General features: G+C 48.1%; 1 protein-coding gene across 1 annotated transcript; it reads right to left on the reverse strand.

Annotated features, from left to right (window-relative positions):
- Positions 1-13,546: 13,546 nt before the first annotated feature.
- On the reverse strand, positions 13,547-85,275 carry LOC103626482 (callose synthase 3). Its single transcript, XM_008646894.3, has 41 exons — positions 84,686-85,275; positions 84,513-84,613; positions 84,224-84,348; positions 84,052-84,145; positions 83,812-83,922; positions 83,584-83,715; positions 83,372-83,464; positions 83,159-83,250; positions 82,822-82,948; positions 82,541-82,678; positions 82,383-82,459; positions 82,202-82,295; positions 81,800-81,922; positions 81,594-81,708; positions 71,693-72,027; positions 71,553-71,605; positions 71,408-71,468; positions 62,440-62,521; positions 62,318-62,367; positions 62,155-62,241; positions 61,581-61,706; positions 61,307-61,495; positions 61,065-61,225; positions 60,404-60,527; positions 60,223-60,326; positions 59,803-59,929; positions 59,547-59,698; positions 41,442-41,551; positions 41,204-41,329; positions 41,029-41,097; positions 40,759-40,933; positions 17,072-17,216; positions 16,496-16,615; positions 16,303-16,418; positions 16,102-16,185; positions 15,811-15,923; positions 15,501-15,730; positions 14,564-15,373; positions 14,429-14,479; positions 14,155-14,340; positions 13,547-14,074 (listed from the first exon to the last, which is right to left on the reverse strand). The coding sequence occupies exons 1-41, from the start codon at positions 84,909-84,911 to the stop codon at positions 13,826-13,828; spliced, it is 5,883 nt and encodes a 1,960-aa protein (XP_008645116.1). The 5' UTR covers positions 84,912-85,275; the 3' UTR covers positions 13,547-13,825.
- Positions 85,276-144,179: the final 58,904 nt, after the last annotated feature.

The following is a 144,179-nucleotide window of genomic DNA, read 5'->3' on the forward strand; positions in this document are numbered from 1 at the left end:
CCTTGGAGCACGAAATCAAAGAAGCGCAGAAGAATGATGAGAAAATCAGTGAGATCCGGCGACTGATTCTAGATGGTAAAGGCAAAGATTTTCGAGAAGATGCAGAAGGCGTGATATGGTTCAAAGACCGCTTGTGTGTTCCCAATGTCCAGTCTATTCGAGAGTTGATCCTCAAGGAAGCTCATGAGACAGCCTATTCGATTCACCCTGGTAGTGAGAAGATGTATCAGGATCTGAAGAAGAAATTCTGGTGGTACGGAATGAAGAGGGAAATCGCAGAGCATGTGGCTAAGTGCGATAGTTGTCGAAGAATTAAGGCAGAGCACCAGAGACCAGCTGGATTGTTGCAACCGTTGCAGATCCCTCAGTGGAAATGGGATGAAATTGGTATGGATTTCATAGTCGGATTGCCTCGCACTCGAGCCGGCTACGATTCTATTTGGGTAGTGGTGGACCGTTTGACCAAGTCAGCCCACTTCATACCTGTCAAGACCAGCTACAACAGTGCAGTATTGGCAGAGTTGTACATGTCTCGGATCGTTTGTCTTCATGGTGTGCCAAAGAAGATAGTGTCAGACAGAGGAACGCAGTTCACATCTCATTTCTGGCAGCAGTTGCATGAAGCCTTGGGCACACATCTGAATTTCAGTTCAGCTTATCACCCGCAGACAGATGGCCAGACTGAAAGGACCAATCAAATTCTTGAAGATATGTTGAGAGCCTGTGCGTTGCAAGATCAGTCCGGATGGGACAAGCGATTGCCTTATGCAGAGTTTTCCTATAACAACAGTTACCAGGCCAGTTTGAAGATGTCACCATTTCAGGCGCTCTATGGAAGGAGTTGCAGAACTCCGTTGCAATGGGATCAGCCTGGAGAAAAGCAAGTGTTTGGGCCAGACATTTTGCTTGAAGCCGAAGAGAACATCAAGATGGTTCGAGAGAATATGAAGATAGCACAATCGAGGCAGCGAAGCTATGCAGACACAAGAAGAAGAGAGCTGAGTTTCGAAGTCGGAGACTTTGTTTATCTGAAAGTGTCACCGATCAGAGGAGTCAGAAGATTCGGAGTGAAAGGCAAACTAGCACCCCGCTACATTGGTCCGTATCAGATTCTTGCAAGACGAGGAGAAGTGGCCTATCAGCTCAGTTTGCCCGAGAATTTGTCTGCTGTGCATAATGTCTTTCATGTGTCTCAGTTGAAGAAGTGCTTGCGTGTGCCAGAAGAGCAGTTGCCAGTGGAAGGTCTGGAAGTCCAGGAGGACTTGACCTACGTTGAGAAGCCAGCTCAGATCCTTGAGATTGCAGATAGAGTCACCCGGAGGAAGACCATCAGAATGTGCAAGGTCAGATGGAATCACCACTCTGAGGAAGAAGCAACCTGGGAGCGTGAAGATGATCTGATGGCCAAGTACCCAGAGCTCTTTGCTAGCCAGCCCTGAATCTCGAGGGCGAGATTCTTTTAAGGGGGATAGGTTTGTAACGCCCCGAATTTTGCAGTTGAATTTTTTCTTTTCTTTACTCGCCAAATTCGGGCGTTACCTTTTCTTTTTTCTTTTTCCCTTCGCTAAACCTTGACCTTTTCCAAAGTTCTAGCGGGATTCGGTTTGGAATTCCCGTGTAAGAAAAACCCTAAATACTTTATGTTGTTTGATGCACCATGCCGAACCTTGCATTTCTTTTGATTGCTTTGAAAGCGCAAATGCATTCATGTAGAAAGATCGGATTTCGAAAATGAGGAGAAGATCTTTTCTTTCTTTTTTCTCTCTCTCTTTCTCTCTCCTTTTTTTCTCTCTCTCCCGCGCCGTGGGCCGACCCCGGCCGGCCCAGCCGCCCCTGGCGCCCCCTCTTGGGCCCAAAAGGGCCCAACCGCCCCCCCCCCACCTCCCCTTTTTCCCTAAACCCTCTCCCTCTCCCTCTCATTTTCTCTCATTTTCTCTCCCCCACCCTAAGCCGCCGCCGCCCCCTGCCGGCCGCCCCTCGCCGTCGCTCCCCAACGCCGGTGAGCCCCCCTCCTCCCTCTCTCCCTCCTCCCTCCCTCTCCCCTCCTCTCTCCTCGGCCACCGCCCCAGCCGCGCCCCCTGGCCGCGCGCCGCCCGGCCGCCTGGCTCGGCCGCCCGCTTGGCCGCCTGGCCGCGTGCCCGCCTGGCCCCTGGCCGCGCCCTGGCCTTTGGCCGCGCGCGCCCTGGCCGCGCCCCCTGGCCGCTCGGCCGGCTCAGCCGCCCCGGCTCGGCCGCCCCTGCGCGCCCTGCCCCCGGCCGGTTCAACCGCCCCTAGGGCCGGTTCAACCGCCCCTAGGGCCGGTTCAACCGCCCCCCCCCTCTGTTTTTTTTATTTTATTTTATTATTTTATTTTATTTACTTTCTGTGCTCATAGCTATTTTATTTTAGGTAGGCTAATCATTGTTCATGCCATTGAAATAGGAAGTTTAATTTAAAATTCCGTTATGCTAGTGGATTCATGTAGTTAATTGTTTACCTCGTGCAATGTTGATCAACTTAAAATGATTAGGTTTCCATTAGTGTATATGTAACAGAATTCTTTTGTTAAGAACCAATTGTAATTGATCGTTAGTGCATAAGATTTAACCCCCTGCGAGACCCTTTCCCGTTTCTTTCTAACCATAACAAATGCGATATCGAATGTCATACTTGATGCATACTCACTTTATTTGTTCCCTTGTATGGTGTACTGTTCTTTTGTATTAAATGTGGATGGATGTATGTATGTTTGCGCTCGCATAGAGAACGATCCGGTCGAAGAGCCCGAGGAATTCGCAGGAGAAGCCCCTGAGCAGCAGTCGGTTGGTGGAGGCAAGTGTCCTTTGACCTATCTCTGTCCTATTCATTATTTAATTCACCTCCCGCTTACACATTTATGCCTAAGGATTGACTAGCTTTTGTTATCCATGTCCTTGTTTACCTATCTGGGTTGGATTATTACTGTTTAGCTTTATGCTATTGCTCAAACTCTAATCAATGAACATGATGTGGTTATCTATGATACGCTGTTTTCCCGTTCTTATTTATGATTATACTTGTGGCATTTAAGGGGACTCGAGCGGTTTCTCGAGTGCCTCTCCGTAAGGACCTGTTCAATGGATGACCGCCCGGGAAAACAGTGCAACCATGAGGGTGGAATGGGGTGCCCTTAGCTGAATAATTAGAGGATCCGGGATGTAGTTCACTTAGCCGTCGTGCCGTCAATGGGGCTCGGTGTATGCGGCTCGCTCCGCCAAGTTTGGGTTCGCCCCTTGGGGAGGAGTGCGGTGCATTTAGGAAACCTAACGGGTGGCTACAGCCCCGGGGAATCTTTGTAAAGGCTACGTAGTGAAACCCTGCCTATTCACCTTGGTAGTGTTTAAGGGTTTGATCGGCCCGAGGCAAGAGGGAATCACGGCTTGTGGGTAAAGTGCACAACCTCTGCAGAGTGTTATGAAACTGATATATCAGCCGTGCTCGCGGTTATGAGCGGCCAAGGGAGCTCCAGAGATTAGTGATACTTGATCAGAGATACTTTGGTACAGGTGACAATGAGATTGATGGTTCTGATTACGATTATGGTATTGGTAAGTGGTATTCTGTCCGTTTGGAAAGGATACATTGGGCTAATAACTTGGGTTAATGTTAAAACCTGGCTTTCTACTAGTAAATAATAATCTGACCAACTAAAAGCAACTGCTTGACTCATCCCCACATAAAGCTAGTCCACTACAGCCAAACAGGATGCTTGCTGAGTATGTTGATGTGTACTCACCCTTGCTCTACACACCAAACCCCCCCCCAGGTTGTCAGCATTGCAACCACTGCTCAGGCGAAGATGAAGCTGTGGAAGGAGACTTCCAGGAGTTCCAAGACTACGACGAGTTCTAGGTGTGGGTTAGCGGCAACCCCCCAGTCGGCTGCCTGTGAAGGCCGCGTTATCTACGTTTCTTTTCCGCACTTTGATTTATTGTAAGAACTATATGGACGTCTCAGACGTATGGTGTAATCGACTATTTCCCTTATTAATACTATTTTGAGCACTGTGTGATGATGTCCATATTATGTAACTGCTGTGTACGTGAATAACTGATCCTGGCACGTACATGGTTCGCATTCGGTTTGCCTTCTAAAACCGGGTGTGACACAAGCAAATCACCATCACATGTCTTAGTGAACAGAGTTGGATCGGCTTTCCCAACCTTGAAAGCATTAGCAAGTAAAAAGTCTCTAAGGCATTCATACCATGCTCTTGGGGCTTGCTTAAGTCCATAGAGCGCCTTAGAGAGCTTACACACGTGGTCGGGGTACCGTTCATCCTCGAAGCCAGGGGGTTGCTCCACGTACACCTCCTCCTTGATTGGCCCGTTGAGGAAAGCGCTCTTCACATCCATTTGGTACAACCTGAAAGAATGGTGAGCGGCATATGCTAGCAAGATACGAATTGATTCTAGCCTAGCCACAGGAGCAAAAGTCTTCTCAAAGTCCAAACCTGCGACTTGGGCATAACCTTTTGCCACAAGTCGAGCCTTGTTCCTCGTCACCACCCCGTGCTCGTCCTGTTTGTTGCGGAACACCCACTTGGTTCCCACAACATTTTGCTTGGGACGAGGCACCAGTGTCCAAACTTCATTGCGCTTGAAGTTGTTGAGCTCCTCCTGCATGGCCAACACCCAGTCCGGATCTAGCAAGGCCTCCTCTACCCTAAAAGGCTCAATAGAAGAGACAAAGGAGTAATGCTCACAGAAATTAACTAATCTAGATCGAGTAGTTACTCCCTTACTAATGTCACCCAAAATTTGGTCGACCGGATGATCCCTTTGAATCACCGCTCGGACTTGGGTTGGAGGTGCCGGTTGCGCATCTTCCTCCATCACATGATCATCTTGTGCTCCCCTTGATCACACGCCTCCTGTTGATGAACCTATTCATCGTCTTGAGTTGGGGGTTGCACCATAGTTGAGGAAGAAGGTTGATCTTGCTCCAATTGTTCCTGTGGTCGCACATCACCAATCGCCATGGTGCGCATAGTGGCCGTTGGAACGTCTTCTTCATCTACATCATCAAGATCAACAACTTGCTCTCTTGGAGAGCCATTAGTCTCATCAAATACAACGTCGCTAGAGACTTCAACCAAACCCGATGATTTGTTGAAGACTCTATATGCCTTTGTATTTGAGTCATAACCTAACAAAAACCCTTCTACAGCTTTGGGAGCAAATTTAGAATTTCTACCCTTCTTCACTAGAATGTAGCACTTGCTCCCAAATACACGAAAGTAAGATACATTGGGTTTGTTACCGGTTAGTAGCTCATATGAAGTCTTCTTGAGGAGGCGATGAAGGTAAACCCTGTTGATGGCATGGCAAGCCGTGTTCACGGCTTCCGACCAGAAACACTCGGGGGTCTTGAATTCTCCAAGCTTCGTCCTCGCCATATCGATTAGCGTCCTGTTCTTCCTCTCTACTACACCATTTTGCTGTGGTGTGTAGGGAGCGGAGAACTCGTGCTTGATCCCTTCCTCCTCAAGGAACTCCTCCACTTGAAGATTCTTGAACTCGGACCCGTTGTCGCTCCTTATCTTCTTCACCTTGAGCTCAAACTCATTTTGAGCTCTCCTGAGGAAGCGCTTGAGGGTCCCTTGGGTTTCAGACTTATCCTGCAAAAAGAACACCCAAGTGAAGCGGGAAAAGTCATCAACCATAACTAAACCATACTTACTTCCTCCTACGTTCAGATAGGCGACGGGTCCGAAGAGGTCCATATGCAGCAGCTCCAGGGGTCTTGAAGTGGTCATCACATTCTTGCTGTGATGTGCTCCTCCCACCTGTTTCCCTGCTTGACAAGCTGCACAAGGTCTATCTTTTTCGAAATGAACATTGGTTAGACCTATCACATGTTCTCCCTTTAGAAGCTTGTGGAGGTTCTTCATCCCCACATGTGCTAAGCGGCGATGCCACAGCCAGCCCATGCAAGTCTTAGCCATTAAGCATGTATCTAGACCGGCCTCTTCTTTTGCAAAATCAACTAGGTAAAGCTTGTCGTCTAATACACCCTTAAAAGCTAGTGAACCATCACATCTTCTAAAGACAGACACATCTAAATTTGTAAATAGACAGTTATATCCCATATGACATAATTGACTAACAGATAGCAAGTTATATCCAAGACTCTCCACTAGAAACACATTAGAGATAGAATGCTCATTGGAGATTGCAATTTTACCTAGCCCTTTTACCTTGCCTTGATTCCCGTCACCGAATATAATTGAATCTTGGGAATCCTTATTTTTGACGTAGGAGGTGAACATCTTCTTCTCCCCCGTCATATGGTTTGTGCATCCGCTGTCGATAATCCAGCTTGAACCCCCGGATGCATAAACCTGCAAGGCAAATTTAGGCTTGGGACTTAGGTACCCAACTCTTGTTGGGTCCTACAAGGTTAGTGCAAATATCCTTAGGGACCCAAATGCAAGTTTTGTCTCCCTTGCATTTTGCCCCTAACTTCCTAGCAACTATCTTCCTATCCTTTCTACAAATAGCAAAGGAAGCATTTAGGGCATGATAAATTGTAGAAGGTCCATGAACTTTCTTATGAGCATTAACAACATTTCTCCTAGGCATATTGTGAATAACATTTCTTCTACCAACCTTTCTATCATGCTCAACATGAGAACTAGAAGCAGTCATAGCATAAGAATCAAAAGCATCATAACTTCTAAAAGCATTTCTAGAATTTTTCCTATCATGATACAAAAAGGCATGGTTCTTTTTAGCACTAGTAGCCATAGGGGCCTTCCCTTTCTCCTTAGCGGGAATGGGAGCCTTATGGCTTGTTAAGTTCTTGGCTTCCCTTTTGAAGCCAAGTCCATCCTTAATTGAGGGGTGTCTACCAATCGTGTAGGCATCCCTTGCAAATTTTAGCTTATCAAATTCGCTTTTGCTAGCCTTAAGTTGAGCATTAAGACTAGCTACTTCATCATTCAATTTAGAAATTGAAACTAGATGTTTACTACAGGCATCAACATTAAGATCTTTACACCTAGTGCACGTTTCAACAATTTCTACACAAGATGTTGATTTACTAGCTACTTCTAGTTTAGCATTTAAGTCATCATTAACACTCTTTAAAGTAGCAATGTTTTCATGACAAGAAGATAATTCACTAGAAAGCACTTCATTTCTTTTAACTTCTAAAGCATAGGATTTTTGTGCCTCTACAAACTTATCATGTTCATCATACAACAAATCCTCTTGCTTTTCTAACAGCCTATCCTTTTCATTCAAGGCATCAATCAATTCATTGATTTTATCAATTTTATTTCTATCCAATCCCTTGAACAAACTAGAATAATCTATTTCATCATCACTAGACTCATCGTCACTAGAAGAATCATAAGTGACATCATTACGAGTGATTACCTTCTTCTCTCTTGCCATGAGACAAGTGTGACGCTCGTTGGGGAAGAGGGATGACTTGTTGAATGCAGTGGCGGCGAGTCCCTCATTGTCGGAGTCAGACGAGGAGCAGTCCGAATCCCACTCCTTGCCAAGATGAGCCTCGCCCTTTGCCTTCTTATAATTCTTCTTCTTCTCCCTCTTGATCCCTTGGTCCTGATCACTATCATTGTCGGGACAGTTAGCAATAAAATGACCAAGCTTACCGCATTTGAAGCACGAACGCTTCCCCTTGGCTTTGGTCTTGCTTGGCTGTCCCTTGCGACCTTTAAGCGCCGTCTTGAATCTTTTGATGATGAGGGCCATCTCTTCATCATTAAGTCCGGCCGCCTCAATTTGTGCCACCCTGCTAGGTAGCGCCTCCTTGCTTCTTGTTGCCTTGAGAGCAAGAGGTTGAGGCTCGTTGATCGGTCCATTCAAGGCGTCGTCCACGTATCTTGCCTCCTTGATCATCATCCGCCCGCTTACGAATTTTCCGAGTACCTCCTCGGGCGTCATCTTCGTGTACCTGGGATTCTCACGAATATTGTTCACGAGATGAGGATCAAGAACGGTAAATGACCTTAGCATTAGGCGGACGACGTCATGATCCGTCCATCGCGTGCTTCCGTAGCTCCTTATTTTGTTGATAAGGATCTTGAGCCGGTTGTATGTTTGCGTCGGCTCCTCGCCCCTTATCATCGCGAATCGTCCGAGCTCGCCCTCCACCAACTCCATCTTGGTGAGTAATATGACATCATTCCCCTCATGAGAGATCTTGAGGGTGTCCCAAATCTGCTTGGCATTGTCCAAGCCGCTCACCTTGTGATACTCGTCCCTGCACAAAGAGGCTAGCAACACAGTAGTAGCTTGTGCATTTTTATGGATATGTTCATTAATAAACGAAGGACTATCCGAGCTATCAAATTTCATTCCACTTTCCACAATCTCCCAAATGCTTGGATGGAGAGAAAATAGGTGTGTACGCATTTTGTGACTCCAAAATCCGTAGTCCTCTCCATCAAAGTGAGGAGGCTTGCCAAGTGGAATGGGGAGCAAATGAGCATTTGAGCTGTGCGGAATGCGCAAATAATCAAAAGAAAAGTTTGAGTTAACCGTCTTTTGTTTGTCGTAGTCGTCGTCCTTGTGAGAAGAAGTAGACTCGTCGCTGTCGTAGTAGACGATCTCCTTGATACGTCTTGTCTTCTTCTTCTTCCCATCTTTACGTCTGTGGCCCAAACCAGAGTCGTTGGATTTGTCATCTTTTGGCTCGTTGACGAAGGACTCCTTTTCCTTGTCGTTGATCACGATTCCCTTCCCCTTAGGATCCATCTCTTCGGGCGATTAGTCCCTTCTTGAAGAGAACGGCTTTGATACCAATTGAGAGCACCTAGAGGGGGGGGTGAATAGGTGATCCTGTGAAAACTTAAACTTATGGCCACAAAAACTTGTTAAGTGTTAGCACAATAATTGCCAAGTGGCTAGAGAGGAGTCTCAACAAAACACACTACCACAAGAGATCAAACACAGAGATGACACAGTGGTTTATCCCGTGGTTCGGCCAAGACCAACGCTTGCCTACTCCACGTTGTGGCGTCCCAACGGACGAGGGTTGCAATCAACCCCTCTCAAGCGGTCCAAAGACCAACTTGAATACCACGTTGTTTTGCTTTGCCTTTCAATATCCCGTTTGCGAGGAATCTCCACAACTTGGAGCCTCTCGCCCTTACACTTAAGATTCACAAAGAAATACGGAGTAAGGGAGAACTAGCAACGCACACAAGACTCAAAATCAGAGCAACAGCACGCACACAAGTCGCAACAAGAGCTCGCAACACAACTCAATGAGTTCACAACTCAACAAGAGCTCTAGATGCTATCACAATGAACCAAATGTGTGGAATCGATGTCTTGGTGCTTAGGGATGTTGCAGGAATGCTTGGTGTTCTCCTCCATGCGCCTAGGGGTCCCTTTTATAGCCCCAAGGCAGCTAGGAGCCGTTGAGAACAAATCTGGAAGGCCATCCTTGCCTTCTGTCATCGGGCGCACCGGACAGTCCGGTGCCCGATTCCTTTCCTTAAATGGCGCAGTCGACCGTTGGAGGTCTGGGAGCCGTTGGCGCACCAGACATGTCCGGTGCACACCGGACAGTCCGGTGCCCCCTTCCGACCGTTGGCTCGGCCACGTGTCCCACGCAGATCGCGCGGCCGACCGTTGGCCCGGCCGACCGTTGGCTCACCGGACAGTCCGGTGCACACCGGACAGTCCGGTGAATTTTAGCCGTACGTCGCCAGTCAACTCCCGAGAGCGGCCAGTTCGCCCGAGGCAGCCTGGCGCACCGGACAGTCCGGTGTCCCAGACCGAAACAGCCTTTTGGCTGTACACAGCCAACTCTCCTCTTTTCTTCTTCTTCCTGTTTCTGATACTTAGACAAGTATATTAGTACACAAAACCAATGTACTAAGATTTAGAAACATACCTTTTCTCTAGATTTGCACTTTGTTCATCCATGGGCATTGATTCACATTTAAGCACTTGTGTTGACACTCAATCACCAAAATACTTAGAAATGGCCCAAGGGCACATTTCCCTTTCACTTCTATGAAAGGGCTAGCAGTTGGTGCACCGGACATGTTACTATTCACTGTCCTGTGCACCGGACAATTACTATTCATTGTCCTGTGCATCAGCCAACAACACACTAAGTGCTTTTTCCTCCATTCTTTCTCCATTTGACTTCAACTTTTGGGAGGATTTTCCTGATACTTAAACAAACACATTTACAGTATAATCCAATTGGCTTAGTCCTAGAAACTTACCTCTTTCTCGTTCTTCTCCTAACTTTTCTGTTTCTCCTCAAGCAGAGCTTAGAATGACACTTTCTCTACAGAAAGAGTTAGAGAGCAAACCAAAGCACCAAACTTATAGTAAGAGGTGTATGTAACATAGTTGAACACTCAAACCTTACATACTTAACCTTTTTCATCGTTTTACCCATTTTGGCCTGTTTGAGGTCGATGTTGGACTCTAAACCATCAAGTCAACTTGACATGATCTAGATTGACATATTTGAGCTCCAACACCCTACAAAGGTCACATAGAATATATCCAAACATAGTAACAACCCAAACTAAATATCAAAGTGAACTAAGCTCTTTGGGGCTGCTTCTAGGTTCTGGCTTTAACACTGCTCTTCCTTCTAGTGACCTTGTTCAATTCCTGAGCTTCATCTTGAGCCTTGTGACTTACACCACATAACCACAGTATTACCTCATTAGTTATAAGTCACATTCTTAAGTCATGATCCTCGATGCATCATATCTCTTCTCAACTCGATCAATCTATACTTTGCAAGTCTTCTTCTTCACCCTTGGCTTTGGGTTCCTTGGCCTCTTTGACCTTCTTCCATGCACTCGATACCTCGAAACTCTTCTTGCCTCCATCCTTGGCTTGATCAGTTGTCTCCGAGTTATGCACACCGAGTCTCACTTAAGCAATGTCCATCTTACTTGTGATGTCCATTATCTATAGATATTCCAGTCTTTGGACCATCACACTTGTTCACTTATGTTGAATCATGTAAGCTTTGCATTAAGCACCTGTTCAATACTTAGCACACCTTTTAATCCTTTAATTGGGTTGTCATCCAAACCACCAAAACCCACAAGAGAGCTTTCAACGAGCCAAAAAACAATATATATAACAATATAATCAATTGCTTGTAAATTTTAGACCAATTTAACACTATAAAATAGTAATGATACTCAAATTCTATATATCATATAAATTAAATATCAAATCAACACATTTCATCATTTATTAGTTCATCAAATACAAGTGTAGGCTTTATTTTGCTGATAAATGCTACCTGAGATGCTCATGGCTCGTTAAAAACCAAATTAAGATGCTAGCTCAGCTCATGATAAAAGTCAAAACGAGATGAGTCGAGTTGAGCGGGCTGACGAGCCATGAGTATTTTATCCAACCCTACTGTTGAACACCAAAAGTGGCGGATCTCGTGTGTGGTTATCCATCTAATCACATGGGATTTGTTAGCTATCGTCTAGGAACGGGTCAGACCTCCCCTATATATATGAAGGGGTACGACCGATTGAGAACCCCAAACACATTCCAATCGAACCAATTACTTTATTTATCAGCCTTTAGCATTCATGTCCTAGGGGTAAATGTAGCATAGTGTAGTTGTAGCTTTCCACATATCCGCCTCCATCCCTATTCAACTCTACGTCGTCTAGATCTGTCTTGGGTGGCCTGCCGACCCAAGACGACACTAGGATCTTGCCTCTCCCAGGAGAAAGATCTGTTTGTCAATCCAAGAGATCTCTTTCTCGAGTTGATCTCTTAAATACTAGGTGACTCTACGTCGTCTAGGGATGCCCCAGATGACCTGCCGACCCAGAGCACCCTAAGATGTCTCTCTAGGGGCGATATCTAGGTTCCTAAGAGGAAGAAGACGACCCTGCGCCATCGTGGACCGTTTGGCTCCAAGCGCGGACTGTATGAAAGCGTGCAGGAAAGGCACCGCTCCTGCGCTAGGTCGCGGACCGTCTGGTCTAGAGCCGTGGATCGTCCGCGCTGCCACAGAGGGCACCGCCAGGCGGTACACCCCTAGTGATTGACGCTACCCAAATCGGCGCTAACACACTTTTTGGCGACTCCGCTGGAACAAAGGTTGCAGATCTACAAAATCAGGCTTATATGGCCGATTTTAAAGATCTCAACGGTGTTTCCCCAAAACAATGACGCAAGACTGACTAATTTATCGGCCGCTGAGCATAAGAAATTAAAAGATAACATAAATAAGTTGGACGAGGAGATCCAACAACAAGATCAAGTGCTCAAGGTTGCAAAGTGGTACCTCTCGCACTTCAGGGTAGATTTCTACCAGAAGGTCGTCCGATAGAGAAAAATAAATGTCAATTATATGGTAGCCGTGCTACAGCAGCTCCCCACGGTATGTGATGTCAAATCAGTCGATGATATTCATTCTATTAAAATTTCTTTTGATAATCAAATTAAAAGTATTACAAAGGATATAGAGAAGATAGCGCATGCATCAGGAAAAACTCACATGTCCAATTTTTTATCACGTAAATTGGGCATCGAAACAATTGCGCCAAAAACATCGGTAACAAATGGGTTTCCAAGCCATATTCTGGTATGTTGGTGGACTCATATCCCGGACGACTGTCACCGCCATCTTCACTAAACGGTAGATCGACTCTGAGCATGGCCAGGCCGCCCACACACGATCTCGGACCGTTCGGTCCTCCGATAGACACCCTACGTCGGATAGTCTGGAGTCACACAGAGCCCATCACAAGGGTCGCAGGCGTTGCCCGGCGCGACCAGACAGTCTAGGAATAGTACTGGACTGTCCGATCCACTTGCAGACCGTCCAACTACACAGGTTGAAGCACCATAATCCACCTGTGATCGCCCAAGTACTATAGCCTCAGCCCACAACACATTGTTATTTTATTTTAGAATTAACTACTTCATATTAATTCGTTGACACCTAAAAATCGTACAACACAATAATTTTATTGAATAAAAAAATCACGAATTGCATAGTACTTAAAAAGTTACATAATAATTAGAAAAAATTACATGAGATAAAATAGTGTGGGAAAGGAGCTCCAACCATGTGAAAGTATTTATAGATGGATTAGAAATAAAATTTATGTTTTTTTTTTATAATTTTTGAACTCCTAACAGTTAGTACGCGTAACACTGATGTCGGACGCGTGGACCGATTAGAAGAAACTAACAAACTGTCGACCGGACCAACGCGCCAACACGAATGAGTAACCGGGAACTAGGAACTTGCCACGTTTCTCGTTCCGTTCCGAGTTCCGTCCGGGAACGTGAGAGCAATCTCGTTCCAATAGTGTTAAATCCTAGTTTTTATAGCATACCGCGTACCACGTTCCCGTTCCTCGATTCCATCCATCGATCCGGAATCCTGGTTACTAACGCTCTCGCCACCCATTGGAACGAGCCTAACTAAACCTAAAGGGGGCGACCGACATCCCAACTTTAATCTGACTACTTAGTCGTAAGCCAGCTAATAAACTAATTGTTAGCTGTAAGTTAGCTAACTATTAGCAGAGCCTAATTATAGTTTCAACATTTGGATGTCAGATACTGGCCATTGCACCAGCAAATCTCAGATCTTCCAATCCAAAAGACCATAGCAATCCTGATACATACATATACATAGGGACCCTAATATTCTCTGAACCTACATACGCATACATACATACATACTACTGGTGCTAGGTGCGACACACACATACATACATACGGACCCTAATATTCTCTGAACCTGATAGACCGCTCCAGGACGACATAACTCCCGATAGACGGACCTTCAATCAGCAGCCCTACTACTCCTTGCTCCGCGTCCCTCGGTCTTTCTTGTGTCCTCCCAGGATACGGGAGATCTGCAGACCTCTGCTGAAGGCCTGGTTGAACAGCATCCTGGTCTGGAACTCGGACACGAACGGGAACCAGGCAAGGAAAGCAATGGGCGTGAACAGGAGAAGCCCCATTAGGATCTCGTAGCCCCGGGCAAGAGCCTTGATCGACCCCCACAGCCCGATCTTTTGAATCACAGGCCTGATAGCTTGGGCAATCTGCAGCACAAAGCGGCCAACAATAATTGAGTAGATTGGACAATGGAGAGGAGGACTACAAAACATGCTCAACTACTAACCAGGAGCAAACCCCATCCAGTGGGCATGAAGGCAAGGATGCAAACAAAGATGTCCAGAACCGTCATGCCAGGGATTGCTATTAGGATTACCACGATGGCTGTAAAAGTTATAAATATGAGACCCTTGATCAGCCGGAACACTAGCTGGAACTCTGCACTGAACCTCCTCCTCCCCACTGATACGGTCTGCAAAACAAAATACAACTGTGAGTCATGCTTGCAGCTAGAGACAGTGGTAACGAAACCTGTTATCCTTCATAACAATTTAATTTACCTTCATAACGAGTAAAACAACGAAAATTACAACCCATGAGAAGCAATAAACCTGGAAAAGAGCATTAGTTAGAAAGACTGCACCAGCACAAAGCAGATGAGACCAACCCAATGTTAAATAAGACGAGTATATTACCAGCACACTCTGGTTATCCTTGGTTATCTTCTTCGTTATATTCAGATGATACACGAGTCCATATTGATAGATAAAGAAACGCAATGCAAGCAGTATTTCAACAATAGTACCACGCTTCCCAGAGTAACGAAGGGGCTCCTGCTCTTTTTCCCACCATGACTCCCAGCTTTTCTCTGGTGCCACACCAATACCTCCACGATTGCTGATCCACTTGTGCCAATCAGTCCAGTCATCCACAATCTTCTGCCACTCAAATCCAGAAGGATTGAACAGGAATGGTGCAAAGAGCCAAGTGCCCACCATGAACCACATGGATACGGTGATGAAGATGTAAGTTATAGCCCCTCTATATGACTGACCAAATATTTCATACACAACTAGTAGAATCATCAGCTCAAGGCCCTTGACAAAATGGCTACGGGAATAAAGTCGATAGTTCTCAGCAAATTTGGCATGGAACACCACAAACCCACGTCCAGTGGCTCTGTATTCCGCTCCTCCATGGAGTAACGTCCTTCCGTAGTAGTGAGTTTTTGTTCCCAACGAGAATGTGAAGAAAACAGAGGCCAACTGAAGCTGCATCAGTATAAAATCACTCAATGCAGTTCTGAATCCTCTCTCCAAACCGATTTCCATCATCATGGGCAGCGCCATCAAAAATCCAAGTTGCACAAAAGACTCTGACGCAAGAGCAACCTGGAGAGGTGTATTGTGCACAAACCTCTTTCCAGTAGCCAGTGCTTCATCGAGTCCACTAAGTACAAGATATAGCCGGCCGTAGAGGAAAACATATACAGTCCATACTGTAATCTAAGTCCATACAGAAATAACAGAAATGTTAAGGGTTAAATAACAAACAAGTCCAAACAAAAATGCAAGGTTAAGTGTTAACCAATGAATAAACAAGAACGGTTTACAATTCAGGTCAGAAAAATACCATTGTACTGAAGTAGAAACCAATTGTTGTGTAGTAACAAGACAGCATCCTGAAGAAATCAAAGCGATGACCTAGCCGGTAGATGTCACGGCTCAGCGTTTGTTCGCCATTGCCATTTGCTATCTTTGCCTCAAACAGAGATATTTGATTGAGACCTACATCCCTTCCTTTGCCAACTTGCATGTATTCATGGTGAGTAACATTGCCTTCGCGCAATGTGGAATTGAATCCTGAACCATAAGAAGCCAAAATATTATCTTAGTGGTTCCACATTTACAAATGTTGAGCAGTAACAGCAAAAGAAAAGTACCTGCAAAGATGTCCTCACTAAGATTGATAATTTTGGATGCTTTACTGACACCGCCCCTCGTAACGTGGAAAAGACGATCGAAGACATCAGGATGGCCATAATGAAACCGAACCCTGAATAAAGAAGGTTCAGGAAAAAAATTACGAAGCAAACATCTTAGGATAGTAACACCCCGAAGAACAAAACAAATAAGAGGACGATTCACACAACCTAAAGATTGAAATACTAGAACCAATAGATAATGCATAACCACAACATGAATGTAAAATGAAATATGAACCAAGATGTTACCTCAGTGGATTGGCAAGCACTCGTTGTCCAATTGTCACAAAACTAGTTTCCTGATTTGACATGAACCAAGCAAGGGATGACACACTGCAGAAATTTACAACATTTAATCATGATATGAAAACATGGACACTACAGAAAAATCAGAGATCAGATGGTCTTAGTTTAATTTTAACCTTAAATATATGAAACATGGCATATTACCTGCCCGTAAATATGTGTTCTCTGACTCCAAGTATTGATGGATGTCTCACTCCATGTTTCTTCTCAAACTCTTGCAGCAGATTTCTCATTTTCAAAGCCTCCTCCATATAGTGCTCCTGCCAATACAGCTCAACATAACCAAAGGCACAAAATAGACAACAGATCCCAAAACCTACTAGTGCATGAAGCAGACCTGATTCATATCTATAGTTTGGAGACATTCGCCTCGGGTGAATATTATTGCATGGTTCTGGTTTTCTGGCTTTCCTTCACCTAAAATGGCATTACCTGGTAGTTTTATCTTGTAGATGACCTACACGGAAAAGATAGGTGGTGCATAAATGCAACACAAATTTGCACAACTGAGGCTGTGGATACTATAAATTGGATGAGTCATCAGAAAGATTTTGAACTATTTCAAATTAAACATAGAATGCTCCCAACACACACACAATAAAAACAAGTATTTAAGTTCAAAGGATTCACGTAATCAGGCACTTCTAGCAATGGACAACCTAGATAAAGAAAATGAACCATGACTTTCATCAGATGCTAATCTATAGAAGGCGTTAGGAACATAAAAATAAATGTCACATCCAAGATAATCTTCTTGGCAAGCCTATTCCATCTTCCTGAGCATTCTTCACCAATTCCAGTGCATCACATTGCAGTTTCAGTAAAGTAAAAATAATCGACCAAAACATAAACCATGATAAAGCAGAATAATGTCACAAGTAAATACTAAATTAATAGTGTAGTTTTTCAATACCTGATCAAGGCTCTGACCAGGCTCATTAGGTTTTGTAACAGAAGCCTTCACTAACACTGAGTAGTAAACCTTTTCAATCTTCTTGATTCTATCTTTGCTGGGTGCTTCAACTTCATCAATATAGGCGACCCTAAGTGATGGATACCTGCCAAAAAATTGCCACTTCTGTCATTTCAATTCCATCACATAACATATCACTCATGTCATTGCAAAATAAACTAAAAATTGGCAGTAGAAAGTAGTAATGTGGAAGGAATATTCATGATAATTTTCTCTTTGTGCAGCAAATGTTGAAAGCCTTGCATAAGAAGAATGAATCACATGTGCTTCTCGAATTAGATATATCTAAAGCTTTTGACTCTATTTCTTGGCCTTTCCTTATGGAGGTTATGAAGTATGTGGGTTTTGGACAGCGTTTGTGTGATCTCATTAGTCTGCTGCTGTCCACCTCTTCCACCCACATTCTTGTGAATGGGGAGCCTAGGTTGCCAATTTATCATCGTCGAGGCCTTCGCCATGGTGATCCTCTCTCTCCCATGCTCTTCATCTTGGTCATGGATATTCTGAATTCTTTGGTTAATTATGCTACAAATAACCATCTGCTTCAGCCCCTTGCTGTCCATCATGCCAAACATCGGATTTCCTTTTATGCAGATGATGCAGTCATTTTTTAAGGCCTTTTTAAACTGATTTACTTGTTATCAAGCATATTCTTGATATGTTTGGCCACATCTCTGGACTGCATACTAACCTATCCAAAAGCTCCATTGTTCCCATTCATTGCTCTGATGAGGATAGGCTGTTATTGGTGGAAACTCTGGCTTAACATTAAGGAGTTACCCTGCATCTATCTTGGACTGCCCCTTGCTGTCCACAGATCCCCCAAGGAGTCCTTGCAGCTGCTTGTGGTTGTGGACAAGGTTGCAGATTATCTCCCTGGGTGGAAAGCTTCCTTAATGAACCGGGCTGGTCGTTTAATCATGGTCAAGGCTGTGCTGGGGCGGAGGCCGTCCCTTTGGACGCCGGGGCAGTGGACATGGCCGTCCTGGTGCGTGGCGTGGTGGAAGAGGTGGTTCTGCCGGAGGTCGGTTCTTCGGAGGTCGTACTTTGCCAATTCAGTCTAGGGGTGGAGGTGTTCACAGCAGGTTTACAAATGGAGGGGCATCCTCTGTGATGGTCGCTGGACAGGGTCTGGGGGGATCAGGGACTTCTTCGGTGACACCTGAAGTATCAAATGTTGTGGACTTGCTCCAACAGGCAATTACAACAGTAATTGGCAACAGAAGCGCTGCCATGCCTGTCCCAGATAGCACCATGGAACAGATTGTTTCCTTGCTGCAACAGTCTGTGGGGAAGAGCCAGCCACCCCATTCCGAATTCGATGGGGAATTCAGCGGGTCCGAATCTTGGGTCGCAACACAGTTCAAAGTTGGAGACCATCAAAGAATTGTCTAATCCGACCCACTTGGATGACAAGGTGGGTTCTTCTATGATTTCAATTTCAAAAGAGAAAGTGCCGTTTTGTTTCAGGTGCAAAACTAAAGGACATCAGTTGAGTGACTGTAATATTGAGCTATTTTGTGAAATTTGTGATGTCAAAACTCACTTAACTTCGAAATGTCCGGTGGTTCGTGCCTGCAAAACTTTTGCAATACCTTGCGGGTATGCGGTGGAGGGATTGGGGTTTTACTTTATACCCCAACCCAATCCAGTAAAGCAGAGGCAAGGTGGCTGCAATGGTACAGTGACTATTGTGGAGGGTTCCATGAACGAAAAGCAGATTTTGAATGAGCTGAAAAGGTTGGTGGCTGCTGATTGGGATTGGTGTGTGAAATGTGTGGGGAACAATGTGTTCTCGACGTGTTTCCCTTCCAGGGGTGAACTTCACCGAATGATCAAATGGGGAACAGTTCATACAAAATTTGGTGCACAGATGCTTGTCAAGGAAGAGGGGCTTGGAGAGGAAATAAAATATGAGATGCCTAAGGCTTGGTGCAGTTCATTGGTTTACCTAAGGAACTTAGAGAGTACTCGGTAATCTGTGTGGTTGGTTCTATGCTAGGCATCTCAAAAGAGGTGGATATGTTGTTTACTCGGAAGTTTGACAGGGCAAGGTTGAAGGTGGCCGTGCTTGACCCGAATTTGATTCCGCAAGTAGTTGATGTGGTAATTGGAGACTACTTATATGAACTGAAATTCAGGGTGGAGTCAGAAGCTGAAGGTGACCAGCCTTTGCCGATGGATATGGATCATTTTGGGGAAAATGATGATGATGAATTTCAGGATCAAAACAAGGATCACAAAATGCGTGAAAGAGGGAATAAGGGGTCGAGCTTGAAGGGAACATCAAAGGATTCAGCAGGGGCGGTTAACAAGGTGTCGGATTCTGTGCTTGACAGCAACACGACCAGTGGGAAATCGGTGTGCGGTCTCCCTGATGCTGTTCCTGGCCATACACAGCTGGATCTGGAACAATCTCAGGGCACCAAATCCTCGGTCAATGCTGCTAGTATTGAAATGTTGGGCAGTATCCTGGAGGCAGCGACAGGAAAAGTGCAAGAACTGCGTCGTAGCACGCGCCGCTCAAATTCGGTGAGTGAAGACTCGCTTGTTCGAGCAGAAAGGCTGAAAGCGGGATATAACTTGGACGATCAGCCGACTAAAGGTAACAATGTTTCCTTTATTGGTTTACCTGATAATTATATTCTTGATTCCTTTAAAAATATTGGCATTTTAGCGGGTTCTAATCCTAGTTCAGTTGCTTCCTCTATTGGTCAGTTGAAAAAATTAGAGATCAATAGAGTTCAAGATCAGCTAGTGGGTAAGAACAAGGCTGATTTATCTGATTTTATGGGAAAGGGAGTAGTAGAGGACGAAGAGTTTGATCATTTCATTTTAAATCATTTGTGTGGGGATATTATGCATGAAGAGACGGATGGCATTGATGGGCTGATTAAGTCAGTCTGTACAAAACCATCCAGTCACGGTTCGTTGTGTTCTAAAAAGAGGCCGGGCTTGATTATTAATTAACTGTTTCCCAATGAAAGGATTCTTTTGGAACAACAATGGGTTCAAGGATTTAAAAAAACTTAGATATGTTTCGGATCTAACCAAAGAACGCGGTCTCAATTTTATTGCCCTCTCTGAAACAGGCCACAAATCCTTCCCAGATCATCTACTAAGGAATTTGTGTGCTGGGAAAAATTTTATCTGGCATTGCAAAGAACCTCATGGTAGATCTGGGGGATGTTGTTAGGAATTGACGCTGATGTCTTTGATGTTGGTGCCATCACGGAAGGGGATTTCTTTATTAAGTTTAATTTGCATGATAAGGCAGATGGTTTTAAATGGGCTCTTGTCTCGGTGTATGGCCCCGCCCAGGACTGCTTCAAACAAGATTTCCTTTCTGAGCTAGTCCGTTTGAGCGATACGGAAACTTTACCTATTCTCATTGGGGGAGACTTTAATATTTTACGATCTCCATCTAAGAAAAATAATGATAGATTTGATCATCGTTGGCCATTCCTATTCAATGCGGTAATTGATGATCTTGATGTGAGAGAATTGCATATGTCGGGGCGAAGGTACACCTGGGCTAATACTAGGGATAATCCAACTTATGAGAAGTTGGATCGGATTTTGGTGGCTACAGAATGGGAGGGAAAATTCCCTAGAGCTCCTGTACATGCCTTGTCGAGAAATATATCCGATCATACTCCTCTGCTTCTTAGCACAGGAGTTGTAACCGCCCAAACAATTCCTCCGTTCAAGTTAGAATTAGGATGGTTTCTGCGGATTGGTTTTGTGGATATGGTAAAAGATATTTGGGTAAATGAGACAAGAGGTTCTACTCTGTTGGAGAAATGGCAAGCCAGGATTAGGAAGGTATGCCAACACTTAAGGGGTTGGGCAAAGCACACTTTGGGGTTGTTGAAAAAGGAAAAAGGAGATCCTCTCTAAGCTTGATGATTTAGATAAGAGAGCTGAAGTAGTTCTGTTGAGTACTTCGGAGCTGGATCTGCACAACTACTTACAGAACAGGCTTGCTCAGCTACTCCGGGAGGAGGAAATAAAGTGGTATCAAAGAGCGAAGGTCAAGGAGCTCCTGGAGGGGGATAGTAATACTAAATATTTTCAGATGATAGCCAATGGAAAATTCAGGAAGAATCGAATCTTCCAGATGACGAATGGAGTTCGTATGTTATACGACGAGAGAGAATTAAAAAGTCATATAACTGGTTATTATAAAAATCTCTTTGGCCCCCTAGAAAGCACGTCTTTTATTCTGGATGAGGATCTTAGAGATGATATAATACAAGTTACTCAGGATGAGAATGAGAAGCTCACCCAGTCATTTTCAGAAGATGAAGTAAAAGTGGTGGTTTCAGTATGGAACATAACAAGGCTCCAGGTCCTGATGGATTCCCGGCGGAATTTTATCAAATCTGTTGGGATGTTATTAAAGATGATCTTATGGCTTCGTTTTGTGAGTTCCACACAGGGAATCTCCCTTTGTATAGTCTCAACTTTGGGACTATCATTTTGCTTCCTAAGAGTCAGGAGGCGATTTCGGTTCAACAATACCGTCCGATATGTCTCCTAAATGTCAGTTTCAAAATCTTCACAAAGGTGGCGACTAAGAGGATCACAAAGGTTGCGCAGAATGTAATCAGTCCACTGCAGACTGCGTTCCTGCCAGGAAGAAATATCATGGAGGGGGTTGTGGTCTTACATGAGACTATTCATGAGCTCCATACGAAGAAAAGAGATGGGGTCATTTTCAAAGTTGACTTCGAGAAAGCTTATGATAAGGTGAAGTGGAGCTTTGTTCAACAATCCCTTCGTATGAAAGGTTTTTCAAGTACCTGGTGTAGTTGGATCGAGTCTTTCATGAAGGGGGGCCATGTTGCGGTTAGAGTTAATGATCACATGGGTCCTTTTTTCTAGACTCAAAGAGGGGTGAGGCAGGGTGACCCGTTGTCTCCTATTCTCTTTAACTTGGTAGTGGACATGCTTGCTACCTTGATTAATAGAGCAAAGGAAAATGGCCAGATCAAGGGCTTGGTGCCGCATTTGGTAGATGGGGGGCTTTCCATTCTGCAATACGCCGATGATACAATTTTGTTTATGGACCACGACCTGGAAAAGGCAACGAATATGAAGCTCATATTATGTGCCTTTGAGCAGTTATCTGGTCTTAAAATAAACTTTCACAAGAGTGAGGTATTCTGTTTTGGGAAGGCAAAAGAGGATGAAGGGAGGTACACACGGTTGTTTGGTTGTAGTTGTGGAGGTCTGCCCTTCAGATATCTTGGGATTCCTATGCATCACCGTAGGTTGACAATTGGTGATTGGAAAACAGTGGAGGCCAAATTCGAGAAAAAGCTAAGCAGCTGGAAAGGAAAACTTATGTCAGTAGGAGGGCGTCTCGTATTAATTAATTCTGTGTTGACCAGTCTAGCGATGTTTATGATGTCTTTCTTTGAGGTACCAAAAGGAGTGCTGGAGAAGATAGATTATTTCAGATTGCGTTTTTTCTGGCAAGGGGAGGGCCATAAGAAAAAAATATAGGCTGGCTAGATGGGATGTAATTTGTCAACCTAAGGAGGTTGGCGGGCTAGGCATTTTGAATTTAGAGGTTCATAATAAATGCCTCTTAAGCAAATGGTTGTATAAACTTCTCAATGATGAAGGGATGTGGCAATCATTATTGAGACGTAAATATCTGGCCAATCGAACCTTATCCCAGGCGCAGCGTAGGGCCACAGATTCACACTTCTGGAGTGGCCTTATGAAAGTTAAGGACATTCATTAGTAAAGGAACCTTTATGATTCATGATGGGTCCCAGGTGCGTTTCTGGGAGGATGATTGGCTTGGGTCGGGAGCGTTAAAACTTTGTTTTCCATCTCTTTATAACCTAGCGAGGAGGAAGAACTCAACTGTTGCCTGTGTTCTCCATGGTGCCCTTAAATATATCCTTTCGTAGGGGTTTGGCTTAACAGTTGAGGGTCCAATGGTTTCATTTGGTCTCACTTGTAGCGCATACCGAATTGAATTCAAACAGGGACTCGTTCAGATGGAACTTGACCGCCAATGGGATGTTTACGGTTAAGTCTCTGTATCTGGCATCTCTCAACAATGGGGTGGGGTGCATAATAAGGACCTTTGGAAACTTAAGCTTCCTTTGAAAATTAAGATTTTTATGTGGTACCTCAAAAGATGGGTAACATAAACAAAGGATAACTTGGCTAGGAGGCATTGGAATGGTAATAAGATATGTTGCTTTTGTAGCAGACCAGAGACAATAAAGCACCTGTTTTTCAGTTGTTTGTATGCGTCATTCATTTGATGGTTGATTCAGATAAGCACGGGGTTGAGACCTCCTCGAAATGTTAATGATTTGTTTGGGGTTTGGGCGAGTAGAAGGCTTCCCAGAGTTCGCAACTTACTATTAACCGTTGCATCAGCAATTTGTTGGGCTATTTGGTTAAGTAGGAATGATGTGGTGTTCAATAATTCATCTCCTAAATCATGTGTGCAGGTAACCTTCAGGGCAACATATTGGTGCCACTTCTGGTCTCAGCTTCAGCCTAGAAGAGAGGACCAAGAGTTAATGAAGTCTTCATGTCGTAATGTGGAGAGGGTGCTACTACAGTTCTTCAGCAATTTTGGATGGGGGTCTGCGTTGCGTTTAACTATGTAGTAGCTGTGGTTCGGTAGCTGAAGTTCTTTGGTATGGCTAGTTTGTGTTCTCTGGTGTGGTGGTATGATCTCTTCTCCTTAGGTTGTATGAGTGGTGGGGGGTAGAGCGCAGGCTGGAAGAACGGGGGCCAGAGGACGTCGTGCTGTCGCACGGCTGGGCACAATGAGAGGCAAGGAAATAATCTCTTCTTTAGATTAATTTCTCGCTGACCATCCTGGTTACAGAGATAGGACTTATATAGTCCCTGATTGAAACAAACTCCCCCTAACAACTCCTTATTTCTAGGACTTATCTATAACAAACTCCATATCCTAACAAACTCCCTCTAACAGCTCCTTACTTCTAGGACCTATCTAATCTGTTTGCAATAGAAATTGCTAATAACTCTCTATGCTTTATCTGCACCGTCCCTTACAATGGGCCGGCCAGTCGGCCTTTTAGACCTCCGGCTGTACACATTGCCGGTCATAACATCTCTCCCTCCCTCGACGAACAGCTCGTCCTCGAGCTGAAATTGAGGGTATGAAGCTGTGAACTGCTGCAGGGGCTCCCATGTTGCATCTTCTGGTTTTGCTTCACTCCACTGCACTAGCACGTGCCATTGTCCTCTCTTCAATCGGGCTCTGATAATCTTCTCTGGAGATGGCAGCAGTCGACCGTTTTCCATCGGTGGCATGGCTGGTGGCAGTAAGGGGGGACTGCCCCGAAATGGCTTGAGGAGTCCCACATGGAAGACGTCGTGAATGTGTGTCCCTTTTGGCAGCTCCAGTCTGTACACCACAGTGCCCACCCTTTCAATCACACGGAATGGTCCTGCATATAGTGGTCCCAGCTTCCCTTTAGGGTGGTCGACTAGTGACTGGGCATTTCGATGTAGGAGACGGAGCCAAACCCAATCATCAATGTTGAACTCGAGCTCACGGTGTCGCCCATCATAAAACCTACGTGCGTGTTCTTGAGCTTGTAGTAGCCTGTCTCTGACCTCCCCAAGGAACAGGTCACGTTCCTGAAGCATCTGGACCACAATTTGAGTTTCAGCAGTCCTAGGTTGATATGGAACAAGTGGTGGAGGATCTCTTCCATAAACTACACGAAATGGAGTTGTTTTCAGTGCTGAGTGGTATGATGTATTGTAGCAATACTCAGCCCAGGCTAGCCAGTCCACCCAAGCCTTAGGTCGATCCCCCGTGATGCACCACCACACCCCTGCCAATCCACCTACTGCCCTTGCCGCACTCGCCATCACCTCTGCCACAAATGCCAAACATTCCACAACACATGCCCAGCAACCCATTCCCACCATCCATGGCCGGCGTTCCCCGTTTCCACCGACTGGAATTCACCACGTTTGATGGCAAGGAGGACCCCATCCAGTGGTTAAACCGGTGTGACCAGTTCTTCGACGGCCAACGCACGATAGAAGAGGAGAAGGTCTGGCTGGCCTCATATCACATGACAGGGGTCGCTCGCACCTGGTATCAGCTCCAGGTTATCCTCACCACCACCAGCCGCCCATCCCTCACCACCACCAGCCGCCGCGCCATCAGCCGCCGCAACGCCCTCCCACCCGCCCTTCTCCAACTCCAGATGCATTCACTCAGCTCGAAGAGAGTTTTGGCCGTTTCGCAGAGAAGTGGGATCAGTTCGTTGTGATGTTCCACCGCTACAAGGAGAAGACAGAGAAGGAACTCCAAGCAGCGGTGCGGCTTCAGGCGGCAGCGCGAGGGTTCCTGGCACGCCGCCAGGTACAGTCCCTTCGTGGAGAGAAGCACCTTATTGTGGCCTCCAGGGCCACCCCATGGCCATCATCACATGAGCAAGTCGTGGTGCGCCTGCAAGCCGCAGTGTGCGGCTTCCTTGTTAGGCGAGCGGTGCGGAAGCTGCACTTGCTGATCAGCTCATCGCTGCACCAACTCGCAGCCTGCGCGCCCAACCACCAGGTCTCGTCTATACTTTTTGAACCCCCTGCAGAAGTCGAGATCTGGGTATGCATCCCCCCTGCACGGCCAAAGAGGGTCGTCTCCTTCATTCGGGCAACTGCCTGGGTGCTGGACAGACTGAAAGGGAATTAGGCTTACACCTAAGTCCTAAATAATTTTGGTAATTGAATTGCCCAACACAAATCTTTGGACTAACTAGTTTGCCCAAGTGTATAGATTATACAGGTGTAAAAGGTTCACACTCAGCCAATAAAAAGACCAAGTTTTGGATTCAACAAAGGAGCAAAGGGGCAACCGAAGGCACCCCTGGTCTGGCGCACCGGACTGTCCGGTGTGCCACCGGACAGTGAACAGTACCTGTCCGGTGCACCAGGGGACTCAGACTCAAACTCGCTACCTTCGGGAATTTCCAGGGCGACTCGGCTATAATTCACCGGACTGTCCGGTGTACACCGGACAGTGTCCGGTGCGCCAAGGGAGGTCGGCCTCAGGAACTCGCCAGCTTCGGGAAACACCAACGGCTAGCCCGCTAAAATTCACCGGACTGTCCGGTGTGCACCGGACTGTCCGGTGCGCCTCCGAAGCAACGGTCATCTCCGCGCCAACGGCTCTCTGCCGCGCATTTAATGCGCCCTCTGCGCGCGCAGAAGTCAGAATCGCCCATGCTGGCACACCGGACATCAAACAGTACCTGTCCGGTGTGCACCGGACACCCCGGCGGGCCCACAAGTCAGAAGCTCCAACGGTCAGAATCCAACGGCAGTGATGACGTGGCAGGGGGCACCGGACTGTCCGGTGTGCACCGGACTGTCCGGTGCGCCATCGAACAGACAGCCTCCCAACGGCCACTTTTGGTGGCTGGGGCTATAAATACCCCAACCACCCCCACCATTCATTGCATCCAAGTTTTCCACTTCTCAACTACTACAAGAGCTCTAGCATTCAATTCTAGACACACTAAAGAGATCAAATCCTCTCCAATTCCACACAAAGCCCTAGTGACTAGTGAGAGTGATTTGCCGTGTTCATTTGAGCTCTTGCGCTTGGATTGCTTCTTTTCTTTCTCACTTGTTCTTGAGATCACAACTCCATTGTAATCAAGGCAAGAGGCACCAATTGTGTGGTGGCCCTTGCAGGGAAGTTTTGTTCCCGGCTTTGATTTGAGAAGAGAAGCTCACTCGGTCCGAGGGACCATTTGAGAGAGGGAAGGGTTGAAAGAGACCCGGCCTTTGTGGCCTCCTCAACGGGGAGTAGGTTTGCAAGAACCGAACCTCGGTAAAACAAATCTCCGTGTCTCACTTGCTTATTCGCTTGGGATTTGTTTTGCGCCCTCTCTCTCGGACTCGTTTATATTTCTAACGCTAACCCGGCTTGTAGTTGTGTTTATATTTGTAAATTTCAGTTTCGCCCTATTCACCCCCCCCCTCTAGGCGACTATCAATTGGTATCAGAGCCCGGTGCTTCATTAGAGCCTAACCGCTCAAAGTGATGTCGGGAGATCACGCCAAGAAGGAGATGGAGACCGGCGAAAAGCCCACTACAAGCCATGTGAGCACTTCATCGGAAGAGTCCCGCACCAAGAGGAAGGAAAAGAAGAAGGACTCCTCCAAACGGAAGGAGAAAAAGGCTTCCTCTTCTCACCACCAAGAGAAGAAGGAAAAATCTTCTTCCCACAAGCCGCATCGGAAAGGCGACAAGCATAAGAGGATGAGGAAGGTGGTCTACTACGAGACCGACACTTCATCAACTTCTACCTCCGACTCTGATGCGCCCTCCGTCACTTCTAAGCGCCAAGAGCGCAAGAAGTATAGTAAGATCCCCCTACGCTACCCTCGCATTTCCAAACATACACCTTTACTTTCCGTCCCATTAGGCAAACCACCAACTTTTGATGGTGAAGATTACGCTAGGTGGAGCGATTTAATGCGATTTCATCTAACCTCGCTCCACAAAAGCATATGGGATGTTGTTGAGTTTGGTGCGCAGGTACCATCCGTAGGGGATGAGGATTATGATGAGGATGAGGTGGCCCAAATCGAGCACTTCAACTCTCAAGCTACAACAATACTCCTCGCCTCTCTAAGTAGAGAGGAGTATAACAAAGTACAAGGGTTGAAGAGCGCCAAGGAGATTTGGGATTTACTCAAGACCGCGCATGAAGGTGATGAGCTCACCAAGATCACCAAGCGGGAAACGATTGAGGGGGAGCTCGGTCGGTTCCGGCTTCGCAAAGGGGAGGAGCCACAACACATGTACAATCGGCTCAAGACCTTGGTGAACCAAGCGCGCAACCTCGGGAGCGTAAAGTGGGATGACCACGAGGTGGTTAAGGTTATTCTAAGATCACTTATTTTCCTTAACCCTACTCAAGTTCAATTAATCCGTGGTAATCCTAGATATACCAAAATGACCCCCGAGGAAGTTATCGGGAATTTTGTGAGCTTTGAATGCATGATCGAGGGCTCGAGGAAGATCAACGAGCTTGATGATGCCACCACATCCGAAGCTCAACCCGTTGCATTCAAAGCAACGGAGGAGAAGAAGGAGGAGTCTACACCAAGTCGACAACCAATCGACGCCTCCAAGCTTGACAATGAGGAGATGGCGCTCGTCATCAAGAGCTTCCGCCAAATCCTCAAACAAAGGAGGGGGAAAGACTACAAGTCCCGCTCCAAGAAGGTTTGCTACAAATGTGGTAAGCCCGGTCATTTTATTGCTAAATGTCTTATATCTAGTGACAGTGACCGAGGCGACGACAAGAAGGGGAGAAGAAAGGAGAAGAAGAGGTACTACAAGAAGAAGGGCGGCGATGCCCATGTTTGTCGGGAATGGGATTCCGACGAGAGCTCAAGCGACTCCTCCGACGACGAGGACGCCGCCAACATCGCCGTCACCAAGGGACTCCTCTTCCCAAACGTCGGCCACAAGTGCCTCATGGCAAAGGACGGCAAAAAGAAGGTTAAATCTAAATCCTCCACTAAATATGAATCCTCTAGTGATGACAATGCTAGTGATGAGGAAGATAATTTGCGTTCCCTCTTTGCCAACCTTAACGTAGCTCAAAAGGAAAAATTGAATGAATTGGTTAGTGCTATTCATGAAAAGGATGACCTTTTGGATTCCCAAGAGGATTGTCTAATTAAAGAAAACAAAAAACATGTTAAGGTTAAGAAGGCTTATGCTCTTGAAATTGAGAAATGTGAAAAATTATCTAGTGAGCTAAGCACTTGTCGTGAGATGATTGACAACCTTAGAAATGAAAATGCTATTTTAAGTGCTAAGGTTGATTCTCATGTTTGTAATGTTTCAATTCCCAATCCTAGAGATAATAATGATGATTTGCTTGCTAGGATTGAAGAATTAAACATTTCTCTTGCTAGCCTTAGATTAGAGAATGAAAATTTGATTGCTAAGGCTAAAGATTTTGATGTTTGCAAAATTACAATTGCCGATCTTAGAGATAAGAATGATATACTTCGTGCTAAGATTGTTGAACTTGATTCTTGCAAACCATCTACATCTACCATTGAGCATGTCACTATTTGTACTAGATGTAGAAATGTTGATATTGATGCTATTCATGATCATATGGCTTTAATTAAACAACAAAATGATCATATAGCAAAACTAGATGCTAAAATTGCCGAGCATAACTTAGAAAATGAAAAATTTAAATTTGCTAGAAGTATGCTCTATAATGGGAGACGCCCTGGTATCAAGGATGGCATTGGCTTCCAAAGGGGAGACAATGTCAAACTTAATGCCCCTCCAAAGAACTTATCTAACTTTGTTAAGGGCAAGGCTCCCATGCCTCAGGATAACGAGGGTTACATTTTGTACCCTGCCGGCTATCCTGAGAGCAAAATTAGAAAGATTCATTCTAGGAAGTCTCACTCTGGCCCTAATCATGCTTATATGTATAAGGGTGAGACATCTAGTTCTAGGCAACCAACCCATGCTAAGTTGCCTAAGAAGAAAATTCCTAATGCATCAAATGATCATGCCATTTCATTTAAAACTTTTGATGCATCTTATGTGCTTACTAGCAAATCCGGCAAGGTAGTTGCCAAATTTGTTGGGGGCAAACACAAGGGTTCCAAGACTTGTGTTTGGGTACCCAAAGTTCTTGTTTCTAATGCCAAAGGACCCAAAACAGTTTGGGTACCTAAAGTCAAGAACTAAATTTGTTTTGTAGGTTTATGCATCCGGGGGCTCAAGTTGGATACTCGACAGTGGGTGCACAAACCACATGACAGGGGAGAAAAGGATGTTCTCCTCATATGAGAAAAACCAAGACCCCCAACGAGCTATCACATTCGGGGATGGAAATCAAGGTTTGGTCAAAGGATTGGGTAAAATTGCTATATCTCCTGACCATTCTATTTCCAATGTTTTTCTTGTAGATTCTTTAGATTACAACTTGCTTTCTGTTTCACAATTATGTCAAATGGGCTACAACTGTCTTTTTACTGATGTAGGTGTCACTGTCTTTAAAAGAAGTGATGATTCAATAGCATTTAAGGGTGTGTTAGAGGGTCAGCTATACTTAGTAGATTTTGATAGAGCTGAGCTCGACACATGCTTAATTGCTAAGACTAACATAGGTTGGCTCTGGCACCGCCGACTAGCCCATGTTGGGATGAAGAATCTTCATAAGCTTCTAAAGGGAGAGCACATTTTAGGATTAACAAATGTTCATTTTGAGAAAGACAGGATTTGTAGCGCATGCCAGGCGGGGAAGCAAGTTGGAGTCCATCATCCACACAAGAACATCATGTCGACCGACAGGCCGCTTGAGCTACTCCACATGGATCTATTCGGCCCGATTGCTTACATAAGCATCGGCGGGAGTAAGTATTGTCTTGTAATAGTGGATGATTATTCTCGCTTCACTTGGGTATTCTTTTTGCAGGAAAAATCTCAAACCCAAGAGACCTTAAAGGGATTCTTGAGACGGGCTCAAAATGAGTTCGGCTTAAGGATCAAGAAAATTAGAAGCGACAACGGGACGGAGTTCAAGAACTCACAAATTGAAGGCTTCCTTGAGGAGGAGGGCATCAAGCATGAGTTCTCTTCTCCCTACACACCTCAACAAAATGGTGTAGTGGAGAGGAAGAATCGAACTCTATTGGACATGGCAAGAACCATGCTTGATGAGTACAAGACACCGGACCGGTTTTGGGCCGAAGCGGTCAACACCGCCTGCTACGCCATCAACCGGTTATATCTACACCGAATCCTCAAGAAGACATCATATGAACTCCTAACTGGTAAAAAGCCCAACATTTCATATTTTAGAGTTTTTGGTAGCAAATGCTTTATTCTTGTTAAAAGAGGTAGAAAATCTAAATTTGCTCCTAAAACTGTAGAAGGCTTTTTACTTGGTTATGACTCAAACACAAGGGCATATAGGGTCTTTAACAAGTCCACTGGACTAGTTGAAGTCTCATGTGACGTTGTGTTTGATGAAACTAACGGCTCTCAAGTAGAGCAAGTTGATCTTGATAAGATAGGTAATGAAGAGGCTCCATGCATCGCGCTAAGGAACATGTCCATTGGGGATGTGTGTCCTAAGGAATCCAAAGAACCTCCAAATGCACAAGATCAACCATCCTCCTCCATGCAAGCATCTCCACCAACTCAAAATGAGGATGAGGTTCAAGTTGATGAAGGGCAAAATCAAGAAGATGAGCCACCTCAAGATAATGGCAATGATCAAGGGGGAGATGAAAATAATCAAGAAAAGGAGGATGAGGAAGAACCAAGACCGCCACACCCAAGAGTCCACCAAGCAATACAACGAGATCACCCCGTCGACACCATTCTCGGCGACATTCATAAGGGGGTAACCACTCGATCTCGTGTTGCACATTTTTGTGAACATTACTCTTTTGTTTCCTCTATTGAGCCACACAGGGTAGAGGAAGCACTTCAAGATTCGGATTGGGTGATGGCAATGCAAGAGGAGCTCAACAATTTCACAAGGAACGAGGTATGGCATTTAGTTCCACGTCCTAACCAAAATGTTGTAGGAACCAAATGGGTCTTCCGCAACAAGCAAGACGAGCATGGTGTGGTGACAAGGAACAAAGCTCGACTTGTGGCCAAAGGATACTCCCAAGTCGAAGGTTTGGATTTCGGTGAAACCTATGCACCCGTAGCTAGGCTTGAGTCAATTCGAATATTATTAGCCTATGCTACTTACCATGGCTTTAAGCTTTATCAAATGGACGTGAAAAGTGCCTTCCTAAATGGACCGATCAAGGAAGAGGTCTATGTTGAGCAACCTCCCGGCTTTGAAGACAGTGAGTACCCTAACCATGTTTATAGGCTCTCTAAGGCGCTTTATGGGCTCAAGCAAGCCCCAAGAGCATGGTATGAATGCCTAAGAGATTTCCTTATTGCTAATGACTTCAAAGTCGGCAAGGCCGATCCTACACTCTTTACTAAAACTCTTGAAAATGACTTGTTTGTATGCCAAATTTATGTTGATGATATTATATTTGGGTCTACTAACGAGTCTACATGTGAAGAGTTTAGTAGGATCATGACACAGAAATTCGAGATGTCGATGATGGGGGAGTTGAAGTATTTTCTAGGATTCCAAGTCAAGCAACTCCAAGAGGGCACCTTCATTAGCCAAACGAAGTACACTCAAGACATTCTAACCAAGTTTGGAATGAAGGATGCCAAGCCCATCAAGACTCCCATGGGAACCAATGGGCATCTCGACCTCGACACGGGAGGTAAGTCCGTGGATCAAAAGGTATACCGGTCGATGATTGGTTCATTACTTTATTTATGTGCATCTCGACCGGACATTATGCTTTCCGTTTGCATGTGTGCAAGATTCCAATCCGACCCTAAGGAATCACACCTTACGGCCGTAAAACGAATCTTGAGATATTTGGCTTATACTCCTAAGTTTGGGCTTTGGTACCCTCGGGGATCCACATTTGATTTGATTGGTTATTCGGATGCCGATTGGGCGGGGTGCAAAATTAATAGGAAGAGCACATCGGGGACTTGTCAGTTCTTGGGAAGATCCTTGGTGTCTTGGGCTTCAAAGAAGCAAAATTCGGTCGCTCTTTCCACCGCCGAAGCCGAGTACATTGCCGCAGGTCATTGTTGCGCGCAATTGCTTTGGATGAGGCAAACCCTGCGGGACTATGGTTACAAATTAACCAAAGTCCCTTTGCTATGTGATAATGAGAGTGCAATCAAAATGGCCGACAATCCCGTCGAGCATAGCCGCACTAAGCACATAGCCATTCGGTATCATTTTCTTAGGGATCATCAACAAAAGGGAGATATCGAGATTTCTTACATTAACACTAAAGATCAATTAGCCGATATCTTTACCAAGCCACTTGATGAACAATCTTTTACCAGACTTAGGCATGAGCTCAATATTCTTGATTCTAGAAATTTCTTTTGCTAGCTTGCACACATAGCTCATTTGAATACCTTTGATCATATCTCTTTTATATGCTATGACTAATGTGTTTTCAAGTCTATTTCAAACCAAGTCACAGGTATATTGAAAGGGAATTGGAGTCTTCGGCGAAGACAAAGGCTTCCACTCCGTAACTCATCCTTCGCCATCGCTCCAAGAAAAGGACCTTGTCTTTGGGGGAGAAAGTAAAAGCCCAAAGCAAAAGGACCGGATTTCGTCTTTGGTATAATCTTAACTCATTTACTTATGACCAAAGGGGAAGAAATTACTTAGAGGGCTCTAATGATTCCGTTTTTGGCGATTCATGCCAAAAAGGGGGAGAAATGAGAGCCCAAAGCAAAAGGACCCGCACCACCACCACCAAATTCAAAAACTTAGTGCTTTCCAAAAGTATTTATCATTTGGTATCCCATTGTGTTCAAAAGGGGGAGAAAGTAGTATTTCAAAAATGATATATCAAAACCCTCTTGAACACTAAGAGGTGGATCTCTTTTAGGGGGAGTTTTGTTTAGTCAAAGGAAAAGCATTTGAAACAGGGGGAGAAAATTTCAAATCTTGAAAATGCTTTACAAACTCTTATTCATTTACCTTTGACTATTTGCAAAAGATCTTTGAAATGGATTCACAAAAAGAATTTGCAAAAACAGAACTCGTGGTGCAAACGTGGTCCAAAATGTTATATAAGAAAGAAACATTCCATGCATATCTTGTAAGTAGTTATATTGGCTCAATTCCAAGCAACATTTACACTTACATTATGCAAACTAGTTCAATTATGCACTTCTATATTTGCTTTGGTTTGTGTTGGCATCAATCACCAAAAAGGGGGAGATTGAAAGGGAATTAGGCTTACACCTAAGTCCTAAATAATTTTGGTAATTGAATTGCCCAACACAAATCTTTGGACTAACTAGTTTGCCCAAGTGTATAGATTATACAGGTGTAAAAGGTTCACACTCAGCCAATAAAAAGACCAAGTTTTGGATTCAACAAAGGAGCAAAGGGGCAACCGAAGGCACCCCTGGTCTGGCGCACCGGACTGTCCGGTGTGCCACCGGACAGTGAACAGTACCTGTCCGGTGCACCAGGGGACTCAGACTCAAACTCGCTACCTTCGGGAATTTCCAGGGCGACTCGGCTATAATTCACCGGACTGTCCGGTGTACACCGGACAGTGTCCGGTGCGCCAAGGGAGGTCGGCCTCAGGAACTCGCCAGCTTCGGGAAACACCAACGGCTAGCCCGCTAAAATTCACCGGACTGTCCGGTGTGCACCGGACTGTCCGGTGCGCCTCCGAAGCAACGGTCATCTCCGCGCCAACGGCTCTCTGCCGCGCATTTAATGCGCCCTCTGCGCGCGCAGAAGTCAGAATCGCCCATGCTGGCACACCGGACATCAAACAGTACCTGTCCGGTGTGCACCGGACACCCCGGCGGGCCCACAAGTCAGAAGCTCCAACGGTCAGAATCCAACGGCAGTGATGACGTGGCAGGGGGCACCGGACTGTCCGGTGTGCACCGGACTGTCCGGTGCGCCATCGAACAGACAGCCTCCCAACGGCCACTTTTGGTGGCTGGGGCTATAAATACCCCAACCACCCCACCATTCATTGCATCCAAGTTTTCCACTTCTCAACTACTACAAGAGCTCTAGCATTCAATTCTAGACACACTAAAGAGATCAAATCCTCTCCAATTCCACACAAAGCCCTAGTGACTAGTGAGAGTGATTTGCCGTGTTCATTTGAGCTCTTGCGCTTGGATTGCTTCTTTTCTTTCTCACTTGTTCTTGAGATCACAACTCCATTGTAATCAAGGCAAGAGGCACCAATTGTGTGGTGGCCCTTGCAGGGAAGTTTTGTTCCCGGCTTTGATTTGAGAAGAGAAGCTCACTCGGTCCGAGGGACCGTTTGAGAGAGGGAAGGGTTGAAAGAGACCCGGCCTTTGTGGCCTCCTCAACGGGGAGTAGGTTTGCAAGAACCGAACCTCGGTAAAACAAATCTCCGTGTCTCACTTGCTTATTCGCTTGGGATTTGTTTTGCGCCCTCTCTCTCGGACTCGTTTATATTTCTAACGCTAACCCGGCTTGTAGTTGTGTTTATATTTGTAAATTTCAGTTTCGCCCTATTCACCCCCCCTCTAGGCGACTATCACAGACCCAACATAAGAACGGGTTGGTTCCTCCTTCACCTTTCATCCAACGTGAAGTCCGCAGTTCAGCTCTTTCCTTAGGATCCAGGAGGACAGGAGGACATAGCTGCAGTTCAAATTTATATTTTAGTTCCACAATTATTTTGTATTTTCGTCTTAAATAATAAAGGTAAGCCGAGATGTAAAAGGCTTAACCTTAAGTCATGTCAGGTAAGTCTATGGCAGCTCGAGGACGAGCTGGTCCTCAAGGGAGGGGGAGATGTCATGGGCATCATAGGGAGCGGTCACCACCATGCAGTCCGCACCCGCAGGAAAGGAAAGAATAAGATTGAGATGAGCTGGGATAAGGCTAGAGAATAAGATTGAGATGAGAGAATTGTGGAGAGTTGGTTAGCAGCAGATAAGTCCAAGAAAGTAGGAGTTAGTTGAGAGTTTGTAGGAGAAGTTGGTTAGCCATAGGGCTATTTATAAGCCGTATGGCAGCAGGGAATAAATCAAGCAAGATCATTATCAAACCAATCTCTCTCTTGCAATAGCTCTCAAGCGCCTAGGGCTGCTGCCCTAGAACCAAGCCTGCGGCAGAGGGGTATAACCTCGCCAGAGAAGACAGCTATCCCCATGGACCGAAGGTCCATGACATGTGGTCATAGGAGGAGTTTTGGCAATATTTTTTTCTCGAATACGCAAGAGAATTGCGTATTTTTTATATTAATAGAAGAAGCAAAAACACAAAAGTTATAGCCAAGAGGCCACACAAGAATTACAGGGGATAACAGGAGGAGAGAAACAAAGACAAACATAACAGCCCCAAACACACAATCACACAAGAAGCACAATATCACTTAGGTAGCAACATCTGGCAGCGACAGACCATTGGCACCAGCCAGCTTCCAAAGCATAATATCATGCCCAACCATGGCTAAGGCAGCAGAAAGATTTGGACTCATCCCATTGAAAACACAATCATTCCGATGCTTCCAAAGACACCACGCCCCCAAGATCACTATGGAATTAAGGCTAGCCTGAGAAGATCCCCCCACGGGAGTGGAGATGCCTTTCCACCATGCCATGAAGTCCTCTTCACCCGGTTGCGGTGCCACACCAGCAAGCCCAATCCTTTGGAGAAGGATAAACCAGAATTGCCGAGCGAAAATGCAAGATAGCAGCAGATGGTTGATCGTCTCCTCCTCCTGGTCACAAAGGACACAAGCGTCGGGATGGTCGAGGTTGCGCCTAGCCAACCGGTCGGCCGTCCAGCAACGGTTGTGGGCAACCAGCCATAAGAAGAATCGACACTTTGGAGGCGCCCAACTTTTCCAAATAAGATCGCAATGCTCGAAAGTGATTGAGCCCATGAAGATCATCTCATAAGCAGACTTTGCTGAATATTGGCCCGAGCTTGAGAATCTCCAGATATGCTTATCAGGGGTATCAGGCAACAACAACACCTCTGAAACAGCTTCCGCTAATTTAATGAACTCAGCGATGACCACAGCAGTGACCGTACCACGAAGACCGTGAACCCAAGCCATATCAGTTAAACCCTCAGCGACCGTTCTCTTGTTAGCTACTCTCTTAGGAACCATAGCACATAGGTGGGGGGCCAGATCAACCAGGCGCTGCCCTAACAGCCATCTGTCACACCAAAACAAGGTGTTGCTGCCATCTCCAACTTCAGAGACTAAGGCAAGATCGAAGAGAGACTTCACCTGATCTGAAAACTGGAGTTGAAAAGAAGCCCAAGCCTTGTCCGGACTAGTCTTTTGAAGCCAAAGCCATCTAACACGAAGAGCCCAATTCAAAGACTGTAAATTAGAGATGCCGAGGCCGCCCAGCTCCTTAGGTCTAGTGACTTTAGGCCAAGCAATCAGACAATGACCTCCATTAGTTTCGCTTCTGCCACGCCAAAGAAAATTCCTCCTGATTTTATCCATGGCCTTGAGGGCCCAAGAAGGGAGATCTAGAGCCATAGCATGATAGACAACAGTAGCTGTCAACACAAATTGAACCTGGACCGCTCTTCCTGCCTTAGTCATAAGATCAGCCTTCCAACCCGGGAGAGAGTTCGCCAAGCGGTCAATGAAGGGCTGTAATTGCGCTTTATTGAGCCTTTTTAAGGACAGCGGCAGCCCCAAATATTTAAAAGGGAATTCCTCCAGCTTGCAAGGCAGATGATCCTGAACAGTGGCTACCTCCGACTGTGAGCACCTGATAGGGATAATACTACTTTTCTGAATATTTGTTTGGAGACCGGAAGCTTCACCAAACAGCCTGAGTATATCCCCCACCAGAACAAGGTCATCCGCTGTAGGTTTGATGAAAAGCGCAACATCATCCGCGTAAAGAGAGACTCTATGCAGAAAGGATCGAGTTGACAGGGGCTGCAACAGCCCAGCTTCAACAGCTCGCCCCACCATGAGGTTTAGAACGTCCATCACCAAAATGAATAACATAGGGGAGAGGGGGTCTCCCTGCCGCAGCCCTCTTCTGTGTGGAATGAAGTCCCCTGGAATACCATTAAGGAGAATCTGAGAGGAGGATGTGGCAAGCAGCCCACTCACAATGTCACACCATCCAGCACCAAACCCCAGACTCCGCAAGACTTCCAACAAGAAGGGCCATGATACTGAATCAAACGCCTTTGATATGTCCAGTTTCAGCATAATTGTTGGCTGATTCTGAGAATGAAGGAAGCGGGCTGTTTGTTGGACCAACATGAAGTTGTCTTGAATAAATCTTCCCTTGATGAAAGCACTTTGGTTCTTGGACACCATACTATCAAGCTGACCTCCCAACCGGTTTGCAAGGATCTTCGTAATTAGTTTGGCAAAACTATGAATGAGGCTTATAGGCCTAAACTCCTTGGCATTAGACGGGTTCTCAACCTTAGGAAGGAGGATAACGAAGGCTGAATTAAGAGCCCGAAAATTCCGAAAGTCCTTCCTCCAAACTGCTGCAACAGCCGCCATGATGTCCTTCTTAATGATTGGCCAACACACCTTATAAAATCTTCCCGTGAAGCCATCGGGCCCCGGCGCTTTGTCAGAGGGCATCAGCTTGATGGTATCCCAAACTTCTTCTTCCGAACATGAGCTGACAAGGTGATCCAGAAGATGGTGTTGGATCCCAAGGGCCTCAAGATCAATAGAAGACTCCCTGTCACTGCTGCTACCAATCAGCTCCGTAAAATAATTGAGCAGCACCTCCGCTTTATCATCATGACTAGTAACCAAGGTCGCTACCGTCTTTTGTAATAAATGGCCGTAACCTCATTTGAGGCCAAGGTCGGATGATTTTTCCATTATCTAAAATATATCTCATGTTAGCTGTGAACCTCCCAAAATGGGTTATCAAGGGACAGGAGAAGGCTCAAGGAGGTAACTGTCTTGTGTCTTGGGAAAATGTGCATAGGCCTCTGGAATATGGTGGCCTAGGTATTTTGAATCTTGAGAAGCTGGGATGGGCTCTAAAAATCAGATGGCTCTGGGCTCAAAAAACTGACCGGCCTCAGCCTTGGGCTGGTTTCCCTATTGAGATCCCCCGAAATGTTAAGGCTCGTTTCAACTCAGTAGACAGTAGTTACCTCAATTGTTGGCAACGGTGAGAAAATTCTATTCTGGAAGAACAGGTGGCTGAATGAAACTGCATTGCTCATTTTGCTCCCCATCTGATTCAGATTATCCCTAAAAGAGTGGCTAACAGGAGAACAGTAGCAGCAGCTTTACTCCTCTGTTCCATGAGTAATATCGGATCCTTTTACTCCTCTGTAACCTTTTTGTTTTTCCTTTTCTTTTGTTTCTTTTTCTGTTTTGAATATGGATGTAAGTCCTGTTTTTCTCTCTCTAATATAAAGATGTGCAGCTCTCCTGCGCGTACTAGAAAAAAAACTTTAAATAATCGTCAATGGGTGGCTGACATTCGTGGGGTACTAACAGTACAGGTGCTAGAAGAATATGTCCAGGTTTGGGACCAAGTGAAAGGAACAATCCTACATCATGATTTGACTGATACATATAAGTGGAGGTTATCTCAGACTGGCGATTACAGTAGCAAGTCAGCCTACGCTGCTTTCTTCAATGGATCCATCAAGTTTGCACCTTGGAAGCGGATATGGAAGAGTTGGGCTCCCCTCCGTTGCAAACTCTTCATTTGGTTGGTGTTCAAAAATCGCTGCTGGATAGCGGATAGGCTAGCTAAAAGAGAGCTATCTCATCCTGAGGCCTGCCCTCTTTGTGATCAGGGCGAGGAAACCATCCACCACCTTCTGGTTAGCTGTGTTTTCACTAGACAGTTCTGGTCGCATATTTTCCAGGCTCTGAAACTACCAGATTTGGCTCCTACATTGATTGAGTCTAGCTTCCCCAATTGGTGGAGAAAAATGTCTAGACTTGTGCCAAAAGAAAGACAAAAGGGTCTGAATTCGTTAATCATCTTGACAGCCTGGGAGACATGGAAACACAGGAATTCATGCGTCTTTGAATTCCTGCATTCCTGACCTCCTTACACAGATTGGGGGGGATGCAAAAAGTGGGGTGGGCTGGAGCTTCAAAGCTTCTGGACTTCATTGCCTGGGCCCTGTCCAGGAATTGATGACTCTCTACAGTGCCTTTCTGGAGGTTTATCCCGGATTTTTTGTGCTCCCTGTTGGTCGTGCAGTTAGATTTGCAGCAGGTCTTTTTCTTCAGAGTTTGTTGCTGGTCTAGTTTCAGGCTTTTCTGTCTGTTTTATCTAATTTTTCAGGTTGGTTTGTAAGGGTGTGTACAGTTGTTGTGTTCTCTGTCCGGCCATGCTGGACAATTCTATTTCTACTCTTCTTAATGAAATGACATGCAGATCTCTGGCATCGTTCGAGAAAAAAAAAGTAATGTGGCCTGAACACTTTGCATCACCATGTTACATTACTAACACCTACAGTTATTGGGTGAATGGCAATCATTAAAAAAGTTCACTTTAGTTTCATCATAGGTCAAACTTCTTGAGCAGGTTTTTCGAAAAAATATACTAAAATCTAGAAGTTCAAATAAATGCATTATCAAGAGTTTAATGAAACAATAATTTGATATCACAGATGTTGGTGCATTTATCTATAAATTCAGTTGAAGTTATAAAAGTTTGACTTAGGAAAAAAGGTAAAGAGAACTATAAATTGAAATAGAGGGAGTATAAAAATAAAGAGTGGACTTGGTGTAGTAGGTAACTATTGATTGAGCAAATAGATTGCAAGCAAATATTGAAATTAACTATTGATTGATCCATTGCTAACTACTAACAATTCCCAGTCTAGATTGTTCTAACCCAATAAGCATACTAAGTAGGTTGCAAGCAAAAGCAACCAGCTTATGTTCTTTTCAGATTTGAGGATATACTTTAAAAATTGGAGAATATTTCAATTTACTCCTATAACAGGGCTTATTCAGAAGCTCTCAAAGAAACTCACTCTGTCATTAGTCTCAAAATATCATGTGCGCAAGGCTCATTAGAACGCTTCTGAATTCCATATAGTTGGCATGAGACAACATATGTAAACTTCATGTCGGCTATAGCCTTGCATTGAGTCTTTAATGGTGAGTCCTCAGACATTACTTCCATTGCTCTGTAGCCTTTCATAAGATCTAATGAGACAAGTACAGAATTTATCACATATGTCACTATGTACACAATCAGGACAATAGTTTAGAACCACAACATAGACTGCTATTAGAAATACCATCATTGTTGGCCATATCAAGAAAAGCCTGAAGCTCCAAAGCTTTTCGATAGTACATCATCCCTCTTACTGCATACACAAGAGCAATAATGACAAAAAAAATGGGCACAATATATAGTATAAGATGTCCCTCAAGAGAAGATATAGGTGCAGCCATGCAGGAGGTACACTATACCAGTTCTTGTTAATGTCTGCCCCCTATATGACACCCAAAGACAAAGCTTCTCTTCCAGCTGTTCATCTTCACGGAGTACCTCTTCATTCTTGCAGCCCACCCTTTCGAGGAAATTTTTCCATTCATCTTCAATGAGGATAGTACACAAAAAATCAGTTTCAGAGGACAGAGGGCAGACACACAAAAAAAAACGCATGAATATCAGTTCAAGTAAATGGTAAGCAAGTGAGAAAAAAACCTGGGTAAATTTTTTGCAAGTAGAAAAGAATGGAAACTCCATCCTCATTTCGCTCTTCCAGATTTTGTAATGAAAACAGAACATCTTCCTTGTAATAAGGAGTCAAGATACTGCAATATCAAAATAGTTGAAGCAATGAAATAAGAAACTCAAGCAAAAGATCAAATCAAACATGCATCTTCCAAAAGTGGCTTGCCAACAAGTTTTGTGGAAAGTATGCCAAAAAAAAACTTATGCAAGAAAAAAATGTAATACATGTTGCTCAAACAAATGAATAGCCAAGCACAGTGTAGTTCAAACAAACAAACAATAAAATGAATTCTTTCCAGATACAGCAGGATTCTTTTTGCTAAAAGAACTAATATGGAGAACAACATCAGCATTTCAAACAGATAAAACTGAAGCATTTACTCCCCACTTTCCAAATTGTAAGTTGTCAGGGCCTAAGGAGGCCCACAGAGGGGCTGCGGTAGCAGCAGCCATGGGCCCTCCAAGGGGATTAGATAAGGATAGTTAGAGATAAGATTAAAAGATTAGTAGAAATTATTTAGGAGATTAGTTGAGATTATCTAGGAAGGTTATCAGTTAGTAGTTTGTTGAGAGTTTTTAGGAAAGTTTTAAGAAGATAAGGATCTCTAGCTAGAGAAGGGCAGCCAACCGGCCTATATATGTAATCAATGGATGAGAAATAGAGCAGGCAAGAATTATAAGGGAGAAACCCTCCTCTTGCTCGAACCGTGGGCAGAGAGGCCCCCGACCGACGTTCCTGCCCATCGATACCCCTCTCCAATCCCTCACAGATCTAGCGACCATAACATCTGGTATCGGCTAGCTTGGGTTTCGATCTGATCCCATGGCTTCTGCTGCCAATTTCGCGGCGTCATCCTGGCAATCGGCGTCCCCATCTCCATGGACTGTGCCGCATGTCACCTTCGTCACGCCGTCCTGGCAACCGACGTCCCCATCTCCATGGGCTGCGCCGTATGCCACCTTCGTCACGCCATCCTGGCAACCGGTGTCCCCATCACCACGGGCAGCATCGCCTGCCAATTTTGTCACCACATACTGGACGCCGGCGTGCCCATCTCCAGGGACAACGCCAAATTTCGTCACATCATCTTTGTTGACGGCGTCTCCGTCCCCATGGGCGACGCCACTAGGGGCAGCCACGGCTCAGCAATCACCAGCTCCATCGATGGGGGACTTGTGGACCAACATAAGGGCTGATCTCGCAAAGATGCAAGCTACGCTCCAGAAGGTTGAGCAAGGGCTGCTGCAAATTAAGGTAACAGTGCAACATGAGCAGCACCAGTTGGGGTTGTCCGCACAGCTCCAGACGTCGGCAGATGTGGGCATACAAGCTGCTGCTTGTGGCTTCCTTGCACGACGGAGAGTGCGGGAGATGCGCCGGCAGATGCTCGAGGCAGCCTTGGTGACGGACTGACGGTTGACCTCGGCACACGAGGGTGCGACCTCGCCCTGTCGGACGACCATCAGCAGCGGCACCGGCCGCTATCTCCAAGTGCGAGCATGGTACGTGTCCCGCGGGCGACAAACTTCAACTCTACGGCAGGCACTCCCCTCGGCATCGGCAAGGGCGCACTATTTAGTGCCACCACATTCCGCTACCGGCCGCCACGAGGGCGCCTCCGCTGGTTATTGTTGCGACTTACTCCAGGTGCCCGTCTATGTGCTCCTCTTTCGTCTAGATGGCGTCCATGGGATCCAGGTGGCTGCACACGTGCAAGTCCAATGCGCGGAGAGTGTCCGCCTTATCTTATGGGATCAAAAAAAATTCAGATTCGAAATAATAAGATAAGCCGAGATGTAAAAGGCTTGTCTTCTAGGTGTCTGGTTTTAGGTCAAGTAGACTCGGTATTTGAGCACCCGTCATGCTGCAACTCGAGGACGAGCTGCTTGTCCAGGAGGGGTGTAGTGTCAGGGCCTAAGGAGGCCCACGGAGGGGCTGCGGTAGCAGCAGCCATGGGCCCTCCAAGGGGGATTAGATAAGGATAGTTAGAGATAAAATTAAAAGATTAGTTGAGATTATTTAGAAGATTAGTTGAGATTATCTAGGAAGGTTATCAGTTAGTAGTTTGTTGAGAGTTTTTAGGAGAGTTTTAAGGAGATAAGGATCTCTAGCTAGACAGGGGCAGCCAGCCGGCCTATATATGTAACCAATGGATGAGAAATAGAGCAGGCGAGAATTAGAAGGGAGAAACCCTCCTCTTGCTCGACCGTGGGCAGAGAGAGGCCCCCGGCCGACGTTCCTGCCCATCGATACCCCTCTCCAATCCCTCACCGATCTAGCGACCATAACATAAGTCGTTTTAGTTTTGTCGTAAGGCAAACTTCTCTAACTTTGAACAAGTTTATTGACAAATATGTTCATATTTACAGAGGGCAGCGCTATTCGTCACCTTAGATGATAATCACCCACTCTAAAATGACTTAAAGAACGACTTACAAAGATTACAAATAACTTAAATTTGTTAAGTCATTTCATGGTGGGTGATCATCACCTAGGGTGACGAATAACATTTATATATTTACAAAACCAAATAAATGTATTATCATTGCATATTTCGAGTTAGATTTAATAAAACTACTTTGATGTGATAGATGTTGATCCATTCTCCTACAAACATTGTCAAATACTAATTCAATTTAGAACAAAGTTTAAATGACCTACAGTTTGGAAAGCAGGGAGTAGTGTATAACCAACTACGTTATTTTTATTGTTAGATTGGGCTGACCAGACCTGCCATATGTGCTGATCAGGCCTGCCATATGTGTTAGAATGGGCTGATCAGGCCTGCTATATGTGTTGATCAGGCCTACCATATGTGCCTTAGCGTTTATGGCAGTTGATCATAGATTAGACAAGGATCTTCATTGATTGGGTGTTTTCTATAAACCTTAGACTCTCATTGCCTATATATTTTACACCCCTTGTATCTCTATAGTCAATCTACTATTCCCCAAGCCATATCTCAACTTTGCCAAGACCTTTAGTCATGTGGTGAAACAAGCGACTGTTCACACTATGCTCTCTCTGGCCCTCTCTCGCCATTGGCCTGTTCACCACCTTGATGTGATGTGAAAAATGCTTTCCTCCATGAGATTTTCATCGAGACTGTCTACTGCATGCAGTCGTCTGGTTTCGAGGACCCAGCCCACCCAGACTTTGGGCCTGTTTGGTTCGCTACCTAACTTGCCACACTTTGCCTAACTTTTCTGCCTAAGGTTAGTTCTTCAATTCGAACGACTAACCTTAGACAAAGTGTGGCGCAGTTAGCCACGAACCAAACAGGCCCTTTGTTTGTCGGCTCAACAAGTCTCTTTATGGGCTCAAATAGGCTCCTCATGCATGGTACATTAGGTGTGCTACACATCTGACCTTTTTTTATTGAACTGCACAGGAGAACTGTGCGTCATTTCATTAAGAGAGAAAATACTGCAGGGAGATTAGGATCCCCAGGGTTAAAACAGTACATCAGACTCGCACACTTACACAGGACCTTTAAGACCTGCAAGAGCCGATCCTAGTGACTAACTCCTGGAGGGCCTTTGCCCTAGCCAGACACCATAAGTGCCCCTCAGCCACAACTGACTGGAACACAACTTGAGCATCCGGCCTGATTTTTTCAAAGACGCAAGCATTTCTATGTTTCCATAATTCCCAACAAACTAGGATGACCAGCGAGTTGAAGCCCTTCCTTCCCACCTTAGGTAGGGAGTTTGCTGCGTGACCCCACCATGATTTGAGCCGAGCAACATGGTCAGGTGGTAACACGCCTAGGCCTAGCCCATGCAGCATTGAAGTCCATACCTCCCTGGCCAACACACAGGAGGAGAGCAAGTGGTTGATCCTCTCCAATGCTTGGTCGCAGAAGGGGCATGCCGACTGATGGGGCAAACCACGCTTGGCCAAGCGATCTGAGGTCCAACAATGGTTATTGATGACCAGCCAGATAAAAAAAAACTTGCAGTTCGCTGGGGCCCAAGTTTTCCGAATCCGCTTCCAAGGGGAGAATTTGATGGTGTCAACGAACATTTTGTTATAGGCAGATTTGATGTTGTATCACCTAGTAGAAGAGAGCCTCCAAACGTGCTTATCCGGTGTGTCAAGTTGAAGGACAGTACCCTCCACCAGATCCCAAATATGGAGGTAACCAGTCAACACCTGAACTGTTAAGGCTCCCTTGATATCTGAGATCCAACATCTGTTAGAAAGAGCCTGACTCACTGTACGCCTTTTAGCTACTCTCTTGGGGATTGCACGGTAAAGCTCGGGGGCTAAATCAGCCACAGATCTGCCCTGCAACCATTTATCTGTCCAAAAAAGAGCATCCTCACCATTGCCAATGGTAACTCTTGTTAGAGTGGACACACTAACTAGTTCATCCCAAAAGCTTAAGCTTATGGGAGAAGGTAGTCAATCCACTTATACACTTTCAACACCCCCACTCACGTGCAGCCAGAGAGAAAAGCGCAAACGGAGCCAGAGAGAATGTTAGACTACCCGTCTAGGGTTTGGGGTGTTCCCCTTGTAATTACCATCTCACCCTCACTGTAATGGGCCTGGCCCATTTACTAAGTCTATTAATACTACACCCAACCCTGTTTAGGGTCATGGGTTCACATTCCAACATGGTATCAACCTAGGTTTAGGGTTTTTTCCCAACAGCAGCTACAGCCGCCGGGGGGGGGGGGGGGGGGGTTCCTCCACCGCCTGCAGCCGCCGCCGGCCTCCCAACTCCGACCCTCCTTCCCTCCCTGCCCGCCGCGCCGCCAGCAGGCCCGGCGCCCCGACGCAACTCCAGCCGCGCCGGCCCTTCTCCCTCAGCCGCCGGCCTCCCATCGCCGGCCCTCCCTCCCTTCCTGTCCGCCGCGCCGCCAGCTGGCCCGGCGCCCCGCCGACGCTCCAGCCGCGACCGCGCCAGGTTGCTACCGCGTCGCCAGCCGCTTGGGCGCAACCCGCCCAGGCCGCCGCGCCGCCAGCCGGACCGCACCCGGCCGCAGAGCCCCACCGCGCCTCCGTCCAGACGCCCCTGCTGCGTCATCGCCCGATGGACGCATCCAACGAAGCCACCACTACGGCTGGATCCAACGTCGGGGTCACCACCGGCCCTGGCACGCACCCCCCCATCGCCCCTGCTGCACTCAGCAGCGAGCTCGCCAATGGAGGGGCCCCCTACATCGCCGACCTTGGGCCGATCCACGCCACTTCCCCGCTGCCCCTGCGTCGCGGCTCCCCGCCGGGCTTTCCCGCCTTCGAATCACCCACCTGGAGCCACACCGTCGCTCCCTCCGCACTCCCCACCACCGACTCCGCGCTCGTCGGCACCCTCGCTACGATCCAGGCTGCAGTGACGGCCTCGCGGGAGCGCGAGCGCGCCGCCTCCCTCGCCCTGGAGCGTGAGCGTGCCCTGGGCGCCGCTCTAACCACCCAGATGGCCACCAAGCAGCGCCTCCTCGGCCGCCCGACACTCGCCGATGCGGAGCCCCCAGAGGACCCCCACGCCTTTGACCTCGACGCCGACCTCATCGCTGCTCTCCACGCTCAAGCCGCCGGACTGCACAACATCCGGGCCCTCGTGTCCGTGGTGTTGGATCCGGCGTCTTCCCACTACCCCCGTTGGCGAGGACAGGTCCTTCTCACGCTGCGGCGGTTCGTCCTTGACGATCACGTCCTCGTCGACCACGACGCTCCGTCGCCTCACTCCTGGTGCCTCATGGACAGCGTTGTCCTCTCGTGGCTTCACGGCACCATCACCGTTGAGCTACAGGACATCATCCGCGACCAGGCGGACACTGCGCGCCAGGCGTGGCTCGCTCTCGAGGACCAGTTCCTCGGGAATCGGGATGCACGGGCACTCCACCTTGACGCCCAGCTCCACCTGTTCTCTCAGGGGGACCTCTCCGTGGGAGAATACTGCCGCCAGATGAAGGGCCTGGCTGACTCTCTCCGCGATCTCGGCGAGCCAGTTGCCGATCGTACCTTGGTGCTGAACCTCCTGCGTGGCCTCAGCCCCCGCTACGGCCACCTGAAGGCTCTCATCAAGAGGAGTGTGCCCTTCCCCACCTTCCACGCCGTGAGGAATGAGCTTCTCCTCGATGAGCTCACCATGGCGAATGAGGCATCCACTCCTGCCTCGGCTCTCTACAGCGCTCCTACCAGCGGTCAGCCGCCTTCGGGGGGCCAGGCCACCCGTCCTCCGTCGACCGGGGCTCACACCCGCCCTCCACCCGCTGTCCCGGCGGCCCCTCGTCCGACTTCCACGACCGACGGAGGTCGTCGCTCCCGCAACGGCGGCCGTGGGGGTGGCGGATCCTCTCGTGGTGGTCCCTCCGGCCGGGCTGGCGGCCACGCGTGGCCGTCCTTCTACAACCCCTAGACCGGGACCATCGCCATGTGGCCGGGCCAGGCACCGATTGCCCGACCATACCCGCCGCTCTCGACGTTTCGGCGGTCCGCTCCGAGCCGTCTGTATACCACTCGGTCGCCATCCACCGCGACCTCGGGCACGTCCACCCGATGGTGACTCGGCGCGCCGCTGGTGTTCTCCGCCCCGTCGACCGGCTGATCCTGGCAGCTGCTACGTCCAGCACTCCACCCGACGCTTCCCCGGTGCCCTCCTCCGTTCGCACTGCCCTCGCCGACCCACATTGGCGTCGTGCTATGGAGGAGGAGTACGCGGCCCTCATGGACAACCACACCTGGGACCTGGTGCCGCGTCCACCAAGCACCAACGTGGTCACCGCCAAGTGGCTATTTCGCCACAAGCTGACCTCGGACGGCTCCCTCAACCGCTACAAGGCCCGTTGGGTCCTTCGGGGCTTCACCCAGCACCCCGGAGTGGACTACGACGAGACCTTCAGCCCCGTCGTCAAGTTCGCCACTGTTCGCGTCGTCCTCTCCCTCGCCCTCTCCCGCGACTGGGCGATCCATCAGCTCGATGTCAAGAATGCCTTCCTCCATGGCACTCTGACGGAGACTGTCTACTGCAGCCAACCCACCGGCTTCGTCGACGCTGACCGTCCGGATCTGGTTTGCCGGCTGAATCGGTCCCTGTACGGCCTCAAGCAGGCGCCACAGGCATGGTACAGTCACTTCGCCTCCTACCTGGCCTCCATCGGCTTCGTCGAGGCCAAGTCGGACACATCCCTATTCATCTACCGGCGCGGCGACGACACCGTCTACCTCCTGCTCTACGTCGACGACATTGTGCTCACGACATCCACCGCCGACCTTCTACACTGCACGATCGTCGCCCTTCAGCGGGAGTTCGCGATGAAGGACCTGGGGCCCCTACACCACTTCCTCGGCATCACCGCCGAGCGCCGGCCTCAGGGTCTCTTCCTCCACCAGCGCCAGTATGCCATCGACATCCTAGAGCGAGCTGGCATGTCTGACTGCAAGCCCTGCTCCACGCCTGTCGACACTCAGGCGAAGCTCTCTAAGGACGACGGGCCTCCGGTCGCCGACGCCACGTCATACCGGAGCCTCACCGGCGCGCTTCAGTACCTCACGTTCTCCAGGTCCGACATCGCTTACGTCGTCCAGCAGGTGTGCCTGCATATGCACACTCCGCGGGAGCCCCATCTCACTGCGCTCAAGCGGATTCTGCGCTACCTCCGCGGCTCCCTCGACTACGGCCTCCTACTCCGCCCATCCCCGACGTTGGAACTCGTGGTCTACACCAACGCTGACTGGGCTGGTTGTCCCAACACGCGCCGGTCCACCTCCGGTTACGCCGTGTTCCTGGGCGCCAACCTCGTCTCTTGGGCCGCCAAGCGGCAGCCCGTCGTTTCTCGCTCCAGCGCTGAGGCCGAGTACCGTGCCGTGGCCAACGGTGTGGCAGAGGCCTCCTGGCTGCACCAGCTCCTCCACGAGCTCCACAGTCCCCTCCAGCGCGCCACTCTCGTCTACTGCGACAACGTCAGTGCGGTCTACCTCTCCACCAACCCCGTGCAGCATCAGCGCACGAAGCACGTAGAGATCGACCTGCACTTCGTCCGCGAGCGTGTGGCTGCCGGTGACGTTCGGGTTCTCAGCGTCCCCACCACGCTGCAGTTCGCCGACATCTTCACCAAGGGGTTATCGTCGAGTGTATTTTTAGACTTTCGATCCAGTCTCAACATCTGTACAGGATAGAGTTGTGACTGCGGGGGGGTGTTAGACTACCCGTCTAGGGTTTGGGGTGTTCCCCTTGTAATTACCGTCTCACCCTCACTGTAATGGGCCTGGCCCATTTACTAAGTCTATTAATACTACTCCCAACCCTGTTTAGGGTCATGAGTTCACATTCCAACAGAGAAAGGCACAAACACAGCTAGAGAGAAAGACGCAAACGTGGAAATAAATAGGTGGAGGCACAAATAAATCCTCTGCCAAGATTCAAACTCGAAACTTCTGGCTTTTTTGATACCATGTTAGAGTGGACGCATTAACAAGTTCAACCCAAAAGCTTAAGCTTGGATTGGTCTTGATATCCCTGTTCAGCCACAAGTCAAGGCATTGGTTGCCATTTCAGTGATCTCCCATGTGGGAAACGGTAATGATACTCTCTTTTGGATTGATAGGTGGTTGAGCGGGAATTCCATCAAAGATTTAGCTCCAATGGGTATTCTCAAAGGTGGACAAGAAGTTAATCTCCACTAGAACTGTGGCCCAAGCCCTTATTAATGGTCAGTGGATCAGAGATATCAAGTTACCTCTCACTCTGGTTGGAATGCAACAATACCTTCTCCTTTGGGACTCTATTAGTGACGTTGTTTTGTCTCCAGAAACTGATCAACATGTTTGGAGGCATGAGTCATCTGGGCAGTTCACTTCTAAATCGTGTTACAATGTTTTTATTTTCTGGTTCCATCACCTTTAAGCCATGGAAGCGGTTATGGAAATCTTGCCCCCCCCCCAAATGCAAAACTTTCCTATGGCTGGCCATAAGAAATAGGTGTTGGACAGCTGACAGATTGCGTGGCATGGCCCACCCGGTTGTTTGCCCCCTTTGTGATCAAGAGCAGGAGACAATCCAACATCTCCTAACTACACGTGTTTTTGCACGTCAGTTCTGGCATGGCATTCTATCCCCTTTTAACCTAGGACACCTTATTCCTAGTCCTGTGGAGGCCTCCTTTGTGGAGTGGTGGGGAGGAGTGATCAATCAGATCCACAAAGACAAGAAGGGCTTCAACAGTGCTATCATCCTTGGGGCATGTGCCTTTGGATTCATAGGAACCGAGTGATCTTCCATGAGGAGTTCCCCTTCCATTGCGAAGGTGCTGAGATCCTTCCTTGATGAGCTCGCTTGTTGGGTTCTAGCTGGAGCCAAGCAGCTAGGGAGCATTGGTTTGGCTGACCGTGTTTCTGCTTTGTAGACATCGGGATCTGCGTGGCAGGTCTCCCTGTCCTGGTGTGTACTTTAGAAGTGTGTGTGTGTGTGTGTGTGTGTGTGTGTGTTTTTGGGTGTATGTTTGTGTTATGTACTTTTGCCCTTTGTGGGTGTTTTTCTTCTCTCTAATATATAAAGATGTGCAGTCCTCCTGCTCATTCGAGAAAAAAACTTAAGCTAATCGGAGAACGTAGTCAATCCACTTATACACTTTCAACAACTTCAACTGCCATTTTGAACAAGACCGCTGCTTGTGCAGGGATTTGAATAGGGAGACCAATACAAGGTTTTGAAGTGTCCGTTTTCATGAACCAGAGCCACCGTAAACGTAGAGCTTATGGGAGAAGGTAGTCAATCCACTTATACACTTTCAACACCCCCACTCACGTGCAGCCAGAGAGAAAGGCGCAAACGTTGAAATAAATAGGTGGAGGCACAAATAAATCCTTTGCCAAGATTCAAACTCGAAACTTCTGGCTTGATACCATGTTAGAGTGGACGCACTAACAAGTTCAACCCAAAATCTTAAGCCAATCGGAGAACGTAGTCAATCCACTTATACACTTTCAACAACTTTCAACTGCCAATTTGAACAAGGTTGCTGCTTGTGCAGGGATTTGAATAGGGAGACCAATCCAAGATTTCGAGGTGTTCGTTTTCATGAATCAGAGCCACCATAAACGTAGAGCCCACCCCATCCTTTACAAATCATGGATACCAAGACCACCATACTGGTACGGCCGTTACATCCTCTACCAAGATACCATACAGTTTGTTAGAGTATATTATGCATGTTAGAGTATATTAGGCAACTCATGATATGGTTGGTTTAGGATTGATTGTAATCCCGAGATAACCTTCCTTATATCTGGGATAACCTTTCTTATCTCTAGGATAGGCTTCTTGCCCTCCAAGTCATGTACTCCTATATATTCTGCCTAGAGGCTCAATGTAATATATCCCACACATTATATGCATTCTCTCCTTCCTTCATGGTGTCACGAGTTGAGGTTACACCATAGCCTCCCTTCCGCTATCGCGCCACCCCCGGGGAGATCAATCTCCGCCGGGGGCAGCACCCCCGTAGGATACGCCGTGGATCCATCTGATCTGTTGCGTTCGTCATCGCATCGTCAAGCACAACACATCGGGAACTCACCCTCCGCGTCATGGTGGACGTGGCCTTCTCCGCCGACCGAGTCCCGAGCTTCGCTGCGATCGCGCATCTCCCTCCACCCGCTATCAAGGTGACGGCTGTGAATTGGACTATAAAGGCTTGATGTATTGCATAGAGAAGGGGGTACATGAATATAGAGACTTAACCCTAATCCTAATGGGTCGGCAACCCAACAGTGGTGCCGGCCCAAACACACAGTCTAACATCCCCCCGCAGTCGCAACGAGGGCACCGCACAAGATGAGACTGGAGTAAAAGCCAAAGGTAGGAGCCGACAAGTTCAAATCCCCCCGCAGTCGCAGTGTCGTGAGGGTGCGAAAGTTGTGGTTGGAGTACAGACCGGTGTGGACTTCGAGAAGAGAATAGCCCCTGGATGCCGAGGTAGCCGAAGTCGAGGTGGCCGTGGTCGGGAGACACGCAGCAGTAGCCTGTTCTTCGGGAGGGGTCCACGTTCGAGCGTCATTGGTTGGCAGGGCGACACAACAAAAGAGCATCATCAGGCCGACCTTCTTGCTTCTTCGATCGTCCGGACGTCGAGGAGCCCCGCTAGGGAGGCCGGCGGCAGCGTACACGTCTGGCCAATCATGGTGGTCGCGCCCGCGACAGAATAGAAGGGGTAACGGCGGATCCGATCGAGAAGGCTAAGGTAGTGACGGATCCAGCCAGGAAGACGGCGATCCGGCCAAAGTTACGGCAGATCAAGACGAGATGGTCGCAGCAATAGTGAATCCGACCGAGAAGGCCGCGGCAGCGACGGATCCAACGAAGGCGATGAAGGGGAAGGCAACGGGCCGGTCCAACCGGGCAAGGGCCTATGCCGAACCTGGCAAGAGGTGTCGACGGCAGCGACGAAAGAAGCTCGATAAGTTGGCGCTGCTGGGTGTCAGCGCGAACAATTAAGAGGTGGTTTGCGCGATGATGAGGGGCTGCACGGGCAAAGATGTCGGCGCAGGGGGTGGGCTGCACTGGGCCCGATGGCGGTGGATCAGGCGGCCGACGAAGCTGGGGGAAGGGAGCTCACGTGTAGAGGAGCATCGGCTCCAGGAGAGGCTCCTGCGCCATGGATCCAAGGGGGCAGCACCATGGGGAGCTAGGCCGTCCAAAAGGAGCAGGCCACGACCGAGCCTGGGACGAGCCAAGCGCTGCGTACAGACGTGGTTGAAGAGGGGCGCCGAGCAGGGCTAGGAGAAGTCGTGGAGGGGAGGGGCTGGCGGCAGTTGGCCGGTGGCCAGAGGTGGGGAGCCGTTGCCGCCGCGAGGCGCGCCCCGGACAGCCACCTGGAGGAGCACGTGCGAGCGAGGGCCACTGTCGACACGAGCCACAGTGCGCGCGGGCGCCGCCTCCGCGAGCAGCCACGCGTGCGGGCGCAGTGCACCTCCGCTCAGGCATGCAGGGGCATCCCCCGGCGACCGGGATGGGAGACAGGGGGCCTCGACCATGGGGCTAAAGGAGGCGCCGAGTGGAACTCCCTGCGTCTGGGAAGAAGGTCGAGCGGCACCGAGGAAAGAGCTGGAGGAGGCGCTGGTGAAGACCTGGGCGCGGTAGTTGGCGCTGGGGAACGGTGGCCGAGCGCATCAGGCCGAGCCACCAGGGAGTCCGGCGTCTAGGAGCTTGCCCTGCTGCTACCGGAGTTGAGGCCGACGACCTTGGGCTTTGGCATGGCCGAGAAGGGCGATGGTGGCCTGGAGCTGAGGAGGGGGGGAAAGAGGAGCGGGAGGAGCATCGGAAGGGAGCCGCCGCCCCGGGAGGGAAGACAAACCTCCAGGGGACGGTGGAGTGGAAGCAGCAAGGCCAGCGGCTGGGAGTTGGGATGAGCCGGTGGCTGTAGGAGGGAAGGGTGGGAAACCCTAGCTTTGATACCAAATTGGACTGCAAAGTCTTGATGTGTTACATAGAGAAGGGGGTACATGTATATAGAAACTTAACCCTAACCCTAATGGGTCGGCAGCCCATCAGTAGTGCCGGCCCACACACACATAGTCTAACATTGTGGACAGACTGCTGCGACGTAGCTCCTTCCGCATGCCGTCGTGGTAACGGCTACGTGTGGGCTGCTCGCACTTGGATCCACTAGCACCTCTTCACGTCGACCCTGTGCATCGCCCGACAGATGGCCCTTCGCGCCGTCGCTCGGGTTTGGTGGCCACGAGCCACGGGTGCCCTCCGCGCTGCCCGGATCTGGTGGTCGCGGCCCCCTAAACCTAGGACGTGTCGGCCTTCACCAGATCTGTCGCTGCTACGTCTTTTTTGTTTTCCCGGTCAGTGCTCGGGTTTGTATCTCCATCACCCACAGCCAATCGACTCACGCGTCCTCGACATCGGCTTCAACAACATCGACTTCATCTTCTTCGACGGTGCAACTGGCGTGGGCGGTGTAACTGGAACGCCCGCCTGTGTTGCGTCTCTTCATCTGCACGTCCATGTATGCCGACTTGTCGCCACCACCGATCGGGAGGCTCCATCACCATCGTCGTCTCCGACTCGCACGCTGTCGGCCTGATCAACCGATCGCGGGCGAACCATTCTCCCGAGACGTTTGTCATCCATCGTGCAATGCTTCGCCAAACAAGAGGGTCGTTGTTGCGTCGCCTCCTCAGGCAGCAACATCACCGTATGTCATCGACCAACGTTGTTGCATCTACATCGTTGTCGACTTCGTCGGTGCGCGTCTCTCGCACGGTTTGAGCAAGCTGTTCGACACATGCGAGCTGCGCCGGCACACCCGTCGTTCTGCGCTGCGGGTCCTCCTGCATGCTGCGTCAACACCTTGCACTGGTCACCGTCGTCGGTCTGCACCGCATTTGTCATCGAGTTCTTCGCTGACAAACACAACCATCGCGCTCCACTGGTGCCATTGAGGCTCGTTTCCTATGCGTCGTGGCTCTCACCGCCACGACTCCAGGAACCTCAATGTGTCGCCACGCCTACCTCTTCGCTTCGTCCAGCACAACCTCGTCACCAGCATCATCGTCTCGTCCTCGACTACTTCGCCTGCTCCGCTCTGACAACCGTGCGTTGCGCCGACACTCCCACAATGCTGCACCACAACCGTCGTGGAGGCCTTCTCTGCTAGTCCCTTGAGATGCTGGCACGTATGGTTGGGGCCCTCTACTTAGTACATCCGGTACTAGCACCACCGGCATGTGCATTCATCCACGACGCGTTTCTAGGCTTGGCAAAACTGGAACACGCATCGTCTATGGCTGCTTGACGCGTCGTCCCTCGCATCAACACCCTCATCTGCCTCGACGCATCGGGCCTTCGTCTATGGTTGCTTCTCAGTGCCACCATCACCACGACGCCCCCTGGCGCGCTGCGGGCCTTCCTGTGTGCCGCACCAGCGCCCGCGACTTGTGCGGCTTGTCTTCTCCGACATCCTTGACAGCTTCCTTGATCATGGCTACCCTACGCACAGCACCTCAACGACGGCTCGACGCCCTTGCACTCGGCTACCTCGACATTATCGGCACAAAGGGCTATCATCTACATGGGCTACTCTAGTCACAGCATTCGCATCGGCGTTCCGACTGTGGAGGGATATCTCCATTATTCTCTAGTTTGTCCGTTCGTGTTGCTAACGCTACGACTGTGGGGAAATGTTAGAGTATATTAGGCAACTCCTGATATGGTTGGTTTAGGATTGATTGCAATCCCGAGATAACCTTCCTTATATCTGGGATAACCTTTCTTATCTCTAGGATAGGCTTCTTGCCCTCCAAGTCATGTACTCCTATATATTCTCCCTAGAAGCTCAATGTAATATATCCAACACATTATACACATTCTCTCCTTTCTTCACAATTGCCTCCATTTGCTTTATCTTGCCCTTTACAGAGAAAACCCCACCTTCTTTTGTTAATTGCTTTAATAACCCCTTTGGGCAAATCAAGAGCAAGGATCAGATGTATAGGTGTTGCTGAAAGAAACTTAACTAACACCAGTCGACCTGCTTTGTTCAAGAGAGGGGTCTTCCACCAGGCAATTTGATTGCAACCTTATCAACAAGGTTTTAAAGTTGTCCGACTAATCGCGATTAGTCGCGATTAGTCATCCTTATCGCTAGAGGGAGCTCAATTAGGGTCTCTGACTCGACTAGAGCGACTAGGAAGCGATTAGTCGTCCTAGTCGCCGACTAACCACGATTAGTCGTCCGACTAGGTATAGTGGTCGACTAGTTTTGTCTGTTTTGGGCCACTAATCCGGTCTCTGTTACATGGGCCGGTCCACCATCTATACAACACAAATAATGTTTTGCCCTACTTGTACCAATACGGTACACGTAGTGCACAATAGCGCGTGCACCCTTCTCCAGCGCCGCCGCCCTCCTCTCTTGTCCCCCTGCTGTGCTTCAGCGGCCCTCTGCTCGAGCGTCAGCTGCGCATCACGCGGCAGCTGTAGTCTGTAGAGGCCCCCCCCTCCAGCGTTGTTTTGCAAAATATAAATAGCATATAGTATATGTATGTATGCAACACTATCTCTACTCTTCAAAACTTCCTCCACGATTTTATCAGACCCATTAGTTTCTGCCTTCCGCAGCTATCCTCCCGACCCACTAGGCCACTACGGCAATGCCCCTAGGACATCTCTTGATCTCGCATACCTAGTCAAGAAATCTTGGGTCCTCCACTGAATCAGTGTACTGTTGTCCTGCTACAGCTAGTGTACTATTGTATTGCAGTCCTACTACAACTTTATATATTGATATATATATATATATATATATATATATATATATATATATATATATATATATATACATATGGTCTTGTTATAGGTGGACGACTATAGGACGACTAGGAGTCGACTAGACTCGACTAATCGAGCAAATCGACGACTAATCACGATTAGTCACCTTATCGGTGCTCAGGCGACTAGAGTCGACTAGCCGACTTTAAAACCTTGCTTATCAATCAAAGGTAACAAGTCGGCTTTAGTTGGTTTAGCAAGTGTAAGGGGTATTCCAAGGTAGGAGCACGGGAAGCTGCCTACCGAGCGAGAGAAGATGTCTCCAGTGCGACTAATATCTTCCTCAGAGCATTGGATGGGAATGACAGAGCTTTTCACCAAGTTGGTTTTGAGTCCAGAAACAACTCTGAAGCATTGCAGAAGATAAGGCGCTGGACCACCGCCTAGACGCCTAGGTGACGCTTAAGGCGAGCAAGGCGACGCTTTATCAACCTGAGAATCAGCAAAACAACCCCAGGAGGAGGAAGAAAAAGAAAAAGAAAAAGAAAAAAGGAGAAGGGGTAGGAAGCTCAGCCCACCAGCCAGCCCATATAGTCCTTCCTCTGGCAACCCTAGGTTGCCTATCTCCCCCACCATTCAGTTGTTGCTGCCCTCGATTGAGCCGTCATCGCCTCAGATTCACCGCCGCCGACGACGATTTGGACGTTGCCGCCAACGATTCAGATGTTGCCACCCTAGATTTGGCCTCCGATTCAGCCTCCGCCGCCCTGGATTTGGCCTCCACCGCTCCCGATTCGGCACTGCCACCCCGAAACGGCGCCGCCCCTTCCCGTTCCCCTCTGCCCTATGCCCTCTTGCTGATTCTTACCTAGGCAACGGGGACGCATTGGATCTTTCGAGCGCCTGAACGCCTAGGCGACGCCTTTAAAACAAGGAGAAGATTTCTTACAACAGATAAATCCAGGGGCTCAGGTCGACCAGCAATCGGCAGCAGCAAATTATCACCAGAAGCCACTTAATCAAGGAGTTCATCACATCCATTACTAGAATAAAGAGCATGGGAGAGGGGGTCACCTTGTCTAAGGCCGCGATGGTGTTGGATGAGGCGTCCAGGGCTGCCATTTACAAGCATTTGGGTGGTGAAAGTGGACAATAGCAAGCACATGAGGTTGCACCACCTTGCTCTCTCTCTCTCTCTCCCTTCCTCTCTCCCATGCGAAAGGGCCTCTAGCTGAGTTGGTTAGGTGGTCTGAATAGCACTCCTCAGGTTCTGGGTTCGACTCCCCGTGGGAGCGAATTTTAGACTGTGGTTAAAAAAATCCCATCGTCCGTCCCATGCCAAAGCACAGGTCTAAGCTTGGCCCCAGTCGCGGTCGTTCTCACATGGGCTTCAATGCTACTGTGTATGGGTGGGGCAGGGGTTCGAGGGTTTTGTCAACCTGTGTAAGGTCTTCTCAAATACAATACTCGGGGACTATCTTACCCCCTGCAGGTCGAGTTTGGTGTTGTTCTGTTTTGATTTGATTTAATAAAGTTTTCTGTTGTAAGGGAAGCCCCTATAGTTTTATGGTAAAAAAAAGCATTGTATCAAGGTCTAGTGTTGAGGCTGAGCATCGCGCGGTTTCTAATGGAGTCGCTGAAGCCGCTTGGTTGCACCAACTCCTAGAGCTTCAAGCCCCACTTCGTCGCACCACACTGGTATATTGCGACAATATCAGTGTGGTCTACATATCCAACCCGGTGCAGCATCAGCGAGCCAAACACATTGAGATTGACATTCACTTCATTTGAGAGCGAGTCGCTGTTGGTAATCTTCGTGTAGTTCATGTCCCGACGTCGTCTTAGTATGCAGACATATTCACTAAAGGACTATCATCTTCAGTCTTCACTGAGTTTAGGTCCAATCTATGTTGGAACCGGGCCACCGACACAAGGCGTGCCCGTCGGGTCGCCCGCACACACGGTGCGCCCACACAGGTTGTTGGGACGCGACACACGCGCCCGAATGCATAGCAGCGGACTTTAGGTCTCTTGGGCCAACACTCCCCCCAAAAAGCTAGCCCATTAGGCGTTTGCACCATCAACCATATAAATCATGCTTGCCCACTGTCACCACACAATGTAGGACTATTTCCCAACAATCTCCCCCTCACATTGTGAGCCGAGATTTGTCTGAGAATGCACTAGACCAACCTGGGTCAACCTGGCTCCGATACCAATTGTTGGAACGGACTGCCGACACAAGGCGTGCCCGTTGGGTCGCCCGCACACAGGACGCGCCCACCCAGGCCATCGGGCCGCGACACACGCACCCGAACGCATAGCAGTGGGCTTTAGGTCTCTTGGGCCAACACTGCCCCCAAAAAGCTAGCCCATTAGGAGGTTGCACCCTCAACCATATAAACCATGCTTACCCACTCTCACCACAAAATGTGGGACTATTCCTAAAAATCTAAACATGCGGAGTGGCTGATGATCAGACTGCAGGGACGTGTTAGATTGTACCGGTCATGCCTGCCATATGTGTTACATTGGGTTCATCGAGCCTGTCATATATGTTGATCAGGCTCGCCATATGTGCCTTGGCGTTTATGGTAGTTGATCATAGATTCGGCAAGGATCTCCATTGATTAGACGGCACTTGCCTATATATTGTATACTCCTTGTACCTCTATAATCATCTACTATTCCTCAAGCCATATCTCCTTTCATAGATGAAAATTGCCAACAAAATGATTGCACATTGAGCAAACTATAACATGACATATCTAGGAATACCAAGGAGTAGCGCTAAATTAGTGCATAATACAACACAAATAGATAATTAGTAGTAAAAACTTACGAGAAGGGCAACATGTTCCGAACTTTTGGAGCATTGGGCATATCCATAAATAGAGAATTTGCGAAGAACGATATCCGCCGCCTAGCATCAAGATTAATAGGAACATCCATAGCAGACTCTTTCACAGTTAACAGAAGATGAAGCCTCTTTATCTGAAACAAGCATAAAAGTTCATGTCATTGCAGCAACAGAAAGAAAATACATAAGCACCATAACAGAATCCCCTATATATAAAGGATGGAGATGAAAATCAGACCTTTTCAGTCCATGCATTTGATTCCACCACAGGAAACTTAATAGCTTTAGCAAACAACTGGTCTTGCTGATCTAGCGGTGTAATTCCTTCATGTTTTCTACTATTGGCACCATGTAAAGAATCCAACCTGGCAGAAGAATAAAAATATATAACACAAGCTACCACAACATTTCAGTAGACTAGACAATCAGTCCCATAATCACTCAATATCATCGCAAAAAGTAACTAGATAAATCACCAAATTGTATGTACAAACAAAATTGAACTCCAGCTTCAGTTTTTGTTACTAACAAACAAAAAGAAATAACACGGTAGCTATGACAGAGAATGCACGCAGATCTGCATAAGTGGCATGCTATGCATGTTAATATCCGAAGAAGAATATCAAGTAATGTAACAGAAGGAAACCAAGCTACTCACGTCTCGAGCAGGTCCTGTTCCTCCATTATATCCCTCGTGACCACCTCGAGCATATCTTGGAACAAAATAACTACCTGACCCAAGTCTTCCTCCTTGTTTTTTTGCTGCACTCAAGAAATAGATACAGTTAGAAGGTATCCACCATGAACATGACCTAAAACAACAATGATAAGATTTATACCAGTAACTCAAGTAATTCAACAAACTTCTTGCTCAGTGCAGGAAGGTTCTTCATATTGAGACCCGTTATCAGAGTTTCCTCTTCTATATGCTTATCAACAACTGTGAAAATCTGTACTAGGACACTGAAATAGGCATCACATGGTTATTCGGAAAGAAAATCAACGAGGCTTAAAGGAACTTCAGTCAAACAGATGTTACACACCAAGGTTAAATATACAAAAAGAAAATCCTAGAAAGCCCCCACCCCCCTTCCATCCCTTGTGATAATCACACCCTCCAATTCATATTAAACAACTCTTTCCAGTTTCAGCATCTTGAAACTATTACCCATTCAAAATGGCTGATATCATATGAGAATAAAGTATGTGGAAGCTTCAAGGAACCACCTCACTAATATGGAGGGTAAGTTCAATAGAGTAACTCCACAAATTCATTAAAAGCTGCATGCATGACAGTTGAAGACTCAAGGCCAGAGTTTCAGTTTATCATATCTTCATTCTTTCACACTAAATGCATCACTTATATTTGAGCCCTTGATTTGGGATGGTGTGTTCAGAGCAGAATTGGTATTATTTTAGTTTTAGCCCTGGCCTAGCAAGTACCAACAATGGGTACCATATTTCCCTAATAAATAATAATCTTGGTAAGAGAAGACATACTCTTTCTCCCGCTGACCAAATACTAAGGTATTGATGATGTTCTTGAATGAAGCATAGCATTCTCTGATAGCAAAGGAAAAGTATGGATCTGACTTTATCCTCTTCGTCAGATCACGGTCTTTTCCACCACTGTCTGCTGCCATATCCAGTGCTATTGGGATCTACAATTCAGCAGATAAACAATAAACTGCTGAATCGACAAATATAGTGAGTAGAGAAATTACAGAAAGAGCAAGATCAACCTTGCTAGCAAGTAGGAAAGGCGGCCATTGGAATATATCAAGTTCACGGTCTTTACAGTCTGGAACCAGTAGCAGATCCTTCTCCCTATTGTCTATGAGATCCTCTTCGCGGAAACTTGTAATAATGGCGTTCCACATTTGAGCAAACCTTGCAGCTCTTTTCTCTCTCTCACTTTCGTCACCAGAAGCCTAAAAACCAAGACTTTGTAAGATCACATAGGTAAACAGCCAATGGTCTACTCATAATGCACAGTCTTACAATAGAAACAAATACCTTGGGTCTACTCGAAAAAGCAGCACGAAGACCTTTACTCTTATTTGCATCAGAAGGAATCAAGCGTTCATTGAAGGCCTCAGGCAAAGATTCAAAGCGAGATCTCAACATTCCTAATGTACGTATCTGATATAATGGAACCAGAAAAGGAGTCTAGTGTGAGTCTCATGAAAAAAGGAAAGGGCAAACCCAGTGCCGGAGGCTCCCACAAGAGCAGGGTCTGGGAAAGGGATAAACTGAAGAAGCCTTCCCCCCGCAAATACCAAATGTAAGTCTCATCAATCATGATAAATTATGATCCACAATACTAGAGAAATTTTAATAAAGTAAAGATGCATAATAAAACAAGCAGAATTGGGTAAAGAAAATGGTAAAAAAAAAATAACAGCATTCTTATTTATGCTACCAATATGGAAAACTAGAAACGGTTGCTTAAAAATAGGGAGCGGACACAATCCTAGGACTAATTTTCTAATTGCTACTAGATGCAATGCTTTTTGTTGGACAAGGAACTGCTTCGAAGGCCAAAGAAAAGTGCATTAAAAATACACAAGATACTAAAATAATTACCAACCTCACCAAGACGACGATAAGCCCCGTAGATGCCACCAATCAGAGTAGAGAACAGTGCATACCAAATTTGGGTGTCCATGAAATATACCTGTATTGTAACTAATTAAACTCAAAGTAATAGAAAGACTTCCTACTTAGGAGCAACAAGAGGAATCAAGACATACCAGGATTATTGGAGCCCAGAGTGATATAACAACACCAATATTGTTAGTTCCTGCAAATTGAACCTCGATAAGAAGCCAAAAAAGTTATAAAAAATGTAAATTAGGGATCTCATGACAAATACCATGAGGGAAAAACTCGTGCCACTGGAATGTCCTGATAGGTTCTCTCATTATATCTTTGGTTGGCTGTACCAGAGGTTTGATCTGCAACAGGGCAGTAAGACAAGATGAATAACGCCAACACTCTCACGGTGCAACTGGTCAGCCGGACACGCCAAAGAAGCGGTCTGCTGAGCCAGCCCGGGTTCGAGTCACGGCACCAACTTAAGAAAAAAAAGTCAGGGGGTGTCTCTCCCCCTGGTCAAGAAAAAAAAACAAGATGAATAACAAGCTATTGTAGACAGCTTAGAAGGTTTAGTTCTATCCCAGACAAATGGACAATAGACCTCCAATCGTTCCGCATGGCAATCGCTTTTTTCAAATGTAAAAACTATGTGTTCATTCTTATTTATGTGTCTAACATTCGATGCATCTAGATAAGATGGCCGCCCTTCCGTCTCCTGCCCTTCGGTCTTCCCTCCGTCTTCCGCCCCTGTCCCTTCCCTTCCCGGCGCCAACCCCTCCACCAGCCTCACGCCAGCAACCACCCCGAAACCGACGGCCACCCCGTCGTCTTCCACCCCTCTGGCGTCGGGACCCGCTGCTCCTTGCAACCCAACTTCCCATGCGGAACGTTCTAGGTCCCAGAGATGGTCTGATTCGAGCCCTTCCTCCTCGGACGGCGGTGCCGATCCGCCCCATCGCTCCTATAAAGAGGCAGTTCTCTCCAGTTCGAAGCAAGCTTCCCTGCCTTCTCCCTCAGCCCAAGCTCCATCAACAGACTCTACAAGGAAAGTGGTTACTTCTGTAAGTAGAGGGACTCTAACTCTCATCAAGAGGATGACACTATGAGTTGGGGCAATTTTTCTGTTTATTTCCTCAAACACTACACAATGTCATACTCATCTAAGGGTTGGAGACACATATTTACAGCCCTAGAGGCTGCACTACCACACCTTCTCACACACACTACACAACAGGATTGTCCTCTAGATGCTAAAGAGACTACAGAGGACAGTCAAAAAGCGATTGTTGTCCTTTAGATGCTAAAGAGACTACAGAGGACAGTCAAAAGCGACTGTTGTTCTCTAGATGCTCAAGACTTATTCCATCATTTTTCCCCTAAGTCTTGGGCATCGTCTTGTGGGAAAGTTGGGCCATCCCGGACCTGGAGCAAAGCTCAAGAAACTTGATCTTCCCAAGGGGCTTGGTGAGCAGGTCTACAAGCTGATCCTTGGTGCTGATATAGCGCGCCTTGATGCTCCCTTCTGCCAAGCAGTCTCGGATGAAGTGGTATCTCAGCCGGATGTGCTTGCTCCGTTCATGGAACACGGGGTTCTTGGCCAATGCCAGAGCGGACTGATTGTCCACCCTGAGTTCCACTGCTCCAGTGTCTCTCCCGAGGAGATCACCGAGCAGTCGAGCCAGCCAGAGCGCCTGAGTCGAAGCAGTGGACGCCGCTATGTACTCGGCCTCGCAGCTGGACATGGCCACCACCTGCTGCTTGACCGACTGCCAGCTAATGAGGCACTTGCCAAGGAAGAAGAGGATCCCGCTTGTGCTCTTGCTAGTGTCGATGTCACCGGCGTGGTCGTTGTCGCTGTACCCGACAAGGTGTGCCTCCCTAGGGCACCTCGGGTAGTAGATACCGTGGTCGAGAGTCCCCGCAACATAGCGGATGATCCTCTTCACAGTCTGCTCATGCTCCATCGTCGGTCGCTGCAAGAACCGACTAACGTAGCCGACGGAGTATGCCAAGTCAGGTCGTGTGTGGACGAGGTAGCGAAGGCTCCCCACAAGACGTCGGTACTGTGTAGCATCCACCTCCTCCGTCGTGCTGTCGCGACTCAGCTTCAGCCTCTCCTCCATCGAAGTGAGAGCTGGGTTGCAGTCGGTGAGCCCAGCCAGCTCAACAATGCGCTTGGCGTAGACGGTCTGGCGAAGTGTGATCCCGGAGTCTCCCTGGTGCACCTCAATCCCCAGGTAGGAGAGATGCCCCAGCTCACTCATTTGGAAGGTGGCCTTCATCTCTTCCTTGAACGCTGCCACCTCTGCATCCTTGGCGCCGGTGATCACCAAGTCGTCGACGTAGACACCCACCAGTAGGGCACATCCTCCATTGCCCCGCCGATAGATGGTCGCCTCGTGCGGGCTTGGCGTGAAACCCATTCCTTTGAACGTGGAATCCAGCTTGGCATTCCACGCCCTCGGTGCCTGTCGCAGGCCATAGAGAGCCTTGCACAGGCGCAACACCTTGCCCTCCTTGCCAGGGATCACAAAACCTGGCGGCTGGTGTACGTAGACCTCCTCCTTTTAAGTCGCCGTTAAGAAACGCCGACTTGACGTCCATGTGATGAACGTGCTAGCCCTGCTGAGCTGATAGCGCAAGGAGGAGTCGCACGGATTCCATCGTGCCACGGGGGCAAAAGCAACGTCGAAGTCGATCCCCTCCTGCTGTAGGAAACCGCGTGCCACCAAGCGAGCCTTATGCTTGACGATGGCGTCGGCTTCATCTCTCTTCAGTTTGAACACCCATTTAAGGGTGATCGCGCGATGACCATGAGGGAGATCAGCGAGCTCCCAGGTGCGGTGCGGTTCGTCTCAACCGCGTCCATCTCCGACTGCATCGTGGCACGCCAAGCCGCATGTTTCTCGGCCTCCGCGAAAGACCGAGGCTCACCATCGTCGCATGCAAGATGCAACTCTCCTGCCAGAATGCGAGACGTCGGGCCTGGCACCGACGGGTCGACGAGAAGGCCCTCCACCCTTTGATACCGCAACGGCTCGCCGTCGTAGCACGCGTCGACGTGCTCCTCGTCGTGGGAGAGCGGGGTCACGAGCTCCACTGGGTCATGCTTGACACGAGCTGGTGTCGGAGAGGACGTTCCCGGAGAGGGTACCGTCGGTGCTGGAGTACGTGGTGGCGAAGAGCTCGCTGTAGCCGGAGTGCGTGGTGGTGAAGAGCTCGTTGTAGCCGGAGCTAGAGAGTTTGGCGCTGGAGTCGGTGGAGACTTGGGGGCTAGGGTAGACCTGCTCGGAGAAGAGTTGCCTACTCCCCCAGCTCCCTCAAAGTGGACGTACTCGATGGTGAAATCGTATGTCGGAGTCATGCCGTCGTCAACCGCCTTGTCCCACGCCCATCCTCGCCCTTCGTCGAACACTACGTCGCGCGCCGCGCGCACACGCTGTGTTCCTGGGTCAAGGATGCGGTAGGCCTTCGAGCCCTCCGCGTAGCCAATGAACACCCCCGGGGTGCTGCTATCGTCGAGCTTGCTGATGTGGCCAAGCTCCTTGGTGAACGCGAGGCAGCCGAAGACCCGTAGGTGAGAGACCGCCGGCTTGCGCCCATGCCAAGCCTCGTACAGTGTCATCCCGTTAAGAGCCTTGGTGGGCGAGCGGTTGAGGATGTAAACCGCTGTCACCACCGCCTCTCCCCAGAAGACAGTCGGCATTCCCCTCTGTTTAAGGAGAGCCCGAGCCATCCCCACAACCATCTGGTTGCGTCGCTCGACGACGCCGTTCTGTTGCGGGCTGTACGGCGCGGAGTAGTGGCGCTGAACGCCCTCATCCACGCAGTACGACGCAAACTCAGCCGTCGTGAATTCGCCGTCGTTGTCGGTGCGCAGCACGCGCAGCTTGCGGCCACACTCCGCCTCCGCAGCGACCTGCACACGCTTGATGGCGTTCGCAGCTTCTCCCTTGCTACCAAGGATCATCACCCGCATGTAGCGGGAGAGATCGTCGACGAGCAGCAAGAAGTAGTGTCGTCCTCCTGGTGTGGCTGGTGTCACCGGGCCACACAAGTCCCCATGCACGAGCTCGAGCCTCTCCTTGGCTCGGAAGCTCGACTGCTGGGGAAAGGGGAGTCGTCTCTGCTTTGTCAACACGCAGACATCGCAGAATTGCTCCACATGGTTAAGGCATGGTAGGCCTCGTACCATCTCCTTGGCACTGAGCCACTTCAGGGCCTCGAAGTTAAGGTGTCCGAAGCGCTCGTGCCACTGCCATGCCCCGTCGTCTCGACGAGCAGCAAGGTTGTGCCACCTTCACATTGAGGATGTATAGCCGATTTGGATTCCTGCGTACCTTGGCAAGAAGGCGACGAGAGGGGTCCCAGATCCTCATGACTCCGTGCTCGACCTCCACGCGCGAACCGTTCTCATCCAGCTGTCCCAAGCTGATGATAGAGTTCCTCAACGCGGGGATGTAGTAGACTCCGGTGAGCAGCCTGTGCTCACCAGACGTGGCGGTGAAGACGACTGAGCCGGCGCCCTTGATCTCTACGCCGGAGGCGTCCCCAAACTTGACAGAGCCTCGGACGCTAGAGTCAAGCTCGGTGAAGAACTCCCGTTGGCCGGTCATGTGATGAGTGGCGCTGGTGTCGAGGCACCATCCTTCGATCATGTTTTTGCTGGAGTCGTCGCCGAGGAAAGTGCGTGCTTTCGACTCATCAAGGTGGAGGAGTGCCGCTGCAGCCGGTGCCGCTGGAGATAGCTCGATGCTTGCATAGTTGCATGTGCTAGGAGCAGAGCCTCCTCCTCCGCCTCCGCCTGTGTGACATTGGCCTGGCCACGTCGTGGATGTCGACAGTCCCTGGCCCAGTGGCCAAGCTTGCCGCAGTTGTGACAGCCGTAGTCTCGTGCCGGCTTTTTGTTGCCGACAGCGCCGCCTTGGGCACCTCCACGGGCACCACCCTCAGCATGTCCCCGCGCCCCAGCCTGGGCGCCTCCACGCGCTTTGCGCGGCCTACCGCGTTTGCGGCCTCGTGTCGAGGACTCCCCCTTCTTCTTGTCACCCTGGTAGGCCTCCCACTGCTCCTGAGTGAGATGTAGCTTCCTGCCAATAGTGATAGGCCCAGAGGGAGCCTATGGTTCGTCGCCATCGACCACCTTGAGACAACCTATCGCCTCTTCGATCGTCATCGTGGAGAGGTCTAGCAGAGACTTGATCGAGCGAGCAATCTGCTTGTACTTCTCGGGGATGCAACGGAAGAGCTTCTCAACAGCTCTCTCCTCATCGTAGGTGTCGTCGCCAAACTGCACCATCTTCTGCAACAGAGTGTTGAGGCGGAGAGCAAAGTCATCAACATCCTCACCTGGCTTGAAGGCTAGGTTCTCCCACTCCTTGCGAAGTGCCTGCAGTGTGGTCTTGCGGGCACGGTCGCTGCCGATGCGGGTCGCAGCGATGGCGTCCCAGGCCTCCTTGGCAGTCCGCTTCTGGGAAAGCGAAAACTGCATCTCGGGCGGGACTGCAGCAATGAGGGCATCCAGCGCCCGCCGATCCTCGTGGTAGTCGACGTCGCCATACCGAACTGCTTCCCACATGTGGCGAACCTGGAGCCGTACCCTCATCACTGCGGCCCACTCGACGTAGTTGGTCTTGGTGAGGGTAGGCCACCCACCGCCGGGACCGATGTCCCTGACAATGGCCTGGGCCATGCAGCGACCATGGTACCGATCCGGGGAGGGAGAGTCGCGCCGCCTGTAGAGGCCGCGATCTCCGTCGACTCGGTCGCTGCCGCCGGGAGCACCGCCGGCGCGTCTACGCCCGTCTGGGCTGCCGCCGCGTGCGCCCTCGCCCGGAGCGCCGTCAGCGCGTCGGCGCCTATCTGGGCTGCCGCCACGCGCGCCCCCATGGGGATGCGCGGCTGCCCACTGTGCTGCCTGCTCTCGCGCTGCTTCCCTCGCCAGCCTGAGCTCTTCGTCGGTGTTGTCGTCGACAGAAGCAGAGCTGCCAGCTCTACTGCCGCGCAGAACCTCGAGCTCTGCTGCCGCCGCACGTGCAGCATCCACCGCCTCCGCTGCTTCTACTTCCGCTCTCGCTGCTGCCAGTTCCGCCGCCGCCAGCCGTGCTGCCCTCGCCGCTGTCGCTGCAGCCGCTGCTGCTGCTCGCTCGCGTTCTTGTGCCGCGGCGACCTCGTCCTCCTGCTGGCGCCGCGCACTCAAAGTGACCGAGCGTAGGGACATGGTGGGCTAGTGGGGGGTCGCTGCGTGTGGAAGAGGCTGTCTCAGACGAAAGGCTGCTCGTCTGAGCAGGAGAGGAAGGAACAGTTGGAGCTCTTGCTGCTGACTGAGTGTGGGGAGAGGCGTGGGAAGGAGATGAGCAAGAGATGTTTAGGCTACAGGATAGTTTGGCTTTGATACCAATTGTAAGTAGAGGGACTCTAACTCTCATCAAGAGGATGACACTGAGTTGGGGCAATTTTTCTGTTTATTTCCTCAAACACTACACAATGCCATACCCATCTAAGGGTTGGAGACACATATTTATAGCCCTAGAGGCTGCACTACCACACCTTCTCACACACACTACATAACAGGATTGTCCTCTAGATGCTAAAGAGACTACAGAGGACAATCAAAAAGCGACTGTTGTCCTTTAGATGCTAAAGAGACTACAGAGGACAGTCAAAAGCGACTGCTGTCCTCTAGATGCTCAAGACTTATTCCATCAACTTCTCAGTCGAAGGTGCATAGCCGGCCGGCTTGCTGTCCAAGACAGGAAGAAGGCGGCTGGCAGGTGGTCGAGCACAGAAGACGGCGTAGTGGTGACTTCCTTCCTCGTCGAGGGTCCACGGTGGACCTCCAAGGAAAGTGCTACAACTGTCTTTCTGCCTCCCATCTTGTTGCAGCCTGCCGAAGTCCCAATTTTGGAGTCAGGAAACTGTTAAGGGTTTACCGTCAGATAAGGCGCCAGGGCCGGATGGTTTCACAGGTCGTTTCTATAAAAGTTGATGGAACATCATCAAAAAAAGAAGTTATGGCTGCTATTACTGCTATTTGGAGCAGGAGATTTGATAACCTTGGTAAGCTCAACACGGCTTATATCACCCTAATTCCTAAAAAGAGGGAGCAGACCAAGTGAAAGACTTTCGGCCTATAAGTCTTGTCCATAGCTTTGCAAAATTAATCACCAAGGTCTTAGCCAATCGTCTAGCTGGAAAGCTCAACGAAATGGTCTCTCCTATGCAAAGTGCATTTATTAAAGGCCGTTTTATTCAGGACAATTTCATGTTGGTGCAGCAAACCTCGAAGCTTTTTCATCATCAGAATCAGGCTCGTCTTCTTCTTAAATTGGATATCACAAAAGCTTTTGACTCTGTGTCTTGGTCCTTCCTCATTGAGGTTATGAAACAGATTGGCTTTGGTCAAATCTGGAGAGACATCATATGTGGGTTGTTGGCCTCCTCATCCACCCAGGTGCTGCTTAATGGTCTCCTAGGACCTAGGGGCTCTTATTAAGCATAGAAGAGGACTCCAATGCTTTTTATTTTGGTGATGGATGTTCTGGGCCTTCTCTTTTCTAGAGCTGAGGAAGCTGGCTTGCTGCAGCAGTTATCAACAAGATGCAAACTTCATCGGATTTCCATGTATGCCGATGATGTAGCTCTTTTTAAACCCCTCAGAATTTGATATCTCGATCACCATGGCAATTCTTGAGCTCTTTGGTAAGTCCTCGGGCCTCCATAACAATGAGCATAAATCTAATGTTTATCCTATACAGTGTTCAGAGGATGATCTTTTGGTGGTCCAAAATCTGCTGCCTTGTGAGAGGTCCTTTTTTCCTTGCCGGTACCTAGGACTTCCTTTGTCCTTGCACAGATTATCCAAAGAGTATTTTCAGCCTATTATTGATAGAACTGCAGACGAATTACCAAACTAGAAAGCTGATCTTTTGACTAGGGCAGGAAGATATGTCCTGGTCCAACATGTCTTCACAAATATGATTATTTAACTTGCTATGGCCATTGATATCCCCTCCTGGGTTATGGAAGCAATTGACCAAATCAGGAAAGGGTTTTTATGGCGTGGCCGAAAAGAAGTCAGGGGAGGCCACTGTTTGGTTGCGTGAGACAGGGTATGTCGGCCCTTGCAGATGGGAGGCTTGGGGATTTCCAGTCTAAAGGAACTTTGTTGGGCTCTTCGCATGAGATGGCTATGGCTGCACAAGACTAATCCACAGCGTCCTTGGGCCAATCTCCCTATTCAAGTTCCAGGAAAGGCAAAAGCCTTCTTCTCTGCTGTTTTGATTTCTGAAGTTGGGAATGGAGCTACAACTCTCTTCTGGACGGATAGATGGATCATGGGTCAGAGGGTCAGAGACATTGCTCCTAGACTCTTTAATATTATCCCAAGGTGATGTGCGAAGAAGAGGACTGTTTTGGATGTTGTTTCTAATGGAAGGTGGATCTTGGACATCAAGGGAGCTCTTACTGTGGGGGCTCTAGTGGATTACCTTCACTTATGGGAGCTGATTTCAGAGATGGTTTTGCAACCAGATATTGAAGATAAACACATTTTCAGTGTAGCTGCAGATGGGAACTACTCTGCTAAAGCAGCTTATGAGGGTCTTTTCTCAGGATCAACCTCTTTTGTCCACTATAAAAGGGTGTGGAAAACCTGCCCCCCTGACTTCTTGCAGTCTAGTTTCTCTCTCCCCGCTTTTCTTGTTGTGAGGATGTTGTCCATAGGTTCCTTATGACTCTTTTTATGTTTTTATGTTTTCATCCTCCATAAGGAGGCTCTTGTAACTGGGCTGTTTTTCTGGCCCCATAACCTTTATTTCTTCTTAATATAATGAGACGCAGTCCTCCTGTGTCTTCGAGAAAAAAAACAATCGACGCATCTGATCAGGGAATAGCTTCTGGTGGGCAACTTGTGACTGAAATTCAAACATGAATTTGATAAACATGACTGAGGCCTTCATGGAGCTGTGCAGTCAAATCATATTTTGCCAACAAACTACCATGCACAAGCAACATGATTTGGGACTTATTGTTTCTACATTGTCTGTGTTCCAACTAGCAAAACCACAAAGAATTCCACCTAGGACAGTCAAGATCAATACTCAAACCATCAGATTTATCGATATATTTTTGTTCTTTGATAATGAGTCTACAAGTTAAGAGCGAAAACTTCATGTTCAAGGATACCATAATGTGGCATCCATCAACAGTGGTGGAATGAACATGATAAGAGAAATGAATGTCACCTCAATATAGAAGCTTACAATCAACTTCATTGCTAAAAGAATAATCCAGAACATGGTATACCTGTCAGGACAACAATGTTCAGTAATTGAGAAGGATGCAATACAAGACAAGACAATGTGAAGATGGGTTAACATTTTAACATACTTGAAGAGGGAGAATGCACCTTCGTGCATCCCTCTACCAACAAATAACCGAGGCTGCAGACAAACATCGAATCTTTAAAAAAAAGCATCCACAATCTTGACCGTCTAATTAACAGCAGAAAACAAGAAATGGAATGCTACCTGAGACCACCACATCATGATCGTTATGACCTTAACATTTGAACTCTCTAGGATTCTTCTCATAAATGGGAAAAGAAATAGCATAGAAGCAAGTATGTTTGGTGCCATATATATCACTACTGCCAGTATATACAAAGATGGCTGATTCTGACCATCCCCAAGCCAGCTTTTTATTGTTCTTGCAAGACCAGTAGGATTCTCCCAAGTGTACGCGTAAGTCACTGGTAAAATCACAACCCATGCAGCAGCAGATATTAATTTCAAGACATATCGTAGCTTGACTGCAAATGACATGCTTCTTTTTGCTTTCCAGCCAAATACGAGATCTAGGATTGCTGTCACACACATGATAGATTCATTAGCATTAATTAAATCCTTTCTCAACATAACACATATATGCAAATGGAAGAAAATGACAATTATTTCCAAAAAACGATGATGTTAAACATACATCTCTTGATTTCCAGTAAAAGAATAGCCCAAGATGATGTTTTTTAAGGGAAAAAATCTATATAACCCTATAACCTTTGTTGGGTAGTCTACTTAGCCCCCTGACCTATAAGTAGTAGGACAGCATATTCCATATGCCTGGCAGCCCCCCTCCACCCCCAGGCTATAAGTATGTATAATGTATCCCAACCCTTAGAAGGGTATGGCATTTGAGTAGTGTGTGAGAAATAAACAAAAATTACCCCTAACTCGTAGTGTCATCCTCTCGATGAGAGTAAGAGTCCCGTTGCTTATAGAAAAACTACCTACTCCCCTAGCTCCCTCGAAGTGGACGTACTCAACAGTGAAGTCGTCGTACGTCGAAGTCGAATCATCGTCCACCACCTTGTCCCATGCCCATCTTTGCCCTTTGTCGAACAATATGTCGTGCTCATTCCGCACAAGTTGTGTTTCTGGGTCAAGAATGTGGTAGGCCTTCAAAGCCCTCCGTGTAGCCAATGAACACCCTGGAGTGCTCCTATCGTCAAGCTTGCCGATGTGGTCAAGCTCCTTGGTGAACGTGAGGCAGCCAAAGACTCGTAGGTGAGAGATCACCAGCTTGTGCCCATGCCAAGCCTCGTACGGTGTCCTCTCATTGAGAGCCTTGGCTGACGAGCGATTGAGGGTGTAGACAGTCGTCACCACCAACTCTCCCCAGAAGACAGTCGACATTCCCCTCTGCTTGAGGAGAGTCCGAGCCATCCCCACAACCGTTTGGTTGCGTCGCTCAACGACGTTGTTCTACTACGGGCTGTACGGTGTGGAGTAGTGGTGCTGAACGCCCTCATCCACGCAGTACGACGCGAATTCAGTCGCTGTGAATTTGCTGCCATTGTCATTGTGCAGCACGTGCAACTTGCAGCCACACTCCGCTTCCGCAGTGACCTACGCGCGCCAGATTTTATTCGCAGCCTCTCCCTTGCTGTCAAGGACCATCACCCACATGTAGCATGAGAGGTCGTCGATGAGCAGCAAGAAGTAGAGTTGTCCTCCTGGTGTGGACGGTGTCACTGGGCCATACAAGTCCCCATGCACGAGCTTGGCTCAGAAGCTCGACTGCTGGGGAAATGGGAGTTGCCCCTGCTTCGTCAACACGCAGACGTTGCAGAACTGCTCTATGTGGTAAAGGCACGGCAGGCCACATACCATCTCCTTTGCACTAAGCCACTTCAGGGCCTCGATGTGAAGGTGCCCGAAGCGCTCGTGCCACTGACAGGCGTGGAGTAAGGCAGAGGGGATGTGTCACCTGCACCTTGAGGATGTAAAGTCGATTGGTGCTTCTGGTTACCTTAGCAAGAAGGTGACGATGGCGGCCCCAAATCCTCATGACTCTGTTCTTGACCTCCACACACGAACCGTTCTCATCCAGTTGTCCCAGGTTGATGATAGAGTTCCTCAACGTGGGTATGTAGTAGACTCTGATGAGCAGCCTATACTCACCAAACTCGACGGTGAAGATGACAGAGCGGACGCCTTTGATCTCCACGTTGGAGGCGTTCCCAAACTTGACAGAGCCTCGAACACAAGAGTCAAACTCAGTGAAGAACTCTTGTCGACCGGTCATGTGATGGGTAGCACCGGTGTCGAGGCACCACCCGTCAATCAGGTCATTGTTGGAGTCGTCGTCGAGGAAGGCATGTGCTTTCGACTCATCAAGGTGGAGGAGAGCCGATGTGGCTGATGCCGATGGAGGTGGTTCGATGCTCACGTGTGCTAAGAGCAAAGTCGGCTCCTCCTTTGCTTTTGCGACTGGCTGCGTCGTTGTTAACCAAATCTCATGCATAGTTATCTGATCATTATGTAATTAGGAGTTTGCATTTAGCTGCACGTTTATGTTCCTAAGAAATATCTAGCTGCATGTGTGTCGAGCGGTTGTAACGGCCAGAACAACGCTGCGTTCGTTGTGCGGCCAGGAAGCGGTCACCGCCATGCTGTGCAGAAAACTCGCTCCCGCGCGCAAGGCGGGCACGTCGCAGCGTGAGCACGCATGGCGGGAGGATCCGAGGTCTAAGACCTGTAAGCACCGCAATAAATATCAGAGAAGGAACCAAGTCAGCTGCAACGTTTGGGCAGCCCATATTTATCGCTCTTTCTGTTTAAACCGTGAGAGTCTGAGATCGTGGGCGATTTCGTGTTCCGGCAAGTGCGCGGTCATCGCGAACGTTGAGAGATCGCCGTCGGCACAGCCATTCCGGCAGTCGGCGTCAACAACTGGTATCAGAGGCACTTGGTCCCATCTGTCTGCCACGCGAGCCACTGAGAAAGCAGCGCGCGACTCCACCGCGCAGACCGTCGGGGGCGAGGGAGATGGCAGGAGATGCAGGACCTTCAAGCGTCGTCCGCGAGAGTGCGTTACTCTGGCCAATGCTTACCCGGTCGAACTATGCGGAGTGGGCCATGCTGATGAGATGTAATTACGAAGCCTTGGAGATTTGGGAGGTCATCGAGCCCGGCGGCGCCGGCGTAAAGCGAGCGCATGACAGGCAGGCGATGGGTGCTCTCCTGAGATCGGTGCCAAAGGAGATGTGGAGACTACTAGGTGAGAAGAGTACAGTCAAGAAGGCTTGGGAGGCGATGAAAAGCATGCGAGTCGGCGCAGATCGCGTGAAGGATGCCAATGCCCAGCGCCTGTTGATGGACTTCGAGAACATCATCTTCAACGATGGCGAGACCGTCGACGACTTCGCGATGCGTATCAACGGCATGGCGTTAGATCTACGCTCGATGGGGGAAACAGTCGAGGACGCCAAGGTAGTGAAGAAGATGTTGCGAGTTCTCCCCAAGAGATATGCTCAGATTGCGATTTCAAATTTCAATCGAGACGTTACTCGATCTGAAATCGCTGACATTGGAGGAGCTCGTCGGCCGTCTAAGGATGGCCGAGGACCACATGGAGATGGAGTCCGTCACCGAGAAGACCGGAAAACTCATGTTGACGGAGGAAGAATGGGTGTCCAAGAATCGCCACCGTCTCCTTCCAGAGCCATCTTCGACAGGTGGAGGCAAGAAGAGGAACGGGTTTAACCCGGCCAAGCACAAGGGTGTCGCGCGTGATGGTGGCGGGCGGGGTGACCAGAAGGAGCCCGTCATCAAGTTCACATCCGAAGGAACTCCGAGGCGCAAGGGTCGTTGCAGGAACTGTGGCATTTATGGCAACTGGAAGGTGGACTACAAAAGGCCTAAAAAGGGAGAGCGCGGGGAGGAGGCACACCATGTGCAAGCGGAGAAGGAGCTGGCGCTGTTGCTGGCCGCCGTGAACGTCGTGCGCATTCAGGGAGGAACACGACGGGCTTTGAGCCAGGTCGTGCATCTGAATGAAGAAAAGGTGATTCCTGCTGATCGTGAGGAGGACGGTGATGTCTGGGTCCTGGACACCGGGGCCAGCAATCACATGACAGGGCGGCGCGAGGCGATGGTGTCGCTTGACACGTCGGTAGACGGCGCGGTGAGGTTTGGCGACGGATCACTCGTTGCTATCGAAGGTATGGGATCTGTCATACTCCAAACGAAGAATGGGCACAAGGTATTGACTGAAGTCTATTTCATTCCTAAATTGAAAAGTAATATAGTCAGTTTAGGCCAATTGGAAGAGGGTGGATGCAAAGTAGTGCTACAAGATGGTAACTGTAATGTGTTTGATGTGGAACGCACACTGCTTGCTCGGGCACCTCGTGCTGGGAACCGTCTTTATTTGCTGAAATTGCATCTATCTGCTCCTGTTTGTTTGGCTGCAAAAACAACTGACAAGGCATGGTTGTGGCATGGCCGGTATGGTCATCTCAATTTCCGAGCACTACGTGAGCTTGGAGTTAAAGGAATGGTGGAAGGATTGCCACTGCTAGATCGTGTGGAAGAGTTTTGTGATGGCTGTGCACTTGGCAAGCAACATCGACAACCATTCCCACAAGTAGCAAGCTACAGGGCAGAAAGTCAATTGGACATGTTTCATGCTGATCTTTGTGGCCAGATCAAGCCAAAGACACCAGGGGGTAAGAATTATTTCCTACTTTTAGTTGATGATTATTCTCGGTTTATGTGGATTGAATTGTTGGCAACCAAGGATGAGGCTTTCAAGTGTTTCAAGCGTGTCAAGGCACTAGCTGAAACTGAACATGGTGGCAAACTTTGGGCTTTTCGCAGTGATCGTGGAGGTGAATTTAATTCCATGGAGTTCAAAGAATACTGTGATCAGCATGGTGTGAAACATTTCACCACTACACCATACACGCCACAGCAGAATGGGGTAGTAGAGCGGCGTAACAGGACTGTGGTCGAGATGGCTGGGTGCTTGTTGAAGAGTAAGAATTTGCCGGGAGAATTTTGGGGAGAGGCTGTCACAACTGCAGTATACCTGCTAAACCGTGCCCCTATCAAAAGTCTTCAAGGCAGAACACCTTATGAAGCTTGGTACAACAGAAAACCTAGTGTGCACCACTTGAGAACTTTTGGTTGTGTTGCCCCATGTGAAGAAAGTAGGGCCGGGCATATCCAAGCTGACCGACAGATCGACACCCATGGTCTTCATTGGTTATGAGAAAGGTACTAAAGGTTACAGGGTGTACGATCCAGTAGCCAAGAAGCTTCATATATCAAGAGATGTGATATTCGAAGAGGCCAAAGCTTGGGACTGGATTGGTACAGAACAGCTGGGACCATCAGCATCTGTAATTGATGTGGAGCATTACAGTATTGCAGGACCAGGAACAGCAACTGAAAGTGTAGAGAACGGAACACAAGAAACAACAGCAGGCGATGATTCAGATCCACAGTCACCAAATCAAAGTCAATGGCAGATAGACACTGGTTATAGTGCTGGTTCAAATCAGAATACACCACAAGGAAGTTCAACTGAGCAAGGAGTGGTGTTTGCCACACCGCCCACAGATGCAACAAGTGGAGAGCTGAGATTCAGAACTCTTGAAAGTGTATATGACGACACTGATGAAGTCACTGATTTTCAGTATAGCGGTTTGTGCTATCTTGCTGCAGAGGAGCCTAGAAGTGTAGATGAAGCATTAGAAGAAAAGTGTTGGAGGGAAGCCATGGTCACTGAAATGAATTCAATGCAGGATAATAAGACTTGGGAGCTTGCAGTATTACCACCTGGACACCGAGCTATAGGGCTTAAATGGGTCTTCAAATTAAAAAGAGATCCTGATGGAAAGATAAATAAGCACAAAGCTAGGTTGGTCGCTAAGGGGTATGCTCAGCGTGAGGGGGGTGGATTTTGATGAAGTATATGCCCCAGTGGCAAGGATTGAGACTGTAAGGTTGCTGATCGCTTTAGCTGCACAGAATGGGTGGGAAGTGCATCACATGGATGTTAAATCAGCTTTTCTGAATGGTGATCTGATTGAGGAGGTGTATGTACATCAACCTCCTGGTTTTGTTGTCAAGAATGGCGGTGGGAAGGTACTCAAACTGAAGAAAGCCCTTTATGGACTGCGTCAGGCTCCTAGAGCTTGGAATGCTCGGCTAGATAAGGAGTTGTTGAAGCTTGGTTTTATCAGAAATCCATTAGAGCATGCTGTGTACAGAAGGACTCATGGTACAGACTTGCTGCTGATTGGGGTATATGTCGACGATCTGATAATTACCGGATCAAGCAATGGAGTCATTGAAGCTTTCAAAAGGGAAATGAAGAACAGCTTCAGTATGAGTGACCTAAGACTGCTAAGCAGGGATGAAAACGGTCGGAAACGGTATTTATTCGGTAATCAGTTTTTCCTTTGATTGCGAATAAATAGGATATAGAACATACAATACAAATTTGTATTCTTGTTTTTAACATCCAGCTTGTTAAGATTCATAAAAGGTAAACCTCAAATTCATCCTACATTTTCTCAAATAATAGATATAAACTTCGGTATGGATTCGAAAACAAATTCGGTAATTTTTTCAACTTTTTGTGTTGTAGGGAGAAAATAATACATAAAACAACTTATATAATATTTTATTCATATTTGCACTAATGTGCTTGATAGCATAAGAAAAGATCAACATCAAATTTTATACATATCTATTTTAAAATATTAAATTTGTTCTAACAGTTCGGATTACCACTTTCATCCCTACTGCTAAGCTACTACTTGGGTATTCAGGTGGAACAAAAGAATGGGGTGACTACATTATGTCAGAGTTCATATGTTCTGAAAATACTTGAGCAGGCAGGGATGAAAGGCTGTAATGCTTGCTGTGTTCCAATGGAGAATAGGCTAAAATTAAGCAAGAAAGATGATTCGCCGCCTGTTGACAAGACAAAATACAGAAGCATTATTGGAAGCCTGAGATACTTAGTGAATACAAGGCCGGATATAGCCTTTGCTGTTGGGATTGTTAGCAGATTCATGGAAGATCCAAGAGCAAAACACTGGGCAGCAGTCAAGCAAATTCTCAGATATCTGGCAGGGACAGTGAACTATGGGTGTGTGTACAAGAAGCTGGGCACAACTGAAACCAAGCTGCTTGGTTACAGTGACAGTGACTTAGCTGGTGATGTCGATGACAGAAAAAGCACAAGTGGTTCGGTGTTCTTGCTGGGAAACAGTCTGGTAACTTGGGTGTCGCAGAAACAAAGGGTGGTGGCACTCTCATCGTGCGAGGCTGAATATATTGCCAGTGCAAATGCAGCATGCCAAGGAATTTGGCTGAGCAGACTTCTAGGTGAACTGTTGGGAATCCAGGCACCAAAAGTAAAGCTGTTGGTTGACAACAAATCGGCATTTGCTTTAAGCAAGAATCCGGTGCATCATGACAGGAGTAAACACATTGACACAAAATATCATTTTGTCAGAGATTGTGTTGAAAAAGGAGAAGTTGAAATCGATCATGTGAACACAGGTGAACAGCTTGCAGATATACTGACGAAGGCACTTGGGCGTGTCAGGTTCATCGAACTATGCCAGCAGCTAGGAGTGATTGAGGTGCAGTGAGATTAGGGGGTGAAATGTTAACCAAATCTCATGCATAGTTATCTGATCATTATGTAATTAGGAGTTTGCATTTAGCTGCACGTTTATGTTCCTAAGAAATATCTAGCTGCATGTGTGTCGAGCGGTTGTAACGGCTAGAACAACGCTGCCTTCGTTGTGCGGCCAGGAAGTGGTCACCGCCATGCTGTGCAGAAAACTCACTCCCACGCGCAAGGCGGGCACGTCGCAGCGTGAGCACACATGGCGGGAGGATCCGAGGTCTAAGACCTGTAAGCACCGCAATAAATATCAGAGAAGGAACCAAGTCAGCTGCAACGTTTGGGCAGCCCATATTTATCGCTCTTTCTGTTTAAACCGTGAGAGTCTAAGATCGTGGGCAATTTCGTGTTCCGGTAAGTGCGCGGTCACCGCGAACGTTGGGAGATCGCCGTCGGCGCAGCCATTCCGGCAGCCGGCGCCAACAGTCGTGGTTGTCGACACTCCTTGGCCCAATGGCCAATCTTGCCACAATTATGACGGGCATCATCTCCTGGGCGCCTCCGCAGGTGCCAGCCTCGGCACCTTTTCGTGCCCTGGCTTGAGCACCTCCGTGCCATGCGCGCCTTGCCGCGTTCGTGGTCGCCTGTCGAGGAAGAGGACTGCCCTTCTTCCTATCACACTGGCAGGCCTCCCACTGCTCCCGAGTGAGATGTAACTTCCCGCCGATGGTGATAGGCCCCAAGAGAGGTTGTGGTTAGTCACCGTCGACAACCTTGAGACGACCTATCGCCTCTTCGATCGACATCGTGGAGAGGTCCAGCGGATACTCGATCGAGCGAATGATCTACTTGTACTTCTCGTGGATGCAACGGAAGAGCTTCTCAAGGCTCTCTCCTCGTCGTAGATGTTGTCGCCGAACTGCATCATCTTCTGTAGCGGAGTGTTGAGACGGAGAGCAAAGTCATCCACATCCTCACCTAGCTTGAAGGTCAGGTTCTCCCACTCCTTGCGAAGTGCCTGCAGTGTGGTCTTGTGGACACGGTAGTTGTCGATGCATGCCGCCACGATGGCTTCCCAGGCCTCCTCGGCAATCCGCTTCTAGGAAAGCAAAAACGACATCTCGAGCGGGAATATAGCAATGAGGGCATCCAGCGTCCGTCGATCCTCATAGTAATCGATGTCACCATACTGAACTGCTTCCCACATGTGTCGAACCTAGAGTCATACCCTTATCACCGTGGCCCACTCGACATAGTTGGTCTCTAAGAGAGTAGGCCACCCACCGTCAGGACCGATGTCCCTGACAACGGCCTAGATCCAGCGGTGACTATGGTACCGATCTGGGGAGGGAAGTCGCGCCGCCTGTAAAGGTCGTAATCTCCGCCCACCCAACCGTTGCCGTTGAGAGCACCGCCGACACATTCGCGATCGTCTAGGATGTCGCCAAGCGCCGTTGGCACATCTGCATCCATGGGGATGTGCGGCTGCCTAGTGAGTTACCTGCTCTCGTGTTGCCTCCCTTGCCAACCTAAGCTCGTCTTTGGTGCCACCGTCAGCAGAAGCAAAGTTGTTGGCGCTACTGCCTCACAGAGCCTCGAGCTCCGTTGTCGTCGCACGTGCTGCATCCGCTACCTCTACTTTTGGCCTTGCTACTGCCAGTTCCGCTGCCGCCAGCCTTGCTGCCCTCGTCACCGTTGTTGCTACTGCTCGCTCGTGTTCCTCTATCGCGGCGACCTCGGCCTCTTGCCAGTGTCGCGCACTCGAAGCGGTCGAGCATTGAGACTATCCTTCGGACATGGCGTGCTAGTGAGGGGCTGTTGCGTGGGAAAGATGCTACCTCAGACGAATTGTTGCTTGTCTGTGCAGGAGAGAAGGGATGAGTAGGAATTGTCGGTGCTTCTGCTACCGATTGTGGACAGAGAGGTGCGGGAAGGAGATAAGCATGAGATGTTTAGGTTGCAAGACAACTTGGCTCTAATACCAATTGTAGGTAGCAGAACTCATACTCTCATCGAGAGAATGACACTAGGAGTTGAACAATTTTCTGGTTTATTTCTCACACAGTGTCATGCCAACATGAGAGGTTGAGGTTACATACTTATAGCTGGCCAAGGGCAGCTAAACATATGCTAAGATGCTAGTCTAAGATGTTGTCCTAAATATGTTATCCTAAAGATGTTGTCCTCTAAGATACTGTCCTAATGGTGTTGTCCTAAAGATGATGTCCTTCACAAAAGGACCACAAAGACCATAAGGACTTATTCCATCAAAATATAGGCAAAAACTGAATAAGAATCAGGGAATTTCAATGAGCAGAAAAAGTTAATAAGGTACATGATGCTGCAAAATTCACAAAGACTACTATAGAAATAGAACTGTAACAGGTTTGACATGTCTCTGTTACAAGTAGCAACAACTGAGATTCCAACTAAATAATTTTTGGAGTGATATGGCAAAGATGTAAACAGAGAGATGAAGGGAAGGATGGGAGTGTCAAATACCTTGACCCAACTTCAAAATTGCTGCAGAAATAAATATGCTCAAAACCTTCTTAAATACGCCAGCATCAAAGATATCACTTGGTGTTCCACCATTCCAAGCAATAATTATCATGGCCTATATGAAATCATAAACCATCGCTAATATGTTGAATTAAGGGAATGATAATGTTTAATAGATAGAAAGCACACACAAAAGAGCAACTAACCTGTAAGGACAATATTAAGAAGATCCACATTCTGTCAAAACTACGGAATATGTGCCAAAATGAACGTATCTCCACAAAATTAACTTTTCCCATCCAATGGACATTGCCTGCAGATCTGTTCTCCTGGATGACGACAAGAAAAATGGATTTCAATAGGACTGATAGTGCATGGAGGGTTTTTTTGCTTGTTTTAAGTTAAAGGGAACACTAAGCACCACATCAGATCGTGGATCTGTACTCCAAGCTACAACGTGTAAAAGACAAGGCAAAAAGGCAAAATGAATGTAAAACGAACAAATCAAACCTATCTGCAGTAATTATAAATCAAATGAACAAATTGCCAGAATTAGAGCATCCACCAGAAAAGAAATGGTTGTAGCAAATATTTTTGAGAGAACCTACTCCATTCAAATGATTCAGATAAGGATCTTTTGGAGTTTTGAAAAAGTCAGCGTCGGCTCTCATAGGCCATCCTAGCCGGAAACAATCAACTGACCTGGCAAGCCATACAATAGTGTTTTGGGTTTCATTAAAATCTGGGGAACAAGATCGTAAACAGCAATGCAATCAGCTCATCACTTACCAAAAGTACTCATTCAGATCATCATAGTTTCTCCAATGTGAATGCTTTGATTTCATGGTCTTGCTCCTTTCAGCTTCCTGTTAAGTTCCCAAAAACTGTGATCAAATTGAAATGGAAGTAAGACAACATTCAGGTATTCAAAATAGAACATGTTATACCTTCTCTATAACTTTGTATATTGGAGTCACGACTTTCGTCAAAAAGGCTTCTTCGTCACCACCATATGCTGGTCTAACATTTTCACCAGTCATTGGGCTCACATTTCCAGCCAGCATGCCATAGAGTTCAAAAGCCATCTACGCCAAGCAAGATAGCCTCACATATATTAAAATTTTCAGGTCATATATTGCTATATATTGCCATGAATTTCAGGGTATGATCTTCAGTACCGCAAGCATATCAAAGTTAATTTGGAAAAAAAAACGCAAGTCAATCTTACATGATGGTAGATGTAACAAATACACTCTGGCATGAATCTCAAGTTGGCCGCCTCACCCCAAATCAGCAGGTAGAGACCCATATAAAGAAGCTTACGCTGCTGCACTTCCTGCTGGATGGTTGGCAACCTAGAGATCAATTCGACAAAATGTTTAGACTTTAGAGAAGCAGTAACTTAACCAAGAGATGCACTTTATGTCCTTTCAAGTGTAGTAGCTCTAAGGCTGAAATGCCATGAATGGCAACCAACTAAACGAAACAGAGGAGTGTAAGCACAGGCTCTAGGAAATCAGTCCAAGTGACTCATACACATTTCATAATGGATCCTCTGTACCTACCATAAACTGCTTTTGCGGCCGAGGTACTTGCACCACTTCTTATAATTCTTAAATAGCTTCTTCATTACATCATCCAGAGCTTTGTCATCCAACTAAAAAACATAGCACCAGCATACCATCAATATGCAAATTGGGCAGGTCCAAAAAAGAAAGGCCATCTGGTTCCTCTAGAAGATTCAAACACACATAGAGAGAGGGCGGGGGGATTTGTACCTTCGGTTGTTGGTCAGCCTTGGGTATTTTCCTTATATGAACATTTGCAAGCAACAGTATCAAATGTTCCCTTTGGTTGGACACATTGTCTTTCTGAAAAGGAACTTTAAGTTAGCTGAACGTATATTCTAACTTCTAAGTGTTGTACTTTTAAGGTTAAAGCAAGCTACAAAACAGAGAATGCGGGGATCAAATAGGTTTGACACAATTACCTGAAACCCAAACATAGCCTGAAGCCAATCAAGAAGGTCTTTGCCAGTATTCTTCTCTTCAGGCTTCTTGTCTTGGTCCTTTGGCCATGGCAGACCTCTAGTATTGCGAAGAGCATAAACAGCAGCTTGAATCTACATAATTATGAGGAACAAGACACTATTAATGGTTTGCTTGTAGAAGGTGTAGTTTGGCGGCGCTGTTAATGAGAGAAGATGAAAGACGAGAACCTCTGGATATCGCATAATGGCTTCGCCAGTACTTTCAGGATCGAGCGGGAGAATGTTATAAGGTAGAAACAGCTTTTTCTTTTCTTCGACCTTGATGTGTGTATCCAAAATCTGTGCAGCAGCAACACACAAAGAGGGCTCGCAGTTATGGTCGATAAAAAGAGGTGCAAGACAAGGTGTAGCAGTGTCAAGAAAGAAAACAGAAACCCCCAGCATAGGAGCAAGAGATGGATGGCATACCGCTTGATCGACTTCAACGGACTGGGAATCATTAACAGCCCTCAAAACCTCAAACAAGATAGCAGCCGTTTGGTATGCCTTAGTGAGGCGCGCACTGCGAGGCATTGATAGAGTGAAGGGAGGACCAACAAGCGAGCGAGCAGCACGACGAAAAGCAAGAGAAATGGCTCACCGGTCATCCTTATTAACGACAGTTTGCAGTGCCTGGATGTACTTCCTGTAGTATTCGCGGTAGAAGCGTTGCATCTCACTAGCATCGCTCTTGTGGACCCTTCCCTTCAGTGTGGGGTCATTTTCCTGGAGAAGCCAAAAGGTAAGCCTTTGTGCGCTTGGTTAGCGGGCGCAGACGCGCAGTGGCAGCTGCATTGCAGCAGTGCGTGGTGAATGAAATGAATGGAATGATGGTGAAGAATTTTTTAAGGGGAGAGAGAGAGAGTTGGGTTGTGCTAGTACGGACGGACCCTCTCAAGCCTCTGCAGAAGTGCGGTCTTAAACTGACGAACACCACGGCCACTGGAAGTCGGGTCGAGGCGGTGAGCCTTCTCGAAAGCGTAGAAGCGACCTGGAGAGGAATGGCATCGGATCGGGGACGGCGAACGATTGGTAGAAAGTAACAGGCAGCGCTACAACTTACAGAGGTAGGCGACGCGCGGGTTTTCAACCTCGACCTCGTTGGCGACGCGGAGGATGGGCGCGATCTCGACGAGCGAGGACGGCACGACCTCGCTGTCGAAGATGGACTCGCCGAGGTTGGCGACGGTCTGCGTGCGCAGGAGGCGCCTGCCGGTGGAGGGGGCGGCAGGGGACGGAGAGGGCGAGGACGAGGACACGTCCGCCGTCCTCCGCCCCGGAGCCGCCATTCCCGTCACCTCACTCGCTCTGCAGCGCTAGGCGCTAGCACGAAATGGAGTCGAATCAAATCGAGTCGAGTCTCCCACTCCCCACCCCAGCACGGGAATGCTCGACTAGATGGAGATGAAACCCTAGATGAGAGAGAACACGCGGCGGCGGCGGCGGCGGCCGGGAGGGGAGGGGAGGGGAGGGGAGGGGGAGAGCAGCAGCAGCAGTCCAGTAGTGTAGAAGCAGGAGGTGGTGGTGGGGAAGGAATGGGATGATGAACGCTATAGCAGTAACGGACGGAAAGGTTTTGCTAGGCTTTGTTACCCTTTTAGTTTGGGACCCTAGTTGAGGCCTGAGGTCCGTGGGATTCTACGGTTTTGCCACAAGATTTTACTCTGTAGAGTGGCTTGTGCAGCACGAGGACAGAGAACCACGTACACTGCACATGGGCCCAAACGCAACAGAAAAGCAGGCTCGTCGTTTTGCGGTCAGCACTCGCACGGGTCCATTTCTTTTTCAAACTCCGTATATCAGAAATTTACGCAAGCATTTATCGCGTGGTCTGCCTGCTGACCGGTGAGAATAACAGGCACAATCGACACACGGCACGGCCTGACTGGTGGCGAATCGGCCCAACAAGGCCTCATCCATAGGTTTCAGGCCGACGAAAAGCCAGCGCCCATCCCTGACCATTGGAGACTTGAAGTCAAGAAATGATGGAGAAGGTGATTAGGAAGTGTTTGGTTGGGTGTATTTAGAGCAACTCCTACACAAGTTTTATTTTAATAAAATTCATCTAAACATTTTAGGGCCTAACCTCAAAGGTAGCATATTTGGGACTCGGAAACTGACGGCCCTATACAATATGCGCTCATCCTAACCTCCAGAAAAAATTCACGAAGCCCAAGGCCTCGATGGTGGCCATGGCTGACAAGGACAGGGTTGTCGGGTCGGGCGGCGCGATTCGTGGCCTGCCCGTGGCGGCAGCGAGCGGCTCCATTGTGTGCGCCCGTGAGCCACGACCGTGAGTGCGCGTTCGGTCGCCTCGTGCATGGCCTTGCTGCCTCGCGCACAACCTCGAGAGAATCGGACAGAAAAAATTGTGTGTTCTTGGGCTAGACCAACTATAATGACAGCCACCAACGGGGATAAATGACTTGGCGATCCAAGTCGGAGACAGCTCCGAGACGCCATCGCTCGTCTCATCACCTGACCTGGCTTGCTCACTTGCTGCAAATGGTGAGGGTGTCAGCAACCTGATGGCGTCCAAGTATGGCGGGAAGGAGAATGCTGAGGATGATGGGCCGTCCAGGCCAGGACCTCGAAGGAGCAGGAGAACGCCGAAGCCCAACAGTCGTTTCGCTGGCCCAGAGTGGCAGCCGTGACCTGCACAGAAATATATATATGCCTGTAAATAAGATAGGCATTGTATCGAAGAGGAGAGAACTCTGTTCCCGGCTGCGTCCGGTGGCTGGCGCTGCGTCGCCGTGTAAGAACCGCAGACATTGGTAAACCCCAAAGTTCTTCGAGAGAGGACCTTGAGCACCGGGAGCGGTGCTCAGCCATCGAAATCCCGCTGGTGCTTACATTTGGTATTCGGAGCTAAGCTGGAGCCCACGCACGAGTACGCGACACGATTCCAGGCAAGAGGTGGAGGTATGGCGCCGCCGCGGAATGAAGATCCGATGGCGCAGCTGCTTGCCAAGATCGAGGAGGGCAACAAGGAGACACATCAGCGCATGGAGACGATCCAGTCGTCCATGGCGAGCGTGGAGGCAACAGTGAAAGGGATGATGAAGGAACAAGGTGAATTTCGCAAGTGGCGGCCGGAAGTGGAGGCAAAGGTGGCGGAGGTGGCAGAGGCCTTGAAGACAATTCAATCTAAGGTGGATCAATTCGGTCCACAGCCGCTGGAGAGCGATCCTTCTGGCGTGAGCAAAGCGAAGGGAACTGCGTCGACCACCGCCCAACTGGGGGTTCCACAGATCGACGCGACGCAAGGGCAAAATCGCCACCGCTTCACTGAAAATCACCGGAGATCGGGTGTTGGGATGGAAACCATCCACACACCCCCTCCGGTCGGAGGTATGCACCCTCCTCCTGAACGTACACCAATGTTTATGGATTGGGGTTCAATGGGAAGGGATTCCAGCGCAAATTGGTCTCATCTGTCGGGATCGGGTATGCCCCACATGAGTTTTCCTGTTTTTGAGGGATCAAACCCTAAATTATGGAAGCACAGATGCGAAACTTACTTTGAGTTCTATGGGGTCCCAGTAGAACGGTGGGTGAGAATGGCTACCATGCATTTTGGGGGTGCGGCTGTGTACTGGGTTGAAGCAATGGAGTCAAGAATTAGAGAGATGAATTGGGAGGAATTGGGACCAGCCCTGAACACTCGATTTGGTAGAGACCAGCACAACATGCTCATTAGACATTTTTATCATGTGCACCAAGTGGGCTCAGTAGCTGATTATATAGAAAATTTTGATCAACTTATGCATCAGTTATTAGCTCATGAAAACAACTTGACTTCGACTATGATTACTGCTAGATTTATAGATGGGTTAAAGGATGAGATTAAAAATGCTGTGATTATTCAACGCCCACCCGAATTGGATACTGCTTGTTCTCTTGCACTATTGCAGGAAGACGTGCTGTTGCACGCCGGGCGCCGGGACACCAGAAGATCAGAGTTCAGTTATCCTTCTCCACTGTCCTCTAGGCCAAGCCCCTTACCTCTACCATTACCCCCTGTTATCAGAAGTGGTGTAACTGCTGAAGAACGTAGAAGTCCAAGACCGAACCTGAACAAGGGAGATGACAGCAAGTTGACAGCCCTCAAATCCTATCGGAGAGCTAAGGGACTCTGCTTCAAATGTGGTGAAAGGTGGGGTCATTCGCATCGCTGTTCCACAAGTGTACCATTACATCTGGTTGAAGAAATGTGGGAGATGGCAGCTGAGGGGGAAGAGAAGGTGGATGCAGCTATTGGTAGTGATCAGGAAGTGGCTGAAGAAAATGTGCAGGCCATCTCGATTGATGCAGTAAGTGGTGGGGAAGGCAACAAAACCATTCGTTTATGGGCGTCAGTGCACTGTCAGCAGGTTTTAGTGCTGGTAGATTCGGGCAGCTCAGCCAGCTTTTTAGGCAGCCACCTAATGGGAGTCATGCCTGGTGTTCAACTGTTGGATAAGCCAGTTCGAGTGAAAGTTGCTGATGGAAGATTGTTATGGAGCAAATATATGGTACCTGACTGTAAGTGGCTGTGTGGAGGCATTACATTTTCAACCCAGTTCAAGATTCTTCCATTGGGAAGCTATGATATTATTTTGGGAATGGATTGGCTGGAATGTCACTGTCCAATGTCGGTCCATTGGGCACAGAAATGGCTGGAATTTGATTATGGTAACAGAAAAGTACATCTGCAAGGAGTCCAACCAAGGATAGAAGTTTGCCACACCTTGACAGGATTACAACTGGATTCTCTCATCAAACATGAAGCTGTTGAACAACTGTTGGAGCTCCAAGCAGTGGACAGTAACCTGTCTGATCCCATTCCCTTGTCCATACAACAGTTGCTAGAACAGTACCAACATCTGTTCACCAAACCGAACTATCTACCACCTAAAAGAGCTGTGGATCATGCTATCGACCTAATACCAGGGGCATCACCTTTCAGACTGAGACCCTATCGGTATACTCCTCAACAAAAAGACGAAATTGAGAGACAAATTCGCGAGATGCTGGACAATGGTATTATTCAACAGAGCTCAAGCCCCTTTGCTTCTCCCATTCTGCTGGTAAAGAAAAAAGATGGTGAATGGCGCCTTTGTGTGGATTACAGAAGGCTAAATGCTCACACTGTGAAGAACCGCTACCCAATGCCTATATTTGATGAGATTGTTGACGAATTGGGAGGAGCAGCAATATTCTCAAAGTTAGACCACCGCTCAGGCTACCACCAGATTCGTATCAAGGAGGGAGATGAGTATAAAACGGCATTCCAAACGCACCATGGACACTTTGAATATCGTGTCATGCCTTTTGGTCTGACTGGAGCACCTGCCACTTTCCAAGATTTCATGAACACGGTGCTATCTCCCTTGCTTCGAAAATGTGTAGTGGTATTCTTGGATGATGTCCTGGTGTACAGTGCCACACTTGAACTACATGTCCAGCACCTGGGACAAGTTTTTGAATTGCTTGATCAGCAGCAGCTACATCTCAAACAATCCAAATGCCTTTTTGCTCAAAAGCAGTTGGAGTTTCTTGGTCATGTAGTGAGTGCTCAAGGAATATCTACAGATCCCAGAAAGGTGGAGGTTATCCAAAATTGGCCTATTCCCAGGTGTGTCAAGGATGTCAGGAGTTTTCTAGGTATGGCTGGTTACTACAGGAAATTTGTAGCTCAGTTTGGGATTATAAGCAAACCTCTTACTGCTCTTCTAAAGAAGGACAATCTGTTTGTATGGACTGATCAGACCAACCAATCCTTTATGGCTCTGAAGGAAGCTTTGGCTCGGGCTCCAGTCCTTGCCCTGCCCAACTTTACCAAGACTTTCACCGTCGAGACCGATGCTAGTGGAGGAGGAATAGGTGCAGTTTTACAGCAGGATGGACATCCTATTGCATACATCAGCCGTGCACTAGGACCAAAGAACCTGGGACTGTCTACCTATGAAAAAGAGTGTCTGGCAATTTTATTCGCAGTCGAGCAGTGGCGCCCCTACCTGCAACAGAGAGAATTTATCATAAAGACTGACCAGCAAAGCCTCACTCATCTTGATGATCAAAGACTTTCAACACCCTGGCAACAAAAGGCCTTCACCAAGCTGATGGGACTGCAGTTCCGTATCACATACCGCCAAGGAACTGATAACCGGGTAGCAGATGCGTTGTCGCGGAGACCCAACATGGATCAGGATATTGCAGAGGATCAACTGAACAATATGGCAATCTCATCCGTCACCCCAGACTGGCTGTCGCAGGTAAATCAGGGATATGAGAGTGACGAAAATACCAAGAAATTGTTCAATCATTTGGCCACTGGTGGCAGTAAGGAACACTACACTTTGTCCCAAGGGATCATTCGGTTTAAAGGAAGAATTTGGTTGGGGACCAACAAGGAGATGCAACTTAAAGTCACCTCAGCGTTACATGATAGCGCTGTGGGAGGTCATTCTGGCTTTCCGGTGACCTATCGAAGAATCAAAGCGAGTTTTGCGTGGCCAGGAATGAAACAACAAGTTAGAGAGTTTGTCAGGACCTGCCAAATATGCCAGCAAGCAAAGCCCGAGCATATCAAATACCCGGGACTCCTACTTCCATTACCGATTCCTAAACAGTCATGGCAAACAGTCAGTATGGACTTTATTTCAGGTCTCCCGCCGTCTCGCAATGGTAACTGTATTCTGGTGGTGGTGGACAAGCTGTCTAAGTACGCACATTTCATACCAATGCTTCACCCGTTCACAGCTTTGACAGTTGCCAAGGTATACATGTCTGAGATTTATCGGTTGCATGGGATGCCTACTGCCATTATTTCTGACCGAGATCCCATTTTCACAAGCAAAATATGGCAGGAACTATTCAAACTAACTGGCACCCAGTTGTGCCTCAGTAGTTCATACCACCCGCAGTCGGACGGACAAACAGAGCGAGTAAACCAGTGTCTGGAAACTTATCTGAGGTGCTTTGTTCACTCCTGTCCCAGACTCTGGCCTAATTGGTTACCCCTAGCAGAATTTTGGTACAATACTTGCCACCATTCATCACTTGGCAAAACCCCTTTTGAAGTGCTCTATGGCCATCCACCATCTCAATTGGGGTTGATATCCTCCGCTCAGTGTTCTGTCCCAGATCTGAAACAATACCTCCAAGACCGGCAGGGCATGTTACAGCAGGTACGCTTGCATCTCCAGCGTGCCCAGGACCGAATGAAGAAGCAAGCAGATCGAGGTAGGACTGAAAGAGTGTTTGCAGTGGGGGATCGGGTGTTCCTCAAATTACAGCCCTACTGTCAGTCTTCTATCACTGAACGGGTCAACCAGAAGTTGTCATTCAGGTTCTTCGGTCCATACACTATCATACGGCAAATTAATCCAGTTGCTTATGAACTGCAGTTACCAGCCGGCAGTTCAGTTCATCCCATATTCCATGTCTCGCAGCTGAAAGCCGTGGTCGGTCCACATACCCCGGTGAGCCCCTCTCTGCCTGACTCAGTTCATAATCTGCAGATACCAGAAACAGTGCTCGATACCAGACTACGACACCGCGCCGGCAAAGTCATCACCCAGCTGCTGATCAAATGGACGGGCTGGCATCCTTCACTGGCCACATGGGAGGAGGAAGCTGACATCAAACGTCGCTTCCCGTTCGCTCCAGCTTGGGGACAAGCTGGCTGTCTACGGAGGGAAAATGTCAGCAACCTGATGGCGTCCAAGTATGGCGGGAAGGAGAATGCTGAGGATGATGGGCCGTCCAGGCCAGGACCTCGAAGGAGCAGGAGAACGCCGAAGCCCAACAGTCGTTTCGCTGGCCCAGAGTGGCAGCCGTGACCTGCACAGAAATATATATATGCCTGTAAATAAGATAGGCATTGTATCGAAGAGGAGAGAACTCTGTTCCCGGCTGCGTCCGGTGGCTGGCGCTGCGTCGCCGTGTAAGAACCGCAGACATTGGTAAACCCCAAAGTTCTTCGAGAGAGGACCTTGAGCACCGGGAGCGGTGCTCAGCCATCGAAATCCCGCTGGTGCTTACAGAGGGGGTGTGATTGTCTTCTGCTCCTTTACGGGTAAACGATAAGGCAATAGTAATACACTTTTGCTCTTTCATTGGTTGGAAAATAGCAGGGCAAATCAGAGGGCGGGGGTAGCCGCATGAAGCACACATGTATTTTTATTACTCATAAACACGACGACTCCTCTCGACGGTCGCTCGATCGGCAAGCTGGTACTAGCGCCACTGCAAAAAAGGCTGGAAGAGCGAGATGGAGACATGTGCGGCGTGGGAGAGAAACAAAGACGGTAGGCGTGAAGATTGGTTAGTTTAGAGTTACGTCATTTTTAGAATCCATGGTTGGAATCAACACTTATATTTGATCCCTAAACAACTAGAACATGTAGCTAAATCAAATTACATGACCCAATTATGAGGCTCATGGTTGGAGTTGCTCTTAAGGGTGGAAACGAGTCGAGCCAAGCTCGGCTCGCTACGGCTCGATCAAGTAACAAGTCAAGGTCGGCTCGCTCCTTTAGTGAGACTGAAAAGTTGGCTCGACTCGCTCTAGGCTCAACGAGCCTGACCATAAATGTGAAATTGCCCTCCAAATTATAATATAAAATCTTAAAAATAATTTAAGCAACATATCTTAAATTAGTAAAATAAATATATTACTATTATATATAGAAGATAGATTAATTTTGTATTGTAATCCCAACTATCATAAATTAATCATTTATTTGGTACTAGCACCATATGCTAATTAGGATTTTGTGTAACAAATTATTGTTGGATTGAGCCACGAGCTAGCTCGCGAGCCGAGCCAAGCTTGCTCGCTCTTTTTACGAACCACAAAAACAGACTCGGCTCGGGCTCGGGCTCGTTTTGAGCGTTGAGTCGCTCTCAGCCGAGCTGAGCCGCTACAAGTCTAAGCCGACTTGTCGAACTCGAGCTTTTTCTAGCCCTGAGTGTAGTGGCTTAATCTGCCTCGCATCTCCAATCAATGCTAAGTTTGAAATTCTGAGTGTATGATGTGTTCGGTTGTCAGCTCTCTACATCCTGGTCCAAATGAGATGTTGCTCGATTCCCTAATTGTGGTGCATAATTCAAAAGTTTGATGCAACTATGTATGTTTGGTTACCCATATGCAAAGGAATTGTGGTCACACATGGATCCAACTAGTGAAGTTGCCACTAGTAATAAATTGAAGAGTGATTTGGTTGTACAAATTTTATGGGTCCTAATTAAGGATTACATAAAAATAATCCAAACTAAAAAGGCAATAACTAATGCCTAAACTGTATAACAACATTTTTTACACTTAATTTTGAAGGATCTTTCTTTTTGGTTTGCATATGATGTGCTACTAGTTTCTTTCTTGCAAAGAGTCCCACATGCTTCTTCACTTGACTTGTAATCTTTCACGCAAGCCCTCGAGAAGCTTACCACTTGAGCATGAGCTTCCTCCTAGGTGAAATAGACCCTAGTTTGATGTCCAACTTTTACAACATACCATTTCATGATTGATGGCAATAAGAACAAGTATTATTGGCATATGCATGTGCTCAGTAAACCATCACAACAACAAAAGGCAATATGTGGCATAATAGGAAGGTATCTAGAATTTATATCAAGCATAATTGGCACAAGTGTATGCTCGGTATATGTTGACGGCTATTATTTCATGATCTTGGCCCTCAACTATCCTAAGGATAAGAGAAACTCCATAATAAGCTTTGGGCTTTCACTTTACTTTGAGGTGGGCTAATTAGGTATCCAAACGCTTCTCTGTTACTCTTATTTTTTTCATTACTTTGTTTGTCAAACATTCTTGTCACTCATGGTTCTCCCTTAACTCCTTTGTAGATGTTAGGGCAGGGACATTATTGTTTTCATGGTTCACATGTTGCTATCGAAACTCATCAACTGAGTAGGCATAAGAGGGAAAGTCAAACATAATTTCACAAGGTGCAGATACTTGGGAAAGGCTAACACGAATAATATGGAGGATATTGTGTCCTTTTGTCAAGATCCCATTGGGAGCTTGTTTGCATCTTTCGTTACTCAACTTGACTCGATTCCCCTTTAAGCCCAACAAAACAAGGCTCACTCTATAGCTACTCCACTTAACAAGGGTATTGACACTTTTACGGCTCTTAGAACTGGTGATGTAACTCTCAACCTTCTCTTACTTTTGTTCCATCATGATTACAAACTCTTAGGCTTGTTGAGGTAGCCAGCATCCATAAGATATACCTGTAGATAAGATGAAGATGAATTAGTTTGGTAGAAAATAATAGTTAAGACAAAAACAAAAGTTAGGGTTAGTACAAACCTTGACATGGCCATCATAGTGCTCATCATCAAGTGAGATCACAAAGATTTCATCATCACATAGTGCACCACTAAAGTCTCTAAGCTTGGAAACCAAAACTCTAACCCACCATTACCTCTAGTTTCTAAGGTAATTATACACCTGAGTTCATGTGACATCATTCCCACTAAACATTTGTATGACCTTGGCTACCTGATTGAGGTGTACCTCCTTTAACCCCTTATCAGTCCTTACTTAGTTGAGATCAATTGACACATGTGGTGATGGACAATGGAAGACATCACACTAGTCAACCTCATTACCCTTTCACTGGTGCTTCTGGCATTCTGTTGTTGGTTTACATCAACAATGTCACCCTCACCAACAATGTCAACCAAGACAACCTCATCAACCTTCCCAGCTTAGCTGCGCCATGTCCTAGGGTGATCGCTGCCCTAGTGGCCCGTGACCATGTTCCCACCCCCAATGACTTATAGTTCGTAGGGGTGGTCGCTAGCGGCAGGGACCTCGTCTTCGATGCACTCTACACGGACTCTAACTCAGATCTGAGTCTCCCGAAGAGCGTCTAAGAAGGATCGTCTAGCGGCAAGGAAAACAAAGACCGCTTGGCTGTTGCGCCCCCATAGGTGAGACAAGCAAAGTAGGGCGCTACGCGTGTTAGGACACAAAGGGATCGTCGGACATAACACTTCGGACGGGAGCCCATGGTAGATACCTGGACGGAGCGGATCCGCACCCCACTTGTAAAACTCTTGAGCGGTTGTGAATAAAGCATTCTTTTGGAACTACACCAAATGCAAAGCACGGTAATTAGGGGGAGAACCTCGACAAGGGCCTTGGTCTTTTTTCCCTTCCTTCCCTCTTTTCTCCCTTCCTTTCTCATGTTCCCTCGATGACTTTTAGGTTAGGAAGCGTGCCAGGAGCTAAACAAGACAGGACGAACGAATAACACACTAGATAGAGTAACAAGCGGGAACACCCTATGTCACACTTTTTCTCTTTTGAAATTAAGTGCTTTGAGTTTTTTCTTGCCTTTCGTCGGAGGGGTCTGGCGGGGTTTCGAGAACCGGGGGGACAATATATTTGTGTTTGGTGGGGATGCAAGCGTGGACTCACTCTGAATGGTGGATCACGGAGATCCAAGCAATGAACTAAGGCATGGGGTTTATACTGGTTCAGGCTTTTGCCCTAGTCCAGTGTAGTGTTGATCGTAGTATTGTTTTGAGGCGTGTTATAGCTGGTGTGCTTGTGTGTAGAATGAAAGTTGACCAACCCCTTTTATAGCTCAAGGGTGGACTTTATAGTGGGAACTTGTATTCTACTTAGGGGGGGCTCGGCTTGCTGCCTTTGGATGGTGTAGTCCTCTTGACGTCGTCCGCAGGGTTGTGCGTTGTCGTACCCCTAGTGAAGGGTTCCATCTTGTCCGCTCGGTATATGTCACACCTGGTTCTAGGGGCAGAGCCGGGTGCATAGCATATGTGTGCCAAGATCCATTTCCACACATATGTTGACGTCACAAGTGTAATATATCAAAAGACAATGCAATAAAGGCGTAAAGAGAGTAGAGTACTTTATTACATCGTTAGAATCATTGTATCTTTAACAAGTATCAACATCAAAGTAAGGCAGAATTAAATATGGGTAATCTCCCACAGGAAGATGACCGGCGCATCGTTAGACTTAAAACTCATCGTCGAAATCTCCATCAAAGTCTTCTTCATCACCCTCTGATCAAAATATTAGCAAGGGTGAGCTCACTTATGGTCGGGGCTCAGCAAGTGGGGGAAAATTAATGCAAGTTTAACAAGGTGAGGCTAAGGTTGAGCAGTAAGCATTTTAGTTGGTCAATATTTTATTAACAACATCTATCTTACTAATAAGTGTATATCCCAAGTATCCCATTTAAACAAAGGTATAAGAGTATATCAAAAACACTTAAGTGAAACCACTTAAGAAAATCATTGGCAGATCATCAGATCTCGATTTATTGTCCATCTTTAAGTTCAATTATCATGTGAGGGTCCAGGTTGCTCTTAAACCGTGAGCACGACTGACATATCAGTTTTACACTCTGTAGAGGTGGTACAACTTTACCCACAAGCCATGTATCCCATCTATCCTGGGTTGATCGGACCCATAAACACTACCAAGGTGAATGGCTAGTGATCCATTATGAGACTTTCACAAAATACACTTAATATGAAGAAACCCGCTAAGGTTTCCAAGTCGGTGTGGAGGCCCTCTGGGCGAGGTACCTTAGCCAAGAATATGTCCCCATGTTAACATGAGCTTCCACCACTGCCGCTCCCCCTCTTGCTCATATTTCAGGTAAGGTTGCTAGGTACTAAGCATATAAAGCTAATTACCAAAGCCAGAGCCATGATAGCACTCGTGGTTGCACTGTTATCCTAGGTGGTCACTCCATGTTCCAATTGATATGAAATAATCTTGTTTAACCATCGGGTTAACGCCATAATGCCAATTTCATTTCTGAAACATTAATATCAAATAATGAGTTACATCAAAATTATCAAGTTGAGCGGTAGCACAATTTTGCAAAGCATAGTATTTTCCCAGGGTAATCAAGGAATACAGTTGGTAAATCTAGGAAATCCTTAATTAGGCAAATCCCATCAAATTATGCAATATATCCAAAAAGTAAACATTATTATATGCATTAATTGGGTACAAATAGAATATGTAGAGGGAGAATCCACTTGCCTTGCTCGAACGTGTCATGTGGGTCGTCCTCGAACGTGGTAGGCTCGTCTAACTCATAGTCCACTTCTAGCATCGATTTGCGTATCGCACATACAAAAGAATACGTACGCCAAATAACTAAACATTCACCAGTACAGGGGTAATCATTCACCATTACATTCACATTCATACATCACACTTATCACACTCATAAATACGTCTTAAAGCATAAATACTTATTAATTCATTTATGACTATTATTGCGAGTCATAAATGATGAAATTATGAGTAGGTGGCTATAATAATAGTTTTAACTAGTATTAATATGTATTAACATTATTTATGAAAATAAAGGCTAATTATTTTCTTTAATACTAATAAATAGACTAATAAATTTTATTCCTTTTATTTCTAACTTAAATTTATGTGTATAGCTAAAATGGTTTATGCATGATTCTACTAACATTAATATTCTAAGAATCAATGTAAATCACCAATTGGGCTTTTTATAACATAAACATGGTTATTTTGATATTAACAAGTATTTTACTAATTCTAAGAATTTAAGTGCTATAACCATGAACACATTTATTTTGGCTAGTAAAAATCTATTTTCATTACGACTAGTGGCATTCTTTTAGTTTTCTCCTTTCTTTCTAAAAGAAAGTATTATTAATAATAATCGGAGATAAATCATCTAATAACCTATAATGTTTATATTGCCATGAATTCTATACTATTTACTAATTCCATGTTAATAAAAGCTTCTATTAACTATTAAAATGAATTTATGATTATAACCTTCTAAATAATTTCCAAAGTGCATTGTGAACAAAATTAACTATAAAATTACCTATCTAGTGTTTGTATCAACATCATGTGTCTATCCATTTTTGTCATACTTCTCTCTAATCCAACTTTCTAAAAGTCAGCGTAAACAAATAACATGAATAATCGCGGTGTACTAATTTATCGCATACATCTACCAAAAATCCATAGCGCACATACGTATAAATTTTGAATCACCACATGCTCATATTACAACACAATAATTATAGCATTCACAACTAAATCAAAAAAATGATTTCAAAAATACATAAAATTATTTTGGGTCGTCTTCAACCTTGCGACGAACGGCGGACGAGCTTGGGCGTGCGTCTAGGCAAAGGTTCGGTACGACGGTTGGCGTTGCTCCGACGAGCTTCACGGGCTCCGGCGACGGCGTGGCGAACTCCGACGTCGGCGGTGAAAGGGAAATAGGCTTAAACCTTTTCCTAAATGATTTTGGTGGTTCAATTGCCCAACACAAATAATTGGACTAACTAGTTTGCTCTAGATTATACATTCTACAGGTGCCTAAGGTTCAACACAAACCAGCAAAAAGAACAAGTTAGGCGTCAAAAGAAAGGAGCGAAAAGGAAAGCGAAGTGTGCCCTGGTCTGGCACACCGGACTGTGTCCAGTGCACCACCGGACAGTGTCTGGTGCACCAGGGTGGATCAACTCAAATTCCTCAGCTTCGGGTTTCCTAGGAGCAGCTCCGCTATAATTCACCGGACTGTCCGGTGTGCCACCGGACTGTCCGGTGCACCAGCGGAGCAACGGCTATCTGCGCGCAACGGTCGACTCTGACGGGTGAACAGTGCAGCACAGTGTCGCGGCAGAAGTCAGAGCAGCAGGTCAGAGGGGCACCAGACTGTCCGGTGCCACATCAGGACAAAGCCTCCAACGGTCGACCAGCTCCAAGTCCTAACGAGAGGGTGACGTGGCGGCGCACCGGACTGTCCGGTGCGCCCATCGCCAGCAGCCTTCTCCAACGGCTACAATTTGGTTGGTGGCTATAAATACCACCCCAACCGGCCACTTCAAGGTGTGGGAGCCCAAGCAACATTCCAAGTCACATAGTTGACATATCCAAGCCCTCCCAACCACCTCTATCCATTGATCCATCCTATACACAAGATTTAAGGCCTGTTTGGTTCGTGGCTAACCGTGCCACACTTTGACTAAGGTTAGTCGTCCGAATTGAAGAACTAACATTAGGCAGAAAAGTTAGGCAAAGTGTGGCAAGTTAGGCAGCGAACCAAACATGCCCTTAGACCACTACAAACCACACAAGTGCCACAAAAGAGAGAGCAAGCAAAAGAAAGCCTCTTGTGAGAGTTTAGCTCTAGTGCCTTGTGAGATTCATTGAGAGAAAGTGTGTGCTACATCTTGCGTTCATTTGTGCGTGGAGTTTTGACTCCCATTGAACATCCTCCAAAATTTTGGAGGCTTGTAAAGCTAGCAAGAGACACCTAAGTGTGTGGTGATCCTTGCGGGGTCTTAAGTGATCCTTGAGAACAAGAAGAGCTCGCCGATCTTGGGGATCAGTTGAGAGAGGGAAAGGGTTGAAAGAGACCCGTCCTTAGTGGACTCCTCAATGGGGACTAGGCCTTCAAGGGCCGAACCTCGGTAAAACAAATCACCCATGTCTCGTGTGTTTATTGCTTGTGATTTATTTGTTATCTCCCTTTCTAAGTTCTCTTGCGCTACTCTTTGCTAACATTTCTAATAGTATTGTTATTGATTAAATTCCGCACTCTTTGAAAACAATACTCATTGCAAGCAAAGGACTTAGTTTTTATACTCCGATAATTGTGTATCTTGTTCTAACCACTAATCAAGGGATCTAGTTGGGGTGTTGAAAGGATCACGATGCCCAAGAGGGGGGTGAATTGGGCTTTTCTAAAAATCAACACTAATTAAAACCTAAGCAAGAGCTAAACAAGAGTCCAACTTCACCCCAACAACTAGCACTAAGATAATAATACTAGAAATACAATAGTGCTAAGATGATACTTCAAATATTTGCTAAACAAAATACACAATGTAAAGTGCTTGAATTAAGTGCGGAATGTAAAGCAAGGTTTAGAAGACTCCTCCAATTTTTCCCGAGGTATCGAAGAGTCGGCACTCTCCACTAGTCCTCGTTGGAGCACCCGCGCAAGGGTATCGCTCCCCTTGGTCCTCGCAAGAACCAAGTGCTCACTACGAGATGATCCTTTGCCACTCCGGCGCGGTGGATCCCTCGAGACCGCTTACAAACTTGAGTCGGGTCACCAACAAGATCTTCACGGTGATCACCGAGCTCCCAACGCCACCAAGCCGTCTAGGTGATGCCGATCACCAAGAGTAACAAGTCGTAGACTTTCGCTTGACCAAGAGAAGCCTAATGCAAGTGGTGTGTGCTCTAGGTGGCTCTCGCTAGCGCTAATGAAGAACAAATGCGGGATTAAGATTCTCTAATCTCTTCACTAGGCTTTTGGTGCTTGCAATGCTCTAGCAATGTGCTGGAATTAATGTGGGCTGCAAGACATTGAATATGGTGGGTGGAGGGGGTATAAATAGCCCTCACCCACCAACTAGCCGTTACCAGCACCTCACTACGCACGGGCACACCGGACAGTCCGGTGCGCCACCGGTGCGCCAACGGTCGTTTCCAACGGCTAGTTCTGACAGGTAGCCGTTGGGCTGATGGCACACCGGACAGTCCGGTGCGCCACTAAAATTCATTTCTGAAATAGGCGCTCTCGGGTTTCTGGGGGAACAAACTCTTCCCCAGGGCCACCTTAGCTCCACCTGGCAGAGGGTGCACCGGACAGTCCGGTGCCCCAAGGCCAGAAACCCTATCTCTTGTTTTTCAGCTGATTTTCAAACTGGTTTTCGTTCTAACTTGTGAGTGAGTTCTAGAGTGACACCTAGCAATGTATATGAGTGTGATTGTGCACCAACACTACACTAGAACTCTCTTGGTCAAACTACTCATCGACAACCCCTCTTTATAGTACGGCTAAAAGAGAATAAAAGACCTAACTAAATCACGAGTGTCCACATCTCCTTGACACTCGGACTCCGTAGTCCTTCACCTTTTGTTTCTTCGTTTTAGCCGTCGCTTCGAGTTCTTATCTCCGGGATTGTTTTCACCGTTGTAGTACTTCTACCTGTAATGCGACCTTAACTTACCATTTGTCTCTGCAAAACACACGTTAGTCACATATAACATTATGTTGTCATTAATCACTAAAACCAACTAGGGGCCTAGATGCTTTCAATCTCCCCCTTTTTGGTGATTGATGACAACCCTACAAGATTTGTGAGAGTAGTTTGTTTTGAAATTTCTGTCAATAGAAAAGATGGTTAGTTATACTCAGTAATCTTTGACAGACAGAATGTGTACCATAATAATAAGAATGAGCACATACACATCATAAGTTTCTTGTTCATATAAAAGTGAAATTAAGTCGATGAATCAAGAACTAGAAGACTGGTGATAACATATAAGGTGAAAACTTAATACACACAGTCAATCATAAGCATCGAGAGTATATATATAGAGTTTGTGAGCCAAAATCACCAAGCTAGTACAGAGAGTAACAAGCACATATATTACATCAAAATGACTCTCTACTAACTCCCTAACTCCCCCTAGCTCTCACAACTCATATCTCTCCCCCTTTGGCGTCAAACACCAAAAGGGTACCCCAAACCTACACATCTGAAGTGGGAGGAGGCGACGAGGGCGCATCCGGTCGCAGTCGAGGCAGTAGCGCGAATGCCAGCTGGGGGTTAGAGTCAGTCTCGGATCCAGGATCTGCTGTAGAAGCTGGAGCTGGTACTGACTCGGACCGAGGCTACGCTGTAGAAGCTGTCGGATCTGAAGTGGTCACAGACACTACCACAGCAGTAGTTGGAACATCAGAAGCTGGTGGCACTAGCGGCTGAGGGCAGACGGAGCTGAGAACCGGTGACGTGAAAGACAGGGTGACCGGCCGGAGCGGAGAGGAAGACGGACCAACAGTAGGAAGAGGGGGTCCTGACTGAATCGCTGGCACAACAGGAGCCTGAATAGGTGGAAGGTGCAGACTGAACCGGGGGAATCGATACACCAGAATGCTGTAGCATAAGAGTCATGAAGGCCCTGCTCTCAGCCCGATACTGAAGAAGCTACTGCTGAAGGGAATCCTGCCTGTCCTGTATGGTCTGAAACATCGAGAGCATCCTCTCGGACAACTGCTGATGGGTTGCTGCCTGGCGGGTCTGCTCGGCTGCCAAGTGAGCCTGCTGCTGAGTAAGTGTCTGGAGAATCGAAGCCAGAGCAGGGTCAATAGCAGGAGGGGCAGCAGGGGTAGCACTAGAGCTCCTAGCCTCATGATCATGTGAGGGTGGAGGCATAGGAGGCAGAGGTGGAATCCCAAAATCATCATCATCATCATCATCATCAACTACTGCATCCTGAGCTTCGAACTGATGAAGAGCAGTATCCTCGGCCTGAGTGTCAAAAACTGGAGTAGAAGCTGGCACAGGAGCCTCAGGCGCAGGACGGTAGGACCCAAAGACAAGGCGTGAGGCCTCAAGTGTGCCCTGGAACTGGGGAGGCCGAATCAGCTGAGCAAAAATGTGACATAGGTAGTGAGCATACGCCAGCTGTCGACGGGCACGCAGACCATCCAAAACGGTGTCCTCGATCTCACAAATAAGGAAATCCACAACGTCAAACTCGGAGTGAGAGACCAGGGCACCAAGGAGCCAGAGCTAGATATGTGTGGTAGCCTCCCTGTATCCCATCCGTGGCAGAAGTGTCCGTCTCATAAGCTGAAATAGGAACTTTGCTGCTGTAGTGAAATCTGCCGGTGAGCGTCGCGACCCATCTGAGAAGGGCGGGCGGAACAGAGCCGCGACGTGAGCTGTACCCGGAGCAACACTGCCGTGAGGGCGGTGAGGAGGGTCAGAGGAGCCATAGCATAAGCTGTGAAGTCGAGTCGACGACTCGTGAAATCCAAAGAGCTGGCGAATCTGGCTGGCATGAATAGTGACATCCTCTCGCTCAAAACGAAACCTCATCCAGTGGTGATCTGGGTCTATCCATACAGTCGCGTAGAAAACTCGGACCCACTCCTCAACATACGTGCCGCTGGTAGTCAAAAGAGTCAGAAGGCTTGGCAGATATGAGAGGTGCACCTCAGAGTCAGCACCGGCGGCTAGCAGAAAAGCTGGAAGGTCCAAAAGTCGGTGTACTCGCAGAGCAATCTGTGCAGACATCTGTGCCCTGAAGAAGGATTCCTGAATCCTGGTGCTGAAGAGATCAACTGCAGCAGGGTCCCTCTAAGCCGGTAACCAAGACTCCACGGGTACGTATCTGAACCTACGTACCCGTGCCGCTGTAGCACGCTGAAGGTCAAACAACCTGGGATCTGCAGCCAGAGGTCGCACCTCAGTCTCATCGCGCTCCCGGAAGCGAGCAGGTGGGATAGGAGGAGCGGAAACAGGAGCGGGCGGAGGAGCAGTGGAAGCTGGTGTAGTGGAGGTGGTGGATGGCGCAACAGGGGTGACAGGAGCAGGCAAAGTGGGTGGTGAAGTGGAAGCTGAAGCAGTGGTGGTAGTGGAGGAGCGAGGCCGGGAGGCGACACGACGAACTCGGTACGCAATCTGATCTGAAGGAGTCTGAGGCTGATCTCCTAGCTCGGCCTGCTCAGCGGCTGCTGCTGCCGCTGCTCGGGCTACTCTGTCCATACGCCCCTTCTTGTGGCCTTTCTGCTGCTCCAAGTACACGGTCTTGGCCTTGACCTGCCTGAAGGGCGACGAGGATCCTCATCATCGCCTCCCCCTGGCGCCGACACATTCTTTGTGCGCGGCATCCTGACCTGACGACTGGAAAGCTCACACGAGAGGTGAAAATCTAGGCAGGACAGGAGACGGCACACGAGCAGTCAAGGTCATAGAGAAGGAAGGGAAGCACGAGCTCTAGAGGTCGCCGGAGAGATCACCGCCGGTGAGGGAGAGGCGCCGGAGCACAGTGGCAAGTCGCCAGAGCGCAGAGAGCAGAAACTGAGAACAGAGAAGAAAGTCCGTGGCCTCGGGCGCGAGCAGGGGAAAGGTTTTTTTAAAAACCGAATATGGGCGCACCGGACAGTCTACAGTGTCTGTCCGGGGCACACCAGACAGCGCACAGTAGCTGTCCGGTGAACCATCGTACAACGCACAGGAGAATGGAATTTGAGCGCGCGGCTGCCGGTGCACCGGGCATTGCACAGTGCAATGTCCGGTGAGCCCAGACAGAGGGAAAATTTGGATTTTTTTGAATTTTTCTATCTAGTTTCCAACCAAACCAAATCCTAACTTATAAACACACAAAATAACACTTGTTGGGACAGGTATTGGCACCCTCATATATTTTCTCATAATTTTCAAAATATTTTGCCATAGGCTAGATATTTTTTAGAGAAAATAGGCAAATGGTGAAATTTGCATTTTGGCCTTGCACTAGGGGTTTTCATGAGTGATTTGAGTTTTGAATACTCCCTCTAAGTGCAGTACCTCATGCATATTTCAAGAACCAGCAATTGCATAAAAAGTAAGAATTCAAGTGCTAAAAGCTTAAAACTAAGACTTGTCAAGTTTGATCCGAGTTAAGCTTTTTCACTCGCTTTGTTGGCGGTTATCTCAACTAGGTTAGACAAGCCCTAGATGCAATACAATAAATTTAAACAAGCAATGCAAGCTTGACAACACCATTTGACATCTTACATAAAATTTCTGAGATCAAGAATATTTAGTTCATTCCTCAACATGCAAATGCGGGTCTTATCAAGTGGCTTAGTGAAAATATCCGCTAATTGATCTTCCGACCTCACTCCTTCTAAAATGATATCTCCTTTAGCAACATGATCTCTAAGGAAGTGATGACGGATATCAATGTGCTTGGTGCGAGAGTGTTGTACAGGATTATTAGCAATTTTAATAGCACTCTCATTATCACACAACAAAGGTACCTTTTCTAGAACTACGCCATAGTCTAGAAGAGTTTGTTTCATATACAAAATTTGTGTGCAACAAGCACCTGCTGCAATGTATTCCGCTTCGGCAGTTGACAAGGCAACACTATTTTGCTTTTTGGATGTCCATGAAACTAGTGATCTACCAAGCAGATGGCATCCCCCAGAAGTACTTTTCCTATCAATTTTGCAACCGGCATAATCCGAATCGGAATAGCCAATTAAATCAAAAGTAGCTCCTTTGGGATACCACCGACCAACGCTTGTGGTGTGCCTGAGATACCTAAGAATTCTTTTAACAGCGCGAAGATGAGCTTTCTTAGGATTAGATTGAAATCTAGCACACATGCAGACACTAAACATGATATCGGGCCTAGAAGCGGTAAGTTACAATAAACTACCAATCATAGAACAGTAGAGAGTTTGATTAACCGGGTTACCTCCCTCATCTATGTCGAGATGTCCATTTGTTGGCATAGGTGTCTTGATTGGTTTGCACTTCTCCATGTTGAACCTTTTCAACAAGTCTTTGGTATACTTTTCTTGTGAGAGAAAGTTACCATCTTTCATTTGCTTGACTTGAAAGCCGAGGAAGTACGTCAGCTCACCAATCATTGACATCTCGAACTCCTTCGACATCAACTCACCAAATTCCTTGCAATGATAGTCATTTGTCGAGCCAAAGATTATATCATCAATATATACTTGACAAATGAAAATATCACCGTTATGTTTCTTTGTGAATAGAGTTGTGTCGACGGTCCCGATCTTGAAGCCCTTTTCGATGAGGAAGTCGCGAAGGCGCTCATACCAAGCCATTGGAGCATGCTTTAGCCCATATAACGCCTTGGACAACCTGTAAGCATGGTTAGGATATCTAGGGTCTTCAAATCCAGGTGGTTGCTCAACATATACAAGTTCATTTATGAAGCCATTTAAAAATGCACTTTTTACATCCATTTGATAAAGTTTTATATCATAGCATGATGCATATGTAAGTAGGATACAGATGGCTTCCAGTCGAGCAACCGGTGCAAAGGTCTCTCCAAAATCTAAGCCTTCAACTTGAGAGAATCCCTTTGCAATAAGTCTTGCCTTGTTCCTTACAATCACACTGTCATACCCGGTTTTAGAAGGCAAACCGAATGCGAACCATGTACGTGCCAGGATCAGTTATTCACGTACACAGCAGTTACATAACATGGACATCATCACACAGTGCTCAAAATAGTATTAAAAAGGGAAATAATAGTCGATTACATCATACGTCTGAGACGTCCATATAGTCTTACAATAAATCAAAGTGCGGAAAAGAAACGTAGATAAACGCGGCCTTCACAGGCATCCGACTCGGGGTTGCCGCTAACCCACGCCTAGAACTCATCGTAGTCTTGGAACTCCTGAAGGTCTCCTTCCACAGCTTCATCTTCTCCTGAGCAGTGGTTGCAATGCTGACAACCTGGGGATGGGGGGGGGGTTTGGTGTGTAGAGCAAGGGTGAGTACACATCAACATACTCAGCAAGTATCCCGTTTGGCTGTAGTGGACTAGCTTTATGTGGGGATAAGTCAAGCAGTTGCTTTTAGTTGGTCAGATTATTATTTACTAATAGAAGGCCAGGTTTTAGCATTAACCCAAGTTATTAGTCCGATGTACCCTTTCCAAACGGAAAGAATACCACTTACCAGCACCATAGTCATAACCAGAACCATCGATCTCATAGCCACCTATACCATAATGCCTCTGATCAAGTACCACTAATCACTGGAGCTCCCTTGGCTGCTCATAACCGCGAGCACGGCTGATATATCAGTTTTCAAACACTATGCAGAGGTTGTGCACTTTACCCATAAGCCGTGATTCCCTTTCTGCCCGGAGAGAGCTACTCCCCATTGACCACTACCTAGGTGGCCTAGCAGGGCATCACTACGTAGCCTTTACAAAGATTCCCTGGGGCTGTAGCCACCCGTTAGGTTTCCTAAATGCACCGCACTCCTCCCCAAGGGGCGAACCCAAACTTGGCAGAGCGAGCCGCATACACCGAGCCCCATTGACGGCACGACGGCTAAGTGAACTACACCCCGGATCCTCTAATTATTCAGCTAAGGGCATCCCATTCCACCCTCATGGTTGCACTGTTTTCCCGGGCGGTCATCCATAGAACAGGTCTTTACGGAGAGGCACTCGAGAAACCGCTCGAGCCCCCTTAAAGACCACAAGTATAACATCATAATATGAGAGGGGAAAACAGCGTATCATAGATAATCTCATCATGTTCATTGATTAGAGTTTGAGCAATAGCATAAAGCTAAACAATAATAATCCAACCCAAATAGGTAAACAAGGACATGGATAACAAAGCTAGTCAATCCTTAGGCATAAATGTGTAATGCGGGAGGTGAATTAAAGAATGAATAGGACAGAGATAGGTCAAGGGACACTTGCCTCCACCAACCGACTGCTGCTCAGGGGCTTCTCCTGCGAGTTCCTCGGGCTCTTCAACCGGATCGTTCTCTATGCGATTGCAAGCATACATACATCCATCCATTCAAATTAGGGAACAAACAGTACACCATACAAGAGAACAAATAAAGTAAATATGCATAGAATATCACATACGATAATGAACTTACCATGGTTAGAAAGAAATGAGAAAAGGTCTCGCGAGAGTTAAAGCTTGTGCCCGAGACGCACTACAGGTAAACAAATGACTAAACGTCGCGTGCTCTAGTTCCAATTGGTTCTAACAAAAGAATTAGCTACATGCACTAATGTAAACGTGACCACTTTTAGTAGATTATCATTGAATGAGATAGATAATTAGCTATACAAATTAACTAACGTAACCAATTTCCAAATTGAGACTCCTATCTTATTAATATAAACACGTGATTAGCGCACATAGGACACAGGGGGGGGGGGGGTAGACGGGGCACGACGGGTCGTGCCAAGGCACGCGCACTACGCGAGCACGCGCGCGAGGCCGCACGCACACGCCACGAACTAGCCGTGCGCACGTCAGGGCCGAGCGCTAGCCGAGCTCAAAGCTGCGCGCTAAAGGCACGCTGGGCCGAGTTCGAGGCCACGCCGGGGCCGTCACGACGCGAGCAAGGCACGGCGGGGCGAGCGGGCAAGCGCGCCGGGGCAAGCGAGCACGGGTGAGCGAGGACGCGGCCGGGCGAGGACACGGCCGGGCGAGGCCGGGCGCGGGGGCGGGCGAAGCTCGCCGGAGCGGGGACGGGCGCGAGCCCGGGGCGGCGCGCCGGCCGAGCGGGGCCGAGCGAGCGCGGGGAGGGCGGCCGGGGGCGGGGCCGATCACGGCTCGCCGGGGCGGCCGGGCACGGGGCAGCGCGGGTCGCCGGGGCGGCCATGGAGCCGGGCCGAGCAGGCGCGGGGAGGGCGGCCGGGGCCGGGCGGGCACGAGACGAGGCCGGGCGCGGCGGGGCGCGGCCGCGGCGGGGCGAGGCGGGCTCGCTGGAGCGAGGTCGGGCGAGGGCGGGGAAGGTGCGGGCTCGCCGGAGCGGCCGAGGGCGGGGCGGACGGGGGCGGGGCTCGCCGGAGCGGCCGAGGGCGGGGCGGACGGGCCCGCCGGGGGGCGGCCGAGCCGGGGCCGAGCGGCGCGGGGAGGGCGGGCGCGGCCGGGCGCGGGGCTCGCCGGAGCGGCTGGGGCGGGGCCGAGCGGGGCGAGGCGGCCGAGGCCGGGGGCGGCCGGGCCGGGCTCACCGGAGAGCGGCGCGGGGAGGGCGGGCGTTGGGGCGGTCGAGCCGAGCGGCCGGGCGGGCGAGGTCGGGGCCGAGCTCGCTGGGGCCGGGCGCGACGGGGCGCGGGGAGGGCGCCGGAGGGAGGGGAGGGAGGAGGGAGGGGGAGGGAGGAGGGAGGGCCTCACTAGAGGGGAGGACGGCGGCGGCGGCGCGGGGGAGGGGCGGCGGTGGCTAGGGTTAGGGTGAGGGAGAGAGAGAGGGATGACGAGCGGGGCCCGCGAGGAGAATTTTTGGAAAAAAAAGAAAAGGGGAGGGGGGGCGGTTGGGCCGGCTGGGCCCAAAGGGGGGAGGGGGCGCGCGGCTGGGCCGCTAGGCCGGCCCACGGCGGGGGAGGGCGGCTGGGCCGCCGCGGGGCCCACGCAGGAAAGGGGGGGGCTGGGCCAAAAGGGGAGAAGGGGGGGAGAGAAAAAGAAAAGGCTTTTCTTTTTCTAATTTCCTCAATTTCTTATATGCCTAATTCTCCACTTCACTCAACCACAAACAAAAGGGTGCATAATCCGGCATGATGCAACAAACAAAAATAGTTCTAGGTTTTGCTTACACAAGATGTCGAGCTAATTCTCGCTATAACTTTTGAAAAATAACAAGGCTTAGCGAGAAGAAAAGGGAAAAAGGAAAGAGTAACGCCTGAATTTGGTGAGAGAAAAGAAGAAAAAATTCTACCCCCAAATTCAGGGCGTTACAAACCTATCCCCCTTAAAAGAATCTCGCCCTCGAGATTCAGGGTTGGCTAGCAAAGAGCTCAGGGTATTTAGCCATCAGATCGTCTTCACGCTCCCAGGTTGCTTCTTCCTCAGAGTGGTGATTCCATCTGACCTTGCACATTCTGATGGTCTTCCTTCGGGTGACTCTATCTGCAACCTCAAGGATCTGCACTGGCTTCTCAACGTAGGTCAAGTCCTCCTGGACTTCGAGACCTTCCACTGGCAACTGCTCTTCTGGCACACGCAAGCACTTCTTCAACTGAGACACATGAAAAACATCATGCACTGCGGACAGATTCTCTGGCAGGCTGAGCTGATATGCCACTTCTCCACGCCTTGAGATAATTTGGTACGGACCAATGTAGCGGGGTGCTAGCTTGCCTTTGACTCTGAACCTTCTAACTCCTCTGATCGGTGACACTTTCAGATAGACAAAGTCTCCGACTTCAAAACTCAGCTCTCTTCTTCTTGTGTCTGCGTAGCTTCGCTGCCTCGATTGCGCTATCTTCAGATTTTCTCGAACCATCCTGATGTTCTCTTCGGCTTCAAGCAAAATGTCTGGCCCAAACACCTGCTTTTCTCCAGGCTGATCCCATTGCAACGGAGTTCTACAACTCCTTCCATAGAGCGCCTGAAATGGCGACATCTTCAAACTGGTCTGGTAACTGTTGTTATAGGAAAACTCCGCATAAGGCAATCTCTTGTCCCATCCGGACTGATCTTGCAACGCACAGGCTCTCTGCATATCTTCAAGAATTTGATTGGTTCTTTCGGTCTGTCCATCTATCTACGGATGATATGCTGAACTGAAATTCAGATGTGTGCCCAAGGCTTCATGCAACTGCTGCTAGAAATGAGAGGTGAACTGCATTCCTCGGTCTGACACTATCTTCTTTGGCACACCATGAAGACAAACGATCCGAGACATATACAACTCTGCCAATACTGCACTGCTATAGTTGGTCTTGACAGGTATGAAGTGGGCTGACTTGGTCAAGCGGTCCACTACTACCCAAATGGAATCGTAGCCGGCTCGAGTGCGAGGCAATCCGACTATGAAATCCATACCGATTTCATCCCATTTCCACTGAGGGATCTGCAATGGTTGCAACAATCTAGCTGGTCTCTGGTGCTCTGCCTTAATTCTTCGACAACTATCGCACATAACCACATGCTCTGTGATTTCCCTCTTCATTCTGTACCACCAGAATTTCTTCTTCAGATCCTGATACATCTTCTCACTGCCAGGGTGAATCGAATAGGCTGTCTCATGAGCTTCCTTGAGAATCAACTCCTAAATAGACTGGACATTAGGAACACACAAGCGGTCTTTGAACCATATCACACCTTCTGCATCTTCACAAAAATCTTTGCCTCTGCCATCTAGAATCAGTCGCCGGATCTCACTGATCTTCTCATCATTCTTCTGCGCTTCTTTGATTTCGCGCTCCAAGGTAGGTTCCAACTCGACTGTGACTCCTCGCGAATTGTTCAGAAACCCGAGACTCAACCTGTCAAACTCTTTGGACAACTCATAAGGCATCGGACGAGCGACCATCAGATTGACTTGACTCTTCCTGCTCAAAGCATCTGCCACTACATTCGCTTTGCCTGGGTGGTAATGAATCTCCAACTCATAGTCTTTGATCAGCTTTAACCATCTTCGCTGCCTCATATTCAACTCTAACTGAGTGAATATGTACTTCAGACTCTTGTGGTCTGTGTAAACATCGCATTTCTGTCCATACAGGTAGTGCCTCCATGTCTTCAGTGCGTGAACCACTGCTGCCAACTCTAAGTCATGGATTGGGTAATTCTTCTCATGAACCTTCAACTGTCGGGACGAGTAAGCCACAACTCTTCCCTCTTGCATCAACATGCATCCCAAACCTGTGTAACAAGCGTCACAATACACCGAGAAGGGCTTGTGCACATCAGGCAAGACTAGGACAGTCACTGTTGTCAACTTCTCTTTCAGCGCTTCAAAGGCCTCTTGGCATTTCTGGGTCCACTTGAACTCAACCTTGTTGCCTAGCAACGCTGTCATTGGTTTCGCAATCTTCGAAAACCCTTCAATGAATCGCCGATAATATCCGGCCATTCCAATGAAACTCTTGATTCCTCGAGCATCTGTTGGTGCTTTCCAGTTCAGAATGTCTGCCACTTTCTTCGGATCCACAGCCAATCCTTCTTTGTTGATTATGTGACCCAAGAACAGGACTTCATTGATCCAGAATTCACATTTGCTCAACTTTGCATACAACTGGTGCTCCCGCAATCTCCGCAATACCATCCTCAAATGATCTGCGTGCTCTTCTTCGCTTTGAGAATAAACCAGAATGTCATCAATGAATACCACCACAAACTTATCAAGGTAATCCATGAATACATTGTTCATCAAGTTCATGAAGAACGCTGGTGCATTGGTCAAACCAAAAGACATCACAGTGAACTCATACAAACCATACTTGGTAATGAATGCCGTCTTCGGAATGTCCGAAGGTCGGATCCTGAGCTGATGATAACCTGACCTCAGATCAATCTTGGAGAACACACTGGCTCCTCTCAACTGGTCGAACAGATCTTCTATTCTGGGCAAAGGGTATTTGTTCTTGATGGTGACCTCATTCAGAGCTCGATAATCGATGCACATCCTCTTGGTGCCATCTTTCTTCTCCACGAACAAGACAGGAGCGGCCCAAGGCGAGGTGCTTGGCCGGATGTAACCTTTCTCTGACAGCTCATCAATCTGCTCCTTAAGTTCAACCAACTCTGGTCCAGATATTCTGTAAGCCCTCTTAAAGATAGGGGCGGTTCCAGGAAGAAGTTCTATGGTAAACTCAACTTTCCGCTCTGGTGGCATACCCGGTAAGTCCTTTGGAAACACATCTGGGAACTCAGACACAACCTTGATACTCTCAATTGGGTCTGCTTCACTGCTATCGACAGCCATCTGGTAACAACTTCCTTTTTTTGGCTCAGGCGGGACTAACTCGGTCACCACTTCCTCTCCTGGTGGAGACACCAACTTGATTGTCCTCTTATCACAACTGATAACTGCCTGATACTTATCTAGCCAATTCATCCCTAGGATGACATCTATTCCCTGAGTACCCATTACTATGAGGTTGGCGGGAAACGCTATCCCCTTTATTTCCACACTTACATTCAAACAAATGCTATCAGCTCGAATTCTACCACCGACTGAGTCAATTTGAATGGGGGTTGACATGGTAGTAATTGGGAGATTATGTGCTTCTACCCATGATGCAGTAATGAAAGAATGCGTTGCTCCAGTATCAAATAACACTTCTGCAATATGGGAGTCGACTTGGAACATACCTACTATCATGCCCGGGGTCTCCTGAACTGCTTCAGCCTCCAAGTGGTTCAGTCTTCCATGATTATAAAGCGGCTGAGAGCGGTTGCCTGCTCCAGGCTGAGACACGTTCTACTTTGCTAGGGCATTGGGGCCTGACTGATGCTGGGCTGCCTTCTTCGGACTTTGCATCACCCAGTGGCCTTGCTCTCCACAGTGGAAACATGCTCTGTTTCCAACCTGAGATGGTGCTGCCTGATTGTTCTGCTGGGTTGCTGGGGCAGGAAGGCGGGGTGCCTGCTGATTCTGCCTCTGAAACTGACCTCCTGACTGATTGCTCTGACGATTCTGATACTGGTGCTGAGGATACTGCCTTTGGAACTGCTGATGCTGCTGAGGTGGACGCTGGTTCTGCCTGAACTGCTGAGGTTGATTGCCTGAGAAACGAGGACGGTTGCTGCTTCCAGGCTGGGGTCCATTGATCTTGCGCTTACGATCCTCCATCTCCTTACGCTTCCTCTCTGTCATGATTGCTCTGTCAATCAGGTGCTGGAATGTCGGGAAGGTGTGATTCATCAGTTGGTACTGCAGAGGGTCAACCAAGCCTCTCAGGAAACGGTACTGTCGCTTGGCGTCGGTGTTGACATCTTTTGGAGCATAGCGAGACAACCGCAGAAACCTGTCCCGGTACTCACTGACAGACAATGGCCCTTGCTTGAGGGCCAGGAACTCCTCCTTCACTGTCATCAGACCTGCAGGAACATGGTACTGACGAAAGCTTCCTCTGAACTCTTCCCAGGTGATGGTGTCGGGGTGGGCATGGGTGGCGAGGTAAGACTCCCACCATGACTGAGCTGCTCCTCTCAACAGACGAGGACCATACATGACTTTCTCCCTATCATCGCACTGAGCGGTATGCAACTCTCGCTCCACAGTGCGCAGCCAGTCTTCAGCATCCATGGGGTCAGAAGAGTGAGCAAATGTTGGTGGATGACCTCTCATGAACTCAGCACGCTTGTCTCTGGGCATCTGAGGCATCTGAGGCTGAGGTGGGGCCTGCTGCTGTTGCTGCTGCTGCTGCTGAATGGTGGCCAAAGTCTGATCGATGGCTTGGACTGCCTGAGTCTGCATCAGAAACATCTGCTCGATACACATCGGGGGCGGGGGCGGCAGGTGCTATTGATGGGGCACCTCATCCTACCGAGCGGCTCGCTCCTGCTGAGCACGCCTTCCTCCTCTGCGCCTGTTCTCTGACATCTGCAGAATGCAAGCACACATCAGAACTGATCTGGCAAATCTTGCAGCATAAGAAAAGAGTATAGAATTCTTCAACATCACTGAACAGATGAGCATCTTCACTGATCTCCAACACAGACTACACAACTTCTCAGATAAAGAGGAAAGTGGAATAAAAGGTTTCCCAACTATATAGCTAACTCCATTAACATATAACAGGTAAACCAAAATGCAGGGGATACCCACACTCTGGTGACAGTCATTACAAAGATCCAAACCAAACATAGTTCATCATGACAAACATAAATGCACAGGATATAGCAAACTACCCTGTCTAACTAAGACTAACTAAGAGCGAGACTAACGCTAAGACTGTAGCTTCTACGTATATATTTTGTATTAATTACAAGATCCAACTCTAACGATCTATGGTTCTAGATTTATCTTGGTCTTGCAGTCGGGATTGCCATAAGGCTGGCGTCCACGCCGAGGTGAGCGGTACGGGTGCTGAGTCCCGACGGGAGCGGGGGAACCATCATCCAGGTGACGATGTTCCGCGTGCTCAGCCCGCAGCAGGGCGATCTCAGCACGAGTCCTACTCAGCTCGTCTAGCGCATGGTCCAGCTCCGTGTTTAGCACGGCGGCTAGGTTGACTCTCTTGCTCAACCTAGGATTGTCCTCACCGACAGGTGAAACAATCACGCCTCCTGTGCTGCCAGATGGACGGCAGGGGTAATACTTCAGGTCGAGACCGTCAGCTACCCCACCGAGAACCGAGCAGTAGTGTGAAAGCGCACGCCGTGCAGCATCTTGTATGTCTGCCTCAGCTGAGTCCCACTCAGAGATAGAATAGTGCTCTGAGCAGACCTCAGCACCCTGGAGACTGTTCTCCAGACGGCGCACCAAGCAGGTCGCCTCCCAGCGGTCCGGGTAGACCCCGCGACTGTGCTGGTAGACCACACAGCGATACTCGATGGACCAAGTACGCCAGTTAAGTGCCCGACGTAGCAGGGTGTCGAGCGCGTCGTGGAAGTGACACCCGCGAGCAGCGTCGCGAGTGATGGGTCGAGCAACCCATCCTTCCGGCTCCTGGTCAACAGAAAAGTCGGTGTCGTGGCTCGAGCTGTCGTCGCCACCTCCGTCGTCTGGGTCTCCTCCAGCAGCTACTCCAGAGGCTGGGGCGCCCAGTGGTGGTGCAGGGGGCGCCTCCTGGGGAAGCATAAGGGAGCAGCTCCTCACAGACTCTATCTCCTGCTGAAGCGAGAAAGAAGAGCCCTGCTGCTCCTATCGTTGACGTTCCTGCTCCTCATGCAGGCGGTGGTGCAGTCTCTCCAAGTGGCTGGACTGTCCGGCCACGGGACGGCGAAGCGGACGCTCAGCAAGGCGGGAGGGTAAGAAGGGGATGACAAACTTTCGTGCAGTGTGTCTAAGTCGAGCCATCTACAAAAGACACCGCAAGCAAAAGAGTGAGAACAGAATTAATATGACCAGCAAGTAATGAACCATAAGTAAATGAAGGATTAGAATAAAACATAATTTTCAGCAAGGTATAATATATAGTAGAACATAGGTTTGGTCGGTATGACCAACTTTTGAAGGGATATCAAAGTCAAGGCAGGGACAGAGGTCTATAATCCTTAGAACGACCATTCTATTCTAGGTTAGCGGTCCTACAGTCAGCACAGCTTTGATACCACTTATGTCACACCCAGTTTTAGAAGGCAAACCGAATGCGAACCATGTACGTGCCAGGATCAGTTATTCACGTACACAGTAGTTACATAACATGGACATCATCACATAGTGCTCAAAATAGTATTAAAAAGGGAAATAATAGTCGATTACATCATACGTCTGAGACATCCATATAGTTCTTACAATAAATCAAAGTGTGGAAAAGAAACGTAGATAAACGTGGCCTTCATAGGCAGCCGACTGGGGGTTGCCGCTAACCCACGCCTAGAACTCGTCGTAGTCTTGGAACTCCTGAAGGTCTCCTTCCACAACTTCATCTTCTCCTGAGCAGTGGTTGCAATGCTGACAACCTGGGGATGGGGGGGGTTTGGTGTGTAGAGCAAGGGTGAGTACACATCAACATACTCAGCAAGTATCCTGTTTGGCTGTAGTGGACTAGCTTTATGTGGGGATAAGTCAAGCAGTTGCTTTTAGTTGGTCAGATTATTATTTACTAATAGAAGGCCAGGTTTTAGCATTAACCCAAGTTATTAGCCTGATGTACCCTTTCCAAACGGAAAGAATACCACTTACCAGCACCATAGTCATAACCAGAACCATCGATCTCATAGCCACCTGTACCATAATGCCTCTGACCAAGTACCACTAATCACTGGAGCTCCCTTGGCCGCTCATAACCGCGAGCACGGCTGATATATCAGTTTTCAAACACTCTGCAGAGGTTGTGCACTTTACCCACAAGCCGTGATTCCCTTTCTGCCCGGAGAGAGCTACTCCCCATTGACCACTACCTAGGTGGCCTAGCAGGGCATCACTACGTAGCCTTTACAAAGATTCCCCGGGGCTGTAGCCACCCGTTAGGTTTCCTAAATGCACCGCACTCCTCCCCAAGGGGCGAACCCAAACTTGGCAGAGCGAGCCGCATACACCGAGCCCCATTGACAGCACGACGGCTAAGTGAACTACACCCCGGATCCTCTAATTATTCAGCTAAGGGCATCTCATTCCACCCTCATGGTTGCACTGTTTTCCCGGGCGGTCATCCATAGAACAGGTCCTTACGGAGAGGCACTCGAGAAACCGCTCGAGCCCCCTTAAAGACCACAAGTATAACATCATAATAAGAGAGGGGAAAACAACGTATCATAGATAATCTCATCATGTTCATTGATTAGAGTTTGAGCAATAGCATAAAGCTAAACAATAATAATCCAACCCAAATAGGTAAACAAGGACATGGATAACAAAGCTAGTCAATCCTTAGGCATAAATGTGTAATGCGGGAGGTGAATTAAAGAATGAATAGGACAGAGATAGGTCAAGGGACACTTGCCTCCACCAACCGACTGCTGCTCAGGGGCTTCTCCTGCGAGTTCCTCGGGCTCTTCAACCGGATCGTTCTCTATGCGATTGCAAGCATACATGCATCCATCCATTCAAATTAGGGAACAAACAGTACACCATACAAGAGAACAAATGAAGTAAATATGCATAGAATATCACATACGATAATGAACTTACCATGGTTAGAAAGAAATGAGAAAAGGTCTCGCGAGAGTTAAAGCTTGTGCCCAAGACGCACTACGGGTAAACAAATGACTAAACGTCGCGTGCTCTAGTTCCAATTGGTTCTAACAAAAGAATTAGCTACATGCACTAATGTAAACATGACCACTTTTAGTAGATTATCATTGAATAAGATAGATGATTAGCTATACAAATTAACTAACGTAACCAATTTCCAAATTGAGACTCCTATCTTATTAATATAAACACGTGATTAGCGCACATAGGACATGGGGGGGGGGGTTAGACGGGGCACGACGGGTCGTTCCAAGGCACGCGCACTACGCGAGCACGCGCGCGAGGCCGCACGCACACGCCACGAACTAGCCGTGCGCACGTCGGGGCCGAGCGCTAGCCGAGCTCAAAGCTGCGCGCTAAAGGCACGCTGGGCCGAGTTCGAGGCCACGCCGGGGCCGTCACGACGCGAGCAAGGCACGACGGGGCGAGCGGGCAAGCGCGCCGGGGCAAGCGAGCACGGGTGAGCGAGGACGCGGCCGGGCGAGGACACGGCCGGGCGAGGCCGGGCACGGGGGTGGGCGGAGCTGCGCGCCGGCGGAGCGGGGCCGAGCGAGCGCGGGGAGGGCTGCCGGGGGCGGGGCCGAGCACGGCTCGCCGGGGCGGCCGGGCACGGGGCGGCGCGCGTCGCCGGGGCGGCCATGGAGCCGGGCCGAGCGGGCGCGGGGAGGGCGGCCGGGGCCGGGCGGGCGTGGGACGAGGCCGGGCGCGGCGGGGCGCGGCCGTGGAGGGGCGGGGCGGGCTCGCCGGAGTGAGGCCGGGCGAGGGCGGGGAAGGGGCGGGCTCGCCGGAGCGGTCGAGGGCGGTGCGGACGGGCGCGGGGCTCGCCGGAGCGGCCGAGGGGGCGGCCGAGCCGAGCGGCCGGGGGCGGGGCCGAGCGGGGCGAGGCGGCCGGGCTCGCCGGAGAGCGGCGCGGGGAGGGCGGGCGCCGGGGCGGCCGAGTCGAGCGGTCGGGCGGGCGAGGTCGGGGCCGGGGCTGAGCTCGCCAGGGCGGGCGAGCTCGCCGGGGCCGGGCGCGACGGGGCGCGGTGAGGGCGCCGGAGGGAGGGGAGGGAGGAGGGAGGGCCTCACCGGAGGGGAGGACGGCGGCGGCGGCGCGGGGGAGGGGCGGCGGCGGCTAGGGTTAGGGTTAAGGTGAGGGAGAGAGAGAGAGAGGGATGACGGGCAGGGCCCGCGAGGAGAATTTTTGGAAAAAAAGAAAAGGGGAGGGGGGCGGTTGGGCCGGCTGGGCCCAAAGGGGGGGGGGAGGGGGCGCGCGGCTGGGCCGCCAGGCCGGCCCACGGCGGGGGAGGGCGTCTGGGCCGCCGCGGGGCCCACACGGGAAAGGGGGGCGGCTGGGGGAGAAGCGGGGGGGAGAGAGAAAAAGAAAAGGGGAGAAGGGGGGGGAGAGAAAAAGAAAAGGCTTTTCTTTTTCTAATTTCCTCAATTTCTTATATGCCTAATTCTCCACTTCACTCAACCACAAACAAAAGGGTGCATAATCCGACATGATGCAACAAACAAAAATAGTTCTAGGTTTTGCTTACACAAGATGTCGAGCTAATTCTCGCTATAACTTTTGAAAAATAACAAAGCTTAGCGAGAAGAAAAGGGAAAAAGGAAAGAGTAACGCCTGAATTTGGTGAGAGAAAAGAAGAAAAAATTCTACCCCCAAATTCAGGGCGTTACACACACCTTGTTCATCTTGTTTGTTTCTGAACACCCACTTTGTTCCAATGATTCTTGCATCTTGTGGGGGCTTCTCCAGGGTCCAAACTTGGTTACGGGTGAAGTTGTTAAGTTCTTCATGCATGGCGTTCACCCAGTCCGGATCCTGTAGCGCCTCATCTATACAAGTAGGCTCAACACAAGAAACAAAGGAGTGATGTTCAATAAAAGAAGCATGTCTATGTGATCGAGTAATAACCCCTTGTGAAGGACTCCCGATGATTTGGTTTTGAGGATGAGCTTGAAGTAGTGATGAGTTTCTCCTGTCAACCACTTGGGAAGAAGATCCTGGAGCATCAACATCTTCGGCTTGTACCCTTGCTTGTTCATGAGAGACAAATGTATCTTCATTTGCATGCCTCTCATCTTTTTCATCATCTTGTGGTACATTTGATGAAGAAGGCCTGTCAATGTTTTGCACCTCTTCTTCATCTTCTTTTGGTTTGATAGCTCCAATTGGCATGTTCTTCATTGCTTCCCTAAGTGGCTCATCACCTACATCATCAAGATTTTCAAGTGCTCCTTGGGAGCCATTAGTCTCATCAAATTCCACATCATATGTTTCTTCTACCACGCTAGTGGCATGGTTGAATACTCGATATGCTTTGGACTTTAATGAATAACCCAAAAGAAAACCAATATCACAACCTCTTTGAAACTTCCTTAGGTGATGGCATTTCTTGTAGATGTAGCATTTGCACCCAAACACCCGGAAGAAGGAGACGTCTGGCTTTTTCCCATTTAGCAGTTCATAGGGAGTCTTCGCAAGTAGCCGGTGAGGGAATAGCCTGTTAGATGCATAACATGTAGTGTTGACAGCTTCGGCCCAAAACCTCTCCGGTGTGTTATACTCATCAATCATTGTTCTTGCAAGTGTGATCAAGGTCCTGTTTTTCTTTCAACAACTCCATTTTGTTGAGGTGTGTATGTTGCAGATACTTCATGCTTGATCCCAATTTCATCATAGTACTCATGAATGTTGGTGTTGTCAAATTCTTTACCATTATCACTTCTAATCTTCTTGATCTTGCAATCAAATTCATTTTGTGCTTTCTTGGCAAACTTCTTGAATATAGATGCAACTTCAGATTTGTCATGGAGAAAGAACACCCAAGTGTATCTTGAGAAGTCATCAACAATCACTAGACAGTAGAGGTTGCCACCAGCACTTACATAATTTGTAGGTCCAAATAAATCCATATGAAGTAGTTCCAGTGGCCTTGATGTTGACATGAAAGCTTTAGTAGGATGTGTATTAGCAACTTGCTTCCCAGCTTGACATGCACTACATGGCTTGTCCTTTTCAAACACCACATCCTTTAATCCTCTAACCATGTCTTTCTTTAATACCTTCTTGAGTGTGCTCATCCCAACATGTGCAAGCCTCCTATGCCAAAGCCATCCAAGTGATGCTTTGGTGAAGAGGCAAGTTCTTAAGTCTGCATCTTCTGAAGTGAAATCCACTAAGTAGAGATTGTTGTATCTAAATCCCTTGAACACCATTGATTCATCATCCATCTTTGATACAATAACCTCTATTGGAGTGAATAAGCATTGAAGTCCAAGATCATAGAGTTGACCCACTGATAATAAATAGAAGCTCAAAGGTGCAACCAAGAGAACATTTGATATTGATAAATCATTCGAAATTGCCACCTTGCCAAGTCCTTGCACTTTCCCTTTTGAATTGTCTCCAAATGTGATTTTGTCTTGTCCATCAACATTCTCGTCAAGTGAGGTGAACATCCGTGGGTTGCCTGTCATATGTTGTGTGCATCCACTGTCAATAACCCAATGGCTCCCACCGGTCTTGTAGTTCACCTACATCCATAGACAAATTAAGCTTGAGTTTTGAGGGCCCTATATTGCATAGGACCAGTGACTCTCTCAATCAAGGACTTTGCAACCCAAATTTGTCTAGGTCTACTCTTGTTTGGTGGTCCTAGGAATGTAACTTTGACCTTTCCATTTGCAACTTTTATTAGAACATAATGAGCATTGAAAGCAAATGGTCTTGAGTGCTTAGGCAAGGGAGTTGGTGGTTTGGCTTTGCAGGTGTGGGCAAAATGACCTTCATTTCCACACTCAAAGCATTTGATAGGCTTGTGAGTCTGCTTTGGCTTGTATTGAGTAGTAGCTTTCTTTTGCACAAAGGCATTGTATCCAATACCACTCTTGTTGTTTTTCATGACAGTGTTCATAAGCAACTCATTTTGGAGGTATTGGCCCTTGTTGAACTTTTGCACACTTGTTGCAAGATGTTCATTTTCATTCTTAAGTTTCTTGACATCATTTTTAAGCCTTTCATTATCCACTACCAACTCATTGTTGAAATCATTGTTCTCAATAGCAACCTTTCCTCTAGTAGTTGCATCAGTCAAGTATCTCTTCAATTTTTGGTTGTCTAAAGTCAAGACTTCAACTTTTTCAGTCAATTCAACATGTAGACTAGTTTGCTCTCCTTGACTCAAATCATCACATGAGGTTGCTACATCAATCTTAACAATAGGGTTAATAGCCTCATGTGTTTTGCAAGATAAAAGTTCGTTTTCAACAAGAAGATTATCATGATCAAATTTAATCTGAGTATAGTCTTCCTTGATTTTTACTAGTCTATCTTGCAACTCCCTATTAGCTTCATTTAACTTGTCACATTTATCCTTAGCAACTTTTAGGGAGGTTGTGAGCTCATTTACAGTTGATGACATAGTTTTGTTCTCTTCTTTCATTTCATCACTAGCTTTCATAACTATGTCATATTTGGCATTTAAAGATTCATTTTCATTTTTCAACCTATCACATTTAGCTTTTGACTTCCTAATGATTTGAGTATATTCTTTAAGCAAGTCAGCTAGCTCATCATATGAAGGTGAAGGAAATTCCTCATCACTATCACTATCACTATCATCAGTAATATCAATATCATTTTGTACCTTCCGTTCACCTCTAGCCATGAGGCATAGGTGAGAAGTTGATGATGGCGATGGTGGTGGTGAAGAGAAGTCCCCAGCGATGGCGGCAACTTTTTCATCATTCTCTTATTCACTTGAAGAAGATCCACTTGATGACTCAATGTCAGTGAGCCATTCACCAACAATATATGCCTTTCCATTTTTCTTCTTGTGGAACCTCTTTTGCTTCCCATCCTTCCTCTTGAAGAATCTCTTTTCCTTCTTCTCATCATCGTTGTCATCTTATTTCTTGCCCTTGAACTTGTTCTTCTTAGGCTTGTTACATTGATGAGCAAGATGGCCAAGCTCTCCACAGTTGTAGCAATCCATCTCAGAAATGGGCTTTCTTTTGTTGGAAAAGAATTTCTTCTTTCTTGAATCAAATTTGATGCCTTCTCGTTGAGCTTCTTTAACATCTTGGTGGTCTTCTTTACCATCAAGGCAATGTTAGCATCAAGGTCATCATCACTTGAGGATTCTTCCTCAATTTGTATTTTAGCTTTTCCTTCTCTTTCTTGATTTGCTTTGAGAGCCAAATCCTTTCTCTTGGAAGATGACTCATCTTTGTCATTGATGTGCATGTACATCTCATGAGCATTGATCTTTCCCAATATCTGTGTACGTGTGGTAACTGAAAGATCCATTTGATGTAGCACAGTGACAATTTGTCCATATTTGTCTATTGGGAGGACACTGAGAATCTTCCTCACAACATCCGGTTGTGAGATTTGAGTAAGCCCCAATCCATTAACTTCCTCTACAAGAATATTGAGACGTGAGTACATAGCATTGGCATTTTCATTAGCAAGCATTTCAAAAGAATTTAACTTTCTCATAGCAATGTGATATCTCTCCTCACGCTCACTTCTAGTTCCTTCATGTAGAGCACAAATGTCCATCCACAAATCATGAGCATTTTTATGATTTCTTACTCTATTGAACACATCTTTTCAAAGGCCTCTAAAAAGGGTGTTTTTGGCCTTGGCATTCCATTTCTCATAATTAAACTCATCACCTACAAGATTCGTGGGATCTATAGGTGCGGGGAATCCTTGTGTGGCGGCTTTGTAGACACCCATGTCTATAGCCTCTAAATATGCTTCCATACGAATTTTCCAATAAGGAAAATCGTCACCATCTAAAACGGGAGGAGGTCCATCCCCACCGGACATCGTAACTCTAGCGATTAAGCTAATCTAAGAGCAACAAGGCTCTGATACCAATTGAAAGGATCACGATGCCCAAGAGGGGGGTGAATTGGGCTTTTCTAAAAATCAACACTAATTAAAACCTAAGCAAGAGCTAAACAAGAGCCCAACTTCACCCCAAAAACTAGCACTAAGATAATAATACTAGAAATACAATAGTGCTAAGATAATACTTCAAATATTTGCTAAACAAAATACACAATGTAAAGTGCTTGAATTAAGTGCGGAATGTAAAGCAAGGTTTAGAAGACTCCTCCAATTTTTCCCGAGGTATCGAAGAGTCGGCACTCTCCACTAGTCCTCGTTGGAGCACCCGCGGAAGGGTATCGCTCCCCCTTGGTCCTCGCAAGAACCAAGTGCTCACTATGAGATGATCCTTTGCCACTCCGGCGCAGTGGATCCCTCGAGACCGCTTACAAACTTGAGTCGGGTCACCAACAAGATCTTCACGGTGATCACCGAGCTTCCAACGCCACAAAGCCGTCTAGGTGATGCCGATCACCAAGAGTAACAAGCCGTAGACTTTCGCTTGACCAAGAGAAGCCTAATGCAAGTGGTGTGTGCTCTAGGTGGCTCTTGCTAGCGCTAATGAGGAACAAATGCGGGATTAAGATTCTCTAATCTCCTCACTAGGCTTTTGGTGCTTGCAATGCTCTAGCAATGTGCTGGAATTAATGTGGGCTGCAAGACATTGAATATGGTGGGTGGAGGGGGTATAAATAGCCCTCACCCACCAACTAGCCGTTACCAGCACCTCACTGCGCACGGGCGCACCGGACAGTCCGGTGCGCCACCGGTGCGCCAACGGTCGTTTCCAACGGCTAGTTCTGACAGGTAGCCGTTGGGCTGATGGCACACCAGACAGTGAACAGTCACTGTCCGGTGCACACCGGACAGTCCGGTGCACACCGGACAGTCCGGTGCACTGTCCGGTGCGCCACTAAAATTCATTTCTGAAACAGGCGTTCTCGGGTTTATGGGGGAACAAACTCTTCCCCAGGGCCACCTTGGCCCCACCTGACAGAGGGTGCACTGGACAGTCCGGTGCCCCAAGGCCAGAAACCCTATCTCTTGTTTTTAGCTGATTTTCAAATCGGTTTTCGTTCTAACTTGTGAGTGAGTTCTAGAGTGACACCTAACACTGTATATGAGTGTGATTGTGCACCAACACTACACTAGAACTCTCTTTGTCAAACTACTCATCGACAACCCCTCTTTATAGTACGACTAAAAGAGAATAAAAGACCTAACTAAATCATGAGTGTCCACATCTCCTTGACACTCGGACTCCGTAGTCCTTCACCTTTTGTTTCGTCGTTTTAGCCGTCGCTTCGAGTTCTTATCTCCGGGATTGTTTTCACCGTTGTAGTACTTCTACCTATAATGCGACCTAACTTACCATTTGTCTCTACAAAACACACGTTAGTCACATATAACATTACGTTGTCATTAATCACTAAAACCAACCAGGGGCCTAGATGCTTTCAGGTGTAAAGTTATAAATTTCAGGTTTCGCCTATCCACCCCCTCTCTAGGTGACTTTCAATTGGTATCAGAGCTAGGCACTTCATATTGAGTCTAACAACTCGAAGTGATGACTCGTAGAAGATCCCAAAAGAACAAGAAGACACCTCTGAAGGAAAACAATGAGGTAACTCTTGAGATATTACTTTCCGATTGTTCTAATTATGATTCATGGGCTACTAGGGTGCTAAATGCTTTTAGAACTGTAGATCCACGATTAGAACAAATCTTATACAAGAGTATTATACCTCCTAGTTATGATAAGAAAAATACTTCCGAGGAAGATCAAAGATGTATACGCTTAAACCGTCTAGCTTATGACATCTTAAGTAATTCTCTTAGCAATAAAGATTATCGTGCCTTCATATCGAATTATAATGAATCTATTCATGATGCACATGATATTTAGACTAGAATTAAAATCAAATTTGATGAATCCAAACATGATAGTTCATTTTGTGCTTCTACTTCCTTTGGTATTTGTGAAACTAACCCTTTGAAGGAAGAATAAGAAAATGAACGATGGAGACCAAACGATGAATCCACCTCTCCAAAAGGTTTGTCTTCCCATTTCGATTCCAACATATGTTGTGTGGCTAATGAAAATGATAGCGGAAGCACAAATGAGGACGAGGAGGATGAACGAAGCTTCATGCAACTCTACGCTCATCTAAGCCTAGAAGATAAGGCAGTCATGCTCAAACTTCTAAAAAGAGCGAGAGAGCAAAGCAAAGCTCGTCAAATGCTAGAAGATGTTCTCTCCATGAAAATGCTACGCTTTGACGAGTTGACTAAAGAACATGAGGAGCTAAAGTGCTCTCATGTTGATTTGGTCCAATGGTATGAAACTATTTCAATTGTGCAAGATAACTCTTTACATTGTATCGCTCAATTAATAAATAGGAATGCCTTGCTTAAGGACCAAATGGAAAAGCTAAAAATGAAAATCTAGCTTTTCAAGAAAAATATGATATGCTTCTATATTCTAATGAAAATCTTATGGATGATCATATCATATTAAACATTGCTCATGAGGTTGTAATAGAAAACTTAAAATCCCAACAACCTCACTCATGCACATGTATTCAAATTGAAACTATATTACCATGTGCTAAAGCTTGTTGTTCATCGACAAGCAAATCTTCCTTTGAGCTAGAATTTGCAGGAACAAAAGATGATACATATCAAAAGCTCAAAGAAGAGAATGAGAGGCTATAGAGGAGCTTGACACAACTTAAAGGGAAGTGCATTGCTCAACCTTCTCAAGATAACCGTGATCACATGGTGAAGAAGCTTGAGACGGAGACAACCGTGGCATGCACTAAATCCCTTGAAGAAAATGTCAAGGACTTGAGGATTGCCAAGAGGAGGGAACAAAAGAAGAAAATCAATACCTCTTCCAAAAGTCTCAACCATGCCTCCATACAAGGTAACATCCAAGGTAATGATCAAGCCACACTTCACACTAAGAGAAGTAAAAAGTGTAGTGAATGCTTTGAAAAGGGACACTCAATTAGGTCATGTCCTCATATTAAAAATGGCTTGATTATTAACAAGGATGATAAACTTTGTTTTAAATGCTCAAAGAAGGGACACTTAATTAAGTCTTGTCCCTATTTAAAACAAAAAGGCATAGTGTTAGAAAAGAAATTATTAAGTAACCATGTAGCAAACAAGAAACAAGGAAATAAGAAATCTTCAAGACTTGAAGATCGCCTTTGCTACATATGCCGAAAGAAGGGACATTAATGCAAGGATTGTCCCATGGGTAACTATCCCACCTCTAGCTTGTCAATTATTTCTCATGTAACTAGGCAACCCAAAATTGCAACTTGTGCTAGAAAGGTAATGAGTTTACCAAATGCTAACACAAAGGACTCTTGGGTTCCTAGATCTTTGTTGACTAACCTTAATGGACCCATCAAGCGATGGGTACCAAAATATGCTTGACAAGCTTTGCAGGAAAAGGAGATGGTATGAAGCTTTGGGTTGCTTGAGAGAGTCAATTCAATTTTTATTAACTCAAGCTATCAATCTTCAATGATCTATATCCAAGATTGACCCAAAGTTATTTTGAATTGTTATATCTAAAACTCATATCATCTCGGGGAAGATATTGATGTTGTAGGAAATAAAGAATTAATCCTATGCCGAAAAATCAAGGCCTACAACATGGAGGAAAGCCAAAGGATGGTAACAATTATGCTTTTAAGTGCAAGTATCTTAAATTATCATTTCTTATGTGTCTTGTGTAGTCACATAGAAAAAGAAAGCACTTCAAATGTTTTTAAATTATGTCACCATTCTTTGAAGAAATTCCTTTCATATGGTAGATTGTATATTCATCATTTCTATACCATGGCAATCTACATGCTTTAAATTGTTATAAGTATCTCATGGCATGCTTTACACTAATCATCCTATTATTGCCATGTTCTAGATATAGAGAGATATTCCATGTTCTTAAAAGAGAGATATTCCATGTTCTAGATATAGAGATATAGAGAGATATTCAATTCCTTAGGACACTTATAAAGGGAATCTCTCTTTATATCTGGAAATCGTGGGACTAATGTTTTTGTCTAAATAACCTAAGTAGTCTCACATGTAGAGAATAAGTTTCTCTTTGGAGATGTGCAATCTAACATGAAAAGAAAAGTCAATCCAATGATTTATGTTGTTTTGCCTCTTGCTTAAGTTGGATATGATTCTTCTATATTTATCGCTCTCCATGTTATGAATTAGATTTATTCCCATAATCTTAAAGAATTATCTATGCTTGTTTTGTAAGCAAAATTAAGCATACATCATGGAATAACCTAGTTCATATTATAAAGTTTCCATGCTTTAGTAATCTATTTTCCATTCCTTATCAAATTGATTACACAAAGGGCAAATAGTGCTTGTGTTACCAATGACATATCTCTTGAGCATACTTATGAAAATCTACAAGAGAGTAAGTGCAAGCCGCAAGCCTCAAGGGTTACTCTTCACCCAAAGGAAGAAAGGTAAAAGCAAAGGTATGGGAACTCATCTTCTTAATCAAATATAGTTCCCATCAATGGTTATTTACTCTAAATTCTACCTATGTGAAGAATAGATTCTTTATTGGACTTAAGTCAGCCAGATGTGCATTCAATCTCATTCTCATAAAATGCACTTGTTCATTAGAATCTAATTCATGCCTTTGCTACATCTGTTCTCATATTGATATGCTTTTAAGTCATGATAATAAATTCAATATGAAGAAGTAAAATTCCTATGGTTGATCAAGATATTTAAAAGGTGCTTATTCCTCTTTTCTAATAATGTGCACTAATGTTAAGGATTTTACTTCATGTTTGTGTGACTTGTGAATGATGAATTGTTTATATTCCTTATCTAAAAGAAATCATTCTTCATCATATACTCCCTTGTGCTATTAACATCTCTCTTGAGTATTTTCAATAAGTTTGGAAGGAAAAAGAGTCAACTATAAAGGGAGGACACTCAAATGAAAAAGGAAGACATCAAGAGCAACAACACCTACTTGGATAATGAGATCTTCAAAACAATCAATGATGTGGTTGTCTTAAATAACTAAGACTAAGGACAAAGCACAATGAAGAGAGCGTCTCTATGTGAAGGTACAAAAGGGTAAAACTACTTCCTCTCATTTACACATGTACCTAAATCTTCTATACATTCCTTGCATATCTCGTATAAAAGGAAGAGAAAACATGTCTATGCATATCCCTGCTTCATACCTAGTTTAACCTCTCAAAATTTTTCATTCTTGCATTAATGCACTTTTGTTGCAACTAGGTGAAGTGATTTTATTGTCAAAGAGCTTAAAGCTTAACCTTGTAACGAGGATAAGCTACCTTTGTTTCAAAGGTGGAGGGTCCTTAAGTCTCTTTGAAATCCTTAAGGGTAAATGCTTAAAATGATTCCAACATGCTTTCATAAGTGCATAGTCTGTCATGAGCATCACACTTTTATTATGACACATTGCACTTCACAGTTTCTATGATAAAGATATGTTCTCATTAACCTAATTATGTGCACTTGGCATTTAAGGCCAAAATCTGTATTTCTCTCAAGGCACATATTTAGGGGGAGCAATCTATATTATATAGAACTGTTTAAGCTTAATTGACATATCCTTTTAATCATGTCTCTTTCCTTTGGTACATTTGCATATTTCCTATCTCTATTGTGCCAAGGCTAAGACTAATATGTTTCCCTGAGCATCTCGTGTATTAAGTCTTAGATTGAAAGGGAATTGGAGTATTCGGCAAAGACATCGCTTCCACTCTACATCTTCGGTATTATCCTTCCTTGCCGGTATTCCGCGAGCTCTCCAATTTGGTATAATCTTCACTCATATATTGTTTGCCAAAGGGGGAGAGAAAGTAAAAAGGGCTTATATTTCACTCACAAGTATCCGTTTTTGGCGATTCATGCCAAAGGGGGAGAAAATATTAGCCCAAAGCAAAAGGACTGCACCACCACCAATTTCAAAAAATTATGTTCTTTCAATTTGTATTAAAGAAGTTTTTCAATTGGGTATCGTATTTTTGATATAATTTAAATTTGGTATGACCCCTTTCAAAATCAGTATATAAAACCCTCTTGAACACTAAGAGGAGAATTTCATTGAGGCAGAGTTTTGTTTAATCAAAGGAAAAGCATTTGAAATAGGGGAAGATAATTTCAAATCTTGAAAATGCTTCTCAAAATCATATTCATTTACCTTTGACTATTTTGCAAAATACTTTGAAAAGAATTTCCAAAAGAGTTTGCAAAAACAAAACAAGTGGTGCAAGCGTGGTCCAAAATGTTAAAATTAGAAGAAAGCAATCCATGCATATCTTATGTAATATAAGTTGGTTTAATTCCAAGCAACCTTTATACTTGCCTTATGCAAACTAGTTCAATTATGCACTTATATATTTGCTTTGGTTTGTGTTGGCATCAATCACCAAAAAGGGGGAGATTGAAAGGGAAATAGGCTTAAACCTTTTCCTAAATGATTTTGGTGGTTCAATTGCCCAACACAAATAATTGGACTAACTAGTTTGCTCTAGATTATACATTCTACAGGTGCCTAAGGTTCAACACAAACCAGCAAAAAGAACAAGTTAGGCGTCAAAAGAAAGGAGCAAAAAGGAAACCAAAGTGTGCCCTGGTCTGGCGCACCGGACTGTCCGGTGTGCCACCGGACAGTGTCCGGTGTGCCAGGGTGAATCAACTCAAACTCCTCAGCTTCGGGTTTCCCAGGCGTAGCTCCGCTATAATTCACCGGACTGTCCGGTGTGCCACCGGACTGTCCGGTGCACCAGCGGAGCAACGGTTATCTGCGCGCAACGGTCGACTCTGATGGGTGAACAGTGCAACACAGTGTCGCGGCAGAAGTCAGAGCAGCAGGTCAGAGGGGCACCGGACTGTCCGGTGTGACACTGGACTGTCCGGTGCCACATGAGGACAAAGCCTCCAACGGTCGACCAGCTCCAAGCCCTAACGACAGGGTGACGTGGCGGCGCACCAGACACTGTCCGGTGGCGCACCGGACTGTCCGGTGTGCCCATCGCCAGCAGCCTTCTCCAACAGCTACAATTTGGTTGGTGGCTATAAATTCCACCCCAACCGGCCACTTCAAGGTGTGGGAGCCCAAGCAACATTCCAAGTCACATAGTTGACATATCCAAGCCCTCCCAACCACCTCTATTCATTGATCCATCCTATACACAAGATTTAGACCACTACAAACCACACAAGTGCCACAAAAGAGAGAGCAAGCAAAAGAAAGCCTCTTGTGAGAGTTTAGCTCTAGTGCCTTGTGAGATTCATTGAGAGAAAGTGTGTGCTACATCTTGCGTTCATTTGTGCGTGGAGTTTTGACTCCCATTGAACTTCCTCCAAAGTTTTGGAGGCTTGTAAAGCTAGCAAGAGACACCTAAGTGTGTGGTGATCCTTGCGAGGTCTTAAGTGATCCTTGAGAAGAAGAAGAGCTCGCCAATCTTGGGGATCAGTTGAGACAGGGAAAGGGTTGAAAGAGACCCGTCCTTAGTGGACTCCTCAACGGGGACTAGGCCTTCGAGGGCCAAACCTCGGTAAAACAAATCACCCGTGTCTCGTGTGTTTATTGCTTGTGATTTGTTTGTTCTCTCCCTTTCTAAGTTCTCTTGCGCTACTCTTTGCTAACATTTCTAATAGTATTGTTATTGATTAAATTCCGCACTCTTTGAAAACAATACTCATTTCAAGCAAAGGACTTAGTTTTTATACTCCGATAATTGTGTATCTTGTTCTAACCACTAATCAATGGATCTAGTTGGGGTGTAAAGTTATAAATTTTAGGTTTTGCCTATCCACCCCCACTCTAGGCGACTTTCAGGCGGCGGTGGCTCAAACGCCGAGGAGAGTGAGAGAGAGAAGGGGGTGAGCTCGGGTAGGGAAGATGGAGAGAGAGAAGCTCGACGTATTTATAGAGAGAGGGAGGGGTGAGGTCACCGGGGAGAGAGAGAGAGTTGGCCGGCGGGTTCAAGGCCGTTGATGGCGTCGGCATCAATGGAGGGAGGTAATGGAGAGGAGAAACAGAAGCTTTGAAGCTCCATCACTCGCGATGAAGAACGGACGTGCGACACTTGGGCTTCGGGCGCGGGTGGCGCGGTTCATGGTGGCTTGGGTCCTCGCGCGATGGGGCTGGGCGCGCTCGGCGTCGGGTCGCGGGGCCAGCGCGGTCGGTGCCTGGGCGCGTGCGGCTGCGTGGCCTAGGTGCACGGGTGTAGGGCTCGGGTCCTGGTGGCTGGAGTCAGGGAAGGGAAGCGACGGCGGCCTAGCGCGTGCTTCAGGCGCTCGGCTGGGTTCTTGGCGGCGCGCGTGGAAGGGAAAGGGAGGCAGGGAGAGAGAGGGACCGGGGGAAAAGGAAAGGTGGCGGCGGCTGCTAGGAACCAGGGAGGCGCGACAGCTGCTCCTTCATGGGCCCTAGTGGGCCTTAGGGTTAGGGTTAGGTTATAGAATTTTCTTTTTTTCTATTTCTTTTCTAATTTCAAAGTATATTTTTAAATAACCCTAAAATTCATAATAATTAAACCAAAAGTATTTATAAATAAAATATTTGTTTTTGGACTAATAATTGTTATATTATTTATTTGGATTTTCATTTAAGAAGAAATGCTATTAAATATCCAAAATCAATCATTGGCAATCAACAATTATTTTAAATGCAAATAAATAACAAACACTTGATTGAAAAAATTATTACCATTAATAACTAAATGCATTATTTTAGTTGATGGGTTTTATAGTGTTACAGTATACGAGTTCCTATAGCTGGCTTGGTGCCACCGTTGCAATACCTGGCGAGTCCCACAAAGTGGGATTTTGGTAAGGTTCAAGGTCTGGTACAGATTCATCTTCCGTCATACCCCTTGCGTCACTATCAAGCTCACATAGGTATACGCCTGATATGGGGTATTGTCTCGTCTTTCCGGTGTATGGGTCACCGTAGGGACTTCGGTGTCGAGCCCTCCACGACTGGAGTTGATCGGCCCTGCGAGTCAGTGAGGGCATATCTGCGGGCACACACGGGGGTATTCGATCGTGTCTATCTGATGCCTTTTGGTACTGTAGGTATGACCTGATCATGGTTTGGTGACTTTGTGTCTTGTCACGGCCGTCGTTGGCCAACATTGTTGCCCTTGGTTCCTTCCTCGTGGATATGCTCAATGTTGGTCGCCCTGCCTCGCGGGCCTACTGGGCGAGGACTTGGTCGATCGCCCCGCCTCGTGGACTTGCTCGGCGGGAACTTGGTCAGCCGCCTCGCCTCGCATACCTGCTTGACAAGGACTTGGTCAGTTGCCCCGCCTCGTAGACTTGCTCGGCGGGGACTTGGTCGATAAATGGGTCAGAGAGAGGTTTACGGGCCTTGCCTTGGGTACCTATTTCCTAGGTACCCGACAGTAGTCGCTGAGCCTTTGCGCGACTTCTTGGAGTCGGTCGGATGCTTTCCTGCCAGGGGTCGGGAGCCCTGAGTGTGCGCAAACACATTAGTATGATGTAGCCCCTGAGTAATCCATGAGGATTGCTTAGGGTTTAGTTAGTTTCTTGTGAAGCCATAGGCCTACTTTTTGCCAACCTCTTCTGACCTCCTAGCTGTGTCGGATGTACTCCCGTTTTGAGTTGTGACTCTTGTGTCGACCTTTTGGCTTGGTTGCTAGAGTGGAGCGTCGCTTTGGTCCCGCACGGAGTTGTCTAGTGATAGAGTTCGCCGGAGCGGGCGTGGTCTCTAGGGACAAACCCGTAAGTAATTGCCCAGGGGAGCATTTGCCGGGTGTAGTCTCTAGGGACAGACCTGTACGGAGTTGCCCGGAGGCGGTGCCTACTGGAGCGTGGCTTGAATGCGCGAGCACATCAGTATGATGTAGCCCCCAATCCCCGAGTAATCCGTGAGGATTGCTTGGGGGGTTTAATTAGTTTCTGGCGAAAATTGGGACTTGCCTTCTGCTGGGTTTTCCTAATCTGGCCCTCCGAGCAGGTCGTTGGCGCCTGCCAATCCTTTGTTTTGCACGCGTCTCCCCTCGGAAGGGTTTTTGGGCCCTTTTGAGGAGAGGGTCGTCTTCCTCGATCTAGTCGGTGTGAGGGAAGGGGCTGTCGAGCTTTAGATGGGTTATCCAAGTGAGATCCGACTACCCCTTTTTATACGGTCTGGTTTCGGCGAGCGGTCCCATTGGGGGGCTCAACCCAACGAGGGCATCTCATTTAGACCTTCATTATTCTATCCCGTATCGGTCCTCCAGTCGGTCTAGCTGACTGGAGGGGGCATGTTAACACCCCATCAGTCGAGTTTCCACAGGAGAATGTGAGGTATGACCTTGGATGTGGATCGAGCAAATGACCTATGGGCCGGTCACCTGACTTGCGACTCGCTGGAAGGTTGCTCGGCCCACCCCTCGCTCTATGTGAGGAGGAAGAGTGAAACTGGGATAGAGTGAAATTTGATTCTTACTCAAAGCGAGGTACTTGAGGCGGCGTGGTAGAAATAGAACCATCATGGCTGTGTCCGGCGTGGGCGGCTTAAGGGATGCGAAACGGTCCGCTCACCTTATCGCGTGTAGTTGGTGTGATGGTGTGGTTAATCGTTCTGACCACTGCTAATGCCTTCCTCCCATGTATCTTGTAAGACCAAAAATTTGTATAAGATAATAATAATAATAATAAAATAAATATATAAAGAAATAAAATAGCAAATTCAGATATCTCAAATTATACTTGAGAGTTGAATGCTGAGGACCGAATTTTAAAACCAAGAATTATATTAGAAAATAAGTAATAGAAAAGTTTCCTATTCAACTAAATGAATGCAATTCATTAAATGATGCACCACAAGCATTTATTCACATGAATATTCAATTTGAAGTAATTTTAAACTCACGACCCACAATTGAAATACTATTTTTCTAAAAATAAAGGAACCATATGCGTGAGTCTCATATTTCAAACATTTATCAAACAAATGAATTAATTAGAATAAATAGATGTCTACTACACCATGATTGACTTTTTAATGGGTATTAAAGTTGAATTCTTAAACTTTATCTTAGATTAGAATTGGAATCTTGTAATATCAAAAAGGGAATGATAGGGAATGAGAAGGAAGAGATTAGAAAAATAATAGTGATGCAAATAGTAAATGTTATATCTTTAGGTGGGAAGAGTTTTATATTTGGGGATTAGAAACTTGGATTTGAAATTCAAACTGGGGATATACAAACCTAAATAGAAAATAACAAAAGAAAAGAATAAAAGAGAAAGTATATAAAATATAAAGGAAATTTATATATTTATAAAATTAGTACTTTTAATGTCACAATATAATTTGAGGGTAAAATTGGCACAAAGTCTGAATTTAAATTTGAATTCAAATTAAATTTGGAAAGATAGAAAAGGAAAATAAAATAAAACAAATCAAACTCAGCCTCGTGGGCCCAAACCCTTCCCTCAGCCCAGCTCAACACCCGTCGCCTCGGCCCATCCCGCACGGTGGTGTCTCTAGCACAGCGGGGCCCACACGCTGACTTGCCCTCAGAGCGCATCATACCCCCTCGGCCACGACGCTGGCAGGTGGCCCCGAAACAGCTACCTCTGCGCGCTGCCTGGACGAACTCGCCGAGATCACGCGCGGAGATCTCGCCAGTGAATCGGACCTGCGGACCTTCCCTCGCCACCGCACTATAAGGCCACTTCTCTAGTTTCCGATGTGATTGACCGTACCCCATCGCCCATAACGAGAAGACCTAGCCGCCATCATCAACCGAGAGCCTCGCTCGTAAGAGAGAGAGAGGTTCGCAGTCCGCCATTGCCGTGTTGGTTGCGCCGGGCTGGTGGGGCGGAGCTCGGCCAGGGTTACGCGCTGGGCATCTGGGAGGTTCCCCTCGCGTGTTCGTCGATGGGAGGACTGGGCTCCTTCACGGCGTGTTGAAGACCGAACTGGACGACACCGGTGCGAGGCTGCTCGTTCCTGTGCAGAGCCATGGTAAAACATGCCTCCATGATCTTCCTCTCCCTTATCTCCCTGTCGTTTGAGCTTGCGTGTGGTGGATTGTAGCCTCGGCGTACCCTGGTAATTCTCCGGCTTGGCATGCCGTAGACGGACTCACCGTTGTTAGATGCCGAGGTGCGCAGGTAGAAGATGACTCGCTGGCCGTCGGATGTGGGAGCAATGGCCGGATCTAGGATTTGTCGCTCATATGGATGACGTCCACTCTTGGCCGTCGATCTGGGATCAGACGCATAGGGTTAGATCGTGGGTACTGAAAATCCGGGCCGTTAGATTGACATTGGACGACTATGATTAGTCCTCCCCGAAAACGAGTCTAGATGGTTAGATCGGGATCGAGCGACCCAAATTAAGTCTAGCGTACCTCTTCGTTCAATAGGATCTTGGCCGTAGATTTATAATCCGATGTATGTGAATGAACCCCGGTATTATAGGATCCAAGCCGTTGATCTTGATCTTGCGGCTCAGATCTAATACCAGCACAACCTCCCGTTGATCTGTTGTGGACCGTACAAATCTAATCCAACGGCTCATCTCCACTGATACCCCTTCGCAGCGCATTTTCTTAGAGTCCCTGAGCTTGTTGGTAAACAACCCGCCGTCCACCATAGCTGTGGACTGAGTCTAAGAAACATTGCGCAGTGGCCCCTGAGTTTCTGTTTATTTGGTGCGTAGTCCAGTCAACAGTAAAATCTGAGAAATTCAATTCTAAAATGATTATTAATGTAAAATAATTACTAGAACCGGTATAATTCCTAGAAAATTCATATGAGGTCTAAATAGACCCATTTCAGTTCCTATAATTTTATAATATTATTGTTTATCAAATAGTGCCACTGACTTGACATGAAAGCCACTTTAAAAATTTATTTCCTAATTAATCTTATATCAAATACATAAACCTTAGGAAATTCATAACTCCTCAGTTTTAACTCCGATCTGATCCGTTCAAGTTACGTGTCTCGTATAAATATTTACTATGCAATAACAACATTTATTATATCATGTCTCATTCTTTTATAATTAGATCTTTATTTAACTTATGTTGGTTAGTCTGGTTAAACTTCTTATCATTATAATCTACTAGAATATGATCTATGGTCGATTTATAACTTAGATTAAAGTTGAGATAGTTATTTATAGAATAATCTCTCATATAATTTATATTAACCAATTTATAATATAGTTTAATATTTTAATCACACAGATCTTCTATAAAATCATAACTCCTTAATCTTAACTCCGATCTTAGTAGTTCTCAATCCCACGATCTCGTAGCAACGAGTATATTATTATTATGAAGTATGTTCTTATGTTTGGTGTGATGTTAATTTTGTCTATACCATGTTTGTTTGTATTGCTACGACTAACAGTGAGGTCACGAGGATCTGAAGAATCATCCTGGTACCTGGAATCTCAAGTGCCAGGCGAGTTGTGCCCTTGACCACTTTTATTTACCTAATAATGTTCTTTATAATCATTCACCATGCATAGGCTTAATTTTGATGGGATCCGATAGGTCACCCTAGTTTGTTTATCTCTTTACCTTGTTATACCTGAATCACTTGGGTAGTTTTGCTACTGCTTTACATGGTTTTAGGTTAATATTTCATTATATCCATGTTCCAATTATTCTGTTATGTTATTTATGTTCATATCAAGATCATTATATTTTTAATTGAAACATGGAGCTTAACTTGAGAAACACGTGCCACCACAAGGGAGGAATGGGACCCCTTGGCTAACTAATTAGGAAAGCTAGTGGAAGACTACCTTACCCGAAAGGGGCAAGGGCAGTTGTGGGAGTTGCATGCAGGGAGGTTCTCGGGTTGATTTTGCTGCGATGGCGGTCAGACGAGGGATTCTTGCAAGTACTCTTCCCATAAACTGTAGCGGGTTTTCGAAAGCTAGTGGAACTTTGTAAAGGCCTCGTAGTGGATCCCTAGCCATTCACCTCGGTAGTGTCTAAGGGTCTAGCTAACCCTGGCGTCATGGGATACACGAGTTGTGGGTACAGGGTACAACCTCTGCAGAGTGTAAAACTGGTATACTAGCCGAGCTCACGGTCAAGAGCAGCTCAGGACTCTCACATGATTAAATTATGGAACTTAAATTCAATTTGTCATTTGCATTTGCATGGGATTATTTGTTAATTTTGTTCTATTATTTATTATGGTTTGGTATTTACTTACATTTAGTAATTGCTAATAAAATTTTGACCAACTAATTAAAAGCAATGCTTAGCTTTAACCCCTATTGTTGATTAGCCTTACAGATCATATGAACTCCCACCTTTGGTGAGTTCATGTCACATTATTCCCCACAACTTGTTGAGCGATGAATTTGTGTGAGCTTACCCTTGCTGTCTCACACCCCCACAGGAGAAGAATAGGTGGTTCAGGAGGAGCCACACAACGAGGAGTTTGATCTGATCTAGGTGGCGTCTCCCAGTTGACTTATTGGCGCCAAAGATGGATTTTAGTTCGATTTATATTTATCCTTTATGTTGTAAGACTTCCGCGATTTAATAAGTACTCTGATGTTATTGTGACATTTATCTCTATACACTCTATTATTATATATGTTGTCTTCTTTGGCGCATATATGAGATGCACCCGGCTTTGTCCCTTAAATCCGGGTGTGGCATATCTCCCAGTGCGTCTTCTGGGGTGTGCAAGCCCTGCAAGATGTACCTACAGATAGCCTTCCCTGTGGTGCCTAAGGCAGGGGAGTTACTGACGAGGCGGATCCCCCTATGTGGCCTATGGGGCCCATTCTCTAGGCACCACTTTATTTTCTGGTTCCTGCATACAAAAAGGACATGGATGTGTTTGGAATTGGTTCTGCTCACCATGTATTCTCGCCTGCGCGTCTTCTGCCCCCTGTTCTAGCTTCTACGTTCTTGCTTCCCTTCTGGTAGCTTCACGATAATGGCGTTGTTCCCCGCCTGCTCCATCCGAGACTTTGCCTCCATGGCCTAGAGAGGAAAGGGTTCCTCCCTCCAAGGAAGTCTCTCAGTGGAGATTGGATAAAGAAGGCAATGTGTCGCTGCCTCGGGATGACGAGGTGGTGGTGCTTGCACCTTTTTACGAGTGCCTGTTCGGGCTTCCCCTGCATCCCTTCGTTCGGGGGCTGTTGTTCTTCTATGGGATAGAGATTCAGAACCTCCATCCCAAGTCCAACTTTGTCGGCGTTTCGAGACCGGGGGGTCCCTGGGCCGACGAGTGAAATGTCGCCGCGTGCCCCAGCCCAGATGGGTCGGCGCGAGGCCGAGCGCGAAGGGGGGAAAAAGGCGGCCGGAGACGGGCGTGAGAGAGGAGGAAATCCCGCGGCCTTCGTGTTCGTCCCGCGCCCAGGTCGGGTGCGCTTGCAGTAGGGGGTTACAAGCGTCCACGCGGGAGAGGGAGCGAGCGGCCTCACGTGAGCGCCTGTCCCGTCCTCGTCCCCGCGCGGCCAACCCTCTGTAAGAGGGCCCTGGTCCTTCCTTTTATAGGCGTAAGGAGAGGATCCAGGTGTACAATGGGGGTGTAGTAGAGTGCTACGTGTCTAGCGGAGGAGAGCTAGCGCCCTAAGTACATGCCGTCGTGGCAGCCGGAGAGGTTTTGGCACCCGGTTCGTGTGGTGTCGTGGCCGTCGGAGGAGCGCTGGAGCCTGGCGGAAGGACAGCTGTCGGGGCTGTCGAGTCCTTGCTGACGTCCTCTTGCTTCCGTAAGGGGGCTGAGAGCCGCCGTCGTCACAAAGCGTGCGGGGCGCCATCATTGCCTATCTGGCGGAGCGAGCCAGATGGGATGCCGGTCTTGTTCCCCGTAGCCTGAGTCAGCTTGGGGTAGGGTAATGATGGCGCCTCCTGTCGACGTGGTTGGTCCGCGCCCTAGGTTGGGCGATGTGGAGGCTCCTCCGAGGTCGAGGTCGAGTCTATCTTCCGTGGCCGTGGTTGAGTCCGAGCCCCTGGGTCGGGCGAGGCGGAGACCGTCGGCTGAGGCCAGGGCTGAGTCCGAGCCCTGGGGTCGGGCGAAGCGGAGTTCGTCGTCTTCTGGGGCTGAGCCCAAGTCCGAGCCCTGGGTCGGGCGGAGCGGAGTTCGCCGTCTTCGGGGGCTGAGCCCGAGTCCGAGCCCTGGGTCAGGCGGAGCGGAGTTCGCCGTCTTCCGGGGCTTAGCCCGAGTCTGAGCCCTGGGTCGGGCGGAGCGGAGTTCGCCGTCTTCTGGGGCTTAGCCCGAGTCCGAGCTCTGGGTCGGGCGGAGCGGAGTTCGCCGTCTTCCGGGGCTTAGCCCAAGTCCGAGCCCTAGGTCGGGCGAAGCGGAGCTTCCTATGGTGCCTGAGGCCGGGCCTGACTGCCTATCGGCCTCACTCTGTCGAGTGGCACAACAGTCGGTGCGGCGCAGGCGGCGCTGTCCTTCTGTCAGGCCGGTCAGTGGAGCGGCGAAGTGACTGCGGTCACTTCGGCTCTGTCGACTGAAGGGCGCGCGTCAGGATAAAGGTGTCAGGCCACCTTTGCATTAAATGCTCCTGCGATTTGGTCGGTTGGCGCGGCGATTTGGTCAGGGTTGCTTCTTGGCGAAGACAGGGCCTCGGGCGAGCCGGTAGTATGTTCGTCACTGGAGGGGGGCCTCGGGCGAGACGGAGATCCTCCGGGGTCGGCTGCCCTTGCCCGAGGCTAGGCTCGAGCGAGGCGTGATCGAGTCCCTCGGATGGACCGATCCCTGACTTAATCGCACCCATCAGGCCTTTACAGCTTTGTGCTGATGGGGGTTACCAGCTGAGAATTAGGAGTCTTGAGGGTACCCCTAATTATGGTCCCCGACAGTAGCCCCCGAGCCTCGAAGGGAGTGTTAACACTCGCTTGGAGGCTTTTGTCGCACTTTTTTTGCAAGGGGACCAGCCTTTCTCGGTTGCGTTTTGTTCCGGTGGGTGCGCGCGAGCGCACCCGCCGGGTGTAGCCCCCGAGGCCTCGGAGGAGTGGTTTGACTCCTCCGAGGGCTTAATGCCTCGCGCAATGCTTCGGCTGGCCTGGTTATTCCCTCATGCGAGTTGGCCGTAGCCCGGGTGCACGGTCGGGTCCCAAGTTCTCGGGCTGGTATGTTGACGCTGTCAATGGTTTGGCCGGAGTCGGGTTTGCGAGAGTAGCCCCCGAGGCTCCGCACAGGGCGAGAGGACGGTCAGGGACATACTCGACTTTTTTACATACGCCCCTGCATCGCCTTTCCGCAAGGAGGAGGGGGGGAAAGCGCCATGTTGCCCTCGGTGGGCGCCGAACATGGTGTCTCCGGTGAGCTGCTGGCGGGTAATCCGAGCGGACGTCCGTGCCCCATTTGTTAGGGGTCGGCTAGAGGCCCAGAGGCGCGCCCAAAAGTACCTGCGGGTGATCTGCCGGACCCGGTCCCCTATCGACGGGGTCTGAGGGCTCGATGCCTCCCTCTGATGGGATTCCGTTACAAGATCGTTCCCGCTGGTCTCGGAAATGTCCTAGGGTACCTCAGGAGCGTAGCCCGAGCCTTGGTTATGTATCGAACGTACCCATGGTCATCCCTCGCTCTGCGTCTGAGGCGGCTGTGAACCCTTCGTGAGCCAGCCTACGAACCCCTGATCAGTAGTGGGCGCGGAGCCCGAGTGGCCTGAGGCAGCCGTTGAACCCTTCCGAGGGGCCGACCTTCGAACCTCTGACCAGTAGTGGGCGTGGAGCCCACGTGCTCTGAGGCGGCTGTTGAACCCCTCCGAGGGGCCAGCCTTCGAACCTCTGATCAGTAGGGAGGCTCGGAGCCTGTTTCCTTCACGGAGAAGGGTCCTTTTCGGGGTATCCCCCTTTCCCGGTCCCTGTTGTAAGAGAGAGAAAGAGGAAAAGGAAAAGGACACGAAATTGAATGACGCGACGTACCTTTTTTGACACGGTCATTATGGCGAAGGCGAAGCGTCGCTCGCTTCCCCTGCCAGAGACGCCGCCTGTCCCGCCGCGGAGTTAATGTGACGGGGCGAGTGGTTCGCAGGGCGGCCATTGCGCGTGCGTGAGCCGTTCGAGGAACGGAACACAGGCGCGTCATCTTCACACCGTGAGAGAGGGTTCTCTCACTGCCCCAGGATGGGACGCAAGCCTGGCTGACGACGTGACCGCTGCTCCCGCCCGCCTGCCATCGCCATTACTGCCGGCCCATTTTTGGCCGCATTGACCGTCGCGCCAGGCTGGCGCTGCTGGGTCGCCTCGAGTCGCGGTACTGATTCCGCAATCGAGGAGGCGCGGTGGTGGCGCGAGTGGCGGTGCAGTTGCTTGCACGTAGCGACCGGTGCGCTGGTTGCATGACGCGTGGGCGTGGGCTTCCATGCTGGGCGCGTTGGAAGTCGGAGAGGTGCGCCACTTGGCGCGGTTGCATGCCGCCTGCACAGCTGCCCGCCCTTTCACCCGCTGGTATGGGCGAAAGTGGAGGGACGCTTGTAACCGCTGGACGGTTGCATGCAACGCGCGCGGCGGTTTGGCTTCTTCTGCCCTGGGCCGGCTTGCATGACGTGTGGGACCCAGCCCCCGCGCCGGAGGGGGAGGACCTTGGAGCGTGTTGGAGAAGACTCAGCCCGTGACGGCTGGGGACGCAAGTAGGGAGAGTCGCCTTTACAAGGAGGGTGACCCCCTCGAAAGGCGACCATGTCTTCGCGCTCCCTTATGCATCGTGTCTTTCCACCTTCCGAGCCCCCGGATGGGGGATGCCCGCAGTCCTTCCGCCTTGTCGTTGGAGGAACACAACTCCGTGGGAGTTGGTACCTTTTAGCCATCGTTCGGCTTCAAGGATTTTCATCAGTCAGCCCGGCTGCATCCCCTCGCCGGTGGTCACCCGAGACGGTGACCACCAGGCCCTGGGTGGGGAGAAGCAAGCCGGGCTGCGATCTTGGTCCCACCCTCAGCTTCAAGGATGTTCATCATCCTCGCTAGGGTGGAAGCCGGGCTGAGCCGGAGCTCTACCTCCCGCGCGGTTTCGTGGGTCAGCCTCTCGTTCAGTGTTCGAGGGAGAGGGCGCTCACTGGCCCTGCGAGAGGGGCGGACTCCGACAACGCGGGGCTGGTCGACGGCGGGCGTCGTCAGCCTCAGCGCGTTGGGCTCGCCGGCTTCGCTCCCGGTGCCTCCTCCTGCCGCGAAGGCGGTTGTCGCGCCGTGCGCTTGGGAGGACCGCCCAAGATGTCGCGCGCTGCCAGGGCGGTGTTCGTGTTCTGGGGCGGTCCTGCCTTTGCACCGGTACGGCGCCTCCACGCGGAGGTCGGTGCCCCACTCGTCCGGGAGGATCTGAGTGGGGATCTGCCGGAGGGCTGACGGCCCCTGTCGTCGGTGCCGAGGTGGAGGCGGCGCGAGAAGTCCGTTGCCGACGGGATCACCGCCACCATCCGCGCTTCGGGCCTCCGGCTCTTTGTACTTGTCGTCGCCCCTCGAGCGTCGGCGTGGGCGAGGGCAAGGTTGCAGCAGCGTCCGCCCTGAGGCCATCGCTGCTGCAGTTCGGCCACCCGAAGCAGGGGCCGTTGTCGTTGCTGCCGGAGCGGGCGACAGCGAGCCGCCCGTCGGTCTTCTGTTGCTCCGCAGGCCCCCCTGATCGAGTGGGGTTGTTCGTACCTGTGGAGGTGGAACCGGAGTTCCGTTTGTAATGGCACCTTGAGTGCCGGTCTTTTGTTCATTGTGGCTGTCGGGGCCTGAACATGTATGTATTTTTGGCGCGGAGCCGTGTTTTTTCCTCATTTTCGAGCACTAAGACTCGCCTATTGGTTGTCTGAACCGCTTCACCAAGCGTGAGTCGCCCCGTGCAAAGGTGACGAGTGAGGTATCCGTATCCCGGAGGCGTAGGAATCACTTGGCTCGGTCGGCCTTGTTGTCCGAGGCTTCTCTTGCTTAGTTAAAGGAACCCCTCGGCCGCTCTTCGATGAACCGAGGCCAGGGGTAGCGGTGTCAGCACGGACAGAGGCGGAGTTGGCTCAAAAAGAAGACTTGGTCGGCCGGAGCCTGGCCGGGTCGTCCGTTAGCGGGACCGACGCCGGAGTTGATCTGCCGAGGCCTCGGGCCGGGCTGATGCCTTCGGGGGACAGCTAGCCGAGGCCTCGGGGTGACCAGCCGAGCCGCCTGCTCGAGCCGGATTCTTGAAGAGGACCCTGGCGGCGATGGCCCGGGCGTGAAGATGATGTCGTCCTTCAGAGTGGAGATCCTCGGACCGCGTCGCCGTCCGGGGCTAAGTCGGACCTCGCCGAAGGTGTAATCGATGCCGAGGGTGCTGCTGCTCCCTTCAACTGTCAAGATCCGGGCCTGCAGGATCGGATCATCTTGTAGTGTGTGTTTTCTGCGGCCGCCGAGGCCCAAACACACCCTCGCCGTGTTGTAAAGCTGCACTTCTTTTCCTCTTGTTTCGAGTATCTAGACTTTTTCGTCGGTAACAGAATTGTCTATGCGAGCGAGAGTTGCTTTTCACGGAAGGTGATGAGTGAGGTATCTGTATCCAAGAGGCGTAGGAATCCCTCGGCTCGGTCGGCCTTGCCGCTTACGCGCGCTCTTGCCCGTCCATAGGATTCTGCCAGCGACACAGTCGAGAAGGCCAGAAGAACCGCTTCGGCAGAGGAGCTTTCAAGCGTGAAGACTTGTTCGGTCCGTGGAATCACTTATCCGAACGTGAGTTACTTATCGCAGAAGGTGATGAGTGAGGTATCCGTATCCCGGAGGCGTAGGAGTCCCTCGGCTCGGTCAGCCTTGGCTGCTTACGTGTACTCCGTCGTTTTCAGGATCCACTTTCGAAGTAGTCGAAAAGCACGAAAGACATTCTGGCAGAAAGGATCTTTTTTCGAGGAAAAAATTCGACGCAGAGGGGGTTCCCCCCTTTTAGCCCCCGAGGGAGGGTTGGGCTTTGCCGAGGCAAGGCTGACCCTTCCTTGATGACTAAACTTTGCGTGGGAGCGAGGTATATGAATAACTTGAAAACATCTTAAGGGTAGAAGCGACGTAGCTGTTGGATGTTCCAAGCGTTGTTGTAGACCTCGCCTTGGCTGTTGGCCAGCTTGTACGTCCCGGGCTTCAGAACTTAGGCAATGACGAACGGCCCTTCCCAGGGAGGCGTGAGCTTGTGCCGCCCTCGGGCGTCCTATCGTAGCCGAAGCACCAGGTCGCCCACCTGGAGGTCTCGAGACCGGACCCCTCGAGCGTGGTAGCGTCGCAGGGACTGCTGGTACCGTGCCGAGTGTAGTAAGGCCTTGTCCCGAGCCTCTTCCAGCTGGTCCAGCGAGTGTTCTCGACTAGCTTGGTTGCTTTGGTCAGCATAGGCCCTCGTCTTCAGGGAACCGTATTCTAAGTCTGTGGGCAAGATGGCCTCGGCCCCATAGACTAGAAAGAACGACGTGAAGCCCGTGGCTTGGCTCGGCGTTGTCCTCAGGCTCCAGACCACCGAGGGGAGTTCCTTCATCCATCGCTTGCCGAACTTGTTGAGGTCGTTGTAGATCCGAGGCTTGAGCTCTTGTAGAATCAAGCCGTTGGCATGCTCCACT

This window comes from Zea mays, chromosome 5, assembly GCF_902167145.1.
Source record: "Zea mays cultivar B73 chromosome 5, Zm-B73-REFERENCE-NAM-5.0, whole genome shotgun sequence".
NCBI lineage: Eukaryota > Viridiplantae > Streptophyta > Magnoliopsida > Poales > Poaceae > Zea > Zea mays.

Coding starts and splice junctions, on each gene's coding strand:
- LOC103626482 (XM_008646894.3), bottom strand. CDS start 84,911: ATGGCGGCTCCGGGGCGGAGGACGGCGGACGTGTCCTCGTCCTCGCCC. Junction 82,460..82,540: donor TATACAAAGTTATAGAGAAG/GTATAACATGTT, acceptor GGAACTTAACAG/GAAGCTGAAAGGAGCAAGAC. Junction 41,098..41,203: donor GCAGACATTAACAAGAACTG/GTATAGTGTACC, acceptor TTGTGTATGCAG/TAAGAGGGATGATGTACTAT.